The 136,592-nt window shown below is 30.4% G+C and overlaps 9 protein-coding genes and 1 pseudogene across 14 annotated transcripts; 4 read left to right on the top strand and 6 right to left on the bottom strand.

Annotated features, from left to right (window-relative positions):
* Positions 1-13,268: 13,268 nt before the first annotated feature.
* Positions 13,269-78,953, top strand: LOC108565566 (alkaline phosphatase-like; the record flags this gene model as incomplete). Its single annotated transcript, XM_017925100.1, has 8 exons — positions 13,269-13,505; positions 36,893-37,067; positions 54,286-54,464; positions 66,125-66,332; positions 74,636-74,776; positions 75,744-75,938; positions 76,000-76,173; positions 78,140-78,953. Coding segments are annotated over 8 exons (1,656 nt in total), but the record flags the coding sequence as incomplete, so codon positions are not given.
* Positions 78,954-81,356: 2,403 nt separating this feature from the next.
* Positions 81,357-84,738, bottom strand: LOC108565576. Of its 2 annotated transcripts, none has more exons than XM_017925114.1 (3): positions 84,665-84,738; positions 81,706-81,885; positions 81,357-81,650 (listed from the first exon to the last, which is right to left on the bottom strand). In XM_017925114.1, the coding sequence occupies exons 1-3, from the start codon at positions 84,711-84,713 to the stop codon at positions 81,430-81,432; spliced, it is 450 nt and encodes a 149-aa protein (XP_017780603.1). In that variant the 5' UTR covers positions 84,714-84,738; the 3' UTR covers positions 81,357-81,429. The 2 variants fall into 2 exon arrangements, with proteins under 2 accessions (XP_017780603.1, XP_017780602.1); XM_017925113.1 differs by lacking the exons at positions 81,357-81,650; positions 81,706-81,885 and adding exons at positions 81,916-82,145; positions 82,203-82,403 and having other exon boundaries at positions 84,665-84,737.
* Positions 84,739-86,485: 1,747 nt separating this feature from the next.
* Positions 86,486-87,315, bottom strand: LOC108565571. Its single transcript, XM_017925106.1, has 3 exons — positions 87,251-87,315; positions 86,995-87,195; positions 86,486-86,938 (listed from the first exon to the last, which is right to left on the bottom strand). Exons 1-3 carry the CDS (start codon positions 87,291-87,293, stop codon positions 86,715-86,717), a joined length of 468 nt encoding a protein of 155 aa, XP_017780595.1. The 5' UTR covers positions 87,294-87,315; the 3' UTR covers positions 86,486-86,714.
* Positions 87,316-94,476: 7,161 nt separating this feature from the next.
* On the top strand, positions 94,477-96,182 carry LOC108565568 (E3 ubiquitin-protein ligase siah-1-like). The gene has a single exon (XM_017925101.1). It carries the CDS (start codon positions 94,548-94,550, stop codon positions 95,784-95,786), a length of 1,239 nt encoding a protein of 412 aa, XP_017780590.1. The 5' UTR covers positions 94,477-94,547; the 3' UTR covers positions 95,787-96,182.
* A 9,998-nt stretch (positions 96,183-106,180) lies between these two features.
* Positions 106,181-117,300, top strand: LOC108565575 (collagen and calcium-binding EGF domain-containing protein 1-like). The gene is made up of 8 exons (XM_017925112.1): positions 106,181-106,359; positions 106,722-106,901; positions 109,785-109,910; positions 109,986-110,134; positions 114,024-114,380; positions 116,499-116,620; positions 116,680-116,849; positions 116,908-117,300. Exons 2-8 carry the CDS (start codon positions 106,774-106,776, stop codon positions 117,191-117,193), a joined length of 1,338 nt encoding a protein of 445 aa, XP_017780601.1. The 5' UTR covers positions 106,181-106,359; positions 106,722-106,773; the 3' UTR covers positions 117,194-117,300.
* Positions 117,301-117,808: 508 nt separating this feature from the next.
* On the bottom strand, positions 117,809-121,199 carry LOC108565574 (glycine receptor subunit alpha-4). 3 transcript variants are annotated; one of them, XM_017925110.1, is made up of 10 exons: positions 121,128-121,199; positions 120,992-121,074; positions 120,822-120,921; positions 119,084-119,238; positions 118,873-119,028; positions 118,678-118,818; positions 118,394-118,623; positions 118,226-118,342; positions 118,067-118,168; positions 117,811-118,007 (listed from the first exon to the last, which is right to left on the bottom strand). In XM_017925110.1, exons 1-10 carry the CDS (start codon positions 121,163-121,165, stop codon positions 117,867-117,869), a joined length of 1,263 nt encoding a protein of 420 aa, XP_017780599.1. In that variant the 5' UTR covers positions 121,166-121,199; the 3' UTR covers positions 117,811-117,866. The 3 variants fall into 3 exon arrangements, with proteins under 3 accessions (XP_017780598.1, XP_017780599.1, XP_017780597.1); XM_017925109.1 differs by having other exon boundaries at positions 117,809-118,007; positions 120,822-120,918; positions 120,992-121,154; XM_017925108.1 differs by having other exon boundaries at positions 120,992-121,154.
* LOC108565573 (protein NRDE2 homolog) lies at positions 121,180-124,548 on the bottom strand. Its single transcript, XM_017925107.1, has 3 exons — positions 122,002-124,548; positions 121,749-121,945; positions 121,180-121,692 (listed from the first exon to the last, which is right to left on the bottom strand). The coding sequence occupies exons 1-3, from the start codon at positions 124,478-124,480 to the stop codon at positions 121,570-121,572; spliced, it is 2,799 nt and encodes a 932-aa protein (XP_017780596.1). The 5' UTR covers positions 124,481-124,548; the 3' UTR covers positions 121,180-121,569.
* A 159-nt stretch (positions 124,549-124,707) lies between these two features.
* LOC108565569 lies at positions 124,708-126,227 on the bottom strand. 3 transcript variants are annotated; one of them, XM_017925103.1, is made up of 8 exons: positions 126,160-126,227; positions 125,927-126,095; positions 125,659-125,865; positions 125,506-125,606; positions 125,344-125,453; positions 125,102-125,283; positions 124,933-125,049; positions 124,708-124,885 (listed from the first exon to the last, which is right to left on the bottom strand). In XM_017925103.1, exons 2-8 carry the CDS (start codon positions 126,079-126,081, stop codon positions 124,777-124,779), a joined length of 981 nt encoding a protein of 326 aa, XP_017780592.1. In that variant the 5' UTR covers positions 126,082-126,095; positions 126,160-126,227; the 3' UTR covers positions 124,708-124,776. The 3 variants fall into 3 exon arrangements, with proteins under 3 accessions (XP_017780592.1, XP_017780593.1, XP_017780591.1); XM_017925104.1 differs by having other exon boundaries at positions 124,708-124,879; positions 125,927-126,206; XM_017925102.1 differs by having other exon boundaries at positions 125,927-126,206.
* A 945-nt stretch (positions 126,228-127,172) lies between these two features.
* Positions 127,173-127,849, top strand: LOC108565570 (transcription elongation factor SPT4-A-like). Its single transcript, XM_017925105.1, has 4 exons — positions 127,173-127,334; positions 127,389-127,495; positions 127,585-127,640; positions 127,701-127,849. Exons 1-4 carry the CDS (start codon positions 127,212-127,214, stop codon positions 127,820-127,822), a joined length of 408 nt encoding a protein of 135 aa, XP_017780594.1. The 5' UTR covers positions 127,173-127,211; the 3' UTR covers positions 127,823-127,849.
* An 8,125-nt stretch (positions 127,850-135,974) lies between these two features.
* LOC108565567 lies at positions 135,975-136,376 on the bottom strand (annotated as a pseudogene).
* Positions 136,377-136,592: the final 216 nt, after the last annotated feature.

Below are 136,592 nucleotides of genomic sequence, written 5' to 3' on the forward strand. Positions count from 1 at the left end.
TATATATATATATATATAGTTGATTTATTCTACCTGTTTACTTTTTCGATTCACCTTAATCTATAAAAATGTAAAAATCTACTAAAATTAATGGAAACACATATGTGTATACGTGATCTGAATTAATTAATTGATTAAATATATCTTTTATTTATATTTAAGTATTACAGTTACATAGGGTATTATATGGAGACTGCTATGGGCTTTCTCCTTTTTCAGCCTTCACGTGATCTGAAGTTACGGTTCTAAAAGTATGAGTCGTTAAATGGCAACGATGTATTAAATTTGACCTAATTAGCTTATTTAGAACCAGCTTACTATCATATTGTCCGATTATCACTAACCCTGCTATTAACATCAACAGGGCCATTCAATTTTCATATCCAATTTAGGGGATTTTGGAGTCATAATATTTGGGTAGAATTGAACACGTGCTAAATTATGCCAAGTAGTATTAAGATTGTACAATCATAATACCTTTATCAAAATAAAATCTAAAAAAAAAATCATGATTAAAATTTGAAAAATTAGTTCAACATTTATATAATAAATATCTTGGGAATCTCCATAATATCGACTATTTCTCTTATTATATAACATTTACTTAATACTTTTTTTTAACAAATTTACTATTACGTTAAATTTGTTTAATCAAAGTAAACAAAATTATTAAAATAAAAATAAATATATATTTATGTTAATTCCAGCGCAGAATGACCTATGGTCAATAGCCCTTTGAAGCAGTTGACTTTTTTGTATGATTTATTGTATTTCTATTGAGTTTTATTTTGTAATTGTTAATTAAATTTATTATGAACCACATTTTTTTATAATGATTTAGTTTACAATCTATGCTTTAATATAAATTAATATAACTAAATGTAAATAATATCTCCGTGCTGATAATCGGTACAGCTAATATCTCAGACTATATGAAACTGAACAAATCGAGGAAGAAAATAACAAGATTATTTATGTATAAAAAAAATAATTTCATTTTTTAGAATTTATTTATATTTTGCTCAATTAAAGTTTCTTTAGAAATTTTCAAAATGGACTATAGTAAATCCGAACTGATGGAATCCGCTGTATTTGTACAATATTTCTATGAGAGCTGCTGAAATATAAGTTGATTAAAAACAAATTACGGTACATTAATTTAGATATATATTGAAATTGCAGCACTTATGTAACGTAAAATGTTGGGATCTAATCTATTTTAATTGAATAAACCCCTTTAACAATTGATACATATCAGACGGTTTATATTCCAATGAAATGGAAGTAAATCTTATTTAATGGCTTATGTTTACTATAGTCACTGTTTGGGTAAATTGGTTAAAAATTGATTTGATTTCTGAGTGTAAGCGTATACATCAAATTGTAATCAAGACTTTAAAATATATAAAATAGAATTATTCTGTGGTTTTCAAGTGAATATAAATTATATGTTATGTTAATCATTATTTTATTTATTGTTATAAGGTGGTGTCGAGTTATAATTCTTAGTTTTGTTTTCTATTAATAAAAACAAATTAATATTTAATCATACTTTATGTGAAAAATACTACTAAACTTTAAAGTTAAACCATTGGTTTACATTGTTTTAACTATTATTCAAGAAAAATATATACAGTTTTTATTTATCAAATATTTGTTATATAATTTTAAAATTTTAAATAGGTTTAAAAGTTTTATAATTTATTTCTTGAAATTTAACTGTAGCAGACATATTTTTTGTTAAATATTCATGGAATATTTTTGTATATAATAATTAATATGCTAAACGTAATTTACATATTTGCATCAAATTCAATTACTAAAAGTATGAAAAAAATCTAATAAAACAAATTAAACTAAATTTACAAAAATTAAAAAATAGAGTAAATCGTTTATGAGAGAATATGAGAATTATATGGATGATTGAAATATTGCAGATATGAATACTACAAAAAAGAACTCACATCAATATATTTCTATATGTGCAAAATGTCACAAAGTCACCTTTCAAAGTCCATTCTATAAGTCTCAATAGTTCATATATCTTTTTTTTGTTTTTTGCTATATATCTATGATTTTGATAAAGAATTTTGGAAATAATTTTATTTGATTATATAAAGAAACTTTAATTAAATGATGAAAAATAAAAAAAACTCATGAAAATTTCTCATTGTTTATAATTATCATCAAACAAAGAAAATTTCAAATGACCTTTTATTCTTGTCAGTTTCTATTTACAATCCATTCTACTGAACATTTATCAAATCGGTGCACTGTTAAGATTAGGAAGTTGCTGCCCAGTGTCCCCATTCCATGACGTTTTTATATAATATTTATCTATGTATTCTTTACTTAAATCTAAATTTGAGATCCAAGGACTTGAAGCGCTTTAATCTTCTTGTTGTCTCGCCGTTATCGAGAAGGTTGACCGCCAACGGTTTCGTATGCGAATCAAGCCTGTTCGTGTATTTTTTAGGGATATCTTTGGCCACTTCTTCCACAGTTTTTTCGAAAATCCTGATGTAGTCCCTTATTGTTGATATACCATGGTTCACCCGCGATTCTTCTAATACATTTAGATTGGAATACTTGGATTTGTTTAAAATTAGTGGAGCTTGCTGTTCCCCATAATTGGATACCGTATGTCGAAACTGGTTTTAATATGACTTTATACACTAGCAACTTGTTCTCCAAAGTCAACTGCGAATTTGTGCGCAGCAATCAGTACATCTTTCTAAATTTTATTTCTAGTTGTCCACGCTTTGCCTGGATATGGTCTTTCCAAGTCAGTCTTGTATCTAGGTGTACTCCCAAGTATATCACCCTTTTTTGTTGAATTTGACTGGAAGACAGGTGTCTCGTTTTAAGGTGTTGAGATTCAATTATGGGACTTTCGTTTAATGCCATGATTGCTGTGTAATCTGCAAATGTTGAAATGTTTGTTTTCTCTGTTGTTGTTATATATTCAGTATAAAAGAGATATAAAATTGGTCCCAAAACACTACCTTGTGGAACGCCCGATTCGATGGGCTCAGCTCAGTTTCTACTTCCTCCAATTTGATTTAAAAAAATCGATCATTTAGGTAGGATATCAATACTTCATAGAAATATATTTATCTTAAATTAGAAAAAAAAAGATTATAAACCATTAGTGAAAGACACTAGACTTTTTGTATAAACACTTAAATTAAAATATATGCTCAAAAGAAAGAATAAATGATGCAATTTATTTAACAATTTGTTTAAAAGTATTTTTATTTATTATTTAAGACGGTAAAGAAACGTATCATCAATTTAGTCAGAAGTTTGTGAAATTTACGCTTTTGCTTGTCTTTCCATAAATATTCGATTATATCACCGGCAGCATAGAACAAATGTTTGCTTAAGCACTGAATTGCACTATACGTCAGGGCGATGAAAGCAATATATTTCCGGCTACACAAAGTGCAGACACCTCCATTGGGAATGCATTGAAAGATTCGCCATCTCCTTGAACAGGACTTATTTCTCTGTAAAAGTCTAGAAGCCAATCGATTCTCAAAATACATGCACATCCCTGCTGAATTCCACTCTGATAATGACAACGAAGATTCGTAATCAAACGGGATGATGATGATTCACCATTTTCGTGATTTCGGAGCATATGGTCCACCGCAAGTCGCATTAGATCATTGTGATTATCTAAATAGCAAGAACCAAACCTTTGTATGGATTTGCGCATATTGTTGGAATCGGAAGAAAGGTTCATGCGCACGTGTAATTACTATTATTGCATCCACAAAGGACCTTTTGATTTTGCGCTGCCGTATGTAATTCCTCCACTCCTACCATTTTAATAACGAATCGCAAACTACAAGGAGTTCTTTGTTGGGTATTAATTCAGTTGAACGCTTATTGTTTGCCATTCGTCGAATTTATTTTAAATATGATTTTTAAGGGAATGTTAATTTTATTTTAAAAGATATAAACGGATAATTTTAAATCGGAATTGCGAACGTCGAGGAGGTGCTAATGAAATGTCGAAATAATCCATTATTCATTAATGTCTGCGCTAATAAAAAAATGAATTCGTAAATAATACAGATCTCGTGCTCTCATCGTATATCTTTTAGGACGAAGAAATTTAATGAATTATTGAACGAATATCGCCTTGGAATGACTAATAAATAAATTAATTAAGAAGCAAGTTTTTTTACTGCTAATACTAGAATTAATTTAATTGATTAGAATGCATTATTTTATTATATCAAACCAAAAATTGGTTGTTTTATATTATTATCACATTGTGGATTAGTTCAGATCAAACAAATACTATAAAATAAACCAATCATTGAAGTTATTACATGTGCAAATTGATAGTTTTTTTTAACAATCTTATTATGATTCCAAGTGAATGATATTATAATGAATAATATTTGTTTATAAATTTATAATTTATTTTTCAGAAATTTTCAGATTATATATATCTTATATAACATTTTGAAATCTAGAATCTCTTCGTTACTAGTGAAATATCTTTACCAATTGACAAATATTAGCCATTATTTTGTTACACATTGATTAAATTGATATAATGTTAACAGTGTAATTAAAAAGTAATATTATATTTGATGTAATTATAACTGCTTTTCAACTCCTCCAAAATAGCTTAACCAGAATTCAAGGAAAAAAACATTAATACTAAGAGAAAGCAACTGGTACTGCATTCAACAAATTGCACTAGATATAAGGCAGAAATTCAAGCATATCAATTGATAATAAAGTTCTATTGTATAATGCCATCTTGATCGTTAGGTTTCAACTTAGGGAGTCTGCCTGTAATTCAAATATCAATATAGTTATTTGTTATAAGTAAGAATTTATGAAAATTTCAAATATTTTTTTTGTGCTATTTCCTTTATGCGGTCGTTATCTACCGCACAAAAACAGGTTTATTGTACTTATAACTAGCTTATATAACTTATACCGTTAATTAATGTAAAGTTTGGTCATTGGACTAATTTTAAGGTTATCAATTGAACATATTATTTATTGTAAATAGATTACTTCAAATAAATGTATTAAAAAAAATTGAGAACTATATAATACCAAAAAGTGAAAACAGAAAACTAAATTCTAATTTATCTTGCTTGATTGCTTGTAAGATTTCATGGGTCCTGAATAAATTTGAATTTCGGAGCCCAATATATTCAATATGGAAAATATCTTATAGCCCTAAAAACCAATTCAAAAATTGATGATGGGCGGGTGTAATTTTTTTATTTCATAAACCGTTTTTTCTTCAGTTAGAAAACATTTGCTTTCGAATTCAGTCAGATTTTTTGTTTGCCAACAGTTGAATTATTAAAAAGTTAGAAGCGAAGTGAGTTATAATTTGATTATGCAATGCAACCTTGTTTAAGAACTCCCTTGACAAATTAATAAAGCTGCCATAGCTTTTTTCATGCCCATAATATAACTACTTTATAAATATAATTTGAGATTTATACTATTTTTAATTTCATTTGTAACTATATTTTTAGTTGCACAAAACTGAAACAATAACTACTTTTTTTTATAATTTTCTTTTATTTATGTTGATTTTATAACTATTATATTTATTGAAAATGTAAAATAATCAATTACATAATTATTATTATTAGGCACACAGAAATTTGGAACAATTACTCGGATTTATTATAAAACATAGCTTTTTCGACAATTACTTCAATAAAAAAATTGTAGTGACTTTTCAATTTAAGAAATGCTAAAGAAAAATTGGTTTTTACTTATATAAATGAATTTTAAATAACATATATATGATTTTTCGATTACACCTCCATTTTTTCTTAGATTGATCGGAGTGTTTTATTTGTTTCATAACTTAAATATAATCTATTTTGAAAATTGAAACTGTTATTTTCTTGTTATCGTTCAAATTAGTTATTTTTATAACGAAGTGAGTACATTTTTTAATACAAATTACTTTTGTTGGTATTGGTACCAATATAATAAAACTATGTAAAATTCTTAACTTGTTAATAACTATTATATATTATTATTAAATTAATTAGTTATTTTTGGTGAACATGCTGGGATATACAAATATCTCAATATAAACTTGAAAAAAGTTTTTTTGATGATTTTTAGTTTGTTTATATATTTGAACATATAAAAATTACTATTGTTATTGTTTTGTCATTGTCCCAATTTTATGTATATTTTATAAACTACTAGGAAAAAAAATATTATATATATATATAGAAACAGTTGCATAACTATTTGGGAGTGTTATTAATCATTTTATTATGAAGAAGACAGACGTATTTGTCGTATAACAAAAATGTCAGATAATAGGATGACGGCCGTCTCTGCTTTTGTATTATTAATTGAAGAAAGTAAAAGTAAATTCTTTCGGATTCCGTTAGAGTCGGAAGACACAATGGACGGTGATTAATTTATATCGAGTCCCACCCACCCACAGAAAGTTTCCGCAACGGCCAACTTTCCACTCGGTTATATTCTATTAATCTCTGGCCGACCATCATATTACAATCAGTCATCTGCAGAGATCGGAACCAATTAAAGCAAAGAAACCCAACAATGTTTCACGTCTCTATCCACATTCGATGTTGCGAAAGCTTCAAACAATATTAGTCTTTTATTTAATTATTAAATGATTAACAGAAATACAAAGTTTATTTACGAACAATCACGATTTTCTATTTTATAGATGATTAAACCTGAATGCTATTGAGCCTTGGCAACTTAGTGATTGAAGGAAAATTCAAATTTTTTGCCAAGCTGTTTATATTTTTTTAATGTATTTAACCGATGCATTGAGCTTGTGTACAATCTCACGTGTTGTGCTATGAGGATCTGAATTGATAATGGCCTTGATATGGGTCTCATCAACGATCTGGCAGTTACGCATTTTTTAGTGAAAAATCACCAGAACAAAATTTGGCAAACCAATTTTGACACTGTCTTTCTTTCAAGCCTTCATTCTCATATACGGCACATTCTTATATGCTTGCGATGCATGCGTTCTTGCCTTTTCAGAAATAATACAATAAAATATGTCTGAAATATGTCTTGTTCTTCCATATTTAAATTGGGATAAAAAGAATACTAAATAATTAATTGATACATTTTTTTACTAATTTAAAGGTGGAATTAAAGAAAACAATATGTTAGGTGCTTTGAACACGTTGAGAAAACACAAGAAATTGATAAGACAATAGGTGGACAAAATCCGCAATCACTTAGTTGCTAATATAAGGTTTTGTTAGTAGTTTCGATCTAACTTACCAAATCTTAGAAATTGATATTAATTCCTTATTTGCTCAGTATATTAATTTACCTTGTAATAATTTGTAAGTACCTTTCCTTAAAAATTCCAAATATATTATAAATTATTATGAATATAAAATATTACCATAATTAAAATTCGTAATTTGCAAAACTTTTAATAATTTCATAATAATTTCACAAATAAAGTATAATGAAAATAAAAATAAAACTGTTATTCTTGTAATTTTATAAATTAAAATTATATTGATTATAATAATGTTTATTGGATTAGAATTTTTAGAATTTCTTTTCATTTTGCTCCATTAAAATTTAGTTTCAATAAAATTTTCAAACCGAATTGTAGTGAATCCGGACTTATAGAAGCTGCACTATGCTGTAAATAATACCAATTTATTCACTATCTTTATATACTTCAATTTAATATTATTTATTAACTTAATAAGTTATCAATGAACTTATTATTTCTTACCATTCATATATTATACATAAACAGTTGAATTTCTTTTAAACTACTGTTAATTATGCAAACTTACTCAAGAGCACTCGATTTTATACTTATTTTACTTATTGATATATACGTTTCCGTTTTGAAACAACGGATTTTCATATGGCTTTGTTCAATAAAGTAATCTTATGAATGAATTAATCTTTAAAGTTAACGGCATGAGATATTTTATAAAATTGCTTAATTTCACTGTAGGTTTTGTTTGCATTGACTTACTAAAAGTAACGTATTGAATACATTAGCTGGCATTATTTTAATCCAAAACCTAAGTTATATAAGATATATCTATGTATATCACATTAATACTACTTCCTCCGTTCCAAAATAAGTGTCCAATTTCATCATAAAATATACAAAGTGATATATAACGTGTATTTTCACATCTTATGAGTGAGTAACATTTAACAAATTAGTAACTATAAACGGTCAAGTTCCTAATGTGCTAACAATGTTCCCTGGGAACGCAGTTTGTCCTTGCTTATGTGAGGAAGCTTGTAATCGTTGCTTCCTTTATGGATCATGATCAATTCCTTACACTTCTGCAATATAATGAAAGTACTGTCTAGCTTTTCTGCGGTTATTTCGTCCCATGCTTTATTCACGTCTTCAATAAGTTCATCAATACTGGACGGGGACTCTTTGTGTTGTAATGATTGAATGTTGTTAAAGAAACCCAAATCGAGGGCATTGAAATCTCTGTTGTTTGGTGGTTGACAAATTATTCTTATGTTCCACCCATTTTCAATAGCAACAACTTCCTCATCATTAACACTGCAATGTGGTTTAGCATAATCTTGCTGAATTTCGATTGGCATGGTTCTACTAACAAAAGGCAATTACCTCTAAGTATATACCTCTAAATAAGTTTCCTTGTAAAGCATATGTGTACATTGTCAACACTCATACATAATTATAATTTGCAAATAATTTACACATTATCGTACAGTATGGTTCCATGACAAAACATAACAGTCGCTGTTAGTTATAAAATAGTAACAAAACAGAACAAATAAAAATCAAAATTCTCCTGTTATGTTATTCAACCAATGAATTGAATATGGTATATTGTTATTAATAATATTTATAACAAATATTAACAAATATAGGGTGAATTGATATTGGAAGCACGTGCAGTCGGCTTAAAATGTATAATTTATTGTATTTAAAAAAATGTAACTACTACAAATTCCTGCTGTTCATTGTACGTATAAGTAGATTTATTTTCAAATGTTTGTAAAACCAGAAATCTACAATAGCTCTGCGACCACCGGATCAATGCAACAAAACGTCATTCGCAGTAAATAATGCGGCTTTTGCCCAGTTTTTGCGAAGTTATGGTAGCATTAAAATCTGCTTTTTGCGGTGCGATAATTAAAGAATTGTTTATTCGTAGCCAGTAAATATTAGCTGCCTAATATCATTTCTGTCATGCGTCGAGGATGTAATTTATATTACACATACACACGATTTTTTTTTAAGGCAATTTATCATATCCCATGGCATATCAAATTATAGCACACTCTCACGCGCACTTGCTTTTTCGTTGATGTCTGCATCATCCCTCACTTTATACATACCGAAATAACTAACAAAAAAAAATAGAGAGAACAACAAACATTGGCAATAAAAAAATGTATTACGTCCATGAATAGCTAAAGCTCGCAGTCATCGTTAGACTAATTAATAATACGGATAATGGTTAGTTAATATTCAATTACCGGCATGTAATCTATCCGATTGACGTGTTCGATGTGCGTTAGCCAAATATTGAAACGCTAAACGCATTATCCGAAACGATTATCGATTTGCTACAAATTGTACACCAAAAATGTATCAATTACATAATTGACAGTGATTAATTGATGTTTACTTATCGTGTGCGAGTAATCCATTATTATAAATTCAGTGTTAATATCTTGTCTTATTCAGATTATGTGATAATTGAGGTTTTTTTGATTAAACAAAGCTTTCAATTAAGAAAAACAACAAAACTTGACTAAGATGGTTGGTAAAAATTAAATAAAAACAATTTTATCTCAATTTTCATAATTTTGTAATTTTTCTGCATAATTTCACTTTATTCCAATACAATTCTTAAGTCGGTAGACCCACCTTTCAAAACATTCCTCAAAATCGGCGTTTTGGAACTTTTCAAGTTCAACATTAACACGTGCCTTTTTTTCTCGTCATTTAAAATTCGTGAAATCCATCTAGCGGATTTCTTCATGTAAACCAAGTGATGACATAATATTTGCGACGCAGCAACATTTAACATGAAATATCATTAGACTTTAACAAATTAACAAACAACTTTTGTTGTTTTCCAATGAATTAACGCTTACTTAGATATTATTTATTAGATCCATCGTATATGTGGAAAATTTTATATTTATAATATAAAAAAAATAATCATTATATACTTTTATAACTCAAATTTAAAAATTCAATGATTATTTTATACCAATATTTCTCAACTTATAATTCACGTTAAATTTTTAATGAATCGCGCAATGACAGCTATCACCTTATGGCGAAATTGAAAACCAAATATAATGGCACGCCATATTTATAATGTTGAGAAACGCAAGTTTATACAAAGTAAAAACTTTGTCACAAATATTTGAAAAGTTATTCAATTACATATATTTTTACCATGTAAATAAAATAAGTATAAATATTACGAACAAAAACTCCTTACAAGCTCCCAGGTAATATGAGCAAAATCTTGAATAATACTAGAAATACTTTTCAGTTAATATTATTGATTCGATTCGATTTGTTTATTTTTTTTTATTTTCAACAAAATAGGAAAAATTATGGACTATGGCCTTTTACAGAAATTAAACTTTTTTTGTTCTATTATTATTTTTATTGAATGAAAATATTTGTTTTATGCGACTTTTAAATAAATATTATTATTTATAAAAAAAATATATAGAATTGTTATTGTTATTTTTTTTATTAATATTCTCGGGTAATCATTTATTGAGTTTAGATGCAATTCATGCTTTGTTTTATAAATTCAGGACAAAAAAATAATTATTTTGAAAAATAATCATTTTGTTTCGCGTAGCCAATGCAAAATTTATATGTAAAAAAATATAAATATTCCAATAAAATAAAAACAATAACTATAGATTTTAAAATGTGTCAACATTTATATAGAAAAAAGTTATGATAATATAATAATATTTAAATTTGATATGTGTAGTCGTAAATATTTGAAGAAAATTCGATTTCCATTTACAGATAATACGGAATGGATAAAAAAAAAATATTTTAAGTAATCAGATTAGTGCATTTATAGTTTTGGTCTTTCAGGCATGCCACAACAATTGTGAACATTCCAATTTATGTACTTTGCGGTATGCCGATTGATTGCGAAACACCACAGCTGAACCGCGCAAATGTGGACATAACATAAAGTTCAAATTGTTGTAAACAAAATGTTGGTGATATTCCCAAATTTGTCATAATATAAAATATATAAGGAATTACATTAAGCTGATATACTTTATATTTATATTACGTTTACAGCAATACCTCGCTTAATACGGCATCTATCTGTGTGGATTTACTATATTCCGATTTGGAAAAAAAAACTAATATGTAAATGATCGGTTTTTTACTTTATTTCTTTGAGGGGCGGTGGGACACATATTGTCGCACTTTTTGAACATGTCTAGTGGGGTATTATTATAAATTTCTAGGAAATGTCCAGGAAAGAGGAATTATCTTTTAATTTTGTTGGCATGTCAAAGGATAAATTTTGATATGCCCTACCATGCACATACGATGTTGATTCAGTTGACGTAGCTGTCTGATTCAGTTATCTATAAATTAGTTGGGTCTAGAAATTTAGGTATTTTTTTGCAAAGTGTTATATAGTCTAGTCTCCTATTGTGCTATATATTTGTATGCAGTTTTAAAATCCACGATTAGTCAAGTTTTCAACAATGAAAACGAAATCGTTTACCTGGACTATGCGAATGAGTAAATCTCTCATACATGAACAATAAACTGAAAGAATAAATATAAAATATTTAATATTAATTGATTGATATTTTTACTTGGGTTCATGTTTACATCCCACTTCAGGTAACTACCGCAAATGGCTTAAGGTTTCTACTTTTACTTTGTTTATATCTTCTTCTTTCGACGCAACCACGTAGCATTAATTTGTGTGTCACATTTATTATATTATACTTCAAATATATATTCAAGATTGTCAAATTATTGTTATAGTTTTTTAGAAAAAAATAATAATAAACAGTGCCATATGAAGCAACTTGAATGGGAGTTGAAGATTTAATTTTAACATAAAAACGAGTTTCTTATAAATCTAATTATGAATTTGTATTTAGAAATTATATATTAAATAGTGTTTTTTTTAATATTGAAAGACAAAACAAAATAATATTATAAAAGAATACATTAATAATATAAATAACTTCAGCATATTAAATAAAATACACATCGAGACTAGTACAGTTGTCTTGATTAAGCGGCTGGTCCAATTATCCAAAGTTCCGGTTTAACCGATGACCCAATTAAGCGGAATCGACTGTATTTGAATAATGTACACTATTACCTAAATGATTTAAGAATCCTGTCTTGATATTTTTAAATCTCAAATTCACATACAAATCCTGGAACATTAGAGCTTTCTTTTTTTCTGAGTAATATAGTAAATGGTTAATATTACCAAAAGAGCTATAATAAAATTATCGGTATAATAGAAAGGCTGGCTAATTGTGGCATGATCAACAAATCAGGAAATCAAGAATAACGCTGGGCGTAAGTCCATGACGTGGGAAGGTTTTAGATGCCACTTCCTTTTGTTGAGAGGAAGAACTCAATACTTTCTGCTCTCCTCAGAGCACCACGCTTCTTCTCCGACAGTTAACCTTTGCTCTTCCAGACTCTAGAGCACAAACACCGTCTATCTGGAGCACACAAACACTCTTCTCTACCGGAGCGCTCAAACGTTACAATATGTAAAGAATATGTAGATTTATTTTTATCTTAAATTAAGGCATTATTAAAATAATTATATGAATGAATTTTCTGTACATATTTCAATTTTCTTTTATTAATGAAGGAATTACACAAATTATTAAAATTGTGTATATAATTTATGTACACAATAAATTATGGTTAATATTTGTTAATTTCATTCTTTTTGAAATTTGTATATAATAAGATAATTTTTCACAAGAACAAGGGTTGAGTAATTAGTAATTTAAAGTGACTTATTACAAATGTAATGCTTATAATTGGATCTGAGGTAGTGTTATTATGGGAACGACGGACGCGATAATTCCGCAAAGTTTATGTCTGGCGTTGCTCAGCGAAATAATACATGTATATGATTAAAGACGAGGATGTGGATGTCGCATGCATAAGTAATGGGGCCATGATGCTGCTGATGGTGGTGTTGTTGATGATGCAATGCTGATGGACGGGTATAATATTGGTTTCAGATCATGAATATTGGTACGAGCAGGCGAGGATTGCCTTGCGGAAGAGATTGCAGTACGCCACGGACCGCAAACCCCACGCCAAGAACGTTATCCTGTTCGTTGGTGACGGGATGGGCGTATCCACGGCAACCGCTGCGAGGATCCTCCGGGGCCAAAGGCTGGGAAAACGCGGAGAAGAGCACGAACTCGCCTGGGACACCTTTCCTGCAGTCGCCCTTGCAAAGGTAAGAGCATTTTCAAATTAAAAAAGAACTACAAATTAATGAAACTAATAGAGATTTTAAAAACGGAAACAAATAGAGAGTAGCACTCACTAATTAAAATTGCATCGATTTCTTGCAACCAACCGAAACTTTTTAAGAAATTACTTGTCCAGTTTAGAACTTTCAAAGAATGAGTTACTTTCTTTGAAAGCCAATCATTTCCAATTGATTAAAGTAAAAAAAAACTTCTAAATCTAGAACCTTTCAATTAATTTCTAGTAGTTATGACTATAATATTAAATCCATAATATAAAAGAAATTAGTATTAGTTTCTATTAATAAAGTTTAATGTAATCCAGAAAAGTACATATTTTTTTACAAGTCTCGTGGAAAACGGAAACTTTATAAGAAATGTCTCTTACTCCATCGAACTTTCTTAAAATCTACTTCACAGAGTAATTCGTTCCAGTTGCTTTAAATAAAATAAACTTCTACATTTACTTTTACTTACTAAATATCAATTAGTAATATTTTTAGACATTGTTTAAAATGTTAGTTTTACAAACCTTTATAAAATATTTAGAAAACTTACTAATTTAAAACAATATAGTATTTAAGAAGTTTTTATTTTATTGAACTACTATTTGACGTTATATATAAAATAATTATAAACTTAAAATATTATAAGTTTATTAATAAATTTTTATAAATCTATCATTTTAAAGCTCTTGGCGGAATCCGGTTATTGGAAAGAATATGTTTTTGCTAGTTTGCAGCAAAAACTTAAACACTCCAATATAATCAGGAAATATTTATTCAATTTATTCAATTATGGATGGTAATTATAAAACTAACTGAAAATTGAATGAGCTTTTTGTCCCGATTTTGTCTCACGTTTTATTCCTATTTTGTGTCGCCTTAGAAAATTTTCTTTTTAAAAAAAAAATGGTATTTAGTAATTTGAGAACACGTCAATTATCAAACTTATATTTCTAAATATTGTTTAGACATTTGTTTGTTGTGCAGCAAAAAGCTGTTGTTGACAATTAATGGAAGCGAATGCGTTTTAAAGTTTTGTAATATTCCTTTTTTTAGATAACAGTAAAACTCGAGTTATTTGCGGATCAATAAATCCTTGCTGCAAACTTATAACTCTCAAGCAGCCCCGAGGGTGCTCAGTTCAAATCCAATCTTTTCTCCGATGGTACTAGAAGCCAATCAAACTATGAAAGAGCTACACTCAGAACTAGTTTTGATGAAAGCAAATCAAACATGTACAGCAATACCTCGCATAGTGCGAAACCGATTACGTTCCGCTGAAACCGGACTAATCGAGGAATTATCCGCACTATACTTGTATTGCTGTATATACTAGACTGTGTTTATTTTATTCTTGAAATGTTTGTAGTTAAAATTGTGTACATTTGGAACTCCATACGTGGTGTTTATTTTTGAGAAAGATGTGTGTACGCTTAGGCAGAACTGAAGATTTCTTAAAGAAATGTATGTTTGTTAATTACGTTATAACGATGAAGTTTTGTGCTGCATAATGCTAGTTATCCAGATCTGCAGTTTCAAACTAAATGTTATGAGAATAAGCAGCTCAAATAATCTGACTCTCAGGCGACTTGATAAAAGCCTTACCTCCCAGCGATTTAAACGAGTAATTTATTTTATCGGTTTAATCTATTCTATCTGCTTTATCGACCGTTTTAGCGTATCGTTTAAATAAACACGAAATAATCGGTTTAAATCCAAAGAGATCAACGGTAAGCTCACCGATTTCAATGTACCGAAATACGATAGAAGCAATCAAGATTTTCTATTTACCATTGATGCAACTCCTGAACTCGATCAAGCGTATATTCAATCCAATGAGGATATCATTAAATTTATTTATGGATACGCAAATCACATAAACATAAATCGCTTATTCAGAAGTCAGAAAGAAATAATACAAAACTATGTAGATCAAAGAGTTTTCGGACCCTAATAAATAGGTTTTGAACGTAATTCGAAATCTTATTAACGTGCAATAACCTACGGGTCCGCTTACCATTCAGATTTATGGAAATTTGCTATCCCTTCCGCATGCAAACTCCAAATTTATTGTAATATTCCAACTTCCCATTCTCCATTTCCCACCCAACATGCATCAGTTCCGAAGACGTAATTTATATTAAGTGAACAGGTACATCCATAAATAACAAAATCAACTGCTCGAGATGCTGAGAATACGTAAATAAGAAGCGGAATGATGACAGGTTTGTCGTATGTTTCTGACAGTTTAAGGTCCATATTCCTTATGCCCTTTCACGATCTCGCTTTCTTTTACCCACTTCGAACCGATTTATTTATTTGTTTGCTCCACAGGAGGGAATACAGAATAATCGAAAAGGATGTGTGTTTTTTTGTACTTTTTCTGTATATAAGCATACGTTATATACAATTTATTATACAATTCAGACACACGGATGGTTCACGTGGGTTCCTTTTTTTGTGCATACTGTTTTTGGTAGATAAAATTGATTTATAACTGTAGTTTCCATGACTGGTTTGTTAAGGGCGAATGGAGGAGAGAGGCAATGGAAATGTGCAGATAATTGTGCCGGGATATAAATGAAACACACCGTGCGCTGCGGTGTCTGTATTCCAATTCCAACTTGCAGGATCGTATATTCCTTGAGGCCAAAAAGTTCAATTTCTAGAGTAATCATTTCATACAAAAAAGGAGAGAATGCTACAACCAGTTTTTGCGCAATAAATTGAAATCCCGCAGTGGTATTTTGTATTCAAAATTCATGAGAAATAATAGAATTTACTTTATTATACAGTTAAATCATATTAAATATTTACTGTTAAGAAAAGAGAATACATGAAAATGATACAATTTCCTTAAATATGAAACAAAAATGAGTAAAGACACAATTTAAGCGCTTATAACATAAATATAATATATAATGAATATAAATATAAATATTAATTTCGGTTAGTATGTAAATTAACTGACAAAACTATATAATATTATTTTAATAATTTAAACTAATCAATTTATAAGTATTTACATTTAGTAGTTTAGTAATTTGTTTGGATATACTATTAATAATTTAAAAAAACCTATAAATAAAAATATAATCATTTCCTACAAAACTTTATATAGCGTGATTTGAGATTTAATTTGACCCAAGTTTGTAAATAGGGCGACTAATAGCCGAATGGTTAAGTCGCCCTACCCACAATTTAGTGGGCCCCGGTTAAAATCCTGGTCAAGCCAGGCCCTTTATGAGCCCAAATGGGTGCTTGCAGCAATGAATGCTTGCAGTGATGAACGATGGCCCTCGTTCATCACAGATATACAGTGAAATGTATGAGGTTCAGTCAAGTCGATAGACAATGACAGTGTCAAGGATAACAGTGAAAGGAAATAGTGGAATTACAGAGCAATGATATACTTCTGAAGTTAACTTAACTATCCATGGTACTAAACTTTACTAAATCACAAATAATCAAATAAGAAGTAGATTTTTTTCACAAAATAAATTATAGTAGTCCTTTCATGAGTCTTATTATGCAATAACTATAATATTACATCTTAAGGTTATTATTATATATTTGGGTAATAAAAGTGAAAATACGATGTTATTCATGTAATACGAACGTCAGCTTTATGGTTATTCTAATAAATAATACAATTTTGTAGTAAATAGAAATATACGATACGATATAAGTTCAGTACAATCAATTTCTTAAATTAAACTTTTTACGGTAAAAAAAATTTCGTGCTCATCAAATATAAAAATTCATCTCGAAGCTTTGTTACCTATACATTAAATGTATGTAGTGTAGAAATAAAAATATTAAAAATCAAATACAGTGGAACCTCGCTTAACGAGTTTCATCTGTTGCAAAATTTCCGGATTTTTACTCGTACAATGAAATACTCATATCGTGAAACACGTTTTACCATATAAAGTAATGTAAATTACGATAATGTGTTCCTTGTCGAAAAAGAAAAGTATAACTTGGTCTCCATTTTTAATGATATTGCTTTTCATATCTATGGTTATATTAAATTTTGCACAAAAAAACACAAATGTTCAGACATGAACACAACTTTGAAAATTTTGTGATCACAAACAACACTAAGATGCAACTAGAATGACCACTAACACTAGGCACTGTTTTCCAATTCACATACGGTGAAGTGAGTTTATATTACTTGTATCATTTCGTGACTTGGTAGAAGTCTTTTTATACTTTTAATATTTGTTTATATAAAAAAAAACGTACATAGTATGTTTATATATTATAATAATGGTTGTACACAATACATTTGTGTTTTGCATTTACAGCAAATCGCGCAATCCGGGACTTCTCTTCTCATCGCCACTCGTTATGCGAAACGTCGCTCGTTAAGCGCGTCGTTTTTCTTACAATTTATTTTGCTCCTTAAGCGAAATGCTCGTTAAGCGAGGTTCCATTGTACTAATAAAATAAATACTAATTAGTATAGCAATTATTACAAATACAGTGATATTTTTTTTCTATTTACTTTACATAATAAGAAAAGTGGAATCTTTTGAAATTCTGCAACTCTATAGGAATAATTTAATTGCTAATATAATTTTGTCATAATAATAATTTAATCAAATATATATACGACTAAGTTATACAATATTAATTGCATGATATTGATTGAAATTAGAGTAATTATTTCATACAAATATTATTGAACCCTCTAGTATTCGCGCATAAATGTATTACGTTAGAGACCGCGTGGGATACATTTGTATATTAATTACTTGCTTATAGTACACAACTTTTATTCTTTTACTTACTTTATAAATTTATTTGTAAATATAAAAGAAATAACATAATGTATGTAGAATGATATATTCTGATATTGCTTACACACCTAGTACATTTAGTACAAACTAGTACATGCTGTACAAACGTTTTTCTGTCATATTTTTTTTGTACAAATATGACAGAGTGCGTTTCCAGTTTTCTCTATTTTTGGTTTTGAAAAATTATGTTTCATTCTTTTTTTAGTCGATTCAATATGAAAAAACACACTATGAACTAAGATTACATGGAATCTAGTCTAATCATGTTTGCAGGCACTCGCAAAATCTTACTTTTAAGATCCCTGGGATACACTTGCATCCCGAGCGTTCTGTGTTAAGAACTGTTGGTTAATTACTTTATAAATTATGCGAAATCTAATAGAAAAAACAACAACTATATAGAGACATTTTAATAACTTGGTTGTCCTCGGGATCGGTATTGCGAGTAGACCTTGTTATATTTTTGTTATGTTATTATTTTCTTCATATTCTTGTCGTACTCATTGATATTTACCATCTTTGTGTTTTCCGATAATTCTTCTGTATAGTAAGTATATATTGATTTTTTAAATGAATTTTGTTGATATTCTAGTTTTTGGTAAAAAGCAAAATTTAATATTAATCACTTTATATAATTTAAATTGATCATCATATATATATTTTTTTTCACTACTTTACGTATTATAAAAGTTATAAAAACCATTGTGCTAGTAAAAAGTGAATAGAATCTAATAAACAACAACAAAACAACAACTTTATACAAACCTTTGAATTGGGGGGATATAATAACGAGCGTGTTAAATGTTTTATTATACAGTAATTTAAACCTCCCATAGCAAAAAAACAAAAAAAATAGCACAAGCTCACGGAAAGTTTACGAACTGTCGTGTTTGCCAACTTTTAGGGTCTGCGTATGACGTTTTCCGAAAGCGAGTTCGGAGCTTCGGAATTTTCTGTGTCACAGCATGTCCCGACAAGTTAAAGTCAAAGCATATTTGGGAGGCGTAAAATGCCCCGGTCCAGTTAAGTAACGAACGAAATAACTAGAGGGAGGTTCTGTTTATCTTCGTGCTTATTTGGGTCGTCGGCGAATTATTGTCTCCGTTTATTTATAGTTTTCCTTTCTCTCCATCTTCTCTGCATTTGGCTTTCATCCAGCGAGGAAAAATGTAATGAGAAAATTTAATCTTAATGAAGCCGTTGTCTTGCGGATTATTAAATGTAACGGAGTGTTTTTTTCCCGTCTTTGTCCTTTTCTACTCGTTCGTTTTACTTTTCCTTTTTTTTTGCTGGTTTCCCCACGTTCGTTTCGAGGACGCGTCCGAGGCGAAACCGTTTTCCTCTTTAATGGTTATTGGATGGGCAAGAGCAGCAGTAAAGGAACGTAATTAGACTTTTCTTTTGTACACAAATCACAATCATTAAGACATAGAAGTAACAATATTCAAAGGGAACAAGCTTTCGCCTCTGTTCGTATTACACTCTTTAAACTCCAACGACCATTAGATAAGTCTTAATTTTCCAACTGATTTATACGCACGTTGTTATTTAAATTAACAGCATTATGAGTTTCCACTTTTCAAAATGTTTTCTTTACAGAATACTGAAAAATTATAGTAACAACAAATGGCAATGCATTAGATAAATAATTTATTTCATAGTACACGAATACCTCACATAGTTCCGGTAATATCCCGGACTGTTTAAAACCGAACTAATCGAGAAACTAAATGAAAGATAAATAAACTACATCAACAGAGACTTGACTTTATAAATAGGATAACATAATAAAATAATTATGTGTATTATTTTTTTCAACTTATTTTTCTCAAATAAAAATTAATAATATATTGCAACAATAAATTACAAAATAAAAAAAATTAATACTTATTTCTATACAGAAAATAATTAAATTTGTTTGTTCATAAATATGACAATCAAATGTTAATTACACTTTGGACAAAATTAGTGCTAATATACATTTGCAAATAATTAATCTATTACTGTAATTATTATTTAATACATTCAACGCAATTATATTGTTTGTATTTTTACATGTATACTAATACGATTTTGGAAATGTAAATAACACAATTGAATGTTGAATTAAATTATATGTTATAATACACTTATTCACATTGCGTCAGTGATTTAAAATTAATTGAAATACCTAACACAGTTCGGTGCAATAGTTCATACCGAATTGTTTGAAATATGATCCCAATGGAATTAAATGATAAATTGTTCTATAAAGTGATTTTCGTGATTTTTTTCAATATATTTATACGAGGGAATGTATAAAATAAATTGAAGCCAATAAATATTTATAAATTAAATTTAAAAATATATAATTTATTGACCAGAAAATATAAAAAAATAATTCAATCAAAATAAATGTAAATTACAAATCCTAAAAAAATGTCTTTCTGTACGAAAAAAATATAATTCTGAAAGAATTAAATGTTTCTTTTCTTTATAAAAATGGTATCATTTTGTGTTATGAATATTATTAAAATTAATGGGAGCTGTTTCGAAAAGTTTTTTCAGTCTCGTGAATAGGGATTGAAAGTTTGTAAAATTCCAAGATTTCACGGGACATTGCACATTTGATGGGGAAAATTTATCGCCAAGTTCTGAGTGTCCAAAATCTTTTGCTTTTTAGCAATAAATTTCTTTGTTGATGTGAATATTTGACATGAATATTTATATTCTATTTCTGTTTTTATTTGTTAATTCACGTTTTAAAAGAAGAAAAAGACTCCTCGTTCAATATAGAATTTACGGTCTCAAATAATGAAAAAATCCGATTCACAGGAAATATTAAAAAAAATCAAACACGTCACAAAATTCAAACAGAACCGACGCAGAAAATATCAATCGTGATACTTTCCAAATAATGAAAGTACTAGAGAAGACAAGACAAGTCTTGCATGAATTAGAACAATAATCAAGAGAGGCTGAACGACAAGAAGCACAACGTCAACCCACATTGTTTAAACAAATATCAAAACAACAAACAAGAAAATCACCAGCCATTAAATAAAAATAATCTAATCAAGAACAAAATACATCTAAACAACAACAACACTAAAAGACAAGAACCATATGAAAATAAACAACCAAATGAACAACTTAAAAAGAGTCAATATAAAACAAATATAATGAAAATACAAAATATCTTCCTCTACTATTTAAAAACAAAGCAAAATATTTCAAAGCGAAGTATGTTAGAAGCTTGGGAAAAGCTGGGTGGTGACGGGAATGAAGAACAAATAATAAAAATTAATTCTAACATAAAAACAAAGAATTAGAAACACTTGTAACAAACAAAATGATAATAATTACAAAAATGGAATGCAACACATAGAAAGACATAACAGAGGTATCTTATTCTGTTAATATTAAAAATGTACCAGAGGGGATTTCGGATGCTGACGTCAGTGATGAGTATGGGACATATTATTAGGGGCATATCGGAAAACTATGACAAACTGATACAGAAGGTTTTTACATCTATTATATGAGATAAACAACAATGCGAAGTAAACCATTAGAACCGATACCACTGCCATCCACTGGAAATGGAACTACCCAACAGCTGAGTGTAAAAAAACAACAAATTATTGATGAGTTTGGATAACACAGAGCTTGAACATACACCACTGATTTGGCACCAAAGTGTCTGAATTGTGGGAGAAAGGATCACACTGCCTGGACATGCCCTGAAAGGACACATCAATAAACAAAAGAACTTCAAATGGTAATCATTAAAATTGAAAATGCATGGACGGAAGATCCTCCAATAAGCGTGAACAAACATATAACGCGAATACAAAGAATTAAGGGTAAACTAAATAACATATACGTTACGGAGACCACACCTACATATGAAAGATGAAATGAATGTTGAATGAGATGAATGTTAATGAAAATAATGCATCGACCGGAAGAATGATATGAAATATATATTATGAAGTACAATGTAATATTACTTCATAAATAAATACACAAAATATTATTGACACTACATTAAATATAATGAAGTAAAAAAAATATTAGCTCAAAATTACAATATCAACTCCTATCACTTTTCTTCTTTGATTTCGTGATCAATTAATACCTTATTTAGCGTTTAGGATGCGTCATACGAAGTCATATCAATGTATATTAACCAGTTAAATTTAGAGGTATTGAGAGATATATCGAACTAGCCTCATTCATCATTTGTAATGTTGATCTAAATTAATTATGTTTTATGAATTATATATGTTTATCAATAACTTCTATAACATGTTATTATAAAAGCTATTATGTGTACGCATTTTTATTCTTTTATTTTTTAAAGTTAATTTTACTTCAGTTTTAAATTCATTTCATGAATTGTTTCAATATGTTATATATGTTAGACTTTACATTGTTGTTTAAAGGCTATTGAAGCTGTTTTTAATTAAAAAAAACGCACAATTTGAGGAATTTCTGTATAAGAACTCTTTTTTTAATAAAAAGCGGTCCTGTTTCTGCTCTTTTTTTTTATTGAATTATTAAGTATGCTCGGTAAAATCAATGGGGCAATTCTGCATACAGGAAAAAGCGGTTTTTCTACCAATTTCATTTCCCCCCCATCGTAGTCCTTTTCATATTATATCGTTCGCATTCTTACTTAATGATATTTGAATTTATGATATATAAATGGCGCACCGACAACGACCCTTCCACCCCTATTGCAGATCCTCCGTCCGGAATATGCCTTTTTTTCTTGTTCACTGGCAATCACGTACATTTTCCGCCTGCTGTGTTTCGGTATAATAAAATTTTGTGGTTTCCGGTATTCCTTTCACTCCGTCTGTTTTAATATTTCTGAGCAATCGATATCATAAAAGAAATATGAAAGCAGAAAGGACACGCATCACCCGTCATGTTCTTTTTTAAGCTGGGGAGGGTGCAAATGGACAACAAGTGAAAATTGATTGATTTCCATTAACACATTTTGAATGACACGTGAAATCAGTCAGACAACTAAAGATTTAACAACGCGATTAACCTTTCACCATTTTTTTTTCAATATCCCATTCTAATTAAGCTACGAAACTATTAAAATAATAAATTATTAAAAAACACACTAATAAATCCCTTCAAGCTTAACCTATAAGAACTACTCATGGGTCAGATATTCGATATACGGTTTCATAAGCATTCTATTGTAGTTTAATTGTGGGTATTGACATTCTACCTATTCCAGTTGCGGCGAAATGTACTTATTTTATAGTATATAGTGTATTCAAAGTAACACGTCTATGAAATATCATAAATATTTGGATTTCAAAGTGGAATAGCTTTGGTTTCCCATGTACCAAATTGGGGAAAATTCGATAATTCTGACATCCGGTAATTTAAAATGAGACAAAATCTGCTGTCAGCAGTAGTTACATATCAATCCTCATCATTGTGAAATAAACATTTGTAGGTATTCTTTATTAAAACAAGTAGGAAGTTCGTTGTGTGAACCATATATGCACGATCGAATGTAGAACCAAAACAATTCCCGAAATCTTAGAATTCTGATTTCAATTATTATATTGGTTAATTGAAGCAAGAGCGACAAGAAAAAGAGCAGTGTTTTCTGATATATGCAAAACATCAATTTGCTCAAAAGAATTGCCCAGACTGTTTTGACAAAAGAATTGTTCTATTTTTTAATGTTAAATAAATGGGTCATTCTGACCCATAAATAGTACATATTTTATTAATCAACTAGTCAAACAATCAGACAATGAAGTTATCAAAATTCCACTTAATTTATTAATCAACGTATCTGTCAATTATATAAAGAACGCATCACTTACAAATAATACAAATCAATATTAGGTCGATCATCATAAAAATATTTAAAAAAACAAAACAGGACAGGACATAATTCTAAATCAGTGTTTTTCAATCTCTGGTCCACAGAGTTTTCCTATCGGCTCGCAACAACATGAATTTTCAAAACATTTAATTTTATAACTTTATGAAGTTAAATATTTTCATAATCATAAATCTCCCGAGAAAACAGGGGTAATTGGTAAACGGGGTTTCAGAAATAGAGCCGTAAATATAAAAAAATATAACCAACGTCTGTTTGATATTTAATGAAAACACAAATTAACGTTCCAGAATTAAACATGTTTCGTCTGTTACAGACGAATAAAATGAAACGGAATATTTAAATTTGTACTAATTGATCTTTCATAATTAATGAAGGAACCATTAAATTAAACCCAATTGCGCATGCAATAATGAGAGCAGCTGCGATTCGTTTAATTCTCTTGTTGTATGTGATTAGATGGAAAAGCAGTGGTAGTGCTCTTGTTATTAGACAGATCGAGATGGATGTTGGTTAATGCAATTTGCAGTTAGATTTATTACACGGGATTCATCCATATGCAAATTGATAACGTTACGAAATGATTAACCGGTGCAACGCAGTCGTTCCGAAACTCACTAGCGTCTAGTTGTCGGGGCATTGTCGTCGTTTCAATGCACTATCAAAAGCCAATTCCAAAATTAGCACGTAGGCATCGCCAACCAAAACTAATCTAAATTATGTTTATGAGTGACCTTGCACATCCACAGTTTAGTCATTTATAATGATACAAAACTATAACATTTATTAACCTAGATGGATTTAGACTATATATTTACTATAAAAATGGCATAAGAATTCATAGAAAGTTGTATTTAATGGGTTTGTTTTACTATTCACTTTATTATATAAACTTATTTATTCACTACTAATAAAACCGGTAGTATAAGAGACAATATTTCTCAAGCATCATATTATTTTTTATTAATCAATTTTTTTTCTGTAAAAATATGTTTTGAACAAAAGATAACTTTAATATCTAATGAATATATTGGAAAGTTATTACCTAAGTTGAGATGTATAATTTTGTCAGATTTTACTTTATTCAATAAACAAACTATAACCATAGCACATCATCTACGAAACTAAGAATTTTTTTCAAAGAATGTAGAGATGGTTTATTAAAATACAATACATGTCTCTTTTACCTTAATCTGGATTATTGTCTGTGTGGAAGAAATGTTGTCCGTTGTAATGATATTTACTATAGTTTATAACTATTCTGAAAGTATAATAAATAAGATTCTAACCAATGTTTGCTTTGATATTATAAAAATATATAATAATTAAAAATATCGAATACCGAAATGGACAGATGAAACCTTACTTGCCTATATAAAAACTTGTAATTGAAATTACAAATAGTGGCTCGATTCGCATAAAATTTAATAGGTAATATTTTTTTAGTGGAAAAATGTATTATATTCTACTTGATGAAAGAAAAATTTACGTTTGTAAATTTAAATTATTTATTAATTTCGTTTTAATTTGTTTAAATAGTTGTTCAGCCAGGTTAAGCAGTTGATATGTATACATAATTGATTATTATATTGTAGTTTGCGTATTATTGTATTATATTGTAGAAGCGCAGAGAATGAATGATGAATTTGTAGAATAATATTTATTGTGTAACGATGGTACTGATATTTTTCTAAGCAGTTACTTTACTGAATTTAACATTTAATTACTTCCGCTTTTTCTCTAAATATGTTTTTTCCGGTGCATGCAAAGACGATCTTCTTCTGGTAGAAGTATGTTATTTAAAGATATAGAGGGACAAGTTTCCATCCTCACCGTTAACCCTTTGGAACTTTGGTTTGTCTAGTTTGTCGATAAACAAAATATGTTTGTTTTTAGTTAGGTTTCAAATGTTTTTATTCATATATGAATTGGTTTACATGTTTGAATTTTACATAGTATTCATACTGCTTAAGCCTAAGCTCTTTCAACATGCAGTTTAAGGGTTAGATTTGATGAGTAAAAAAAATAACATTGTAGGATAAAAGCACATTGTAGAGTAAAAACAGAACATTCTTGAAATCAGGAAGAGATTTAGAACATGAATATAAATTTTAGAGAACACATTTAGACAAGTACACATTTAGAAAACATTAGATTACACATTTTATAGACACTAAGAAATATAAATAAGAAAGAAATTGGAAAATAGAATATCACAGAAAGAATGGGCTAATGTTTTCAGTAAGATCATTGAAAATGGGAACTTCAGATTCAAGATTCTGCACTAATTTAGCTGGAGGGAATTGCATTTTAATTTTTGGTTTTAGCCTGAGACAGTTACTGGGAGGAAGTTTTAATAGAGAAAGTGTGTGATGATTGTTTATTTGAATTCTGAGAGCTAGTTTTCCTTGGAGTGTATTTATGAAGTCTGTAATGCTGGGGAAGGGAACAAGATCGTAGAGTTGAGCAGAAGAATATTTGTAGTGTAACTTTAGAATTTTTCGTATTATTTTCCTTTCAAATTGTAAAAGTCTTTTCAAAAGTTGAGGTGTAATGAGGGTGTGAGTTACTATGGGGTATGTGATTACTGGACGGATGTGTTTTTATTTATATATGTGATGATGGCGTATGCAGTTTTATGGAAATTGAAAAAATAAACTTTCGAGATTTATAGGTTGCTATATCAGGACTAGCATTCAGATGTAGAAAACGAAAAACAAAATTTATGTGAAAATTATGAAATTAACATTGTGGAAAAGTCAGATGACGAGCAGCAAGAAATGAATATGATAAACGATATAAACCATACACAGTTCCAGTGAATGACATCAAATATGATAATCTTGGTCATTGGCCAATACAGGTAGGTGGTCTTAAACAACGTTGAAAACTTTAAATTTAATGCAAAAAATGCCAAGTCCCTTTTTGACTATCTAAATTTAAAAATTGTTTGCCTGATGGTGGAATTTGCAACGAGTTCCTAGTTTCAATACCTATGGAGCAAACTATCTCAAACTTGGTGAAATAAAAAAAATATTTTCAATAAAAAAAATCAAGTCCAATAGGATTGGATTTTATAGTCTTGTCCAGTCTTCAACTTGATTTAATCCTCTTTGTTAGTTTTGCAATCTCACTTTTATTTAACTATCAGCGGATATGTTATATTAGAATGTAACATTGTGAGATCCACTGTGAGCAAATGCGGAACCCATTTCAAATAGATCTTTCTTATTATCTAATGTTCGTGCAAAATGGTGAATGACTGCCTTCTATCTATCTTCATCTATCTCAAGCAACTTCAATTTACGATCGGCCAAAATCATTTTGTGGAATTTTTTTAATGTTTTCTGAAAAAATGCCGAATTTGGGCAAACCGATTCTCTAGCAATTGTCTCGACGGAGAAGAGTCCCCATAACACTTATCAAGCCATTGCTTTGCTTGAACGGTATTTTTTCCCATCTAAAAGCAAATTCAGATTTTTCCATTATTTTGAAAATTACAAAAGTAACGTCACTAAAACCAATGTAAATTGTGAACTAAACGTTAGATTGCCATAAAATTTTCACAGGTGTCGTCTGAAGGTAGGTAATCCTTATAAATCATATGGTTTTGTCAATAGATCCATTTATATACCATCCTACGAACTTATTGAGTGAGGTGTTAGCAACTGCTTTTTTTGGTACAAGATGTAAATAGCCCAATTCTATCTAAAAAGGCCAATACCTTTGATGATTAATTCATATATGCTAATTAAATTTTAATTAACATAAAACAAAGGTAATGTTTGAAAGTAGTAAACAAACCAAGTTTATTAGTTTGCAACTGAAAAGTATGTATTTTACGTAATATGTCTAGCATTACACGCCGTCTTTTATAATTAGATACTTAATAAATACATTACAGGTAAGAGGATCGTTCATCCCTTGTATCAGTATAATGAAGAGCATAAAAAGTGTTTGCTCTACATATAAGAAAGCGAAGCTTTTATAAAGAGAGATGGAATATGGAAAATAACGAAGTCATTGATTTTGTGAAATAAAACACTAATTAATTTAAACTCCGAGAAAGATGTCTGCTAGGGATTCTGGGCTCGTGTTTTCTACTAAAGAAAAAAAATCAAACAATTCGCGTAATATTACGTTGCTTCTCTTCATTAAAATAAGATGCTTTGGACGATGCTAGAATGTTGTATATAGAAAATTTATTTTAGTATTGATTAACGTAATTATTTTATGCAACGTTTCATTAAATGAACATATGAGCGAAAAGAGTCAAGTATAAATGAATACATTCAGCAGTAATTTGTGAATATGTATTTGTGATGAATACAGTAAACTTGAAACTGTCTTTAAAAAAACGGTGTGTGGAAGTGGCACGTGCAAAGGAGTATAATTTATAGCTTCGAATACGGATGGATCATTATTCAAAAGGACAGCAAAATTTCGGACACTAATGGTCTCTCCCTGTCTGCCACCCTCCTTGGTCGGTGTGGCGAAAATTTTTTCCCACCGAACTGTCCTATCCTCACTCCTCACCAGGCAGGAAATAAAACTTTTCCTCGTCGGAACGGTTTTTATTTGCGTGGCCAAATTTAATTACCGCGCCCATTTTTCAAACTGCAAAGTAAAGTGGGCGTCCGTCCGGACTTTATGCAGCAGCACACGCTGCAGAACTATTTTTCAATTCTCGTCCAGAGATTCGCCCATACATCTTCCTTTAACACCTGACAAGCCGATTTACAAGTAGTTTTCCGGGGCTGCAAGCGCTGCATATGCAATCACTTATCTTTTTCCGTTTAATATTTCAACTCAAGATGCATTACATCAGAAATCGCAACAGATTTTTCAATTGTCGATTTTTCTTTATTTGAATACTCGACCACGGGTTCTGCATTAACAAACCAGAAAACCATTACTCAAGTTTTATAAATGAATCTCTCTTTGAATGATTACTACAAATGTTAAGGAGCGTAAACACTACCAATGCCTTGGCAAGGAACGTATAAAATTGTATAAAAACTTTAATAAAATGTACGTACATTTAAACTAGTCCTGATTAGAAATGAATATGAAAAAAGAAACGTAGAAAATAAAAAATATATAATTTAGAATGGTATAAAAGTAAAAATCAAATCCATCATAACTGGTTTTCCAAGATGGACCACTTGACTTACTATAGTTATTGTAAGTATAATTGAAGTCTTTATACTCACTCCAACATTATGTATATCCAACACTTTAAATCTATTCTACGCATTCATGTATAGTACAAATATTAAATATTATAAATAATGAAACCAAAAATATATAAGACAATTGGACTCTAGTGATTTTGTAGAAGTAATTTGTATTGGCCCTAATTAGGACTTCGTACTTTTGTTACATAAATATTTTGTCTTGATATAATGATATATAAGAAATGATTATTTATAGTTTTATTAATAACCAAATTAAATTGTAATCTTGATATAATTTATATAAGTTATTGTTAAAACAATATTAAATTATTAGCTAATATTGTACGACTTTAATGTAAATAAGAAATTACTTCCTATTACGAACAGCTAAGTCAAATAAAACTAAACGTTTTAACTGAATGTGGATTTGTCTTAAACAAATTAAATTATAAGTTTGTTAAGTTAATTCACGTTTTTTTTCTTCTTTATTCTTTTGTAAGTTACATTTCTCGCTGTGTTTGCGTTTTCTCTGGGAAATGGAAATTTTCAAAGTAAATACGCAAAGTACACAGGAATTCGTGCGATATGAAGTAATTGAATTGCGATATTAAAACAATTTGTGCTTTTTTTTACCAAGTAATTAGTATGCTAATTTGTTCAGTCATAAAAGAATAACATTAATTTGAATGAAAATTGAAACAAGTTTAGGAAATAGTATAATTACTTTAAACTAATATTATTTGCTTATACTCATTATGAATAAGAACATTTATATGAAAGAAACTTTGAATATTTATATTTATTTACGTTATGAACTTCATTTTTATCTAAACTTATTACATCATTTTTAATAGAAGGCAAATAGACCAAGTTCGATAGTTTCTACCAAATGTATTTAGTTATTGAATAATAGATAAAATAACAATTTATTGCCTAAAAAATACAAAACTTAACCTAACTTCAATATACATAATTATAAACCCACATATTTTTTTAGAATAAATAACTTTCGCCCAGATATTTATTATTTAAATTAATTTCATTAAATAGCCAACTAATATATGATTGACTTTCCAAACTATAAGTATAAATTATGCTGTATAAAGACTTATTTAGCAGTAAATTAATAATGAATTATTTTTTATTATTTATAATAAAAATAAATTGCTATTTTAAGTTATTATACATTTGAATTATACATATGCAATTATTACTGTTGATAAATGGAATATTTAACGTTTCCATCAAATACATTTTAAATTGCAGCTATAAATAATTAATAAATAAAATATACATATAGCTTCAATAGTAGATCCTTATCCGGCAATAAAACAAAATTATGAATGGTATACATTTCATTGCAGTGCATTTAGTAGATACAGCTTACAATAAAACTGATTTATGAAATTGTTCTTCATAAAACGGATATTGATCCTTCCTTTTCCACTAACATATTTTCAAATAAAAAAATATTTTCCAGTTTAGAGAAACGTTTAACAGTCGAGTTAAATTTATATTTTGTCGCGAAATGACATCTGGTATGTCATTCTCTCATATGTCAAATTACGGAAATGATGAAAACTATTAGCAAATTTTTTTGGGTCGCGCGACAAAACAGGTCGAGAAACGCTGATATAGACTATAGTCAGTAGACCTTTGTAATATTTATTTTTTTTATCTCGTGTAATTTTACTCACAATATGTTCATTTATGTGAATATTGAGTAAATTTAAGATTGCGGTTGACATTAGGTAGGTAATCTTTCCCGGTGGATAGTTAACATTATGATGATTTGATTTTTTAATTTGTTGGTTGGCTGTTGTCTTGTAGGTTAACTTCAGTAGTATATTGATGCTCTGCGATTCCACTATTTCCTTTGACTGTGAATCTTCTGTCATTGTCTGAACCTCATTCATTTGACTGTCGATCTGTGATGAACAATGGCTCTGTTGCTGCAAGCACAGAGAGGGCTCATAAAGGGAAGCCACGGATGACCAGGATTCGAACCCAGGATTCGACCGTGGGTAGGGCGACTTAACCATTCAGCTATAATAGTTATGAAAAATTACAATTGTTCATAACTATTTTTTTGTTATTTTCTATACATTTTATATTTTTATAACTATTGCAATAAGTATTAATAATATTCCTACATATATGTCATTGGCCAATATCTCTTTATAACAGATATTTTATTCTATGATTATGATTACATATACGCTTTAATTTTAATAAGTTTCCGCGTATTATATATATTTTTTTCTACAGTTTTATGTTTTGTTAGGTAAAGTATTCGTGAAGCATTTCCAAGTATTTGTCTTGCTCTACAAACCAATCTGCTTCATTTTTTAATTTAATAAATTTTAATCAACTTTGTTGAAAAGAATTATCTGTGTCTGGTGAGACTGTGAACGTGTGATCTACTAAGAAATACTGGAAAAGAACAAGATTGTCTTTAATCTTGCCCAACTTCATCGCGTGAATGAAACAAATATACAGAAATGGGCCGATCGACGTGATCACGTCATCCTTCTTCACCCAAAAACCGCAAACATCACCAAAGAGGCTCTAACTCAGGGGTCCCCAATCTTTTTGCACCCAAGAGCACATTCTAGAATGCGAGCCGGATGGCGGGCACTATTGGCATAGCCAATAAATACACGTAAAACGGTCGGCGGGCGCCATGGGTTGGATACCCCTGCTCTAAATCATCTCCAATGGGTATTCTACTGCATCCTCCATATTCTCCAGACCTTACGCCAACGGATTATCATGTTTTCCGTTCCATGTTGAATCAAATGAAGGGCGTTACTTTCGCTAACGATGAAGACTAAAAATGCAGTCTGTGCCTTAACGATATTACTAAGACTAATTAGAAATACTTATTCAATGTATAAAATTAACTATACAACTAGGGAGGTGAAACTTTGAGGATTATTTTTGATAAAAAGATTCGCTTCAGGTCATTGCTCCTTAGCGGATTCTGCATCTTGGTTCTAAGTTAATGATTAAATGTTCATATCGGTCATTGCTCTCGATGGAAATTATTTAAATGATATTTTAGCGCAATTTCCGGATATTTTCTTTTCTTCTGCATTAAAAATTGCTATAAGAATATAATCTTATTATATTTTGAATTTCAGTAAAAAAAAAACAAATTTTTGATATTATTTTAATTTGACTCATTGTAAATATATTATTTAATTTATTTATTCAATTTTCAGTTTGATTTCTAAATTTAGTTGTGTAATATGTTACTTTTAATAAATGATAATTTAAATTACACGAGATTATTTTATAAATGAGCGTAATTGGCGTGAAATGAATCCATATATAATATGAGTTATTATATTAAATTTCACGGCTACATAATGTTTCATTAAATGCTTTGAAATTAATCTATATATAACACTCAAATTACCATAACTGAATTAACACGATGTCTGTATTTTAGAGTTCATCGTGGTTTATATAATAATGTTTTCTCAATTTATGTTCTAATGAAGCTTCATTAAAGAGCTGTTAGTGGTTAATTCAAACTTCTTGCTGTTCCCTAACATGACATTTGTTCAAAATAAGAAATAAAATGTATAAGTAATTAAATAGAGTAGGGGTCGGTGAACATGTGTAAATTACCCCAAACTGGGGTTAAACTGAATGTTTGGGAATAATGAGGACTTTCACAATTAACATTCTTTATATCCATGAAAAATTTTTGAATCTCGATATAATGGGGAGGACTAAAAACTTTCCCGACTCCTAAAATAGAGAATGATGCAAATTTAATTAAATTAAATACACTGTAATCTCGTTCGTCAAATGTAAGTTGTTCGCAAAGACTGTTCTAAAACGTCTAACAATCTTTACAATTGTCTAATAATTTGTGTGTGCCGCCGCTGTTCTAACACGAACCGAATGCTTGTAGACGTTAACTGACCGGCATTCATTTAGCCTGAAAAATTTGCATAAAATATAGATGGTGCCTCAGGGTACAAACCGATTGAAAACCCATGATATACAGACTTTATAGATATTATATAATCCTTTATAATTACAAATTGTTGATCCTATTATAAATCTTTATATCTACCAAAAACCTAGTTATATTAAAAATGTTAACAAGTATATTTTAAATAAAATTATATGGTATTGCCTATGTACAGTTAACATTCACGTTCACATTGTAAAAGTTCAGATCACGTACGACCTCGTATTTTTTTTGTCTCTCCTCATTCCCGATGTTTTCCTTAATAAATTAACGTGTTTGTAAAGGCGTCGTAGGTCGGACGAATGTCGGAAGTTTTGTCTGGGCCACAAAAGCCTTCGCCTTTTACACTTCGAAACACGTACGTTAAACGCGACCCCATCGTGTCTGCGCCACCCCAGCAGCGGTCGAAACAAACCTCCCCATCCCCATGACATTAAACCCAAACGTGACCGGCCCACCAAAAATATTCGCAGAATTGGACGACATTCCAATGGTTGCCATTCACGACTCCCCCGACAATAATCACCGACGCATGTATCGCACCAGGAACCTATAATTACAACCCTAAATTCCCATCCGCTGCTTGAATACCGCACCACCAAAGGCTGTGCCCGACATACAGACGCAAACGTAAACAGAAACAAAACTGGTGCTGTTAAATTGCACAATGAACTACACAACTATTTACCAGACGTATTCACGTACGCGTAACTTGTACTAACAGACGCTATCTAAATGGAACTAAGTTTCTTATGTGTCTCTGTAATGGAATGCAGGTACATATAGGATTATCCTGTTTATTTATCGTAATTTCATGAATTCACCTTGTTACAACAATTATGGAGATATAATGATACTAATGTCTTAAAACAAATAAGCAAATTTTAGCAATGGCCAAAAATGCATGTGCATCTATTGTAAATTTAATGTGCAAATTTCACATACATTCAGTTGCGCAGTGCCAGTTCTTAGATAATAAAATATTTATTGACGTTTGCGCTTTTCATTAAATATTCAAACCTAGAGAACTTTTGCATCATAAATTTTTCTCGCTTTATATAAAGTCAATAATATTAATGTATTTATTTGTCTACTCTTTCAATCCGCACTTCTAAATATTTGAAGAAAATCTCCGGAAATTTTGCTCTTTGATAATTTTGGAGAACTCAGTTAAAAGTGTGTCTCATCCAACATTAAATAGTAATTGAAAATACCGGCAGAATTATATGAATACTGTTTTCCAAAACTTATGAAACGAATTTGTTAGTCTGACGGCAATATGCAGTCAAACTAAAACTAACTTGTACTTGGAGAGGAGATAAAGTTAAAGGTTTAATAGAAATGCATATGTTACCGGTAAAATGTATAAAATGTAGAATAACTAGGTATTACATATAATAAGTAGTTAAAGTATCAAAAAATTAAAGTATTCTATACTTTAACTATCATAGAAAGATATTATTACGTAACTAGTTATTTTACATACTTTAATAGCGACATAAAGTAAATCATAATAGTATGTAGTAAATAGGTAAATTTAGAGCTTTTATAGACTTTATAACAAAAATGAGATATTATTCGTTTTACCTAACCAAATTTACCTTAACCTAATGTACCTCAACATTAACTCGAGTTTCGATATACTGTTCAATGAATACAGCTAAAATTATCTTTCCTAAGATCTATTAATATAATGCTGTCATACCTAAAGTAAAAAATAGGATGCGTTCAACGAAATTACTTAAAGAAAATTATTGTTGTAAGAGGTAAAATGCTATGGCCAAAATGAGGATACGTTTCTTCGTAAAGAAAATGAAAGCTGAACGATAATGAAATTATATACTCATAGTTAATAATTAACTACGTCTCGACTTACTAATTACCTTTTTCCTTACTTTATAATACTTCATAGAATATCAAATTCGAGCCCTTTTATATTTTTTTAAATTCTAAATTAATTCTTTGTCGACTCACGGCGAAGTCCTTTATAAAAAAATTCCTTTCAAAAGGCTCACATAATATAATCTATGCTATATTTCATAAAACTATGGTTTATTTATGAACATTTCATTTTGTCTCTTGTAATAAAATTTAACTTTTAGCCTTCCTAGTACTAAGCTAAACTAAAACCACTGTAACTGGTGAACTAAACGTCAGATTGCCATGAAATTTTGACCGCCGTCGGCTGAAGGTTGGTTCTTTCTGACAATCACATGGATTTGTCGATAGAAGCGCCATCAATATGTCATCCTGCGAATTTATTGAGTGAGGTGTTACATCAAAATTCTAATATTTATATCGAAATTGTGTTATATAAGTACCACGTTATGTGAATAATAACTGTATTATGGAATACTTAACATTACGTTACTGATACAAAAGCAAATCTAATAAAAATGTATAACGTAGGTTGAATGCATCTATTGTATTCTATTTAACATTTAATTTAATATCATTCAAATGTATGATTTAATTATATAATATTATATTCAGATATTGCAATAAAATACAGATATTATATAAATCATAAGTTTCTAGTTGCATTTGAGAGCTGCTTCTGAAAAGAATCTATTATATATAGTTCAATTATATATAAAAATAAATTTATTATAAAAATATTTAAATTGTCAAAAGCTAAACTACTAATTAAACCATCAAATCTAACTAGATTTTTTTTCTTATTGTGTTTAATAAATAGTCAAAATTTAAATCCGCGATACTTATATAATAAATATTAACGTGTATATTAGGTATAACATGTATATAATAGGCATAATCCATATTAAAACAAATATTACCTAAAAAATACTTTAAATCTATATATGTTAAATTTTAATGTTTTGTAATATAGACTAATGTATCTGAGCAAGCAGATAGAAACGACTAAAGGTTGAATTTATTTCCTACTTACCAAATAATAAACAAAAACGGCTACTGAAAATCATGAAAGCAGAAAAAGTAGGAATCTCGAATCAGACATCCGCATATAGCAAATGCGAAAAGCTGAGGTGAAATAATGATAGAAAAGAAAGCATCGGTCGGAAGTAAGAGAAGCAATAAAGCATTCAATTAAGTAATTGAATATGTCTTTCTCTCTTTCACACACATGTACAGTGAAGTAAAGCCACTTACGGTCCATTGCGATGTTGGCGAGGACTTTCAATTTATAGTTTTACTTTAGTTCGCGAATGAGATTGTGGCACAAAGACCAACGTCTTTGTCGATAAATAATTCGAGTCTCATGAATTATTTGAACTGCTCGAAAAATGCAGAGGAAGGGCAAAAAAAATGACGAATAAAGAAGTATGAACAGGCGATTCATCGATATCGAAGTATAGGGCAGCAATCAACGAAGGATTCGCAGCCGTAAATGCATGCAAACGTGATATTTCCCCATTGAAAATCTGCTCCGCTTGGAATTTAAAATGCAAGCTGCAAGAACAAGTTTTTAATTAAAGGACTCAGCTGAACATCGAATGAATGCGTTAAGTGTAATTATGTTTCTATCTTTTTCTCTTGTTTTCTGTTTGCAGACTTACAACATGGACGTGCAGATCGGTGAATCGTCTGCCTGTGCTACAGCCCTCATGTGCGGCGTGAAGAGCAACTTCGAGACGGTCGGTCTGGATGCCCGGGGTCGCTTTGAGAACTGCTTCTCGAGCTTCTCCTCAAGGGTCGCATCCCTAATTGATTGGGCCCAGGAGTCCGGTGAGTCTTGCCCCATGGTAATTTCCCCTCGGACTTTTGCATGCAAACATGCATTTTGACCTACATCAAAAGCCGCTTCCGCCTTATGACGTTATGTCACAGTCTTTGCAAATTTCAAATTCCACACACGATTTGCCATTAGGGATGTTTCAATATTTAACGCATTAGCTATGTCATTTACAAAATTTATCATTGATAAACACAATCACCAGTTATTTCAAATTGTAGTTTAGATTCTTTATGAAATATTCTCTTTTCTGTCCAACAGACACAAAAAAATCCTTATATAATAATTATATTAAAAATATATATTTAAATAAAATTATATATGTTTTTATATAGTAATACTTTTTATAGTCAAATTAATGTAACAAATTCATAAAATGTTCTGATGTTTTTTTTGTATTACTATTTTATTTATCTCGTTTTTCTTATCAAATATTAATTTCTAAGCAAAATCAGAATTTAAAACAAAGATTCACTTCTTGAAACACATATTTGAAACAAATTTAATCCCAATATTCGTGTCTTACTCAATAAAGGTATATTTTTAAAGAAAAATGTCTCAAGTATCAGTGCTTTAACCCCCTAAAACAGTATCTATTTATATGGGGCAGAAATACTATAGTAGATTGCCTTTTGTATGTTTGTAAGAGTATTTTTACGTATTTTAACAATAATTAATATGTTTAACAATATGTTGTTTAAATCATTCTATAAGTCTGATACTTTCTAAAATTATAAAAATAAAAATAAATTTCGTCTTCCAAATTAATTTATTCAAAATAATTTATATTTCATTATTGGTCTCTGATGAGTGATATTTGTCATTTGTATAAAAATGTGTTTTATGATCTAACTAAACCTAACTAAATGTTGTAAGAAATGTATAAATACTTGTCATACATCTTTGTTTTCAATAATATATGAGCATCCTTTAATCTCCATTATTACTTAAAAATTAAGTAATTTTGCTACTTTTGTATCGATTGTTTAATATTAAAATAATAAATATTAACAAGTTTTCAACCGATCAAATTGACCGTTCTCGGTAGATAAACATAAAAAGCAATGTGATAATGTTATCTTTATGAAATTGTACAGCAGAATTGATCTTCAGTATCTTTAACGAGTAATAATTGAAAAAAAAATATTCAGGGAGGAAAAATGAATATTTTATTCATAATCAATTAAAATAATCTTTTATTGAAAATATATCAAACAATTAAAACAAACAAAACTATTTTATAAATGTAATTTAGTATTAGTGTTATATAATTAAATTATACAATATTTGATACAATATTATATCACTAGGTTCATAAAAATAAACAAACTGTTAAAAATCGAAATAATTAAATAACTTTAAATATTATTAGAATGAAACATATTTTATATAACATGGTAAAAAAAAAATAAAGGAAAAGTAAAAAATAATTTTAGGCAATGAAATAAAGATATTATTAAAATATTATCAAAATATTTGGCTGAAACACCTAAGGTCAATGAAATGATTTAGTTGTATTTTATTTCACGTTTTATGTATACATTTTTGACCATGCTATAGAAATTGTTATATTTTCCTTTTCTACATCGTGTGATTATATGTTTAGATGTGATACGTGTGATACGTAATTTTTAATATTTTATCTGGCTGAATGTTATACGTTTTATATATGTAGGTTCAAGTCCAAGGTTAAATATAGCAGATCCTTACACTTATGTTAAGAGCTTCCATAAAAGCAGCAGAGCATGTGAGTGAATGCCATACCACAATATACCTATTTAGCTTTCTATCTTCATCCTTCTCGACGCGTCAGCACTCTATATATACATCGGCGCTCAGGAATATGTTTTGTTCCATTGAATATTGCCTGAATAAATAAATGGCGACCCCCGCCTTTGCGACCGCTACGTGTCCTGCCTACTTTATTTATAAGGTCAAAAGCTTGGATTAAAATGAAAATATTCTATTGAATTTTTTTCCTCTTTTGAAAAACATATCCTTTGCAGAAAAATTCATTACGTTTCAAGTAATTTACCCAAAAGAAAATATATATATTTATATATACCACATGAAAATTGTATAGTGTAATTTTCAAACAGAAATATGTACTCATTAAATTATATTTTTTATTTATTTTGTTTTTCTGTATTGCATTTACGGCATCGCGTCGTTATATTTTTCTGAATATCATCTATATAATATTAACAAAATATAATATAACGAATATAATTCGTTCTTAAGCGCTGTACGAAAATCGAAGCTCAAATAATTACAACAGTCAATCACACATAACACCATATAAATGAAATTATTTAAACTTTTAAACAGTTAATATCACTTTATATTCATGGAGGAGTGGAAGACGCTGACAGTTTAGACTTGTGTTTTTTTCTATTTGGGAACGAAATTTGTATTCGAAAACTAAGGCGTTTTTTTAATTAGTTCGGGAATTATCCAGGAATTGATGCATCGTCCAAGGATTTACTATAATTCTAAATAAGTTTTTGTATGTATATTTTAAACTAGGGTTTAGTTTGTACCAACTTGTTACAACATATTTAACTACGGCTGTTGTCAATAGACGGCGAAACGAAACTTTTATGAGGTACGGCTGTCGTCAATAAGCGATTTGATGAAGTATGCTACGATTAAGATACGATTGTCGCTTAATGACCATTCTATATATTATTGTAAAATTTGTTATCTCGGAACTTATTTATGATTACACTTTGCATATACACAAATATTTTATGATTAATTTATCATATTTTATAACGTATTACGTATTTATTATATCGAGCTATTTATTTTATCCACATTTTATTTCCGAATGTGGATGTAGTAGTAATATTGCATTTAGTACTATATACCTGCAATTTTCTTATAAAATAATTATTTTTTACCGCATTAAAAAGTATTATTACAAATATCGTGAGATAAATTTCACAAAAACATGCAGCTTACTCTGCAGCTTAACCTGAAAGATAATGTATGGAAACCATTCATCTTTTAGCTGCAGTAAATTTCATGGACAGGCATTCACCAGTTAATATTCCGTCTACTGAATGTAGACAAATACTGTCCGAGATGAAAATCAAAAAGAAAATGTTAAAACTTCGTCTCTCGAGTGTAAAATAGGGCTTTGTATAAAGGACTGTTACAAAATTTATCGCACAAGAATACATTTTTAAAAACCTGAAATAAAAATGTTCAAATTAGTCAAAATTCCAATTTTGTTTTTCATATTTCAATTTTACATAAAATATGTTTTTGATAATAATATTGTGTTATTTATATTTACAAAGTTTTTAAATGTAAAGTAGTTCACAATATACATAAGTATATAAAAAATTTAAATTATTTTTATTCCACGTTTACACAGCCAGTTTTGTTAATATATTTCAGTAGTTAAAGGGTTAAACAATGTGAAAATAAAACTATATATGAAATTACTAACAGTATTAGAATAAAGTAAAATTACGTTGGAAAATGTTGCTTCTATATGTATTGACCCAACATGGAGTAAACAAGTTCCTATCTGTACCGTTCTTTGATATATATATATAATGCAATGTATAGTTCTCAACTAGAATATGTTTTTATTAATTATTAGAATATAAATATCTAACAGAGTGTACCTAAAAAAGTGTGCTCAGGGATGTTATCAACCTCACAGTACCAGCACATTTTATCCACCTTCTTCGCAAAAAAGTGCGATCATTCTAGATTTGTTATAAAACTTTGTTTTAAAACTTTCAAACCAAACTAAATTTTAATCGACAACATACAATTAAATTAATAGGTACACAAAATTATTTTTTATACATAAATGATCTTTTTTTCCTCTCTCTCTCTACAGTCAAGACTCTTTTAAAGTCCTCAATTAGTCCCTTTTCAAATAGTCCGGGATATTGACGGAACCGATTATTACGGTATATTAAATGTAATACTATTAAAACACTGCAGCTGCAGCTTTTATTGATTTATTTTTTTTCATATTTTCATGAAAAGTATTACAGATTTTTTTTATAAATTTATTAATCTATTAGTTAATTTAAATATTAAAATGTAATCAAATGCAGTCACCACTGCATTCATGAATATTTTATTTATAAAAACCTGCATTGCATATGGATTTTATTAATCACGAATTTATTCATGGCTGTATCTATAAATACAAAGTAAAATTGTTCAATTACGCGCAACGGATATTTATATATACTACGAACAGGAAAATATAATAAACTAAGTAATAATTAATACCAACAATTTGAACTGCAGCGCAAAACGAAGCCAATTCATATAGACAAATGATCATCTCATAAATAAAATCTCAACAAACAAAATATATTTTTATCTCTGAAAATTTAAAAAAATAACTTACATACACTAATTAAATATAATGTGTACTAAACAATATTAAATGCAACACATAATGTAAGCAACGTTAATCATTGATACAGAAATTGTATTGTTTATTGTACACGTACAAGCAGTAACGTAAACTTACCTAACATAATACGCTGTGAATTGATTTAGTTTGAGAACGAATTAAATTATTTTATTTTAGTTAGATTGTGATCTAATAGTCAAGTCAAATCAAAGAAGTCGACTTATCCAATTGATATCATTGTGTATTTAGTAAGTGAATTGTAAATAATAATGTCCATATTATCAAACATTTGTTGAAAGGATGTACGTTCAGTGAACGTTTTTTGTTTTTATAAAAAATGTAAATATCAACTTGATATCGAATTATTGTTGAATTTACTTAACACTATTCTTACCACGACAGGTCAAATTAACTTTTTTTTTAATTTCGATTAGAATTTTCTATATACAACGTAATTGAATTCTCTGAAAGACTCAATCTGTCTAAACTGAAAAAGTACATATGTGGAAAATGTGGTGAAAACGAATAAAATGAACATTATATACTTTTTTTATACTTTCAAATTGCCTATTATATTTATTTTATATTAAAAAATATAAGCTAAAGAATGATCATTTGGTAGGTTAAGTGTGAATTTTGTATTAGGATAAATTAAAAAAAAATAAATATATATTAAAATATAGTACTGAAAATGGTCAATGTTATAGACATCATATTTAATTAACAAATCCAGTTCGTAAGTGCAAATTAATTACGTTCATAGTAACGTACAATTTATCTGTCATCATCTAATGAGAATTCATATTCATATAAAATATGAATACACCGCACGCACGTTTAGTCATAGAGCTGTAAATCATCATGTATTGTACATATTATTGAAAATACTTCAAATGGTTAGACAGTGGGACCTCGATTAACGAGCATAATCCGTTATAGAATTTCCTAATGAGTTTACTAATGTAAATTACAATAATGCGTTCCATGTCAAAAAGAAAGTATAACTTGGTCTCAAGTTTTAAAGATTTTGCTTTTCATATCTATGGTTATTTTTATTCTTTGGATATATCCAAGTGTTATTAAATTTTGTACATAAAAATCGAAGTACACATGGTTTGAAAATGATGTAGCACAATCCGGGACTTCTCTTCCCCTTGACAATTTATTTTGCTCGTTAAGCGAGGTTCCACTGTACTTGAAATCTATACTTATATAAAAATTGTAAATATTAATTGGGTCTGTTTATCTAATCATTATTGAATTGTCTTATTTTTGTCACAGAATAAACTAAATCTAAACAGCTAATTGACTATATGCAGTATTTATATAATTAAACCAGATTCGGAAATTGAAGATTTCATAAAAAGGAAACATTGTTACAAGTCATAATTTCAAAGCCTCTCCTGGTAAAAAGGATGAATCTTTTTCCCTGATCCTTCTTTTTTTTTGCTCGTACAATTTGTGCGTTTAAATTTGTAACGAAAATCTGCGCGCGGAAGTTTTCACGAGAATTTCCCGCTCCCCACAATTTTCCTTTTTCATAATTTATAGTATCTCGTGCACGAGTTTCATATATTACATAGCAATTTTAAACTGGCATGGTATCCTACCATTACTTCTTTCTTCCTCCTTTGGCCTTATTTACCGCGAAGACGGAAGGAGGCCAAGGATAAAGATTAAATATTTACGGTCGCATGCACAGACACAAAGTGGGAGCTGCACAAAAAGCCAAATTCATTGCGAAGCTTGCTTTTGCATTCTTTTAATATATTTCCTATCGGCCGCATGCAATTATATAGTTTTTTTTGCAATCTGCACAAAAGTCTTTTATTTATTGAATTGATAGACCTATTCAAATATTAGATTAAGTCAATATTACCAAAGGCGTTTTTGGAATTAAAAATGATAGTAATTTAGACATATCCTGAAAATTTTAAATGGACTACAGTTTCAAAGGACAAACGTTTAATATTGACATGCCCAATATTTACCGACCCTCTAACATACTATACTCAGAACCAACGTTTCCATCTTGAGTTAATATTTAACCGCATATTTCTATAGAAATTTAGAATGTCCTGCAGCTAAATGTTAACTGAACCACTATGCTTAGCCTGAGTCCGGTATAGAATATAAATAGTGGTACATAATTAATATGCCACAGTAAATTAACTGGAAAATTAGCTTTCATATATAGATAATTCAAAATGTTAATAATTATGTTAATTCTAAAGCCTTTTGAACTTAATGAGATTTTATACGTTTTAATGCATTTCTAAAATAAATAGTTTATTATATTGAACCTGTATAAATCAATCTATAACAAAAAAATAACTAAAACTAAGGTGAGTCACTTTCTAGCGATGATATCTCGATATTTCCATCACGTTCAAGGTCAATATTACAAACGAATCACAAAGCATTCACAAACTTTAACTCTATCAAACCTTGGGATTGGTCGAAATAAAACGTAGCTTAACTCGGATGTCGTGTCACTTTGATACATAAATGATTGACGTGTCATCCAAAATGTCTCAACGTGTTACAAGTGACACGTTTGTTATAGGTTCACCATTATTGCTTTAGAACTTTGTCACGAAATCTTGGATCTCTTAAAATCGCTGACACAGCCCCACATCTGAATACCGTAACTCCACATTGGAAATAGAACTTTCTTATATAAAATGAGCTTGTTGTAGATTGATAGTTCAGAATTGCGTCCAAACAACCAATACATTTTTCTGAACTTGACGTTGAGTTCATCACATTTCTTCTTAATATCCTCTTTCCGTCGAAGCTTTAGCATCATAAGTCATACCAAGAAATTTTGCTGTATTTGCATATGATAATGCCATGTCATTTTTGAAGATTAGTTGATGTGCCATCATTTTGTTTGTGAAATGAATATGTCTCGATTGAGATTCGTTCAGTTTATTTCGCCATTTTTTGTCCAAACTTTGTTTAAAGCTGATTGCAATTTTCCAGTTGAACTTTCGATAAAATCTGCTACTGCCATGACCGCTGTATCATTTGCAAAATTGATTTGACTATTGTACTTTACAGAGTAGTTTGTATATCATTATTATAAAGCAGATTCATAACTGGTCCCAGAACAATTATTTTTTGCACAATTTAGTTTTTTTTTTTAAATTTACAAATCATTGAAACCGCACTAATCGACGCAGCATTATGCGAGGTATTTGTGTATATTATGCTTGAAAGAGCATTATGGAATTATTTTTAAAACTAAATCGTTCATTATTTTAAATGCATTTATTCCGGCAAACAATGTTTGGACTCACGAACAATTTTTCATTCATTATACAGAACTTTTGACCTACATTTTTATATACATAAATGTTGTGCGCGCAAATTTTTCTCTTTGTTTTCTTTCCAGTATTTGAAAGGTAGAATTAATGTCCACTTATTTTTATTCATATTTAATTTAGCTTATTGAAATTCAGATTTATATCACAAAATTCTGAAAAATATATTAATTAAATATGAATATGCAATCTTTCTCAAAGATATTTTTTCACTACACTTCAATCAACAATTTATATATCAGAATAAGAATATTGTATACAAAAAAAAATGCAAATATATAAAATTATTGATCGCATTTTTTTCCGCTATGAGGTAAATATGTTTTTACTTATATAGTTATGAACTACAATTTGCAAACAGCAATGATTTTCTGTTACCAAAGACAGCAGGAATACCGAAAAACCACTTACGAAATACTGCTCGCCAGGTACAAAAGAAAGTTATTTGTCCATCGAATTGTGACTGCCTATGAACTAACGACTGTAAGGCCATATCGCTATGGATGGAAGACAATGCTCTGTGTTTGGTGGAATTAGAAGGGTGTGATCTATGAAAAGCTGCTGGGGAAACCGTTAATACTGAAATTTAACGACAACAAATGATCGATTTGAATCAAGCTTTGCGCGAAAAACGACCAGAATATCAAGAAAGACAACACAAAGTGATTTTTCTTTATAACATTACTATTTGCATCGATGGAACACGCACTTGATAAGCGCCCTACTTCTTACGAAAATATACAAAATGGCTCAATGGCAGATTTGTCTCAAAAGAACAACAGTTGTTTTTTGGCATGACAATCACCAATGGTCCGACAGGTGGGAAAAATTTATATCTGCTGATGGGCAATACTTGGTATAATGTTTACATACGTGGTATAAAAATCAATTTAATATTGCTCACAGCTGAAACTTCAGGACAATCGCTTTATAAACTTACCACTTTTTGATAGAAAAAAACCTATAGTTGATTCATGAATAGATATAAGAAAAAAATGTATACATACAAAAAGCGCGCAGTAAAGCAACCACGTTAAATGAAGAGACCACGCAACTACAGTAATACAATCTCGTTGTATCGTGTTGGCCACAAGATTTCAAGTTCTTGATGAGAGTATTCCATGTCTTCCAAACTGAAGAACTTTGTTATAGTTCATGTGACAGTGGAAATACCTGAGCCACTCAACAAACATCTCAGAATACATGAACTATGCGGAATTGTAATAATGTTATCACAATGTGAACCAGTAAACCAAATCTTACTCTTAAATAACTTAAACTTAACTTAATTACTTAATGAATAAGAGAATAAAGTCTTATTGTATAGTATATTATATTTTATAAGTGAAGTTTCTATATTATTAACAATTATATACTTAGTATAGAGACTATACTCACTATAATAATACTAGTCAGTCTCTTAATTCTTTTTAACATACAATTTAATTATAAGAGAAAATTTCAAACAAACATGAACACAAAGTTTTTATAAATTCTGAACGGTTGACTAGTTATACCAAATTATTTTGACAACTGATAAATATTATAATTTCAATAAAAATTATAATATCATAATGAAGTCCACGAAAGAGACTTTTCATTTTCTAAATGTACTAAAATTCGAGCAAGTCTGAGTGATTATACTTATAATTCGATTTGTTTACTGCGTGCATACTTTAATTGTCAACTTTTATTAAAACTTAATAATTACTTACTCCTTTGCAAAAACTATAAAAATATTGCTGCTAATAAGTAAGTAGTAGTGCTACCAAACAATATTTTCTATTAAAAATGTTACCTGGTTAAGGGTTTACTTAAAATATTTACCGTTTACCGGTAAAAGAAAATCTCGGTAATTTTGAATTAGTATGATGTTAAATTTGTTCCTGTTCTACTCTTAAATTAAATTTGTAAAAGTTTCCAAATTCCAATTACAGAAATGTACGTATTACGAAGAAAAGTCATGCAAGAGATTTCCTCTTGCAGATAGATTTATATAGTGATATTAAAATAATTTATGTAAGGAGCATGCATCTAATAAGAACTGGAACTCAACTCAGATGGAATATTCAAATTCCCGGAGATTGTAACGTACATACATACAGAATGCATAACAGCGTTCACTTCAACCTAGGAAATTAGTTTCCATGACTACTGGAATTGATTCAAATACACCGTTTGTTTTCATAAATAGGAGCGAGTGTTATTTTGATTCTGGTAAACAAGAACGTCGGATGTAAAGGTTAGCGGTTATGATTATTGTGAAATATGCGATCCGCTGAAAATTATGGACATTAAATTCGATGTTTTCAATTTTCACTCGTTGGCCCCGTTTCATAATCTGATCATTTCCCGGCTATGGAAATTGAAAATTATGGCATTAAATGCTAATGCTACATGTGTTAGCAGTTAATTTTCATGTAAATCCGGCTTGGGGGCCTCTTGCCGAACGAGCGGCGCCGCTCGCGAACACGAAACATTCGTTATGCAATGTTTCTACCAATTGTTGAATGTACGATGGGAAATGGAAGTATAAAAATAAGTAGAAACAAATGTTTTATATGAAAGTTGAGTAAAAGTAGAGGAAGGATTATGAACGGAAAATCATTCTGCAATGCGGGGCTTGTTTCAAAACTTCTGATAATATGATGTACTTTAAAATAAGAACATTTCTTGTAGAAGGTTTGGATTAAATACAATGTATAATTTAAGGTCAACACAAATCTTAGCCAAATATTGTACTAGAAGAAGAAAATAATACCTTTTGTTTTGTAGAGAGTAAACTTTACATAGGGACCACGGGTTGAGTCGTGGTACTGTGATATTCTTACCGCACTAAAACCTCTCCCCTTCTTCGCCAGCATGCAGGACCTGTATCACTATACTACTCTGCGATGCTGATTTTCTTTGCTTCTCTGGCACTTCCCCTACATCATGTTAATGCTGGCCTCCACTGCCACTATCCTCGTATGCCCTCTGCAGCCTCCGCTCGTCTTCTTCTTTGCTTAGTAGCACCTCTGATATGTACGCCGCTACAATATCCCAGCTCTCCGCACTCTTCAGCATTTCACTGATAACATTTTCTGGCTCTAGTAGAACTCCCAATTCTGCTTCCGCCTCGTGCTTTCTTCCAACCCACCTGCAGCACCTAAATAGCGTGTAGTCAGGGCTAACGTCCTCTTCACAGTACCAGCACCTTTCATCCTCCTTCTTCGCGATGAAGTGCAGGTACTTGCCAAAGCATCCATGGCCAGACAGCGCTTGGCTCAGGTGAAATGTTATTTCATCGTTCTTTCTGCTTAACCAAGGCTCTATTTGCGGGATTAGGCGCCGAGTCCAGGCTCCTTTCTCCGACCTGTGCCATTTATCTTGCCATTTTTGCAGAAGTTAGAAATTAAGTTATCTAAATGGATCAATTAATTGGTTTCGAAAATATTCATGTTTGAAAATGAAGTCAAAGAAAATGCAGATGAAATTAAAGAAGTTCGTTTCGAAAATATATTAGAAACCAAAGATATAAATACCTGTTTTAAATTTTGTAGTGAAAATAATCTTGATTTACGAAGAAGTGTTACTATTAAACACATAAGTGCTATACGGGGTTTATAGGCTATTTGTTGAATGGAAGAGAAAAAAAAGCACAATAAATCAACTTTAGATACTGGTTTTAATAAAACTTTTCTATGTTAAAAGTAAAAAAAATATTTTCTTTACGAAATTCTAGCCGTAATTTCGTGGAAAACATCCTATTCGCGAATCGAGTGTTATTTTTATAGTTTAGGATGATTGATTCAACAATATTATGGTATATTTTAAGTTAGAAATTTAATAACTAATTTAAAATATTTAATTTGCAAATATTTATACATATGAAAATGTGTATGTACTAAGCTTCAATTACTTACTAAAATCCATATCTACAATGTATACAATTTCTTTATAACTTTTGTAAACAAAAAAGTGCATTTAAATCTCTGTAATACATTTTAATAACTAAGTGCTTCTACAATGCGTTCATATAATTACATTAAATCTGCATTTAGTGCTGAAGATGCATTCCTATGTTGCTTGATATAGTAAATACGTAAATTTCAAGCTTCGAGTAGACGTTTAATGAGATCATATTGTATGGTGAATTTTAATAACTAAATATGTTTACAATACGTTTCAATGATTCAAGTTTAAATTTTATCTTAGTTATAATAAAATATTAGAAAAAACAATATCGTAAATTCTAAAAGCAGCTTAAATTTTCTATGTTGTTTTCATGAAAAACTTTCATTTTATCTTATTAAAAATGAATACTTATTTATTTTACTTGTTTTTTTTTTGTAAATTCTGTAGCCGAATATAAAAAGCGTATTTATTGCTCGGTAATTTGAAAATACCCATAGCATATTTTTGCTGTGGCTCCTTGAATAACTCCTGCTCGCAAGGGAAATACTTACGTTGGAAGTTTAGAAATTAAATATTTATTTTTGCGATGCAAGAAGAATACTTGGGGCCGCTTTTCGTGTTTACTGCAATTCGCCGACGTTCGCCTTTTATCTTCCGAGTGAATCGGAAATATACAGGATGAAATTGCATTTAATGTTTTATACAATAGCTCAGCTACTCCACTTAGCAATTGAACCAAAACTTTACGCTAAACAATTTTCTTTAAATATAGAGATTGGATAAATGAAAAAGCAACTTGGTTATATAAAACGTGAAGTGAGTTTATATTTTATTAAATATTTTCTATGAGCTTCATTAAATCTAAAAATAACAACAATATCTAGTTAAGAGAACGTTTGAAAATTGATCCATTCATATCCATAGCAATTTGACTAATTTAACTTCTCGAATAATAAAAATTATGACCAAGGCACGCATATCTTTCCGTCTATGCTCACAGACTATTTTATGTCGTATGATTTTTATTCACAATCTGTTCATCAATATGAACATTGAGCAAATTTAAGAATGCGGTTGACATTAAATAGATAATCTTTCCCAGTGGATAGTTACCATTATGATGATTTTGATTTTTTAATTTGTAGGTCGGCTGTCGTCTTTCTTATATGTTAACTTCAGTAGTATATTTATGCTCTGCTATTTCTACTATTTCCTTTGACTGTGAGTCTGCTGCTATCCTGAACACCGTCATTGTCCATCGACTGAAGGTCCATATGCTGAACCTCATTCATTTGACTATCCGTCTGTGATGAACGATGGCCCTATTGCTGCAAGCACCGAGAGGGCTCGCAAAGGGCCTGGGTTGACCAGGGTTCAAACTGGCGCCCACAAAATCGCCCATTTATGATATATTATCAAACATATTGTTTGTTTCAAAATCAAAGCTATTCCTATTATTCCTATAAGAATTAATGTAAAATGTTCCGCCAATATCTCTGAAAAACGATCACTTGTATAAAATAAAACTAAATTTTAATTAATTCATTCATAATGGATTAAAATTTAGTTTGTATTGAGATTTTCAAAATCAGGATTGATGCGAGGTGTTACTGTACTCAGTTCTGGAATCCAATATATTTATACTCACTTAAACCTTTATAAGTTTGTATAATAAAAATAACAAAACTTTATAAACTCTTAATAAATAATAATAACAATAATATTTCTTGTAAACACAATAAAATTTCATAACTTTCATAAATTTCTTTCGTCGTATAATCCACGTACCTGGGACAATTTGGGAACTGAAATTATGTTTAGATACTAGTCTTTTTAGATTTTTGTACGTAAATTAAGATTCCTCTGTATATGTAAACCTATGTTCATCTATCTTTGAAACATAAGAGTCACTTCTATTCTAACACCATGTTTCTATGCAAAATATGGTAATTTATTTGTTTAAATTTTATAAATAACTAAAAAAGTATATTTTTCAACTAACAATTTTTATTGAGTTCGCTAAAATATGAATAACAAGGCCATTACATGGTGTCTTTTCGTCTGTAGTTTACAAATAATTTCATGGATACTGTAGTCATTGATATCATATATTCAGAAAATACTAATACTATGGATAATCTTCAACCAACTTGAATCTCAAATAAAAACAATCGAGGAAAGTTTCAATTGTTGAACAAAGAATAAATCATCCTTTATATTTCTAAGCTAGAAACAAAACAATCAGAAAAGTGAATAAATACTTTACTATAAAAATGAACTTGAATCCAGAGATTTCTTTCTACCTTTATAAACAAAATGAAATTAATTAAATATACCTAAAACTGTTGATTAATAGATATACCAAAAAAAAATTCATTGATTGAAATACAGCATATTTGTGTTAAAAATCTATTATTATAATCTCGGGTAATTGATTAAATATACCGCACTGTTTGAAACCGTACTAATCGAGAACTTTAAAACCTCATAGAATTTACTGCTCAAAAATAGAATATAGACACTTCAAAAGTGGGTAAATTACTTATATTGTAACTCAATTACTCGAACAACTTGAAAGTCGAACTATTAAAACAGTAGACAGGTAAATATTAACTTTCAAATAATACTTTAACAAATGTCAATAGTGACTGAAATCTATGACACTATTTAAATTGATAAAAACGCAATTCACAAATCTTATACTCATCGAGACCAAGCAAATTCCCATTGCACCGGCTGCCGCAAGTTTGAGAGCATTATTAGAATAACATTTTTCACTTTTATCTCACGAACTCGAACAAATATTAGCATAAAAGCGAATGGACGAACTTTTACCGCTCGCATATTTGTTCCACTTTCTTCGCCGTTTCCGCCATCTCCCAATTCAATTCCGCTCCGATTTTTCGCTCGCCAAATAATAATATGCTTACTTTGTTCCGAACTGATACAATTGAATAAATATTCGATTTTCGCGCGCACTTCCGAAGTGCTCTGTCCACATGCATGTATATATATCCAAGCACAAGTGATGCGAGGATAAAGAAACGAAGAAAAAAAAAACAAACTAGGTAAAGTTTTCACCGACGAAAGCGGTTTTGGAAAAATAGTGGAAAACTAAAAGTGTGGATATAGATAGATGTATATATATATATCCGTAAGCGTATATTGCAAAAATTTTCCGCAAATCATAAAACTCACTTCGCCGATATTGCATTTATATATCATGCGTCGCGCAAAATCGAGCTATTTGATTTTTATTCAAACCTGTATTACTCACCCTTCTACACACACCCAGTCGCACATATTTTTCCCCTCAATTTTATTATACTAATACGAGAATCGATTCGTCTTCCTATAGTGAACCGATACGTGAAAGAGTTTTATTGGAAATACTGGAGCGTGCTAATTAAATGACCCGGCGCATCCGCACGTGTCAACAACTGTTTAAGTATTGATTACATAAACCGTATTTATAACCGAGACTTACAATGCAAGTTCAATTGACATCGAGAATTCAATAACGTATTATTAATATACATATAATACTCAACAACTTCAAACAATTAAGTAACGTTCTTTGATTACAACCACAGGAAGTTCACAAATTCAATAATTAAACACAAACCTCAAGAAACAATACTATGTTTTCATTAAGCCGAATAAATTTTAACAGATAAATAAGCATAATTCATTGTTATTATTAATAGATTATAAAAGATACACTTAATACAATAACAAAAATAAAATTCAAGTCTGCAAAGAGCTATGGATTATTGGTCTTTGTGCCATAAATAAAAATATTTATAAAATTTTCTTTGAGCTGCACCTAAGGAACCAAACGATTAATGAATTAGTTTTCTGTCAACAACTAATTAAATTGGAGGAAGCAATTAAAGAAAAATGACCAGAATTGAAAAAATGATCCACCACAATGCAAATTCTCACATATTTTGGTAGGTAATTCGTGGAAAATTATTGGAGTGTGGGAAGTGATGTCGCATCTCCCATATAGCTGTGACCTTGTACCATGAGATTACCATTTACCTTGAAATTTTCAAAACTTTTTGAAAGGAAAAGCATTCAACAATTATGATGAGCAAATATCGCATTTGGTTCAGTTTTTTGCTGATACCTACCAGAAAACAGTAGATATAATATTATTATGTTCAATATTCTCATAAAAATGTCCATGAAGAACATAACGAATATCATTTATAATCTAAATGCTGTCGATGATGTTGGAGATACCTAAATCAGAATGGACCGTTACGATGATAAACGGAATCTTAACAAACGGCCATGAACAGATTTAGGCCAATTTGAAGACTGGAAGAAATCGATTGGAATGAAGGCTGAGTAGTAACTGCTCGAATAATTTATCAAATTGCCTGTTATATATTTTACATGTTAATTTATATTCTATTTTATACGTATTTTTAAATTTATTTTTTTGATGAATGTTTGTATAATAAGCAAAAGTTTGGTAAATAATTTATTCTTTTCTATTTATTACTTATTTCAATTTAAATATATTATTTTATATAATATTGTTTATTAGTCAATTGTTAAAATATTGATAAAATAAACTATTGCAAATTTAAAAATATATTTAAATAAAGTAAAATAGATATTCACAAAGAAACTAAATTACATAAAACAATAACAAATAGATAAAAACCTATGTTAATCTATGAACAGCTTCAAACTTTAATTATTATTACTATTATGGCTATTTATATAAGCTATAACTGCATCAAAAGAAGGATATTTATGATTATTTATTTACATTATATTTTACAGTTCTAATAAGAAAGACAATAATTGAAATCTCTTAAATACAGAAAATTAAATTATTATATAGTTTATTAAACATTTAACAGGATTTTAGAAATTCATTTAATGCAGAAGGTGATTGTTTTCTAGTGGTAGATTTAGAAAAGAAAACGTTGTATTATTTTTTACTGAATGATCCAGATTTAGGAAGAAATGTTATTTTTAAACATATTTTTGAATATGATTTAAATAAATTGACCATAAGAACTTTTCTTTGTTCAAAAAAAGTTAGTTCTTAACAAAGGAACATATATTTTCTTTTGTGAAACGCATTCTATTCGTTAATCGAGGTATGCATGTATAAATTATTTTTGTACATTTTATATATAATTTATGCATGTTGTTTTGTGTTTGGTCTATTTTAATGTTTTATGTTTCTTAAGTCGCTCATTCAAACGTTCATGTTTTCTACTAATTGTTGGGAATAGAAATGTGAGTCGCAAATGAAAAATAACATTTGAAATGCAATCTCTCGTGCAAAGATAGGAATTTACGAATGTTATCACAATAGATGTGCCCTCCCTTAGATCTTTATAAAATGTTGTCTGTTTCATTATTATTATTATGTTTTCTGCTTCGTCTTTCTGCTTGTGAAGGGACTGAAGGCGTTTATCATTTGAACGGATGAAGGCATAAAGACGCGCGTTTCCGCTTTTTACGTTTTCCGCTTTCCCTTTGTCCGCTCACGGGCTCGCATTACTCTCGTCTCGCTGTTTACGAAATTCTTTTTACCGTATTTTGTCTTTGTCTGTCTTGCAAAAGGTAAATCCACTGGGATCGTGACAAATACAAGGATAACCCACGCTACGCCCGCCGCCCTCTACGGCCATTCCCCGTCCAGGTACTGGGAGGACGACTCGAAAGTGCCGCCGGCCGCCCGGAAATCCTGCAAGGACCTTGCCCGTCAGCTCATCGAGAACGATCCCGGCCGGAACATCAACGTAAGTATACCACTACCACTACTATTGAACCTCTCATTCTCATCTCTCCTTATTCTCTCGATCCTCAATCCTTGTCTTCCTCCTTCCGTTTCCAACCATCAATTCATCAATTTTCTCCGACCGCTCGTTAAAGACTTCCCAGGTTTATTAGCGCACAAATCAATCGGTTCCCGACACAAATCGCATGGAAACTGAACATTACCATATACTTGCTTCGGTTGCCGCAATATTAGTGTTCCCTCGACAGATTTATTGCCTCGCATTCATATGTAGCTTTTTTATCTTCGTCCTGTCAATATGGATGGATGTTCGGGTCCCACGCGGATACCGACTTCACTCCGGGAAAACTTATACGGGCAATAAAAGTGACCGCGGAAAACTCAGTTTTTCTTTACGCCCGTCCTCGCAATAAATATTATAGACATTCATCTTCAAGCTTTGTCAACCTCCTCATCCTATATATACAGGGTGTGATCTTAAACACTTCCAGATATTAACAAAATTCATAGATGTAGCTTGTTCAATTCATAAAATACTTATAAAAAAATATGTCTATCTCAAAACTGTTTTATTACACCCTACAAATAAATATTACTAACATTTATCTGACTGCTTTAGTGTTGGTTTAGCCAATATATACGAGTGTTCTAAATTGCGATAATGAACATTTTTATAAAGGTGCGAACACACTAAAATCAAAATGAAGATTTTATTTATGCGGACCCAAGCATTACAATATTACAGACTTACTCTATAAACTTTATTATCCATATACTTGGTGTTTTTAAAGACTTGCGAACATGGAAGAAGTTTATTGTTGTTGTATGTTCAATTAATAAAAGATCTATAAAAAATATTTGAATGAAAACTTCTCGTTTTATCATAATTTGTATACATACTTTATTTATTATTTTAAAAAATCGGTAAATGTGCATAAAATATGGTGATTTATGACTATATTTGTCGTATATCTTAGATAGTTCTATACAGTATATAGATATTTTATTATCAGTGGTTTCAAACTCAAATTGATCTGAAAGCAGCTGACGGAACGGGAAAATAATACTTATTACATAACATAACTTTTAACAATATCTCCATTATTCTGTTAGACCGTAGACCGTAAATATTTTCATGTCTTAATTATGAGAATGCTTAATTAAAACGTTTTAGATTAATCAAAAGAGATATGAATATTTAATTTCCACAGAAACAATCAAATTTTAATTGCTTTTCGTATTATATTTACCTAGATTTTAATAACAACAATATTTACTAATTGTTCTTCATGACAATTAGTAAATATTGTTGTATTAATTAGTTTGCATTCAATAAAACTGAACAACTTGAGTTAAAACAATTTATTTATTTTGTAGAGGAAAATAAAACTTATATAGGGACCACAGATGGAGTCGTGGTACATGACCTGTATCTCTGTATACCTCTGTTGATTGCACTTGCATGTCTGGTACTTCACTTGGTCCTCTTACTTACGTCAGTGCTGGCCTCCACTATTTACGTGGGTCCTTTGCAGCCTACACTCGTCTTCTTCTTTAGTTAGTAGCACATCTGTTACTAACTCATCCTCTTTGTTTATTCCTAAAACATACGAAATACCACTACTGAACACCAATCCAATACCAATCTGAGATTTATATTTATCTATTCATTAAGTTTAGTACAATCTTATGCCATTGATAAATTATAATCTTAGAAAGCCAGTATCAATATTGCTTTTTACAGCATTTCAGAAATGCTTGTAAAAACATTACACTCTTTGCTTGTTTTTATATTAAAAACTATAATGGTTTCCCAGCATTTTCCCAAATTGTTGATAATATTTTGTTAAATGATATGTGTGTAATTTGTAAATTGTCTTGATTTGTAGTTAATTATGGATAATTATATATATATATATATATTTCTTGTATTTTTCAAGTATTGAAATACCTCAATATCCTGTTTGAAATAGGACTAATCGATGAATTAAATACAAACAAAAATAAACTGCACAGAAAGAGACTTGACTGTATTGAGGCAAAGAAGATCATTTATTTATATAGAAAACATAATTTTCTGTATTATTTTATATTATGATCAATTAAAATTTAGTTTTTCTTGACATTTTCAAACCGGTCTATAGTGAATCCGGACTATTCGAAGCCGCGCTTTATGAGGTATTACTGTATATTCCTATGTCTATCTAAATTCAAAAACAATTATTACAATTAGCTTTGATCCAATTGTGAGACTAATCTTTAGAGATTAACATGTTATCGTTTCTGTCATATAATTGAAACAAAATGATATATCTAAATTAAATTAACTTCCAAAAGATGATTATCACACATAATTTACCCACGTCTCTATTTAAACATATTTGCATCTGCTTATCTCAATTGTAATTTGACTAATACGATTTTCAACCATCCACGAATTTATACACGTTCAGCAAAAATATTCATTTGCATTACACATTGATTTTAATTAGTTGCATAAATATATTTTGTATTAATTATAAATGGTAAAATATTAAATTAAATTCATTGCATAATTTTAATCAACAAATTCTCAAAATGATATAATTAATAATCATTAAAATTAATGTAGTGTTTTCTGTATAATATTCCTAACTTTTTATTTTAAAAATTTCTCGTTTTTTATGTAAACTAAAACTTTCATGTAACTCACGTTATTCATAAGCTACAAGTACTTTTCTATACATCTTATGGTCATCGTATAGCATCATACATTTAGGTAAGCTGTGTGCGTTCTAATGATTATAGCTAATTGCAAAGGAACCTTACCTATAAGCTCACGATTTAAACGATTCCTGAAAAAGCTTTAGTGGTTATATTTCCGTGCGCCCAATTAGAGTCCATTGCATAAAAATCGATTTATAAAACTTGTTTTTTTTATTATATAAATGTTGGGTGCATTTAATGGTATCGAAAACGGATCGATTCAAGAATAATATTAGTTTGTAAAAGGGGTGGATATTAAAAGAAAATGTTTGTATTTAAGAAAAATAGTATCTTATTTTTCACGAAAATGCTACGCAATGTAATTATTCATTAACGCTCAAATACATAAATGTAATTTGAAAAATGAAATGTGATCTTTTTTTATAATTCACAACAATTTATTAATTTAGTATTTTTCAAAATAATAATAAACAAAATGTATTGTATAATAACATACAAATATTGACCGCAGTCTTTCCGCCCTAAATAATTCTATACTCAGTTATATTTACATTATGTAAAATCTTCAAAGTGTTAACTATTATACGTGATTTGCAAACATCAAACCAACGTTTTCAGATGACATAATATTAATGTAATTCCATAATCTTTCAGTCGTGACATTCCAAAAGCCACAAACTGAATTACTGAAGGATGACTAATCATTTACATACAAATCCGATTATAGTGGCAATTCCAATTAAAAGCACTGCTAACAATCATCAATAACAGTTAGCAAATACAGTGCGATGTTTTGGAAATAAATGAACCTTGAGACTAAAATAGCAAATAAGATGCGTTTCACTAAGTTACCACTAAAAAGGAAGTTTCGCATGCCATAATTCTATGCCATAATATTGATACGTAAAGTATAGTTGTATTAATTAAACAGTCAACGTACATAAAACGTGAACTTTCTAAAATATGAGTTTAAAGTTGATTGTTTATGCTTTTTACACTTTCATTTATTTCTAACTTAGAATAGTTTTCATTAAAAAAATATAAAATTCAATGTTTTTTTAATTTGCATTAAAAACAAATCTAATTTAATTTAATTATTAATGTTTGACGTAGATAATATGTTGTCAATTATTCAAATTCTTTATATATAATATTATTTTTCATGTATAATAATTTGTTTATTAAAATATAAATATAAATTGAAAGAGAATTTATTTGTGTTTAAATAATATATTTTGCTCAATTATATTATATAATTAGGTCAAAATCATTATATTTTTATATCATTTATTTATACGATCTTATTTATATGAAATACTGTTAAGTTTTCATAAAAATTCAGTTTTCAGACAGTCTTTAGGACAGAATTATGTTTGAGATTGTACCAATAAACTGTATAAGTGCATCCACACTTTATTGTTTAAAAAAAATACTGATAATTTTGCGAAATAAACTAAAAATCAATAACACATAAAACCTATCCAAATTAATTGTTTGGAAAAACTATCATGGAACGATGTGAATCTAATGAAATATGCACTATCTATAAATCTCACAATAACTGATCCATTGATAAATATTCATGGTTTGTTTATTACCGCCAGATATACAAACAAACATATTTTCAATGTGTGCGAAATCAAACTGAAATTGGCTACTGATTGTTTTCCAGATTTGTTTTTTTTTGTGGTCAATGTATCTCCATTGTTCGATGCATTTTAATTGCATTGATTGCGGCAAACTCTACTTTCTATATACAATACAATAAAATAAATTAAAGCAAAAACAAATTTGAAATCGTATATTATTATTATTGATTTTACTAATTATTTTAATAATAATAATATTTATTGCAACAGTCAAAAACAAAATCACACATTTTCATTCAATTACAATAATTATGAAACAAAAAATATGAACTAATGCAAATTAAAAATTATTTTTATTGGGATATTTTTCACTATGAAAAAAAAAACTTTCACGTATAAAAACAATAATAACAAAATTTCCTTTCGATATAATACTGTGTTTGATCACTTAATGAACATAATTCGTTCAAAGTTGTTAGCAACATATCCATTTACCTTAGATTTTCATGTTACTTACATCATGTTACCAAACATACGTTTATTACCCGTTATGCACGTTATCTGTTCACACACTGTAAATAATTAAAAACCGGGAATTCCAGGAATTTTGGAAAAATATATAGTCTCGGGAATTATCGATCGAGAAATTTCCAATTTGCAAATGACACTTAATAAATATCTAAAACATGTACTTTATCTTTGCAAATAAAACATTTTCATGCAACAGTGATAGTAACAAAGTCCTGAGAACTTCAAATGTGGCATATAAATTTAATTCAGCCAAAACGTCATCAATATAAAGTACTATTTTTGAAGGAACTGGAAAGAGAACCAGCCATCTTCGATGGTTTTATGGAGAGGAGTAAATTAAATCTTCTCTCCATAAAACCAACAAGTCCTTAGCAGGATTTTTTCCTACAAGATTAAGAAAAATACTTTCAGATGTAAAAACATATATTTTAAATAAAAATTTCAATATATATATACACTTATCCCCGGATATTCATGGTATTTATAGGTTTGTGAGAAAAACGCGTAAAGCAATTATTTTTAAATCAAACAAAAATATTGAAAGCCTTTTGGCTTTATATATTATTTCTTTTATTAATTAAATACAAAGTAGGAAAGGAACAAAAATTAAGTCTAAAAGATTCATGAAAAATTATTGCTAAGAGTTAATGATCATAACCAGTTTATTTTCAACTCAATAAATTGGTTATAAAATAATATATTTTTTTTTTATTCATTTTTTACATTATTTTTGTAAAAGTCACGACCATTCCCGGGAATACATTAAACAGTTATCTCGTGTCACGGGATTAAAAAAAATGTCGAGACTTAGTAACCTTAATACGGGTCAGTAACTACAGAAGAATGGTAAAATAAAATATTGCAATAATCTTCCAGCCATAAGCTTCACCTAAACATAGAATTGTCGATGAGAATTGTGAGCAAACCGTCCTGGTCACGACGATGCAACGTAAGCGTATTAAAAGGATGAAAAAGAATGTAAAGGGTTTAGTTTTGAATTTCCCTCCGGATCAGTCACTTCCTGTTATTACAATGCGGGTTATTGTGCAACCTTTTTATATCGAAAACCATCGTAGTTCATTACTTTGTCCTCAGGAATCACGCAATTCTTAAGCATGTAAGCATGCAATAATTTTCATTGCAAAATACATGTCGATAAAAACGTAAAGTTTCATGAATTTCTGTTTTAAAATTATTGCGTATTAAAGTGCATTGCATTTACAATTCTAATGAATAATAATGGTGTAGCAAATGTAAGCACTCCAAGATCGGAATCAACGTATCACCTGTTGAAAGCCAAATTAGCATTGCAAATGCTGTACTCACTGAGGTAATGTTCATGGCTAGTTATTTCACGTATACTACACTTTGGCCTTATTTTTGCTGTGCATTTATAAACCGCAAAATGGTTGCATGCTAATATAATTTAATTTAGTCTCATCTAAATCTAGTAATCATATTTTATTCATATTATTACTGATACAAGTAACTTTATTTTGATACATTATATACAATTTATATTAGATATCGTATATAACTAACTTCATAACTTATATACTAATAATTTATTGTCCATCTGAAAATAATCATAAATAAAAAATTAAATGTTAAAAGTTATATATACATTATTCTTAATATTAATTATGTGTAAAACCGCAGACAAAAATTCATAAAGTAAACATAAAGATAAAATATAAAAGAAAATTAAACTTTATTTTAGCCATCGCGGTTGATGAGACGAGCAGAGACAACAATATGTAAAAATGGAAAGTACGTTATCACTTGTTAGTCTGGATTTATTATTGGGAACTAAATTATTCGAAAACCGAGTTATTCGACAAACGAGGTTCCAAATTATATCAAAATGAGTCACAAATGAGCATTATTTAAATAGTTAGTGACACAGTCCTAACTATTAATTATTTTATATATTTTATTGTAGTTTTAGCATATGTTAATAAAATACTTACTTTTAACAAAAATCATACAGAAATAGAGTTGTCAGTATTCATTCAAAAATGGGTGTGTCACTAGTTTAAAGTGTATTTTAAACTTACTATTACTAATTAAAACAAAGGAATATAAACTAAACGAGTTACAAATCATTTGCACAATTTGATTATACACTTAAAATTATTATTTTTTTTACTTCAGTATCAATTCTGACATGTTACACATGAGATATATACCACACGGGAAATTTCCGTAAACAAAAGAAGAAAAATTGGGAAAAAACTGACTTAATTAAGTTTTCGTAATTAGTATATTGTAATATATTATATTATTAATATAATTATAATTTCCATTGTGTTTCCTTTCCATAGTCTCATGAGGCGGACAAACTAATTAACTAGCATAGTCAAGAGTTACATATTTAGGATAAATTCAATTACCGCAGTAATTATTAGAATATTAATTATTTTAGTTGGCACGCATGAAATTATCAAAAAATATTTATTTATTGTTAACATTAAATATTTAATATAAAATTATCATCGCTTTCATGCGAACTATTAATTCGCATTACCTCGCATAATGCGGCTTCAATCAGTGCTGATTTACTATATAGTATGGTTTGAAAATTTGAAAACAAACTAAATTTTAATTGACAAAATAACATTACAAAAAATTATAGTACACACATTTATACATAAATTATCGCTTTTTTCCTTTATACAGGCTCGTTTTGTGCATTTTATTTTTATGCGATCCTAAAGTCCTTGATTAGTCCGGTTTTGAACAATCTGGGATATTGGCAGAACAATATACAGGGTGGGTTGGCCCTTTTATTTATTTAATAATTTATTTTTGAATATTAAATGTACACATTTTGAAGTTTTTTTTTTGGTATAAATACGAAAGATAACATCTTTTAAATGACCCCCGTTCTCCTCTTCACAACTGCTTGCAAAGTGACTCTGTTATTATTAAGTAGTTGGTACACCTGCCGGAAGTACTTGTAGCAGTTGCCAAGAGTAACATAACTTCGCATGTCAGACGTGATTTGAACGAACCTATAAATGATGATCAAATGTTTCGGTCCTTTGTATTGGCAATACATGGTCTATCATCAAAGATAGAAGAGCCGGATTTAACTCAATCAAAGTAAAGTGTTTGTATTGGGAATCGGACGGCTGAAAATCGACAAAGCAGTTTTGATGCTATTGGGTCGAGAAGTTTACAGGTTCGCAACAGCCTCGAAACATTTTCTCAAATTGGATATATCGATGTTAGTAATTAGTTTAGGCTGCGCGCGAGACGATGGTACATTTATCAGGTAAAATTCATTGGCTGCGTTCAGGGAAGCTGTCAACGGCAGAGGATCTGCGGTTCTTCCCCGCCCGTGTTCATCCACCGATTCTCTCCGCCCTCGTATTTATATTTGATCATTTCGCACCGTTTCACCCCTAGCGATAATTAACTCACAGACAGCTCTGATTTGTATTTTACACGGAAACATTTCAATGGAACGCTTTTACCTTGTTTGATGATATGGACAAAAAAAAGGACAAATAATAAAAAAAAAGAACTTGCAATGGGCCGGAATATTATCGACATTTCACGTACTTTTTGATAAAGAACGTGTCTATTTTACCGATTCAAAGAGTATAGCGTCATATTTTTTTATTTCTAGTATCCTAATTTGTTATTTATTTTCACAAATTAAAACAAATCTCATTTAAAATATTATTCCATAACAATAATTTTATAATTAGTTTAAATTTATCGTGAATTCAGATATGAAGTCAAATGCGCACATCATTATTATGTTTATTTTTCGAAATAATTAAAATTACAAATATTTTTAACAAGTAGTTTATTATTATTAATACTTTAAAGAGAAATATACACAAATAGAGAATACAAATTTGGATTCAATTAAATTGTTTAAAAATTTGTGTAAACCCGAGATCCATTGAAATATCAAAATATTTTGAGGAATATACTTGAATGTGGAATAAAATTTAATTCCAAGGCAATTCAAAATGTATGTTTATTGAAAAATATCAGTAGCTCAATACAATAATATAATAACAAAAAATAAAATAACAACAATATAATATTGAAATATTTTATGACAAAAAAATAATAATATCGATATTTATTTTTTGTACAGATTGAATATACATCATCTTTCATAAATAATTATACTACTTACTTGGTATGCACCTAACCTAATTATATAATAATGTGTGTAAATGTTGAAAGTCATCATCTAAATATTTAAATACGAAGGCAAAAAATATATTTGAATAAGGAATATTTTATAAAGGATTCCAATGAAATTGTAAATTTAAATATTTTTTTTTAATTCACAAGAAATACTCGAAAAGAAATGAAGAAAGTAATTAAAAAGAAATATTAAAGTCGTTTTTTCGTGCGGCTGGATCATTCATATATAGGACAGTTTTTTTTATATTATCTCTGCATTTCAATTCGTCCTCTCCACCGGTTTCATCGTCATTTTTCACAGTCGCCGGTTGGGTAAATTAGGGCCGCGGGTGGTTTTGTTCCGGTCCGGAAACCGGATGCGATGAAGTCCGCCATTCGTTCGACTCGTGCATTTTTAATCAGAGCCGATCGATCGCTCCATACCGAATGCTCGCATCCATTTCGATTATGATTGCCTCTTAGGATGCACTAAATGGATTTCGGTTTTCCTCTAATGTTACGAAGCCCTTGATGGTCGCAAACTAACTCGATCTGCCGAAAATGGCCAGTAATCAAGTTTCCTTCGTTTATGCGTGTTTCTTCTCTGCTTTGACTCTCGAAGAGTGGGTTTGATTAATTCCAGAATGGCAACCGCATATGAACAGGGATGGTTGAGATTCGTTAAGCATGCAGAAAAGTTTGGAAAAGCAAATAGGTTAGAGTTTGCGCGCGCGGTGCCGGCAATTTCCCTTTTCAATATCGCCTGAGCGGTGTGCGTTCAAGTTTCCAGCTTGTTCCTATGTAACAAGTTTAAATCGCTCCAAGTTAGAAACGTTTACCTTTAAAACTACTAGCTTGCCGTTCCTGCTAAGTACGTGCTTTGTCATCTGGCAAGAACCAATTTCAATTAAACGGCGCGAAAAGCAAGGCAAAGAAAGCTCTCTCATGAAAGCAACACAAACTAATAACAGTAATACTACATTTATTTATCATACAGTTATATTCTCACTATACACGAAATGATGTAAAAATTTAACATCTAATAGAAATTAAATTTAAATTATTTTAATTTTTTTATTTACATATTTGTAATACAATTATATAGGTTGTTGTATTAAATGTAGACTGCTATGGGCTTTAGCCTCTTTCAGCCTTCTGTTATTAAATTTTTACAAAAAAAAAAACATCAACAATAATAATAAACAAATAAACAGAGACAAAAGAGCACAAATAAATATTAGTAACAGAGTACAGTGAAATGAAATAAATGAACTGAGCGATGACACAAATATAGTGCACTTAAACAAATAACACTTCACTGCACGAAAAAGCGTAGGAAGAATGTTTTACATCACTGAGGGGTTGCGTAGGAATGTTTTTTAAAGACTTGGAGAAGTTGTGTTAATGTGGGGTCGTTGGTTAAATTTAAATCTTTGTTTAAATATTTTTTTCTACAGGAACTTCTTTAACATTGTTTTCATTTTCTTTGTCTTCTCGTCTCATTAACTCTCGAAATAAAAAATACCATATCAAAATGGTAAATATTGAGTTGTTCGGGAAGTAGTTTCGTTTCACATGGCTATGGACGGGGTCAACAAATTCAATATCCTAGCAACTTCTCGTGTTGTTACACGGCGGTTTGCTTCAAGAAATACCTTTATTCTGTCCTGATCAGCTTAAACTGGTCTTTCAGAATGTGGTGTATCATCAATATTGAAATTGTAATAACAACATTTTGCAAACCAGTTTTGGCTCTGGTGTTCTTTTATAAACTTTAGACAACTTTTTTCTTATTTCAACAGCATTCTAAACGAAAATATAAGACATTTTATTATTTATTTTTGATAGGACACCAAAAAAAACCTCAATACAAATATTTCTTTTGATAAATAGACATTGAAAGAATAAGTTGGTTTCATCACTATTTTGACTTGTACATAAATATTACTTTGACTGAGGAATAAAAAAATTAAATTATTGTATAAACTTATAAATAGATACGAAATAACATATTTTTTCTAATCTAGAACCCAATATTGTAAATCTTGCCAAACGTCTCTAAATATTTGTTAATTTAAAAATGTATTATTATAAAGTATTATCATAACTACTGCCAAATAAAAAATTAACAAACACTTTATCACTCATCTGATTTAGTAGTAATAGTAAACAATATTGATGAAACTGAACTGATATAATTGAAAAATCTATGTCAGGAGTCGGAAACCCGCGGCTTCTGAGCCGCATTTGCCTCTTGCACAGCTTTTTACATATTTATGTTATACTCACACATTTAGTTAAACTCTTTTTTTAAGATTATCACTTATCTGATTTAGTAATAATAGAAAATATAAAATGTATTGTATTACAATATTAATGAAACTGAACTGATGTAATTGAATTTTTTTGTCAGGAGTCGACAACTCGCAGCTGCATTTGTCTCATGTTACTTATCATTGTGTGCGGTTTTATAAATATCTGTTATAGTTACATTTAATTATTTTTATTTTCTTTAACATTTTCATTAGACTTCTTATAACTTCATGTTTTACGTATAGTGTGGATTCAGCATGTAATATATAAAAGAAATTTCCAACAAATATAATGCAAATTTTGGCAAACTTTTGATTCAATTCATTCTTTATCTTATATAGTAATAATTTATCGTTTTGGGTCTTTTCAGGTGATTTTGGGTGGAGGTCGACGACACTGGCTTCCTAAGGTCGCAAACGATCCCGAGCTGACGAAGGAGGAAGGCCGGCGCCTGGATGGGCGAAACCTCATCGACGACTGGGTCCGAGATAAAAAGAAGCGAGGCTTAAAGGGCGAGTACGTCTGGAACAAGGGGCAGCTCGATAAAGTCGACCCGAATCAAATTGACCACTTGCTTGGTGAGCAGAACTGAATGCAGAAAGTAGATAGAAAAAAAAAACACTAAACTACCGATACTGCTCCCTTTCACTTCCAATTCCCTTTCCTTTACTTAATCCCCCTTTCCCCATTCCCATTCAGATAATTCAATAACATTCACGTTGTTAATCGAATGATTTCCAAGTAGGAAACTGCTTCGACTATTTTCCTTTGCCTCCGGAAACGCCGTGCTCTGTGGGTGTTAGTTAATTGGTAGTTAATTTGATCTTGAGGTTACGAGCCGAGACAAACTCTAGTAACTCACATAATCTACAACCCCTCCAGTAAATTAATACGTTTCTCCCAGAGATTGCTCTTAATCTTTGAACTACTTAAAACATTATTGTTTTCTAACAAAACACATACTATCAATTATTACTTATACACAATTAATTGATTGATAATATTGCATAGAATTCAATTCTAACAACTTATGAAATATTACAACGTCTAAAACCAAAACATTAAAATTATTTAATAAAACATAATTAAACTTTACTAAGAAAAAAACAATTTCAAATATTATTTTATTGATTTCAAATTTTATTGATTGCAGTCAATGATGGTTTTTCAGTGGAAGATTTTAAAATAAAGTCGAAATGAAACAAGTTCCTGCCAAACAAATGAACAACCAAAGAAAGTGTTTAAATGACATTGAAAACGTTTTATTTTTTTAGTTAAAATGATCCTGATTTAGAAAAATATGTTATTATATGTGTTATTTGAAAGTTTTTATTTAATATAACTTTTCTTTTCTGACCATATGATTATATCTGAGAACGAAGTTTCATTTAACGAAGTAATTTTGTGAAACACAAATAAACAAAACGAATTCATTATTTGAATAATCAATCAATTGGTAATTAAACTCAAAAGCTCGTTGATCTTCATCACTACAAACATAAATAACGAATACAAATTTTCTAAGATTAAACCGAAGCAAATTCAACATCAAAGACAAACGCTTCACGATAGGAAAAATATTTCTTAAGATCGTGCATCTCGCAAATTTATATCAGGTCGATAAGCACTGAAAGAGATTTACCATTCACTGCAAAAAAAAAATATAAAAAAAAATAATAATTTAGATTAAAAACTAAAGTTATTGCCTTATATAAAATAACCTATTTTCCTAAGACCAAAATTAATAATAATGCAAATTAACGGAACATGTGTAACGTTTCGTCATATAATTAATTTATTTAGACATAGAGATTACAAACTTTGATAACGATATGAAATAACTTGCGTGATTTATTACCTTCTGCCAAATTAATTTATATCTCGCGGAGGATGCTGTTAATGTTTGGGTAACCTGAAGTGCTGTTGTTTTCTACTAAATACACAAGGATATTTCGTTATTATATCTATTAAGTAATAATACTTAATTAACCACAAAAATGTAATTCCTGAGATTAGTTGATTCTGTATCATGAAAATCTATTTTTATTTAAATAAAAAATAAGTTTTACTACTAATTAGAAACAAATATCATTTGAATTCTAATTTATAATTCTACTTTACTTGGCATCATATTTTCATGAAAATTTCCAGTCGTTTTTATCATAATATTTCATAATATTTTTAAGGATAATTTTAACGTTGATTTCTACAGTTTCTTCGGCATTTTTTTTCATTAGGAAGTACATGACGAAATACTAAGAGTACTTTCTTTGCTGTATTATTTTGTTTGTTTCTTTTTTACTATCATTCCAAAAAAATCTGTTGACACAAAGAGGAGTAGAATTTTTTCCACTCTTCTGAATATCAAAGCGTTTATACAACAGTTTACATTAAATTAAATTTTTCTATAAATTGATTCATCATTGCTAGATGAAGAGTTTGCATTTTTTCATCTAGCTTCAGGATATTTGCTTGAACGCAAAAAATACTCTTTAAACGTGGAAATGAGAAAATAAACGTTTTACATCTGGAAGACATCTTTGTATGTCAAAGGATTAATCATTAATTAAAATTTCATGATTGTTGTAAAATTATCATAACTTTCTAATAAATTCCACTTATTATCATTCCACTTTACATTATATCTTAATTAGTTATTAGGAAAAAAATAATTTATTATAAATTATATAAATTTATTTGTTCATAGAATAAATTGCTTTCCACATTTGAAAAGCGCCTAACAACTTGTATGCAAAATAATTGTGCATTCATATTACACAGATCATAATTAATTGCTCGTAAAATTTACAAACTGTGTCAACAATCTGAAGTAAGTTTCGTAATTTATCACCTTCCACTAAATTATTTTGTATCTCGCATGGGATTCAGTTAATATCAGATTTTAGTTAATTAACTTCATTAAATATAAAAGATGTATTCTTTTCGTTTGAAGTATCTATTAGTTTATAATGTATATATAAATATGTATAAAAATATATACATTTCAGAAGATTTTTTTAATAACAGTTTTAATTACTCGTATTTTATAATTATAGAAAATGCATGTGAATTATTATAATTAATAAGTTTGTATTTATAAATACAGTTGTTGTGCTTTCGGTTAATTGTATATTATAATAATAATTAATTGGCCAAATATCAATAAAAAAGAACCGAGGTCATAATTTAATAAAAAGAATATATCAAAGTAATGAGAGAAAAAAAAAGAAAGCAACAGAGTAGGAATTGGAAGGGTTTCAATCAAGTTATATATTATTAAGCAGCAATCAAGTATTTCTATAAAACAAAAGCAACTCACGTGAAGTCTGCAACTCGGTACTAAGTACTTGTCAAATATTATAAATTGTACTTAGAAACTTGCATAAGTACACCGAACACACAATTCGTCCATCCGGTGATCAACAAAAACTAAGAATTGCAGGAAGCTGCAGCTTTATAACTTTAGCTTAATAACTTTCTAATATTAAAACTTGAGATGAGTATTGATATAAATACTCGCATCCAAGTGTTTGTTCGCGTTGATTAAACTTATATCAAACATAATTCTCAGTAATTAACAAACACTTGAAGTAAGGATCAAAACTTTATCTTCATGAGTGGATGCTCGTGAAAACTTTAAATTAATTATGATAAAAAATATTTAATTATTCAAATTTTTTATGGAAATATAGTAATTGTATATCTCAACTTAAATGGTAGTTTCTAATTTATTTCATACGAATATTTAATATTTATATAATCATAATAAAAATAACAATAATTATTTAAAAGCAGTTATGCTAATTTACCGTACTGTTTGAAACCGTACTTATCGAGGATTTTAAAACCGAATAAAAATAATCTACAAAAAGAAGATTACCGTATTGAAAAAAAAAAATTGAGTTCAATTAAAATTTAGTTTGTTTTAAATATTCAAACCGTTCAGTTGTGAATCCGCACTATCCAAAGTATGCTTGTTTTTCTAATTTCTATAAAATTTTGTTTTTTTTAGTGAATACATCTAAAAAATTAATCATGCTCTCACCAGATCAATAATTATTTTTAGTTGAATAACTCTTTTTAGCATATTTACCAATCATAATAAAAATGTTAGAAAGAAATAAAAAATATATGATGCAACTTGGATGTGAATAAAATTATTTCATAGCAACATTTTCTTCTTTACATTCATTATTTATATACAGTGAAACTTCATTTGATAAAAAATCGAAACAATTCTACTTGCCTGATATACAAATTGCTAATGTGTACGTTGTAAACAAAATTCTGAAGCCAGAAACTGATGCGGGTTCTTTTGGTTTTATATTTGGGAACCAAATTGTTTAAGTACCGAAATGTACGAGCATCACGTGTAAATATAGTGTAAAAATTGGACACTTTTTCACAATTATATAAATAATATTTATCTACTTTTTATGTAGATAAATGATTTATTTTTTCTCAAAATTTCTTTATCATTTCTGGATGCGTATTAGTCATGTCATACATTTATATATGTAGGTTACCAGTTAGTAAACTACGTAATACAGAAAGGAGGAAACCTATGTTACATGTTTTTGTATGGATTTTTTTTTTGCGAGTTAAAACCTGACATGTTCCCTAATTGTACTGAAGCCTAATGGGTATGCTGCACATTTAGCTGTAGGTAATTGCGCAAATAGGGATTGATGGGATCAGGATAGGGCGATCCAAGGCGGCTAACGAAAAGTCTGTGGATTAGACCCGCAGGGTTCGAAGCCCTGCCCAGTCTATCCAAACACACAGCCATACATCAATTAGGGCGATTTATGTGGCGAGATTCGCGGATGAATAAAAATTAAGTGATTTAACGGTGAACCCCGAATGAGCTGACAGTTAATTACGGGAGCGCCGATGTCATCCTGCCGGAGGAAATCCTGCATGAGTATGAAATTGATATACCTAATTAAAGGGCCATTGTCGCTGGGAAAATGCGCTCGAGCGGGGTAACGCATTTCATTTTCCACTATAATCGAATGACGTTTTCACGCTCGCATCTCTGGGTCTTGAAAATTATACAAAACTGCGCACTCCAATCAATTTAGTTGTTATTATTGCAAAGTAGTATTATCTCATTGTGCGCAAAACCGCGCTGAAGACAGCCATTAAAGTGTCGCAGAAACAGTTTAATTTTTAATTATTGCGCACGGAATCGTAATGAAGTTACAAAGCGAGTTTTCAAGCAAACAGTAATTGCGCGAATTTAACAAGTAATTAGGTCCTTTCTCCAAATGAACGCAAGAGGGGAATCGTAGCGCCAATAATAATAATAATATTTAATCCTTTTGGCCCAAATAAAAAGAAAAACCCCGTCTTTCCCCCGTCTTCAGTACCATGCATCTCCGGGCGTATAATACATTTCTTGCTCAAACGTTAAATCCTAAACTCCTGCAAACGATATATCTTTCCAACTCCCAGGACCAACAAAAGTGCGGGGCGAGTGGGATTTCTTTTAATTTTATTGCTACCCGAGCACATACACATACACTCACTCTCACGTACACAGGAGTGCGCGTTTGCTGGAATTTATAAACCTCGTCGTAAAACTTTTAAATTAAATCAAATAAATTTTGAGAGCGCTCTCCGAAAATACACCTTCGCTTCCATCCGAAATCCCAGTAATGGATCGATTTCTTTAATGCATGATATTTGACCTTGCTCATCGTAAAACTATTGTATTGTCGTGGCCGACCATTTTATTATCATCTATTGTATAATTATATGTATATTTGTTAGATCTACCATTTTTTCTTAATTATTACAAATAACATTTCACGTATCCATCATATATAAAAACGGATAATTGTTCGTGATGAAATCATATAGTTGCGTCTGCTTTATCAACACTCAATAGCCTTTTTCCGCCCTTAAATATTTGGTCAAAACTGATTTTGTATCTCCGAAATAATACTCTCACGCAGCACCTTTTTGAAATTGATACATTTTTGTATTATATAATTTAGTCATAGTTGAAGGGCCGAAAGGTGAACATAGTCTTACTTGGAGAGTCCAGGAAATAACACTTACTTCCTAATTATTAACTTAAGAGGAAAATGTAACTCTTAGTTTACAATCCATGAGATCAACACTTGTATAGTTGACTTCTCAATAAAAACACTGATATTTGCAATAATACTAATTAAGAATATTGCATTTAATACTCATAAACCCCTTCTACAACGAAATATCTTTGAGATAATCCAGAGATTTCTTACACGACAGTATTTCAAGTTCATTCATTATATTTACTTGATAATAGTTTATTATAAAACAACATTTTGAGAACTTCAAGACTACTTAATACTCAATACTTGTTAAATAACTATTAGATATAATTAAATACATTAAGTACAGCAATATCACAAATAGTCCGAACTCTTTAAATATGCAAACCTAAAGAACTTATGCATCATTCATTTTTTATCCCTATATATAAATTCAATAATATTAATTTATTTATTTGTCTGCTGTTTTAATCTGAACTTCTAAATATTTAAAGAAAATCTTTGGAAATTTTGCTCTTCAATGATGTAGGAGATCTCAGTTAAAATTATATATCATCCAACATTAAATAGTAATGGAAAATAGTCGGTATTTGTATGAATACTATTTTCTAAAAGTTGTGAATCGAATTTCTTAGTCTAACGGCAGAATGCAGTCAAACTAAAACTAACTTGTACTTGGTGAGGTGATAAAGTTGAAGGTTTAACAGAAATGTATAGCTACTGGTGTAAAATATAATTCTGGTAGAGTAAATAGGTAATATATAGAATAACTAGTTAAAATATCAAATAATAAAAATAATCTATAATTTAACTATTGTATATCGTTTTTTATTAAACTAGTTATTTTATGGAATATCGGAATACTTGCTTTAATGGCGACATAAACTAAATCATATTAATATATAGCAAATAGGTAAATTTAGAGCTTTTATAGACTTCGAGTAAACTAAGTTATACAGAATTAGCGTTAATAGAGGAAGCGGTAAATAAGTTTTTACAATATATTCAAGAAATGAGAAGTTGCTAGATTAATTGTTATATAAGTTATTAACATTATTTAATAACATTATTTGAATTTTCAATAAGTACATTTGAAACACTAACTAAATTAATAAAAAAATATTGAATCAATTATTAAAAATATGGAGACTTAAGAATGAAATAAATTAGTGATTGACATTTTATTAATTAATTATACTTTACAAAATTTGACTTTAGAATTTATCATTTATTTTTAAAGTGCTACACCTATTTTATTACTTTTCAAGTATTTTGATTGAGTTGTTACATAAGTCCGTTCGTATTTTGGTGCGTACACGTTGAATAGTTAGGTAGGAGGGAATATTTTGATAACAAGAGTTGTAGTGTACATTTGTGGCTACATTTTAGTGTAAAATTTATTGAATTTTCTAATCTAATTTGTGACATTGTGTAGAGTGAAATTCAGAAAAGATATTTTTTCATATAATACAATATATATAGTGAGGAAATTTAGCCAGAGATTTTCTGACAGTTACTATTTATTATCTATATATTTATTTAACAATTTTTATTGACCCATTTAAGACCAAAGGGCGTATCTACAATATCTCAATCCTAAGAAATACAAGCAATATGATTTGATACAGATAGTACTTGAATGATTAAATGTAAATTTTTCATTAAGTTAAGTTTTCTTCACAAAATATTCTGATTTTAATTTGCTTTTTATACTGTGATAACTTTTCTGATATTCCGATGTAAATCCTTGTACTGAGATCAACAAATTCTTGAAAAGTTGTCAATATTATTTATTAAAGGTATCGCAATTCTAGGAAAGCATTGAGTTTTTTCTTTCGTTTTGTAATTAGGCAACGAATCAAGTTTTGCAAGCAGGCGACAGCACCGCTGTTTCCATGCATATACTACGCATTCGTCTGTCGACTTGTTTTGTACGTCTGTATGTATGGAAACAGAAATGTGTCGGTACATTTCCACATGCACAAATACTCTCTGGCATACAAAATGTAACATAGTATAATGAGAAGTCGAATAGTTGACAACTGCAGCGCGCACATATATCTGGCTGGCGTTGTGGAAACTACACACACACTGAAGTTTGTTACATAAAATCTCGGTCGACCATCAAAACCAAACACTGGCGAAAACTGAATTTCCTGGCCTGTCCATTGGGTGGGGGAGAGGAGGTCGGTAAAGTTTGTCCGTTTCTACCGGGAAACGGAAGGATCTCGAAGCGCACATAGGAGTAGAGGAGAGATATGAGGCGAAATGGAAAGTGGACACTACTGGCCAACTCCGTACGTCCGCACGGCCCCTTAAGTGGATTTCTAATTTTCCGCATCGAATCGCGTTCGGGTCTCCCCTTTTATTGGATTCGAATTGAATTCAATAAAAAAAACAAACAAAAAGAAACGAGAAAGAAAAAACTAAAAATAAAATCCTCTTTTGATGATTTTCTATAAAACATACATTTCCCGTGTCTCTCCAACTAATTGGAATTCTCTTATTGATCTTGCGACTCAAAGGACGTTAAAGTAGCGTAGGCGATAAATACAAATTTATCGAACATGCAATTGCATTCCTTTAGAATTCACATCCCACCTGTAATTCAATTCAATTTAACTGAAAGCGTGAACATCCCTCCATATTCCATACATAATTATCCCATTACATCCATTATTGATATTTATTTGCATCATTATTACCTTCCGGATTAATGTAATAATAATAATAATAGTTCTAGCAGTGGAATTAATATTGGTAACAATCATTAAAGTGAAATTCCGTCTGTTTCTCCTGTTCTTTGTTTATGTGGAATGTTTTGATTTTATTTGTAGGATTGTTTTCGTATTCTCACATGGACTTCGAGGCCGACAGGGATCCGGGCCCAACGGGCGATCCCTCTCTTGCAGACATGACCCGTTCGGCCCTCTCGATTCTACTCAAGAATCCCAAAGGATTCTTCCTGTTTGTCGAAGGTGAGAACATCTGTAAATTGATTCCTCCGAGTCGGCCGCACAAGAGAGAAAACTTTCGTGAAATTGAATTTTCCTCAATTGCGTAATATCCATTTGTTCCTTGATTTTTTTCTTGTATTCTGCTTTCTGGTCCGATTTTTTTTATTCAATTCCCATGGAGACAAATCATTTTAAATTTAAGAAAGCTAAATCAAAACTTTTACAATAGTTATCCATTAAATTTTTCGATTCGTTTAACAATGAACACATACATTTCAAGTATACAGCAGCATAGTGCGACGCCAATATCCCGGACTGTTTGAAACCGGACTTATCGAGGACCGCATAAAAATTTTATTACTGTTTATTTTCTATGATTTTAATTTTGAATATTTTAGTCGACTTTGGGTTTGCTAAATAGTGTTATTCTTCAAACTACCATTAATTAAAAAGTTTTTCTTATGCAGGTTATAATGAAAACTTTTTTAATTAATGTTAGTTTGAATGACACAATTATTTAGTTCACGAGTTTTTTAATGTCATATAAAGACTTCTTGCAAAAGATATCAGAAGTTATTCTAAAATAGTATTTAAAATCTTATATAATAATTAAATAATTTGCAAATTCACTAAATAACTGTATTAAAAACTTTCATTTATATATAGTGGAACCTAATTCATTTCTAAAGACTATTCGAAAACGGAATTATTCAAAAACCGAAACCATTATCCCCATGAGAATTAATATAAAATATTATGAAACCGATTATTTGTTTGGAAATCTGTCCTTTTTTGTTTGTTTGAGAACCGAGGTTCTTTGGTACTATTATATCTAGTAATATTTAGTTTGAGATTACTTCAAAGTCATTGATTTTATTTTAAAAAATCTACAAAATAAATATGAAGACTACAAAATAAATGTAACATTGTTGGTATAAGTTTTAATTTTTGTCTGCAGGATTAATGATGTGTTTATTTTTGTTTTCAGGAGGCCGGATAGATCACGCTCATCATTACAATAACGCTTACAGAGCATTAGACGAGACATTGGCGATGGAGACTGCCCTTTTGGCGGCTTTGGCTTTGGTTAATCCGACCGAGACCCTCCTCGTGCTCACATCTGACCATTCCCACGTGCTGACAATGGGCGGACAGGCGACGCCTCGCGGCCATCCCATTCTTGGTAAACACACCGGTCCACAAACAAAAGGTCAGCAAATCCTGATTCGCTTTACTTTCCGCAGGACCCGACAGCAAAGTCTCCGACGTCGATGGTCAACCCTACACTATGATCCTGTATGGCAACGGACCTGGATTCAGCACTCCGCGCATCATACCAATCAACACTACGACTGCCACTGAAGACCGAAACCAGATTCACGGATCCGCAGTTCCCAGACAATGGGCCACCCATGGAGGTATTATTATTACCCATTAAAATATTAATTAAGACAGGGTTTCAATGATATAAGTATTTTTTTGTAAAAAAATCCTATTTCTTTTATTGGTAGTAAGTTTATATTTGAGTATGTACAAATAGTAAAGCTATTTGAACTGTAACCTTAATAATAACTTATTATTTTTAGTATTCTCACAATATGTGATATAAGACATAAATTCACAAATTACAGTTTTATCGTTTTCCATGATATCATCATGTCAATTATGAAACATAATCCAATACAAATAAAAATTTGACTAAATATTTTTTTAAAACCGCATAAAACTAAATCAATGAGTTACAATATACCGAAAATCGCATAAAAGGGTTTATTAAATTTCAGAAAAATAATTAGTCTAAGTATATTCTTTCTGAATTTTTTTTTCATAATTTTATAAAAACGTTAACAATCATAGACAAGTTTATTAGATTTCAGAAAAATATAATCTTAACATATTCCTTCTAAATTTATACGGAAAAAAATTACAAAAAAAAATACAGAATTTTTTTATGAAAGTTAATCTTTCTTCACATTTTTTTCTTTAGAATTATCGTCGCTATATGAGATTGTTCGGCATAATTTGCGAACTGGTTCGAAATCAGTTCAGAATTATCATCTTTTTCGATGAAATGGTTTGCCAATTTGTGTCAAAACGTGTCAAAATGTCCTAAAATAGTTACTTTAAAAAAATTCTTTTTGAAATAAAAACCGCATAACTTCAAAACCGCATAAAAAGAGTACGCATAAAAAGAGGACCGAGTGTATTCACAATGCAACTCCATGAACTCTTGGCTGTGCTCGTCCACAAGATCATCCATATAATTCCACATCCAACCCCGTGATATAACGTGACAATCTTGTTGAATACAGGCTCCACAGGTACTGTCTCAAACCCCTCAAAGTAAAATTCGAAAACGCTCTCCGGCCAAAATTTCTTCCAAAGTAGAAATGAGGGTTCTCTTGGTAAACTTTTCCCACGCCTTTTCGATAATCTTGAGTCAGGCAATGATATGGAAGTGATATTTCCATAAATGTCTAATATTAATATTAAAATCCTCAAAACAATGCTCGAAGAGTGTAGAGTAGTAGAGTAGATCAGAGGTGGCCAACTTTTGTGTACATAAAATCTACTTTTTATCTTAAAAATGTGTGGAGATCTACATGTTGTCATAGGCGCAGTCTAAGTAGGAGGAGGTGTGAAATACATGCTATGTTCATATATATAAAATAACATAAACTTGCGCGATCGACCAAAATTGGCTTCGCGATCGACTTGTTGGCTAACCCTGATGTAGAGCTTGTTAAAGTTCCGTGACATTATTTCTTCTCGCCACTTGTTAAACGTGTCATTCTTATACAAATTATTTTGAGTTATGCGAATTACTCGTTACGAAAAGTGCTCGTTAACCGAGGTTCCACTGTATTTTGAATTGAAGTTGTAGAATTATGGCAATGCTACGATTTACTACGACGTTTTATGTTACAATTTTCTTGTAAATTATTCATCGGTTCTAATGCTGTTAGAAAGTTTATATATAAATTTGTATTAGCTCCAATTTTTAATTGGGGTTTTCTGCTCCGAAAATAGTATTTTATCATTTATTTTCCTATTCTAATTAAACTTTACAATATCTAGTTAATTTTTTATCTATTTATTTACTAAATCAAGCTATATGAAACTTGATAGTGTGATCATACTTGATTTCGTAAAACTTTTAGCCTTAACGATACATAAGTAAGAAGCGTTTAGTAAGACGATTAAGATTCATTCAAATGTTTTGTAGATAATAACATAAAACAAGAGGCTAATTAAGTTTTGCATTATGGACTTTGAGATTTTACGTGTTATGCTATTACACTATTACATTAGTTAATTGAAATTTGATTGAAATCATAAATTTATAAAGGTTCTGTAACTGTAATAAATGTTGTTTTTTGTTAGGTGAGGATGTACCGGTGTACGCATTAGGTCCACTTGCTACAACCCTGTTCACCGGCACCTTCGACCAGAGCTACATACCGCACGCCATCGCGTACAGCGCCTGCCTGGGGGAGCATCGCCTGCGGTGCCAGGGCTTCGATAACTACACCGCATCGCCGCCGGCTCCATCATGCGTGGCGCCCGAGGTGTCCAGCGTATCTGCAGGATCCCCGGTAGTCATCGCCAGCAGCGTGATGGCTGATGACGGATCGCACACCAAGTCATCCACGTCATCGCCGCCGGCCGCTTTTTGCCTGGTGCTCCTTCCTTTGATCTCCAGCGGCCTCGTCTTCTTCGCGGCTACGTAAACGGCAGACAGCTGCCTTCAGTTAACCACAGTGTTTCGAATGAGAGTTTCGCCGTTCTTTTATACGGGTGTCAGGGTACCGTGACAATACACGCCCATCTTCCATGCAACGTCCATTCTATCCGAAGAACGGACGCAGTGGAACTGTAAATTGCATTATCTCTGTACATAATATATTTAAAAAGAAAAAGCATCGATGAGTGTGTACATAATCTAATTCATTATGATTCTATTTAATGACCAAATTGTGATTTTTTGTATATACAAGTATATGGTAAGTAGCGAAACGGAACGGTCGAGCAGCAGCAGCACATTTGAACCCGCGCACGGATCCATCGATATCCACATTCAATTGCGTTTGTTATACGTCGAACGAAACGTAATCGACTACAAACATACAGCAACAACCCAAAAAAAGTAAAGTAAAATATAAAATAAAGAAAATTAAAGTACATATATTATAAACAAAATTTAAAAGACGAATACAAAACTCGTATATTGTATATTTAATTGATGTTTCATTTAATTGTAAATTTTATGATGAATATATATGATTCTACATTAACATCATTTATTTACGCTATTTTAATAATAACAGTAATATATTTTCCCTTTAACTACAAATAATGAAACGCAAGAATTTCATTTTCTATTTCAGGTAAGTAAACTCTATACAATAATAATGCAATTTAAATATAAATATTAAATAACTCTTTACAATAAATGAAATAACATTCATAAAATATAATTTTAATGAATTTATTACATGTAATGTAGTAATCAATAATAGCAACGTTTATATATAATACCCCTATCTCTCGTTTTACACGGTAGATAGTATTTTGATAAAAACACGTAAATCGATTATTTTTTAATATTTATTGATTAATTTATTTTTAAACGACGAAAATATGTAAAACGAGTACCGTGTAAAAAGAGGGATACTTAAAAGAGGTGTACTTAATATGTAAAATCGAATATTTTTTATAATATATCATGACACTATGATTCATTATTTCATTCCTGAAAGTAGAAAAAAAAGTTTTTAATCAAAATTTAGAAATAATTCTATTAATTAAATCTCAATTGATCGAATTCTGCTATTAAAATTGAAATTATTTATTAGGGAAAAAAGTAGTTGAGTATGGTGCATATGTGTACCAACAAGGTTTTAACTGTATATGTATATCTATATATTTTTTTTAATGTTTATTGCATCAGTCGTACAAAAACAAAACATATACAGAAATAAAAACTGATACAAAGAGCTATTTATTTATGACTATTAACTCAATAAATGTTGAATTTCCATAAGACTGGTTACAGCAGTGAAAACATCGACTGGTATACTTATGTAACGTACAATGAAATATAAATTATTGAAACCAATAAACGAATAATACTTATCTGAGTGTTCACAGATGCTTTACAAAGAATTTTCTGTAAAGTTTATAATATATTTAGGGCTACATTACAAAATTAATATTAATTGCACAATATTTTTTTTTAATATTTAAAATTTTATTAAATAATTTATGTAATCATCGAACTATTAGAACAATATGTTGTTTAATGTATTCGGTTGGCAACAAAGATATTGCCAATTTTCTGATACAAATGAAATTATATAATTATTCAACTTTATTCAATAATGGTTGAATACAACATCTTTACGATTTACCGATTTTTTTTAAATTGTAGAGTTTAATCTGTCCAGTTAGCGACCATACACACAATACCTTTGTAATCCCACCAAACTGCATAATTTTCTTTTGGTGCATTTCAGCTTTTGATGTTGTTTGCGTTGGTTCATTTTCTTAGGACCATAACCGCTTTCGTTCGATGTTAACTAAACAATATGACAAACTATCCATTTTTCATCACTAGTGATTATCCGTTTAAAAAAGGTTCAATTTAATTTCGTTTGAGATCCGAATCGTAGATTTTAAATTTTTAATGAATCCCAATTGTTGTGTGCGATACATTTAACCTTTCTGCAATCGGAGAGGATTATGGCTTTGATTTGATCATCATCAACTTCCAGATCGCAGTTTATCAATTTCGGCACTGTCTTTCTTTTAGAGCTTTTAGCAGCTTATGTTGCGTTCTTTCCTTTTCGGAAATAATAAAGCAAAATATGACGAAAATGAACGCTTTTATTCTCCATGTTAAAATTGTACCTACACAAACAACTCTCACAAAAAATATACTTAATTTGGGTATTAACAAAGCTAATATTAACAACTGATAAATGCCAGAACTAAATAATTGTAACATTGATAGACGTCATTCAAAAGACACTACTTCCATCCAATTTTTTGTTTTACCTACTTCATATAAAAAGTATTTAATTTAATAAAAATGGATACCAAATTTATGCAAAAAAATACTTCAAATTTTATTTAGTATAATGATTCTATACTTATAATTGTGATAAATATCTAGAATATTTTTTAAATGCATAAAACTAAAAAATCACTTATAATCTATGGCAAATTAAATTAAATCCAGTTTTCTTAAACACAGTCTCTTTTATAAAAAAATAGTTAATAATGAACGACCAGAATAATAAGAAAAAACTTATTACACCTGCAGGCCGCCAAAAAAATATTGAAATTAAATCTAATATAGATATTAAAAAATAAATAATATAATTTCATTTTAAACTATATATTTTGATTGTTATTACCTAATTCTTGTTTCCGCAGACTATAAGTTCTTGTTCTTATTTGTAATATGGATTTAGTTACGTCTTACTACAGTTGCGGTAGATATCTGGATTCCACATTTATTTTACTTATAAGAAATTTTGCTTAAATAAGGTAGGCAACTTTTGAAACATTAATCACTTTTTTTCTTTATTTGGACATAGTATTACAGATATTATAAAAAAAAAATAGTCTTTTATTCATTAATATAACAACAACGTTGTTTATTATGAAAATTAGTGTAATAGAACACCCTTAATGAATAGTAAACTGGCCATCAGCAGTGCGAATGGGTGTCCTGTGATTCTAGAATTACCATTGCAATTATCTAATTCGCAATAGTCACAGGTGTAAGGTTCATTTACATTTTGAAAATCCGATTTCAATTTATTACACTGCGTTGCTAATTCTGTTTTCTCAGTCATCATGCATCCTCTATACGTTTGAATATCGTAAGCTAAAACATCAGTTTATAAAAAAAGAATGGAACTACCAAATCTTTAGATACATACCAAAATGAACGCATAAGGGTGTCTTGCCATTTAACATAGGAGATTGAAATGGTGGTTTGAAGTTGTCGGGATAACCGGATGTACCAAACATCAAGCTCTCACAGTTCACTTCTGTAACATCTTTCAATTTCTCGCAATCGCTGTTGGCACCGCGACACTGATAACATTTGAGGGCATTGGCTATAAAAAATAAATCTCAATATTCGCATCGAAACGTTCTTTTATTAACTAATATTTGTAATATTGAAAGAACATAAACATAGACACAAGAAGCATTATAGTGTGGTGCACATTAAGTTTGCTTGATGAGTTGCAGTAGTTTTCGTCGCAAACATCACATTCAACGGGTATGTTGAGATAGTCGTGGATGGTTTCGCACAAGACCTTCACCTGTTCCGTTGCCCTTTTCATGCAGGTTTTGGTTGTATACGTTTCGAAACCTTCAAAGGTAATATTATAGCACCATTTCTTTCAATGTTGGACTGATCCGGACTTACGGAATGTGACGCAATTCATTTTAGGCATGCCCCTCGCCTCTTCGAGCAGAGGAAATGGAATTTTCGGTGCAAAAAAAGATGGAAGACCCAAAACGGCATCATAACTCTGTTTTTCACAGTCCTGCTCCCATTGCTGTTTCTCTGTGTTCGCCTCACAAGATTCTTCTAGGCTATTGCATTGCCAACAGTCCAATCCAACAGCTTGAACCACCCAAACAAACATTAAGACCATAGATATTGCTAAACACATCTTACAATTTAGACTACATTAAACATCAACATCCATAGAAATGCAACCAAATACAAATACACTTGGTTCTCTTTTTATGCGGTAGATATGTTCCACAGGAAAATGCATAAAAATAAATCGCACAAAAAAGGACTAGACATAATTTTTTAAAACCGCATAAAACTAAATCAATGAGTTACAATATACCGAAAATTGCATAAAAAATGGTTTATTAAATTTCAGAAAAATAATTAGTCTTACTATCATAGACAAGTATATTAAATTTCAAAAAAGTATAATCTTAACATATTCCTTCTAAATTTATACGGAAAAATTTTAGAAAAAATAATACAGAAAATTTTTACGAAAGTTTTTCTTTCGTAAAAATTTAGAATTATCGTCGCTATATGAGAGTGTTCGGCATAATTTGCGAACTGGTTCGAAATCAGTCAGCATATCAGATCTATGTCCTGAAGATAATGATTCTTCACAAGTAAAATTAGTCTCAACTTCGCATGTTGATTTTTTTTCCCTTTGACAATATAATCAGTGATTGAACTTTGCGATGGCTTTACTATTTTTTTGTACAATTCCTGATATCCAGAAATGCAATTCTGAAGCTCGCGTTGAAACTTGAATGCTCGTTCAGAATTATCATCTTTTTCGATGAAATGCTTTGCCAATTTATGTCAAAACGTGTCAAAATGGCCTAAAATAGTTATTTAAAAAAATGCTTCTTGAAATAAAAACCGCATAACTTCAAAACCGCATAAAAAGAGTACGCATAAAAAGAGGACCGAGTATACCTTATAAGAGTTGAAATCATTTTACAAACAGTGTAAAGCAAACACAAATAGCGTAGCATGCAGAGTTGAAGTCTTTTATAAATATTAACATATGAAAATTAAAACTAAATCTTTTCCTACGACCCCAACTTCAAATTTTACGGGATCCTTAAATCCAAATTTGCCTGAGTCATGAAATTTAACATTGCATTGGACCAATATTGTGGCGGATTAAATATAGTTAATAATATTTAAATAATAATTTATAAACCACCAAAGAATGAAGATCAAAAATTAATAATAAGCATAAATATTCAATTCAAGTCTAAATTTATTTTATTTTTTAGATTTTCAAATATACAGAAATGATTCATCTTCACATTTGATAATAAATTTTATTTTATTATAGAAATCTAGTTTTTGTCTAAGATGAAATTAATACTTTTTAGTCTTATCTATGATCATTTTATCATCAATTTCACCTTGCAAAACAATGAGTTTGTTCTCTATATCAATTGAGGTAGAGAGAAAAAAGCAAGTTTATACAATAACAATTTTTCAATAGTTTATCTACCAACCAAATTATCATTCAAATAAACTAATCTATTGATGTATTTGTTATCAAAGAAAACCATACAGTGGAACCTAGCTTAACAAGCACTCAATAGAATTTTCCCGATATAAACTAATGTAATATACGAAAATGCGTTCCATTTTGGAGTCATTTTTCTTACAATTTATTTTGCTCGTTAAGCGAAATGCTCGTTAAGCAAGGTTCCACTGTAGTCATAGGATGAAGCAATAAAAATAGACAATAACACAATATCAAATTACCAGTTTCATACATTTATTTAAAAAATCGCTACAATTAATAAAAAAAATGTATATTATTATTATTGTATTAAGTACAATTTGAAAAACGTAAAATAAAAATCAATAACTATCATCTGTAAAGGGACAATCATTTTTTCAATAAAACTTGTCAATTTGTTAATTTATTTAGACATAATCGATAATTTCTAATCAATAAATTTAATTATGTCATTTAACAAATCCAATTATTATCCTCGCATCTACGTTTTAATTTTATATAATTAATGTAAACCCAGACTAATAAAATGTTCCGAATATTATTTAAATCATATTTACTCCATCAATATCTGTTTTAACAAATAGTTAAAAATTAGTTATAAATAGGTTTGAAAGACGTCAGTTGTCATCCATATGGTCATAAATATGTTAAATAATAATTACAAATAATGCAACAAAACTTACACGTAACATAAGCAATATTTACTAAATTAATTAATTCAGTTAATGACGTTAACATGATAATGAAGAGCGACCCAATTATATAAATTAAGCAGATTATTTTGTGCGACCAAACATAACAATGTCCTATGAATTCATATAATAGATTGATAATAAATTAATAATGATACACCTACCTGTTCCGAAGAGCAAACCAATAGAAAAGAGAACTAAGTAAGCTTTCATATTTCACGAGTGAACGGCTCAAACTCTAACTAAAAAATGAAGCTCGCTCATAAAGTATCAGGGACGTTGATAAATTGCAATATCTATAGATTAGATAAGCATATATGATGTGCTGATAATTACTTTTCACCTATTAAAAATGATATTCCGCGAAATACATTGATAAATGTTTCTTTGCATTTCATCATGTCTAATTTGAATTTGCCTAATGCGTGATGTTGCGTGATTGAAAATTATTAATTTATATAAACTACAGTCCAACCTCGCTTAACGAGAATCTTACTCGTAACGGGTAACTAGTTAAGAAAAAGATGTAGCAGGCACACAATCTAGGACTTCCCTTCTCCTCTTCACTTATTATACGAAAAGTCGCTCATTAAGTGAGTAATTTTTGTTACAATTTCTGTTGCTTGTTATGCGAGATGCTTGTTTCCTCTGTATTTTAGAATAAAATGCAAATATGAATCAAATTGGAATTTTAAATAAATCATAACATAATTGGTAATATCTATTAAGTTTTATTTTTAGTGTCTATGAAATGTATTTAGGAAATACATAAACTGAATAAATTAACGAGAAACAAAGAAATATCTTTAACAAAATATAATTTTTTTAAAAATTCTATGAAAAATTCAGAAACTGAATATTATCACACATATATTATTAATAAACATAAAGAGGCAATATAGTAACATAAATAAGTAAACTTCTCATACTGTGCGTCGCCAAACATACCTTTACAAACTGAATAGGAGGGCAACTTTGACCTACAGAAGTATCAAATGGTGATTTTTGTTTGAAAAAAAAAATACTTTGATTAAAAGTATCTAGCTTATAAAGCTTAAGTTTGAAGACGTTACGTTGTTTAGTATGTGTTTGATCATCAATAGTGAACGCTGTCAGTGAATTTGTAAACATGGAAAAAATTGATACAATACTTTTAATTAAAAGGTCTCAGTCCAACTAATATCAAAGCCAAGCTAGATTCTACTCTGGGGATTCTACTCATTTGTCTACAAAATATTGGGTGGCAGGCTTTAAACGAGGTCGTACGAGCTACCAAAACGATCGTAGCAATGGTCGAACAAATGAGGTGACCACGCCAGGAATGTTGAAAAAAATCTACAAAATAGTATTGAATGACCGTCGACTGAAAGTGCGTGAGCTAGCAGCAATTGTATGCATTTCAAAAAGTTCTGTGCATCACATATTGACTGAAAATTTGGAGATGGGGAACAAGATAGGTGCCGCGTTTGGTCATAATCAAGACGATGCACCAATTCACATATCCGTTTTCGCGATGGCCAAAATCAATGTGTAAGTTCGAATTGTGTAAATGTGTAAATGAATTGTAAGAAAAATGACTTGCGTAACGAGCGACGTTTCGCATAACAAGTGGAGAAGTCCAGGATTGCGTGCCTGTTACATCATTTTTAAAACATTTTGAACAGTTTAAACTCGTTAAGCGAGGTTCCTTCCATTGTATAATGAAATTAATAATCATTTACAGATGTATCGAAAAAAGTTTTGAACTGGATGTTTAACAAACGATAGTAGTGATTTTTTTTAAATTTTTTATAAAATAAATATGCGTATCTTTTATTTTTTCCACAATCTGATTATATGTTTATGTAAAATAATTACTAACGTTATATTTAAGCATATTTAAAAGAAAAGTAAATAATATATTTTTTTAGAAAAAAAAATCATATCTAATAATAAATTCAATAAATTAATAATTTTAATATTTATTGTTAAAAAATATAGGCCATATAGGTCATTACATATAAATATTATTTACAAGTTTACAAGACTATGGTTATGGTTAATTATAAACAGATATTGGAATGATTATGCAATTATTTAGCATTTTCCAAACTGCATTCTGCTTGATAAAAAATATTTTAGTCTTCTTTAAATTTATAATTTTGTCATTTCTCTAAAAAAAACATTTAAATAATATGATATTTTTAGAAACAATTCATTTGAAGATTATCTTATCTAATAAAAACTAATGCTATGATTTAACAGCTTTATAAATGCAGATAGTAAAAGCGTTACGGACCACAGCGATTTCAGATTATGTAAGGACGAAGTGATATTACATCTATCCCCATCGCATACTTTACAACTGAACTTCTCGTTCTCCTCGAGCAAGTCGCAATATCCTTTAATTGTCTCCAAAGTACCGCGGACGCAGTTTCTGTACATGTATACACCATCGCCTAAAAAAGAAAATAATCAGTACATATAGATTTTTAAATCTCTAAATATAGAATACTTAGATATAAACAATTATGGTTTTCCTCTTGATCTTCGATATTGATGTTGTAATAAATACCGATGGGAAATTCTTGGTTAGGAAATATTCCCGTGTACTTTAATCCATCGCAGTCAACCACCTTCGGCTCATTTCCATCGGACATGTGACAGACACTGTCTTTGATACTCGTCTCGCACGAAAAACAATTCAAACACAGAGCTAAACTCCACATTCTTATTTTGGCTCATTGAGAAGATTTATGAAGAATACTCACCTTCTTCGCACAAAATCACTATTACTAGAATGAGGATTTTCATTGTATCAACTGAGGTAACTGCAACTAATTTGTTTATAATACTTGTCGATTATAATATATTATCGTTATCTAAAAGTATTTGTAAATCTAATCTAAAACGTCATACAATTTATCGATACGTTTACATTTTCTAGGAATGAAATTGTGAAACATAGAAAAGTATATGTTTATCCTTTAAAAATAATCTAGAATACGTATTTCTAAAGAAAATTAAAAGATTTTTTCAACTTACATACCAAGTGAAATTACATTATAAAACATGAATCTAAATATTATTGTTTGTGCTTCATTCTATTTCATTTAACAATAGCTTACACAAAGTTATTGCATCTAACACTGATCATTTTCACTATAAAAATAAAAGTGTTAACATTTTTCATCTGGAACTGTAAGCATTTATTAACGACTTATTTTCAAGAACCATCAATATTTTCAATTCTTCACAAGATTTTGTACAAAATATCTTCATATAATTGAATTATTTTCAGTCGTAATCTTTAGCTTGTTTACATCATTCATATAACACACATCATTTTGTCGTCTTGCAATTCAATGAATTCAAACACAGAACTAAACATCTTCTTACTATTCCACAAATTGAGTATAATTACCTACAAGTAATTTCTTAACTGTGATTAAATTTAATTATTGTTTATACAGAATAGATTTAAATAAAATTATTACTACTTAAAACAAAACAAAAATCACTACAAGATCAGTTAAAAATAGATAAAGAGGACAGAAGGTCGATAGCTCTTCAGTCAGATATTCTTAGATTGTTCAGTAAGTAATTTCGTAATTCACTTGTAACAAAAAGTATTCAAAATAATCTTCACTGAATATGTTATATATCAAGGTTTGTCTTTTGTTGGTTCAGAATTTAATAATATTTCTACCTTTATTTTTATCATTTTTAAACAATATTTAGATTCAAGTTGCAATTGTGATTTGTGTTAAAATACACATTTTACAACTAATAAAAATTGCTCAAATTTGTCTTTTTAAATATTAAATATTTTGATGACATAAGAAAAACAATACATTTTGAAATAAAATATTAAATACTTTTATCAATTTTAGAAATTATGTAAAATATATTTAACAAGTAAGTCTTTCGCTAATAATGGGGAGTTTACAAATTATATATTAAAAAATATATGAAGATTTAAAAAAATACATTTTGAATGTTTGGTTTTAACATTAATATTATCTTTAGAAAAAATATAATAATAGAGTTATAACTATAAGTGTTATTACTATGTACCTAGAGATTGAGTATTCCAAAATACAGAGCTTAACTCGGAGACTGATTAATTAATTATATATAGACTGACTGACTTTATTAAATCTCTAAAATTATATAATTGAAAGGATTCAATAAATGGAATAATTGAAGTTTGTTAAATTGATCTCTTCAAAATGGGAATGTATGCAGTCAGTCAGATAGATAGATGACTTTACTCGATCCGCGGGGCGTTTGCTCTACGGAAAAGTAAACGATGCAAGAAGTTCCGATTTCGCAGGAATTTAATTTCGGTTCGGTTGCAGCCAACGATTTAAGATTAAAGCCGGTCAAACATAGGGAAAGGGATGCAAGGGTGGCCACTCTGATTACCAAATTACTTCGTAAACAGTCTGATACGTGCGGTTATTCCTATCCCATGTTTACTCGGTCCACCCCTCCGTGCAGTGTACTTAGCGATTCTGCAAACACGGAATAGGAACTGACCCTAAGACCTCATCCGTAATACACGGAACACATTAATTATCCGACGACGATTCCTAACATAGGAAACTTTGTTTTAGGTCTTTTAATAATATTTTCAAAAGGAAATTTAAATTTAATTATGCACAGCTTAATTTATTCGAAATAAATAGATGTTTTTAAAAGCGTTTTTAATTACGTTTAAAGTATGTTTACTTATTCTTGCATCATTCTTAATGTAAATATACTCCTTATTAGAGTAAGGAGTTCCAAAGTGATCAATATTATATTGTTGGGGGTCATTTTGAACTTAAGGGTAGACAAAAAGTAAAAAAAAAAACTCTTGAAAGTGTCGACGGTCAGAGAAGTTTGACGACACCTGCTCTAATCTAATTAGTAATAATTAAACACCAGTAAAATCATAGCTGGTACATCCTTATACTGAAAAGCTGCTTAAAGTTATTTCACCATGTGACAAGTATTTTCAGAGTAGTTTTTATGTCCCTTAATATTTTTTTAAAGGAAAATTGAATTATACAAAGTTTAATATTTGCAAAATTAATAGATATTCGATTAAAGTATAATATATTTACTCATTCTTCCATCATTATTAATCAGTAAACATTGAATATCTGATGTAAAATGCAGATTGTCAGCAGAAAATGCATTAATTTGTTATACTATAATATTGATAGTCCTTAGAAAACTGGTTTGCCATAATGGGGATCTTTGTTTAACTATAGATCTAAGTGTGCCGTAAAATAAAATAATTGAAAAACACTGTCACTGTGTTTGAAACCAGACTAATCAAGATTGTAAATATTAAGGGGACCGGAAAGTAATGTGGAAATTCAGACAAATAAATGTTTAACTTATTTTTATTTTTAATAAATAATGTTCTACCCTCATTCTCAACAACTTTTGCCAAGCAGTACCAACCCACCCCAATTCATTAATTTTATCCAGAGTTCGTCTTACGCAGTGCTGTTTTGCATTATCGTGTTGCCGAATAACGCCTATTCTGTTACAATCGCTGAACACTTTTCAATTAACGATTGATTTATTCCATCAAATTGTTCACAGTAAAGGTCTGCATTCACAGTTTGTCCAGGTTTGAATGATTCCGCGAATACTCCACCAAACACACAAAAGTGCCGTTTAGAGATGTAGACTCACTTCCAATGAACAAACTATCAAAAAATGGTTCAGTAGCGTGTCGCTGTAGCAAAAAGTTGTATGTGATGAATCGGTTAGCTTTGTTTTCTTCAGTCATATTATGCGGTACCCAAACAACTTCTCTGCATACTTTACTAATCTGTTGCAAATATTATTGGATGTTCGACCAAATTTGGTTAAAAATGTTTGAGAGTTCTTCGATTGTTAGACACGAATTTGGTTCCACTTCTACCCTTAACACGTTATTGTTTAAAGTTGTTGAATTTCCTGATACGATATACGTCTAATGCACTTGGATAAAAATATCAAATGTTTTTGGTAGCAACTGTTGAGTTATAACAATAATTATTTAGCCTACGTTTTTTTTTTATTTTAAGTAATTTCAAACTATATCTTAGTATATAATTTTAACATGAAGAATCATATCAGTAAACAAGAACACTTTAAAAATGTTATCTCGGAGACAAATCGTATGGTTTAAAAATGTAGTAAAAATGTAAAGATATATTCTACAAATATTTTAATCTCATCGTTTTATTTTAGAACTAAGCTTGTATTTAACTTCTACTTACCAATGCATAACTTCAGGAAACTTCAATATTTCAATCAATCAGAATTCATTATAGTAAATTAAAGTAAGTTTACGTTTGTACATTTCTGTGGGACCCAAGTTGCTCTTTTTTTTTGTTAAACTGTTTCGGTCCATAATTTGTATTGATGTAGTTTATTTTTTCTTACATTTTTTTTTGTTCTTAATTTATCAACAAAGATAAAATTCTTAAAAATTAGTACACATTAGTAAAATACATGTTTATACGTAAATGATCTATTATGTTTCATTTACACAGTCACGTTTATGTTTATGCGACTTTCTCGATTATTTTTATTTCAAACTGTCCGATTATCCAGACTATCCAAGGTATGCTGTATTTATGTTATACTTCTGTTGCAGAAATTGAATAATCTTCTAGCAATTTTGATTAATTTTCAGTTTTATAAACTTAATAATTAAAAGGACTTATAATACTTTGATACGGTATTTACAAATGAAATAACTTTTCACTTAATCTCTGGAAACTCTCCAGCCCTTTTATATCCCCTAAAACCGGTGCCTTAATCCGTCCCTGTTCCCTGTAGTAATAGAACGTCAAGTGTAATCTGATAATATTAAAGTGTGCGTCAGGATTTCGCGCCGTGTTTGGTTTCGCGACGCGGACGTCCGTGGAATTTCTAAAAAGGATCGCAGGTTGCGAACACACACTTATTTCCTTCTCTTCCTCATCATCTTCGAAGTGGAGGGATTGTTCAACTTTCCTAGAGCACAGCAACTTGTAATCTCTCGATTCCGTTCTCATCGTTCTACAAAGAAACCGCAAGAATGATAATGACAATACTTCGCTTCCTGTTTTCCGTGATATGCCATTTTTTTTGTTACGCGATTTTTGTTTATTTCGAAAAATAATAGCTTATTTATCTGTTTTTACTGTCAGGTGATAATTAATCCATTATATAATAAAAAAAACCTTGTTAAAACTGTTTTGATCATTACATCATCATTAAGTTATAGAGTATTGTGTATCCAGCAACTGTTTACTAAATAGTGTTTAGATAGGATTAGTAAACTTTTTAAACTAATGATTTTATACCAGTTCAGAATATCTTTTTTCATTCTTATTGGAATATTCCTTGAATGATAAATTAAATTGTAGTTTATTTCAAATTACATTTTTATTGTGCTACTAAAAGTCAGCTGAAAATTATTGTGACAAATACTAGTAAAACACTATATGATTAATTGGAATTTAAGAATACTATTTTGATCATTACATAATAATTAAGTTTTATGGCCTTTATGCAAATTTACTTATAACCTATAGAAATAATTATCAAAATCATGGAAATATTGTAAGAAAAACGCAAATAATTATGTTTTTATCACTGAAATTTAAATGTAAAATGCTTTTCAAAATAAATCAAAATTGAACCAATTTCATTCTAAATTCATTTATCTACATAAATTTATTTATTTAAAATGCCTAAATAACTGAATTTTATTAAAAAATCATCATAAATCATCATTCACATATAAATAAAAACATGAACAAACTTGACTTCATTGTAAGTATGAGATATACATATTTCCATAACTTAATAGCTGAATTTACGTAAGCACGTTACGTTACGTTATCTCAGTTAGTCAGCAAATATTTCCAACACATAACTGGCGAAAACGTTTTGGATATATTTTGAAATCTTGAATAATTCAATTTTTACTTCCATTATTTTTTATGTAATAAACAATATCAAATATTGTCAAATATACTTCTAAATATAACCTATATTTATTGCATAATAACTTCTTTACTACACTAAAAAAGATATAATATTACCTTATATTTTTTTTAGAAAAATATGTTTTCATTTTATAAAAATTCTAGTAAGTAGTGATGACTAAGGACAAGGTAATAAAGCTTAGTTATGAAACAAATTGATAAGATGTATAAACAGATATACGTCTAGAAATATTATTTCTATATAATTAAACGACGGTCGTTTCCTTGAAACATTTCAGTATAAACTCAAATTATATAATTATTTAATAATTTAAATTTTAACAGATTTCAATGAAAACCGAACTAAAGTATCTCTATTTTGTTTAAAATAATTTAAAAAAATGGGAAAATTTTCAAGGTATAACTTTGGACGTTTTAAAGACAAGAAAACAAAATATAATTTTTCAGTCCATCAATATTCACCTTGTAACAAATGCGCATTATTGTTAAAGAAGATAAATAAATATTAATAATGAATGTATACAAAGTATATATAATATAAAGTATAATATAACTTTTGTTGTTTTCACTACTTTCATTGCTCACAAACAAGGATATAGCGAGGACATTAATTTCGCCCATTACCTGCTTATTTTAACTCGGCATTTGTTTTAATTTTCTTTAGTCCTTATGCTTTCTTCTGCATATACATGAAACGTAAATTAGGGTAAATATAATATTTAGGGCAGAAAAACCTATGGTCAATAGCCATTTGTATCAATTAACTTTTTTGAAATTATATATATTTATTTTGTTCTTTTTATTAATGTATATGTTTTTTGTACGATTGATGCAATAAACATTATTATTATTTATAATATTTAATAATTACATCCTAAGATTTTGTCCCAATTAAGCGGCTGGCCCAATTATCCGAAATTACTCAAAAATTACAGGATTAGTGCTTTTTAATATTTTCTTAATAAATTGCACAAAATAAAATAAGTAACAAAACTATACCTATTATGTATGCAATACACATTTGTATACATACTACATAATAGAAAATGATATAATTTCTGGAACAATAAATATCAGGCAGATCTGTCCATGGATCCGGCTCAAGCACAGCATCCCAATTAAACAGAATATTGTCCCGAAAAAGCGGAGTAAATATGTATTATTGCCTTAGCTTTCTTTTCGTTTTTTTAAGATTTGTCCCTAATAAGTGGCTGTCCCAATTAATCAATATTCCAATTAAGATGAATCGACTGAATTACTAAATTAGTTCATCTGTAGATCTACTTTATATAATGTTTATATTATTATAAAACATCATTCTGTGTTAAACTGATTTTTAATTCTTCTAATAACTATTTTTTACTTAGTAACATTATTTTTTTGTTAAATAATTGAACAAATATGATTGCTTATGACAGTTTTATTTTCTTCGGTTATTTTTTTAAATTATAAATTATATAATATATTATTAAGGAAGTGTGATTGACAGAATATTTTGTTTATCTTTGATGAAGGTATTTCTTGGAAATGATAATGAGTTCTTTTTTATAAATACCTTGCATAGTGCGAGTAATCAGTTCCGCCAATATCCCGTACTGTTTAAAAACGAACTAATCTAGGTCACTAAAAGCGGTTAAAAATAAACAACGCAAAAGATACATGACTATGTATAGTAAAAAAATAATAATGTAAGTATAAAAAATAATTTTGTGTACTATATTATTTTTTATATATTTTATATAAAGTGAATGAGGCAAAGAGGAAATGGAGAATTTGATTTGTGCTTGAACGAAATCTTATTTTCGGTAAATAAGTAATACAGTAAACACAACATAGATAAGCTAATTTGCAAGAGATAAGAGCGACGATGTTGATTTATTGTGATCGTTTGGCTGCTTTCCTTATTTTGGAAAATTGAAAAGAATCGCTCATTAGTGCGACGTGTTTCAGATAAGCGAAATTATTATTATCTAAATTTAGTCATTCCCAACGCAATTATCTATCTGGCATAAACGACGATAAGCCAGCACCGAACAACAAGTAGAGCGTACAGTTGTTCTGTGTTAGTTTTGTTCTCGAGATGCAGAAGTTCGTATATTTGTGTCCAGTGCTGCCGTTAGGATCGTGCCCATGGGAAGGAACCAGAGAAGAGGTGCTGCCGCATTTCAAACATACCCATCCGGATCTGCTGATTGAGAGCAATGTCTTCAGGCTGGACGATTTGGCAGGCGAGAAGAACCAGCTGATGTCGTACTCGGAAGAAGTGTTCCTAATACAATCAAGCAGTGTCAGCAGCAAAATTGAATTGACCTTGCGATATCTGGGCAGTCAGGTGAACGCGCATACGTTCAATTACTACGTTGTTGTTCAGGCTGGAAAGTATGCGTTTAATAACTTATACTCGGACAGCTACAATCCGGTGAGGAATAATGGACCTATCATCGAAATCGATATGGATATATTGAAGATGACGAGCAGGGGAGCTCAGGAGGTAACGTGCACGTTGAACCTAGAGATTTCGCTCAAAAATTTGTCGCGCGAGTTGAGCTTGAAAAGGAGCAAAAGACTTGCTGTTAGCAGGAACAGCAGCTTCACGCTGCAGCAGATCTGTCCAGAAGAATCGTACTTCGTCGGTGAGAACATAGATTTTGTAGATAAAAGGTATACAGACTCTGATAAATTGAGTTTAATCAAATGCAGTACGTGTAGTGATAACATGACTTCGCCGATCTACATGTGCGATTCCGGACACAGCGTGTGCTACCAATGTAAGCTCAAGACCTGCGGAGTCTGCGGAAACAGCATCCACGACTTCCGCAACACCGACCTAGAAGAGGAGAGTCGCAGAATGAGACATCCCTGCCGCTACAACCTTTGCTCAACCGTTCTCGAAGGCCGCATCATCAGGGAACATGAAGTCCAGTGCAAGTACACCGGGTACAAATGCTTCGTGTGCTGCAAGAAGTTTGTCTATAGCGATGCCGAGGTACACTTCAAAATGGTCCATCCATCCTTAAGGCTGTGTAAAGATATGATCGTCCAGTTTCCTCTAGATTCGCACTTTGTCATCATAAGCAAATCCGGCATCTTCGAGTGTTTATCCGAGAAGCAGATTACCATTACCCAGTGGACGGTGCGATTCTGCGGAAGCTCCCAGTTCTTCTACGAATGCCAATTAACCATCAAAGGAAAAAAAGGTCACGAGAGGAAGTACGTTCTGCGACGTAAAGGCAATGACCACAAACTCACACTGAACTTCAGTGAATACAAATCGCTCAAACCTGTGATGGCCACTTTACAGATACACGCGCTTTTCTAAGAGCATCTAACAGAATATGTAACTCCACTTAGTTTATTTCATTGCTACAGTTGCATGATCTACAGGTTTTCATTAGAATTCACTCTGTGTATCTTTGTTTGTTTCCAAAGGGAGACCAGACAACGAGACTCACTACACCTGGCGCTCTTGGAATTCACTTTTAATCGTTTTTGTTTCTGTTTATTTGCGGAAGGATTAAAATTCGAACCTCCACACGTTTGCACGACTGTTTTCATCTGCACCGGGTAATTTCCAAGCAGCACTCAATTACAGAGACTTTCCCTCTTTTCAACTAAATTGAAATAAAATCACTTATTAGGGGCTTCGTGCTTTGCAACTCTAAGTCGAACAGTGTTTATTGTTGCATATGAAATTCCGCCATTCTCAATCTTATAAATAGTGTTATTGTAGTTGTTTTTACTTAAAATTGTATTAAATCTATTATTTATTTTAAGGTTTTACTATAAGATATATTTTTTTAAATAAATGTAAACATAAAACAAATGCTTTTATTAATTAACGATAAATCTAGTGAATATTTAACAAAAACCTCATAAATTTATAATAATCAACTCTCCCAAATAATTAATCCCATTTTTAATTAACTAATCAACGTATTTTATTTGCTAAACTAAAAAAATATCATAAATATACAAAATACATAATAAAATTTATTATTTATGCGCAATTTGATGCTTAATGTATCGATTTTCTTTAAAGTAATTATCAAAAAAGATTAAGGAAGTTCCTTAGTTAAGAAATTAATTAATTTTGCATCAACCAGAGATTACAAAATGTTCGTTATATTGAGTTGTGTAATAAGTTCCCACGTTTTTGTTATTTAATTTTTTTCCTGAAAATGTGTCTTGCTGTACAAACCTATAAAAAAAAAGTACTTAAATTAGGAAGTAGTGCTAAGCGATCAGTGTTAGATGCAATTACTCCGTATAGACAATTATTAAATTAAATAGATAACTGCGCCAAGAATCAGCTTTAGACGCATATTTCAAAATGTAATTTACTGTATACGAGATGATTATTTATTTTATAAAACTTTTATTTTTTCAAGAGAAAAACTTTTTATTTATTTTACTTATTAATGATTCTAGTATGTTTACGTGTAAAAATGATGCAATTTTGTCGCCTCCTATTTGTTAATCGAGTTTTAACTAAAAAACATGTATGAACTCTATTTATTAATACTTTTTGCTCCAAACAATGTACCGGACAATCTTTAGTTTTACATACACATTGAAAATATAGGATCAATAAAAACATTTTGATTAATCTCACGTTTGTAGAGCAGATAGCATTACGTAATTGAATGAATGTTTCAAAGAGAATGGTACACATTTTGCTAATTGAAATCCCGAGTGTTTGCCAATAACTTCATAACGCGTATTGATTTTAGTATAGATTACATATTGCACTATACTCTCGGTATTCTGACTAATTCTGTAAATATTGATTAACGTTTATACCATAAATGTACCATTGGTAGATGAACCTGAACTAATAGTGTTTTGATCTAATAAAAAAATTGTAAATAAATTATAATTTTATTTTTAAAAATTTATTTAATTAAGTAGTATTATCAGTAATCAATGTGAAAAATATTTACTAAATATTTTTTAAATTATTATCCTAAAATAATATTATTTGCAACAGAAATAGTTTTACTATTTTCTGCTAGTAATATATGTTTGACGCATCATTTAAGTCAATCGATAACATAAAAAGATTGTTGAATTTAAAATTAGTCAAACCATATATTTAACAACAATTAACTTTGTAATTTATAGTAATTAATTGATTAATATAACAGATAGAAGATCATCTCTTCACTACAAATAATCTAATAATAATCAGGGCTCCAGTGTGCCCAAAGGAAAACTCTCTAAGATTGTAATTAAACAACATAATATTGGACATATATTTCTACAGTTACATAATGTCAGTGGTTTGAACGCAATATTTGTAATTTCCGGAAACATAATTTTATTATGCAATAATACACGCATTATTCAGATGTATGAATAATTTCCATAACATGCCAATACAATTTGCTTCAAATATATTTTACAAATTATTGTATATAGTTTATGTCTTTCATTCAGCAAACATGGATACTTAGCCAGATAAAATTAGTTTGAGGAAAGTTAACAAGTTTATTTATAATCTACAGTAAATTTCTACATTCATACAAACGTACAAATTATATCTATTGAAAAGGAAAATTATTGATTATAAATTTTGATAAATAGGATGTTTCTTAAAGGCAATCTAATATTAATAAAGATATAATATCAAAAAGATAAATCTTATTATGATTCTTTATTTCTAAGTAAATTTGTTCTTTAATAGGATAAACTTAGATAATAGACAATATTAACCGAATTGATATATGTATGTTGATATAGAAAGAAGATTAATGTAAAATTTATCGATTTTATGAGATAATTATAATGTTTTTTTTTTAATATTACAGAAACTATTTTTATTTACCGGAAGAAGAATTATCTTATTGTATCTGAATTTTTCCGCGCCGCCGCAAGTCAAAACATTGGTATATCTCATGGCAAACTTTATGTTAATATATTAGAATTTTCGCGACGCACGTGATTTATACAGTTCAATCATTCAGTTAACTTTCTGGATAATAATTAAAATAACTAGTTATTCAAAACATATCTGTGTGAAAGGTACAACAACATCTCTCAACACCTATCTCGCAACTTTTACTAACAATTCTTAATAAGAATTAAACTATGAAAACGACAATTAGTTGTCCATTTAATTTATAATTTGTTTATTTATTATCTTCATGAACTATATTTTTTAAGTACAGTGTTTCAATTTTCGAAAAAAAATCTAAAACAATTCGGTTTCCAAACAACTTATAGAATATTTCTGGCCATTATTATTCAATCTAATACCAAGTCGTTGTAATAATTTTCACACAGATTACTTTGATCTGAAATTCAACAGATATTTTGTACCCAATCAAAAATAATCTCATTTTAAGATAAGTAAAATTTATAAATCATTTTTATCGGGACTGAATCATAGCAACACTTATAAGTCAAAAATTCTTAAAAGTTTATAAGTAACTAGTAATCTAATCTAACGTAAAATACTAAATACCAAACAACATTCCTTTGACTATGATGCACTTTCAACTTGCTTACCAGGATGGACCTTTAAATTAATTTCAGTTTTCTTAAGTTTAAGTTAATATATAGATCTTTCTAATCTTTGAACATACCCCACCCCACGTATTATAATACGTGGATTTTGTTTTCACTATTCCTCTAAAATACATTTTGTGATAATTTTTAATCATCTTTAATGGAGACAGAGCATAAATATACATTTGTTTTTTTTTTTAAACATGGCTACAATTTTGTTCTTATAAATCCATATTACATATATAAGAATTAAATTTAATTACAACTGTCTTCTACGTTAACTTATTTCACAGATCTGAAATTTGGCAACATTTAAAAATATTGGACAATCTTTTAACTAATTTTGAATTAATTTTGAATTATTTTATAACTGTATAAAGACAAATTCTCTAACTAAATATAAGGGCATTTTGTATATATACATCCTTGGCACAAAAATTGTCAATATTATCATACTGTAATTTAGAACATACTAATTACAATATAAAACTATAATGACGATAACATAATCACAATAGTAAATATTTGTATTTATCACAATACAATTTTAAATACAATAAAACTGTTTTTTATTGTAGTCATAAATTCTTGAAAATTGTTTAAAGTCCTCGTCTTCAATAAGTAATCATTTGGAATGTTAAATTATTAATTAACAATAACAACAAAATGCATTAAATCTTAACGAAAACAATTATAATCAGACTATTCTTATTTTAAATTAAGATTAGGACATTATTAATTTGAAGCACTGAAATTTTATCTTCTTTGCATAATTAACAAACAAATTAGTACCAAAAGCTTTCATGCTATGGTTACATTAATGAACAGAAAGCATCATTTAGTTCAAAATAGACTGGTTAGATGACACTACTTGTATAATATTATCTATTTAATAGACATATTGTAACCATATGTTACAATACAGGATCCCCCGCTTAGCGTAATTAATTCTAGAAAAGTTTTTAAAAGTTAAAAAAATTAACGCTAACTGAATAAATAAAAAAATATAAAAACTAATAGAATTATCATTGGTATTTCATAAAGTTTTTTTTCTTGTAATTGATTATCAACAACAAAGTAAATATATTTTGTATTGTAAAACTATGATTGGTATTAAAACTTGCTACTATAGATCCTGGAAAAGCAATTGTTATTTATCATCTACCCACGCAACATGTTGTTTAAACGTTACAATGTAACATTAAATCATTATGGCTAGAATGGTATATTGAATTTAATAGAACAATGTTGAAATGTGAGGAACAAAGAAAACATTAGCGGTTTGTTGCAAATAAATATTTGGTGAATAAATAAATAATATGGAATTAACGAGTGCGTTATCGCAATTTTTAAGCGATAGCGATTATCTCAGTTTTGGCGTCGTATTCTCCTATTGCTCATTGTTGTGCGTTGTGTTGGACCCGTAATGTGGCAAATTCCTGACGACCTCCTGGACAGGCTAAGGTGCACCAATTGCGGATGTCTTCCTCAAGGACCCATCTACGCAGACGGGGGAGGCGGCGGAAACACTGGTGACGTCTATTGGTGCTTGTCTTGCTCCAACGTCATCGGTGGAGAGCACGGATGTCATCGTCAGACCGGTTTAGAATTGCTTCTTCCTCAACTGCTCGTGCCCTGCGGTAACAAGAACCTAGGATGCAAAGCTGTGTCTAAATACACCGAAGCAGAGGCCCACATGTGGACGTGCAGATACGGATTATCCTCGAGTCGGGACTCTCTTACTGCAAGTCAATCAGCCGGAAGCTCTTTATGGTCATTGAGCAGTGCAAAAAACAAATCACGGCCTAATCAGTGCGAAGGCCTCAAAGTCAAGATGGAATGCAGAGCCAAGGAGAACAAAACGACTAAGAAAGTAACTATTATGAAGTATTGCTTGGAAGTGATGCCCGGAAATCAATTCCTCTACGTGCTCGACAAATATGAAAGTTTGCTGAACGCCAAGCCAGTCTCTTTTCTGATTAACGGCACCATCGCCGTCAAGAAAACTCCGGAAGTTATCACGTGCAATTTGAATATCGTGCACACCAGTGAGAACATCTACGAGGAACCAAGAATATTGGAAATCTGCCCTAACTGCAAAAACTTCACCGACAACATGATCAAATGCTCAGGTGGACATTTGGTTTGCGCATCCTGCATCTCGTTCTGTACTGAATGTAAACGCATCAGCAGGAGTTTAGCCACCATCAACTGCAAGCATTCATGTCTCTGGCAAGGCATTTACTACGACTTCATCGAGCACGAAAAGGAGTGTCCGAACGTGAATCTACCCTGCATTATCGATGACTGCACCTGGAAAAGCTCGGAGTTGCTTCTGGCACAGCACTTCCAGCAGAATCACACCGATTACGTGCATACCTCTAATACTATAACCAAAATACTCACTTTAGGTGACGAGATGCATCTTCTGCTTCCTAACAACAAATGTATATTCGTATGTAAAATCTATGCGTACGACAACTCGATAGATTTCTTGGTAGAGATGTACGCAAATACCTGCAAACGTCGGATTAAATACAACATTGAACTACTTTCTGAGAACCATAGTCCTCTCAAAAAGAAGTCACAATTATGCTCCATCATTGGTAAATCTGTTTTGGATCCGGCAGTTTCATTTACCAAACACGAGATCGAAAATCTCAATCGCACGTGCAAAATTATCTTCTACAAAATTACCATTCGTATTTAACTCATTATTAATATTAAAGTGTACTTATAATATTATTAACACAATTTATTATATTTTACTTACTGAGATTAAAATAGATTAAACATTATAACAATGGAAAGAAAATTGTTTTACAAAACCTACCTATTTAATAGAAATATTTGATAAAGCTATTAATATTTTGTTGGATGAAGTCACACACTCTGTTCAGCCGTACATTTAATAAAGACAAGTGAAAGTAATGAATAATTGGCAAAAAAAAACTGGTGGTGTGGTGTGCCAGATACATAACATACACGATACGTTTAATTAATGTTGTAATTGCAATAAAATTTCAGATTTCTAACAAAAAATTAAAATTTGATTACATACAAATATATGTAATCCATGATTGCTTAAATTAATATTTACAAACAATAGACATGATGAATAATCGATGATTAATCATGATGACGAAACAGTCTACTACAAACAAACTCTGTAAATTATGTATGTTATAAATCTTGCTAAAAATTGAAATACAGAAATGATGTTTTCTGATTAAACCGTGTTGAAAACTACTGACTATAAAATCCAGTTTTTTGCTGGTTTGTGGTTTCCTTGCAAATGTTATAATAATATTGCGTATTGAATAATTTCGTGCAAAAATAAGCAAGAAATTTTGATGTTAATGAATGAATGAATTAATGAATGGTGTCTTAACAATTAAAAAAATATATACTATTTATTGTTTTTCAAAATTAAATATATTTATTTGTACCAAAATTATTTTCTTAAAATCATTACATTCAAGAATCAATCTGCCTATTCCTAAAGAATAATTCAAAATTTTCAAAGCTTTCCGGACTATAGCAAACTTCATGCATATTTGGGATGTCGTTGACGTCCACTGTATCTTCGTCGAAAATGGGATCATGATCTCAAGAGTTTAGAATCCTTATCATCGTCGATCTCCATATCCAATACTTCAGAACTGTAATAAACATCTTCTCTGTATGCGATAAATTCCACAGTATCCTCATCGAATATAGCATCATCTTCGTCTGGCCTATCGCATTCCTCATCCATATGGTCCTCTTGCACCTCACTGTCGCAGTCGTCTTCGAACTCCTCATCGTAGACCTCACTGAAAACCTCTTCATCAACCTCGTCGATTATCATACCGAATGGCATGAAACAATTTTCCTGCGTCTTAACTTCTTCGACATTCTTCAAGTAACACATTTTGTTAATATTAAATTTATATGCTTCACCAAACTATGACTGCAACTAACTGAATATGCCAAATAGATGTTCAGCTTTTATACATATTTTTGAGGGTATTGTAATTTCATTTTATTATGAGCAATAAAATATTTCCGTAAACTACTTGGCCCTTTTTCTTTTGAATTTATACCTGTGCATGTTTACCAATAGATCATAGCATTTTCTGCTAATTGTATGGCTTTTGAAATATCTGCAAATCAATTCTATACTTTTCCAAGAATATTCCAATAATAGTAAAACAAAAAGTCAACTGTTGCATAGGACTATTGGCCATAGGTCTTTCTGCCCTACTTTTTTTTTTATTTTATGGCTTTTTAAATATCTGCAAATTAATTCTAATATATAATGATGTAGTTTGAGTTTTCCAAGAATATTTTATTAATAATGAAACAAAAAATCAAATGCAGCAAAGGGTTATTGACCATTGGTCTTTCTGCCTTACATTTCTATTTTGCTAAATAACTGCAATTTAATTGATGTGTTATGAGGCAGCTTACACTTTCCAGAAAGATAATCCCTTTTTTAAATGTATACCTGCCGCATATGTTTATTATTGGCATCATTTGAGAGATCGTAAAATGTGAATTTTCTACTACGTTTATGTCTCTTTAAAAATCTGCACATTAATTTCAATATATAGCTTGAGTATTCCAAGAATATATTATTTCATAGAATTATATTGGCATCGAGAGTAACTGCAATGAAAAAAAAAACGTTTTAAGCATCCCCAAAACAGTTAGCAAAAGTTTAATTCAGTAAAAATATTTTTTTAAACTTTCAAATGTCAATATGTCAACATGCAAAATTTCATAGAAATAGGTTATTAGAAGATACAAATGAATTGTGTAGAAGTTCAGTACTTACATGTTATAATAATATTGCGTATTGAATAATTTCGTGCAAAATAAGCAAGAAATGTTGTTATTTTTAATGAATGGTGTCTTAACAATTAAAAAAATATATACTATTTATTGTTTTTCAAAATTAAATATATTTATTTGTACCAAAATTATTTTCTTAAAATCATTACATTCAAGAATCAATCTGCCTATTCCTAAAGAATAATTCAAAATTTTCAAAGCTTTCCGGACTATAGCAAACTTCATGCATATTTGGGATGTCGTTGACGTCCACTGTATCTTCGTCGAAAATGGGATCATGATCCTCAGAACGTTTAGAATCCTTATCATCGTCGATCTCCATATCCAATACTTCAGAACTGTAATAAACATCTTCTCTGTATGCGATAAATTCCACAGTATCCTCATCGAATATAGCATCATCTTCGTCTGGCCTATCGCATTCCTCATCCATATGGTCCTCTTGCACCTCACTGTCGCAGTCGTCTTCGAACTCCTCATCGTAGACCTCACTGAAAACCTCTTCATCAACCTCGTCGATTATCATACCGAATGGCATGAAACAATTTTCCTGCGTCTTAACTTCTTCGACATTCTTCAAGTAACACATTTTGTTAATATTAAATTTAAATGCTTCACCAAACTATGACTGCAACTAACTGAATATGCCAAATAGATGTTCAGCTTTTATACATATTTTTGAGGGTATTCGTAATTTCATTTTATTATGAGCAATAAAATATTTCCGTAAACTACTTGGCCCTTTTTCTTTTGAATTTATACCTGTTGCATGTTTACCAATAGATCATAGCATTTTCTGCTAATTGTATGGCTTTTGAAATATCTGCAAATCAATTCTTTTTTCTTTACTTTTCCAAGAATATTCCAATAATAGTAAAACAAAAAGTCAACTGTTGCATAGGGCTATTGGCCATAGGTCTTTCTGCCCTACTTTTTTTTTTTATTTTATGGCTTTTTAAATATCTGCAAATTAATTCTAATATATAATGATGTAGTTTGAGTTTTCCAAGAATATTTTATCAAAAAATCAACTGCTGCAAAGGGTTATTGACCATTGGTCTTTCTGCCTTACATTTCTATTTTACACTTTCCAGAAAGATAATCCCTATTTTTAATTTATACCTGCCGCATATGTTTATTATTGGCATCATTTGAAAGATCGTAAAATGTAAATTTTCTACTACGTTTATGTCTCTTTAAAAACACACATTAATTTCAATGTATAATGCTATAGCATGAGTATTCCAAGAATATATTATTTCATAGAATTATATTGGCATCGAGAGTAACTGCGATGAAAAAAACATTTTAAGCATCCCCAAAACAGTTAGCAAAAGTTTAATTCAGTAAAAATATTTTTTTAAACTTTCAAATGTCAATATGTTCACATGCAAAATTTCATAAAAATAGGTTATTAGAAGATACGAATAATTTTGTTTAAAAGTTCAGTACTTATATTTCGTCGGAAAACTTTTATATTTATATCAAAAATATATTCGCTTATTTTTTCGCTTAAAGTTTAGTTTCTTAACTTTTGAAAAGTTTTTTATATTAAATTAAAAAAAATCATATTAAATTGCAAATTATTGTATTGTTATGATGAAATATTTAATAATAATTCATTAAAAAAAAATAAGACAAACAAATTTAAATAGTATAGAATAAGAAAAATAAAGATAAAGAAAAGTTCCAAGAAAATTTCAAAGAGATCTTCGAAGCCAACTACAAAAGTTAATTGTAAGTAGATAAGGAATCAGAGAAACCAGACGAAGATGGTTTATTCGATAAAATGGAAATAATCTTATGAAGAAATGTGCATATTTTTTACTACAGTTCTAAGGTATTGGGTATAGAGATCAACGACAATAAAAAATAGCTAAAAAGTTTGTTTGAGTCGGGAAGGCCCTGAAGTAAACTAATTATTAACACCAAACAATTCTGATACAAATAATATATGTGAGTTTGAAAAATTTATTATTTTTATAAATTATTAATGACTATTATTTATCAATAATATGATAATTTACTAAATGTATGTCAACTATTTATTAACATAAATATCTTCAATAAATCTGAGTACATTAATGATTTAAGTGTAAATTGTAATCATAATGGAATAACTAGAGTAAAATTTCTATAATGGTGTTACATTTTCTTTAATGCTCGGTGCGGATAAAAAGAAAGAAAAAAGAAGTAAACATGAACTAAGAAAAATAAAACCTTAAACCGATGGCGCGTAATTAAGTGCATGTGTCGCGCTGTGGAAGGAGTACGAAGATGGTGGAAAAGCTGGGAGAAAGAGAGAGACAGAAAGAAAACAACAGCGAACTAAATACAGAGGAACGCTAATGGGAAGAGAATCTACACTAAACGCCGTCGACCAGACCTCGACATTTTAATTTTTAGAGTCAAGTAGTTTGTGCTGCACATTTCCAATTTAAATATGCCGAGCTTCTTCTATTAGGCAAAGTTATTATTAACGTTACAGAAAGAAACGTTTGAAAGGATATTTATAAAGGCACGGTAAACACTTGCATTTGTTAACATAGGTAAGTTTATAAACAAAAAAAATACAAAAATTCCGCACTATTTGAATAGAAACCGATTTAAAAACATACACATTTTCAATTTAGATGGTCAGGCTTCTTCTATTAAACAAATTTATTAACTTTAGAAAAACAAATATCCGAATTGACCGAACCGCTTGCAATTATTTCCATTGGTAAGTTAAAAAGAACGTAAAGAATGCAATGGAAAAGGATATAAGATGTTTCGAGATTCAATCTCAAAGAAGAACTTTATTATTCGATCCATCCGAGTTTATTAAAGGTTCTATCATTGTTTAATTTCCCCTCGAGATTAATTAATTAAAACGTCTTTGTGCTGTAATTCCCGTTTATTAATTTTCCAGTCGACGTTCCAATGAGAAAAATGATGAGCGTTTAATCTCCGCAAAATAAAGGATGAACGGATTCGCGCTCATTGTGTTTATCTCCCTGGTGCCATCGTCGGTCATCTGCGAGGATTCCTCATCCTTCGAGGATGGTTACTACTTGGACTCTCTTATCGAAGAAACCGCATTTGCCGTAGGGTATGTGAAATGCTTCTTGCATTTTCTATTTTAATAAATATATAAATATTACATCATTCAATAGATGTTAGCAGATGTTCAATGTTATGGAAAATTACTTGCGTAATACGCTTTCAGGGACATAATAATTCGCTCGGAATATACAAAGCGTATTCTCTTTCATATCACTTTATTTCCTTTGCTTCCGTTTGCGCAAGGGCCCATACTTTGTAACTATTAATAGTAGACCACTGAGTTAACAAATTGTAAGCTACAAAAACTTTAACATACTTGTTTCTGTTTTTTCGGACAATAAAAACATGCGACTATTTTTGCAAAAAAAAAATTACATTCATTTCTGCACATAAGAGGATTTTTCCATGTTGATTTGTTTATATTGACTACAGTCTTTATTTTATGCTTTTCTGCCTAAAAATAATGTATTTTTTTATTTTACTTTATTTGTAAATCAAATATTGGACACAGCTATAGACCATGGTTTTTCCGCCCTTTAATAATTGATTTATATAAAGTATACTTTATTTATTTACTCGAATAGATTGAGTTGGAAAACAGTCAATATTTTCCATCTCTGAACAAATATGAAGGCATTCCAGGACAAAAGCCAATTGCTAGTATAAATGCCATACAAATTGATACTACAAATATGGGTGAAACATATCATGATCGAGAGGCTCTTGAACCTCTTAGGAAATACAGATATTATTATATTTATAAATTGTAAAATATATTTTTCAGCCGCAATTCTTATATAATTTACATATGAGTTTATTCAGTAGATAATTATATAAATCATTATGTAATAAATGTATATAAAATTTAATCTATTACTAGACAATAATTATATTTGTAAAATTTACAATATTTAAATAGATTTCAAATTGTACATGAAATTTGTATAGAAATTTTATAAAATACTATTAATAAATAATAATAATTTATTTGCCAGACATCAATACAAAAGAAAAAAAGTACATTCTATAAATAAATAAATTCTAACATAAAATTTAAAAAAAATATTAATAAGCTGGTCAAAGGGCTAACGACCGAGGTCTTTCCGCCTTTAAATACCATTATTTATTTGTTTACTCGCCAAATGACCAAAGTCTTTCTGCTTGAGGAATATATAATTACAATTTATGTTTAAAAAGCAACTGCTAATCATATACAAAATGATAGAAAAAATAATAAACTAAAACACTGTTAATACACAATTACGAGGGTGGTGCCAGAAGTACCTGACCTAACAAAGAAAACACACAAAAAATGGAAAAAAATATCTTTATATCTCAATATGGTGTTCTTAGCGATGTTCAATAGCTTCGATACTTTGTTTATAGTGAAAACCGTCGATCTCTGCAAAAAAAAGCCAGGAACCGCAAAGTCCACCTCTTCATTATTGACAAATCTTTTACCACCGAGCCATTCTTTTAAGTTTGGAAAGAGATAATAATCCGAGGGAGCTAAATCTGACGCGTCACCCATCCCATTTGTGACCAAACACGGCACCCATCTTCTACAACTTCCTCATCTCCAAATTTTCAGTCAATATGAGATGTACATCACTTTTTTTTAAATTACTACCATGTCTACTAGCTCGCGCACTTTTAGTCGATCATCGTCCAATACTATTATGTAAATTTTCTTCACCATTTATGGCGTGGTCACCTCATTTGTTTGTCCACTGCGATGTACGTCTTGGCACCTCGTACGACTTCGTTTAAACTCTGTCACCATTTGGTTGTAAACGAAGAAGCAGACTTCTCAAGAGTAGAATCCAACTCTGCTTTGATATTGGTTACACTGAGATCTTTTAAATAAAAGTATTGTATCGCATAATGATGACCATCTTTTTCCATGTTTACAAATTCACCGACATCGTTCACTATTGATCGCTGTCAAACATATACTAAACAACGTAACGTCTACAAACTTCAAACTTAAGCTTGAGTCATAGTAGTTCTTTTTTACTTGTATTTCTGGGACGGCCCTCGTAACGATTTTTTTTCTAATTTTTAGTTAACTAAGTGTATAAATTAATCATTATTAAAGTTACTAATTTTTAAAGTGTTTTCAACATTAATTAAATGTAATTGCGGTAGACATTTTTGGTAAACTTTCCAATTGAAGTTTTTACCATTATATTCATCTGTGATTTTCTGGTTGGCTGTCTTCCTGTAGATTAACGTCAGTACTATATTAATGCTATGCGATTCCACTATTCCCTTTGACTGCTATCCTTAGGACTGTCATTGTCCATCGCCTTAGCTGAACGTCCGTATGCTGCTAACCTTATTCACTGAGCAACGAGGGAGCTCACAAATGCCTGGTATGGCCAGGATTAGAACCGGTGTTCACGGGACCATTGCGACTTTACCATTCGGCCATTAGCCGCCCTAAGTAAATTTATGAAATAATACAATTTATTTTTTAAATAGATTTTGTTTGTTTTATTTAGGATTTACTCAATTATTCGAAAACAGATAAATTAAAAAAACCACTGACAATTGAAGTAATTTCTTGTCCCAACGTTGTCCCTTCTCACCAAATTTAAAATCTAGTCACCTTAAGTTTGACATTAATTGGTTTCTTTTTTTCATCTATTACGTTTGACGTATATGGTAATATGATACTCAGCTGCGTCAATTCAAAGTCATCCAAAGATACGTGAATTGTGTGAAAATAATTGATCATAATGTAACATTCATTAAAAATATAATAAGCTAAGAATGCAGTGAAGAGAAAGGACTTTTCAAAATAGGATAAGGAGTGTAAGCTTCTGTAATTAGCAGCAGCTCTAATGCGGTGGCTGCCAAACTAGCGCATAATTGGCGCCGTTTTAGAACAACAATGTTTTCTAAATGTCGTTAAACTGTGTTCCAGGTCGGATACTCTGGAATGTCCTTCGAATAATGTGATTACGACCCGGTACAAATGCAAAATGCACGGGGAATGGGTGGACTGCACGAGGAAACACTGCTGCCCGAATTACATCTTCATCGCCGGAAAGTAATAAACCTCGTTACACCGAAACTATCCAGTCCTGTCTCGTAAGTTGCAAGTTGTTTTGTGTTCGTCTTGCAGGTGCGTCTCGAAGGACGAGGATCCTTGCACGATGGGACAGTGCGAGCAGCAGTGCACCATCTACATGCAAAGGGTCATTTGCTCATGCTACGACGGCTACAAATTCAGCCCAGAGAACCAGAGGAAAGGCGAACGGCCTTTCTGCATCGGTAATTAACATCCGCCTCCTTCTTAATTAAGACGCGCCCAGCTTTAGTTTTTTTTAATAACAGCAAAGAAATTGCGAGCGCATGTGTTTTATGCACCGTCGAAACGTCCATAATTCACGCCCAAAACCCACGTCCGGGCGGCCTTAACTACGCAGCAAAACAATGTTGCAACTAATTAAGCATAATTCTCAGTCGACCTACAATTATTTGCAGATTAACTCTAATAAGCTTATAGTGCTAATGAAATATGTAAAAAACAAAATTTCCATTGCTAAAAACATGTCTTCAAATTAATTTTCAGTTTTTCACCTCACATAATTCTCAACCAATATTATATGCAAAAACATATTTCTCATCAAAGTTAATTACAGTAAAAGAATAATTATCAAATGATATAAACCCAACTACACACAGACCGACCGATAAAACCAATAATTGTAAAATAACAAAAAGAGCATTATTAATTCACCATACGTCTGCGAATTCGCGAGATGCCGCCTTCTGTCATAATACATACTAATTAATATATATATAATTAAAAAATATAATTTGTTTTTCTCATTTTTATTTTTTTAGTCCTAAAAATGAACTTTGCTAAAGAAATATTTAATTATTAGTTTAGAAAAAGAAGAATATTTTCTCATTTCTCCTGATTTATTTTTTTCGAATTTAAATCACAGTTATTTTTGTTTTATCAACAATTTATATAGTTCCATTAGTTGCAGTTTTTATAGCAATTAAAAATAAACGTATTTTTATTACTAAGATTGGATTGGATTTTTTTTGATAATGCATTCAAAGTTCAAAACAAATTTCAATAAGTCTTTGCAAAAAAAAGATTATTCAATATTGAAGAATGATATTTTATTGTTGATATATTACAATAAACTTAAACAGTAAATTGTATTTATACGTAATAAATCTGAAGATTTTGCAAGGCGTAATCTAAAAAAACAACAGAGAAATCTTAAACTATATATAAAAATGTTTAAATTATTACTCGGCAAATAAGTATATATTTTTTATGAGCCTTTGACGCAAAATGTAGCAGTTGGAAATTATTACAATGTATATAGTCATAGTTCGTTTCGAAAACTTGTTATTAGCCGACAAAACAATAAAAAAAAAATGAAATTATCTCTTATAAGGAAAAACAAATGTGTGCACCACATGTGCGCAAATAAGTACAAATAAAGTGAAAGTGAGTGTATGAAAAGCTGTAATCATTAAATTCATTATTTATTCTGACATGATTAGTTGATGGGCAATTTTTTATTAAATATATAATACAGTCGTACCTCGTTTAACGTTACCTATGATAGCGAAGCTTCAGTATACACTTCATTATAAAATTTATACAATTCTTAGAAAGAAGTCCCAAATAAATGAAAGTATGGCCAGCAGTTTTATTGAAAAAAGAATATAACATACTAGAAATAAGAAATGAAGTTATACAAATAGGTCAATCAATAGGTTTCGAAAATGACAAGAGGAAGTAAAAAAAAATGAATACAAAATATGTTTTTTTTTTAAGACATTAACCTTTAACTTGCGCCGGTATAAAAAGTACACCAATTTTCTAAGAAATGATACAACATCTATATTTATTTCCCCCATCTATGACACTTAACGTAACCTATGTCCAAAGTGTTTACTAAATGCCGATGTAATATTGTTATGACTGCGGCACAAATAAGTTGTTTTTGTGCATGTTTGTTCTTGCTCTGCAGTGTTGGTGTAATAGCGGACGATGCTGATACCTCTACTCACGCTTATATAGAGGGCAATGACAACAATTCTGATTCAGAAATTATTATATTAATATATTACAAATAGTTATGAATCTAATAAAAAAGCATTAGTTAATTTGAAAAGTTTTTTCTTGTCGTAATACAATCATTTATAGACTATTACTGGAGTAATACATGTAGTGTATAAAATACACCGCGCGAGTAGTTCATACAAATTTCAGTGCGCGAGTATTTATTAAGCTTTAACGAAATTTAAGAAATTCCTGCCAAAAAAACTGCAAAAGATTAAAAATGGTGTCTTATTATCAAGCGATTGAAAGAATAAAAATAATTAAATGTCTTCGTATTTATAAATCAAAGCGCTAGTGACCACATGCTCAATATAAAATGTACAATTATAATAAAAATTAGATGTCGTCAATCACGAATATTGATATCATAAATTAAAAAATGAACCTAAAGTTTAATATATTTACAATTTATCATGTATTTATCAATATATAAATATATAAAACATTAAATAAATCGCACAATTCTACAGTTGAATAATAATGAGTTAGCAAAAAAGAAATTTCGGTTTTCACATATAGATAGTGTTATGATTGTTTTGAAGGATTTCTGTCACGAAGAGATATATGAAATCTCGATAGTGATTCTCGTAAAAATGTTAAAAACTAAATAAAAACAGGAAGTCTGTATATATTATTGTTTCTGCAAAATGGTGATAAAAATTATATTGTTCATAATAAAAACTGCATAATTACATATATTACTGTGGAAATATAATACTTTAGTAGCAACATATTAAATTTATTTTTTAACCTTTGACATACGAATAAAATATAAGTTTTAGGGAAAAAAAGTACTTTGATTTTGTTCCTTTAGATTTGAATTATTTTGTTAGTAAATAATTCAAGAAATACTAAAGACTACTTACTTTGTTACATATCTATTTATTAGTAAACATTCCTAAAAAGTTCTTTATGTCCTCCTGTAAGTACTGAATACTTATAGGAGGACATAAAGAAGCGTTGATCCCATGAATTGTTTTATATTATTATTATCCAATTCATTTTTTCTATAATTTCTGACGAGTATCTTACGTTTACGAACAATATTTTATTATAACTTTCATTTGATCTACTGGCTACACTTTTATTAAAATATATTTACGAACTTACCGTAAAAATTATTATGTTTTTCATTACAAATTTACAGATGTAAGACATTACTAGTTATTATTTTTAACGCGCAATTAATTGAAAATTCTAAAAATTGTTTCTTGTAATTGTTTCTTTAAACAATTATTTATATATTCATTTAATAGCTTTATATTGTTTTAGTTTATTTCCATTGTCTCACATATAAATATTGATAATTTATGTAATGTTGATTGTAAACGTATATTTACAATATGTATTTGTCTTATTACTAACATCAGTTAGATAAATGTGTTCTATATTAATTATCTTATAGATTCTATAAGATTCTATAATATAGAAAGTATTTTAAATCAACCTATGGGTCAAATACATTTTTAATGTGCCTCAAAATAAGAATTGACATTTAAGACAAAATGTCAAAAAATGTTTAAACAATTGAGTCGCAGTACAACAGCAAAGATGATTGCGCGGTAAAAAGATTGAGAAATAAATAGAAATTTATTAAAATTGAATAATTTAAATTATTTAACATAGTTAATATAGTCAAAACTATATGATGTTAACTCAATGTAAGACATTTTTGTAGAATTGAGTTAATATTGAACAATATTACTAAAAATATGAATAATTTCAGTCATTGAAATAATGAGTAAATCTTTAGATAAGAAGGTACGCTTTTGTATTTCAGAATTTATTTATTAATTAAACTTGAACACTAACATATATTTCACTGGCAATGACTTGAAAATGCCTGTCTAAATTTCCAAATTTCACATTAACTTGTGTAAAGTTCTTATAATGGAGGAGGTCAAATAAACAAGAGTAATTTCTTAATTACGAGCATTTCGAAATCATAAATTACACAGTGCGAAGGAGGAAATGAGGAAATCCCTTTCGAGTTGTTAATTAATTTTGGGAAAAAGGGGTGGCGTGGGCGCACTGTTGTTATGTCTTAATTAATGTTCTGACGTGCAGATGTTGATGAGTGCTCTGAGGGAATCAGCGACTGCGAGCACGAATGCCTAAACGAGGTCGGAGGCTACAGATGCGGATGTCGGGAAGGACACGTGCTCAGGTCGGACAACAGGACATGCAAACCGGATGCGACCATCACTTACCAAACGGATGGACTACAGGAGCTAGCCGCCTTCAGAGACAGATGCTTTGCCAACTGCGATACCGTGCAGAAGCTTCACGATAAGATGAAGGTGCTGCAGGAGAAGGTGTCAGCGCTCAGCACGGCCATACGTCTTTCCAGCTTCGCATCCGGTCCTCCGGGACCTAGTGGACCGTCCGGACCACCGGGACCTCCAGGTCCGCGTGGATTTCCAGGTACTATAAATTAAATTCTTAATATTGTCGTGTCCCAGGGTTAAGAAATCCTTGGACACCGTGGATTATCTCGTAGTTATGTCGTTGCGGAGTCTTAGAGGGGTTTATGAATATTAAATGCAATATTCTTAATTAACTTTATTGTATACATCGGAGTTTTATTGAGAAGTCAACTAAACAATAGTTGATCTCAGGTATTATTAACTAAGAGTTACATTCTCCTCTTAAGTTAGTGTTTATGAAGTAAGTGCTCTTCCTTGGACTCTCCCAAGTAGGACTTCTTCTCAGTTCGACCCCTTAGCTAAGACTTCTTCTCTCTTCGCTCCCCTGACTAAGACTTCTTCTTTCTTCGCTCCCCTAACAAAGACTTCTTCTTTCTTCGTTCCCCTAACTAAGACTAAATTATATAATACAAAAATGTGTTCATTTTAAAAAGGGCTGCGTGGGAGAAAAAGGTTTGACCTTGTGGAAAACACAAGTGTTTCTTTATCTAAGTTTTATGATCCTGCACAAATATTTAGGCTGCAAAAGGCTGTTAAGTGGTGATGCAATAGACGCAACTATACGATTTAATGTGTAACCGTCGTTTGGAATATTCTACAACTTATTCTAAATAATCCGTTTGTATATTTGATGGATACATTAAATATGATTTGTAATAATTAAGAGGAAAGTCATGGCCCTAATAAATATACATATTAGTTATACAATAGATGACAATAAATTGGTCGGCCACGACAATATTACTTCAACTAAATCAAAAACATTAATAACCGTATTTTTATTTCAAGAAGATTTTGCTGTTATTTGTGTTACTCATTTACATTTTCCAACTTTTGATATTCACATTTTAGATGTAATTATAGAAAACCAGAAATATTCGTTTCTTTTAGTTCTTGAGAAACGAAATGATTCGTAAACAAAAAATAATTATGGTAGATTTGGACAAAATTTATATAATTATTGCAATTAATAATAATTGAGTTTGTTAATTAATAGTATCAGCTTTGTGGTACAACTGTGATTAATTATGCAATATCAAAATAATAAAAGAGTGAAAGTAATCAAAGAAATAAATTAAGCTAAAAACATGGGCAAAGGTCCAAATGTGGGAAATGTAATTTAAGAAATAAGCAAAGATACAATATTTTATAATAATCAATCAATAATAGCACGAGGGTTATTACTATTCATTACAAACTTCTTTTTTCTTAAGTTCAATTTATACTGCCATCATTTTGTATCTCTCTTTTTTAACTTTTGGAATTTCTAAATCTGCTTTTCAATTTTTTTGTTTCAAGAACCTCAAACCAATTGAAATTCGATTATCCTGATTCACCCTGATGATAATAAAAAACAGCGGGTATTGCATAAAAAATAAAATATAAATAAAACTTAAGTAAAGCTCTTTACATTGTTTTCTCATTAAAAAAAAAAAACTTTCTAGTTAAATCTTCTTTTTTAAATTACGAAGAAATTCTTTTGGAGAATTTCATATTTAATTATTTTCTTACATACTTCTAACAAATCTTCGTTTTTGATAATTTCAGGAATTCCTCTTATTTTTAATTTAGTCACATTTCTAATTAACTAAATTAATGATACAACAAAAATAAAATATACTTTTTTTAACTAAAATATGTTTATTGACATTATAGTAAAACATACATACAATTTTATAAAATTCCAAAATTAGATGAATGTTTTCTACTTCATTGAATTTTATTTTGTGCGTGATATCAACAAGTATCTACTAAATAATATAATTTCCATGTAATGATAATTTGCTACATTAAATCTTCTAATTATTTGTAATGAAATAATATGAGTGAATTGTAGAAGATGTGTGATTTTTATCGTCGAAATAACTTTATTCTTTAAAAAAATGTTATTTTTTAAATATATAATGATGTTGACTTTTGCAACTGGCTATTCAATTTATTTTTGTTAATTTTCTTTAAACATCGCCTGTAAAAAAAGTTGAAAAATGTTCATCTACAAAATATCGTAAAAAGAACGAAATTGTTCTTAATTGTGTAGTCATGAGAAAGTAAAAAATAAATAAAATATGTCTTTGAGTCTCAGTTGAAATTTGTATTTTAATATAATTTGTTTCAGGACCTGAAGGAAGTGGAGTTGCACAAGGCAACACTCAGGACTACACGTACTCAATATTGGACGCTTTTGTGCCTTTGCCAGGGGATGAGAACGCCCAGTGCAGATGCAAACGAGGCGCCCAAGTGAGTAAAGAGGAGCAAGGGTGAATATTTAAGTATAAAACATACGCAACATTGTTTAGGGCAACACCGGCGCACCGGGTCTGAGAGGTCCTCAGGGGCTGCAGGGTGAACGTGGGCCGCGTGGTCTGAAGGGTGACAAGGGATCCTTTGACTTCCTGCTATTGCTGATGGCCGACGTCCGACACGATATCGTCAATTTGCAGAACAAGGTTTTCGAAAGCGGCAACAAGTAGGTTCACTAATCCTTATTACATTACTAATTAATTCGACTATTTTCTTAATGCCAGACCAGCAGGGTTCGACTTCGAAGCAGCTTTGGAGAAGAAACGTCTAAAGGGCAAGAACAAACTTTTGCAGCAGTACCGCACGCTTCAGGCCTACACTAACCCTGCTGTCGTGGCTAACCTGAATGCTACCACAACGACCACAGAGCCGACCACTGCAGCTGTTCCAGAGACTACCACCGAGAAATATCTCATTGAGGAATTTAAAGATGCCACAAATACGCTGGGACCTGCCGATGACTATGACTACGAGTTTAGCGGAGAACTGACGGACGAAGACTACATCTAAGAATAAATATTTAACAACCTTAGCAGTTGATACTACTAAAAAATAATTGTAAGTATTTTTTTAGACAGAATACTATAAAAGCTAAACCAAACTTTAAAAACTACATTAGTTGTAGTTATTTTAGGTTCACAAGTTCACATTATTTGTATAACAGTTGATTTTATAATTAAAAAATATGATTAGCTAATCGTTCATTAATTATGCTACTAACTTATCAATATTTCTTTAATTGTTGCGTATTAAGTCCATAATCCATCCTAATAGTTTGCATTTCGAGCTCCTGTATGGGTTCATTTGTTTTTTTTTACCAAAATCGATTCCACAACAGTATTTCTACAAATAGTACTAAATATTACAGAAGAACCTGCTTTTGAAGGACCGCATTTTTATACCATTATTTATGTTGTATATGAATTCCAAAAAAAAACAGGTTTACAGTATACTTACATTAACAAAATACAAACTGGAAAACAGTCGTTAATAAAAAATATTCAATATTCTAGAGATTACGTTTTTAAGGAAATTAGAAATGAAACACTTTTTAAATAAAATATATATTTATCTTTTTTATAAAAAAAAGTAAAGTTTTAAATCAACTCACATATTACAAATAAAACACTAAAGTTGTTAATAGAAAGTAGTTTGCCTTATATAAAGACTTCGCTGAAAATCACTAAACTATCAGAATCGGACTGGATTTGCCGGTGATCAACAGAGGCCAATAGACCACCAGAAATATGAGAAAGAGAACGGGAAAAATCGATCTGGACATTCGGTCTATTTCACACCACAACACCTTTTCCACTCCATTTTTCTGCATATAAAAATGTTCAAATCTATAGTTTAATAATAGTAATGGATTGAAATAATCACCGTTTTCCAGCAAAGCGGTAACCAAGTGTTGGGTTCGTGTGTATATGTGGATTTTCCAGATTTTGCCAAAGTCGTACACCATTGCGTTGCGATGTTCGCCTCCTGCGATCAAACATTTATTTTCTTTAGTTACATTTGATACTAAACGCAAAACCTTACTGATAGTTCCTTCTGCTTGTAGACTTTATACCTCTCCTCCAATACTTTCACTATAACAAATTCACTCAACGCAGAGAAGACGAAAATCATGCATCCGGCCATCCAGAGATCTATGGCCTTGAAACAAATGTTCATTAATACCAGTTTGAGATTATTGCTTTCTCAAACCTTGACGTAAGCCACTGGTGGAATATCGCTTCTTAAACCGGTGAACATGGTTACTAGAGTTAGAAGACAGGTGACTAGGAGGGTGACGCGACCAGGAACTGCATCCAAGCTTAACCAGAAGCTGAACCAGGAAACCACCACTACCAAAGTTGATGGTGCGAAGGTCTGGATGAGATGGTGACCTATCTGTCGTTCGAATCTAAAGTTAACTACGAGCCTAGAAAAATTGCCTGAAAAAATATCTTTTATGATAACGCGAAAGAATTATGATTGCACCGCGAGACCGTTCTTCTCGTTGGTGTAGATATCGCTCTCTTCCAGGACTAGAGGCTTGGCTATATGATATTGAAGCAGCTTCAGTTCTGGACTGACCACGACTCCTGTATCCGACCACTTCAAACCCATTTTGCTGTTATCATAAGAAACTGCATACAAAAAAAATGTAAGAAAGTAACGGATGGAAGGTAGCAATCACTCACAGCTTTCGATACTCAAGGGACAAATCTGTATATCCATTGGGTAATATTGGAATTCCATTTGACAGGCGACGATGGCGTGCATTCGAGCCGAGTATCGAACCGTCTTGTTCCTGTAAAGTGTCACCGAAGAAAACTTGTGGGTCAGCGTAGCAATTTCTACAATTCGCAAAAGTTATTTCCTATTAATAATTCATTTGCTTCAATGCATTACCGACAACTTTGGAGTTTAGGAAGTACAAGTCCGGCTGCCACAGGTTGTTAAAGATATGCGTTGGCAATGTCACGTATTCGTCTCCGTATTCAAAGATCTCCTCTGGGATCTGCAATCTGGTGTCTGTCCATTGCTGCCGCAGAAACATGTCCATCCTGCACAATTTTATTCAAATAAACATAAACATTTTAATGATATACAACTTTCATTACTTCAAAATAAATATTATATTTAACGACTCCTTAAATACATAACATTTATAAAACGTACTTAATTTGCTCTATTTTAAAATTATAATTTGAACAAAATGACGTAGTACACAATGTTAAAAAATATGTTTTACACAAATACATTTTGCTTTATGAAATTAACCTTCAAGTATCAATTACACCACTTTCCAGATACAGGTATCCACTGACTTACGAACTCCCGGACTTACGAACAAAATACTAAAAGCTCTAACTTGTTACAAGTGATAAAAAAATAACTGTCCAAACAAAAATTAATATTTTTTTTTAATAATATATAATATTTTTGGAAGATGTACTATCTATTTTGTTGCATTTATATATTGAAAAGTATTTGTAAGTATTTTGTTTATTTTAATCTATTTTTTCAAATTTATGCAGTCAGTAATACGGAATTTAAAATATAACTATAAACCATGATAAAGTGTGGTAAGATATTTTTAAAATGTTTGCTTTTCTTGATAAATTTACGCTGTTTCTCGTGACAGAAAAATAAATCAATCATAAGCATAAAAGTATGCACCTATTGTCGAGACAATGGTAAGTATGTTCCGAAATATTAAAATGTAATGAAGTTCCAACGCTGTCAAGGCTCATAAATTTTAAATCCCTCAGTAAATAAGTAAGACATGTGAAATAATTGTTTAACTTCCAAAAAAACGATATATTTTTCTATTGTAATAAATTTAAACAGCTGCTGATAATAGTATAACAATATAAACATTTGAGGCCAAAAACAACATACTTTAAATATAATTATTGACCTAATTATAGGTAAGGTTCCAAACATAGATAAGGTCCCTATCATAAATTTGCTAATTAATATTTTCCTTTATGTTTAGTGAAAATACAGTAACTCCAATTATTATAACAAGTCATGTTTATTTACTAAAACAGCGATTTTCAAGTAGATATCATGAGATAAAAAAGTTTAAAAATTAGTAATTTACTAATACTAACAAATTTCATTTTTAACAATACTTAATTTTTACACCGAAAATATATGCATAGCTATTTACAGCAGTTTTTCCTAAACTATGATTTTAAACTTAAAACTATTTAAATGTCAATGCCTAATTGTAATGACTAATATGACAATTATCTTATTAAAACATTTATTTTAGTAAACTACCTTATTTACAGTATAAAGCAAATTGAATTATTAAATAATATTTATTGAAACAGTAAAATTACTAAATAAAAAACATTACAATAATAAAAATATCATAAATCAAAAAGTCAAAGGGCTATTGACCATAGGTCTTTCTGTCCTGAATTATTAAATTAACATTAAACTGCATTCCAATTTCTATTGTGTAAATTTTTGTAAAATTATAGTATTAAAAGCTTGAATAGTTCATTTTAATATATCGTCTTTTCAATAAATTTAGTGACCTATCTGTATATAATAAAATGAAAAGTAAATATATAGTTTTGGTTAAATTAACTGTCATAACAAGTTTAAGTGTTAAATTTAACATTTTGCTCACCTGAAATCCATGTCTTCTACGTTTATAGAATTTATATCGACAACGGTCATGCTAAATTCAATCTTCAGAGGTTTACCTTTGTACGTGGGCGGTCGAACTTCTGATTATAAAGTTATATTTAATTATGTATTTTTTTGTTGCTCAGTTCGCGCTTCTCGTGATAAAATTACCTTTAAGATAGTGTTCCGGCAAAATGCTCTTCGGCTTGTGAAATTGCTTAGCCTGCTTGGGGATGATGGCATTGCCGAGGCCGCTAAAAAGCCATGAAACGTTAATATCCAAACAGTTTGCAAGCTCTTCCATTACCATAGCAATATGAACAACACCAGCACAGCACCTAACATTCCGCGATACCAAGAAAAACTCGCACGTATCCGATTTTATGTACGATATATATTATATATGAATCGTTAGCACCTAATGGCAGCTCGCAAGTATAATCGTGTCTTCAATTACCTTGGCCGGGCCAAGATGGAATGAAAAAAGTACATGGGAATCGGGCGAGAGGAGAAACAGCGATACACACACAAAAAAAACAAGCAGAAATTGAATTACATAGAAGAAAAGAAGTGTGTACGTAGTAATTGCAAGTCGGGCCGCAAAAGGCAAATTGCACGCTTCCGCTTCCTGCAGGCAATAATTCCATTATTATCCCGAAACGCGAAAATTCGCCGACAACGACAATTACATTTTATTACTTAACAATTATTATCACAACTTATAGTTATTAGACAGTGTTATTTTATTGCTATTTCCGCAGCACTTCCAATTCCTCTGGCGTCACGTGGATCCTGAGCTGCTTTTCTATTATGAGATCCTGGATCTGCGACAGTTCTTCGGGAATGTAAATTGCGGCGTCGATGTACAGCGCCTGCAAAAAAAAACACGATGATGCACTTGTCAATTCAAACTAATAAATCTATTTACCTTAAGCCAAGGACATTCCTCCACGGCTAAATAGTAGGCGTCTCTGCAGATCTTGGATTCATAATTAGAGTAAAGAAATTGCAAGTAAAGTCGCCAGACTAAACCGCACCGCCTCGTGCACATGTCGCTCTTGGTCAGCTCTTTGAACAAAGCTAAAAGTCGATTCTTTTGACCGTTATCCTGTGTCACTATTTGACCTGGAATTAAAGAAATATTAGACTATAATAATCAATTTATATTTATTTGAAATTACCAGTGATGGTATCTACCCATCCTTCTGTAACGCTATCAATCCGCTGCTGCGTGATCAAAATCAAAAACAAACTTGGTAAAGAGTGACCAGTCTTCATAAGAGCGGTCCTAATCTTCCACCAGGGTTGTCCGCTGCACATGTGAAGCTGCTGCACTTCAGCCAAGACGTTCAAAAAGAAAAGGTTATTAGGAAACTCCTCTATGCCTTTGATAACGGCCTTATCCAATGCAGGAAAGAAATTACTTCCCGGTTTTTCGGTACAATCCTTGTAGAGCACAGCAACGAAGAACTCCTGCAGTATCTCCCTACGCCAATCGCTCTCTCCAATCATCGCCTCCTCCACAACCTTCAGACATGCGGCTGTGGATTCTGTAAAATACACAAACCACGCGTGGCAAATCGTCCAATCTACATAGTAATCCGGTAGAAATTGATGCGATGAATTCGTGTAATTATCCGGAGCCTCGACCTTCCGCTCCTGGAACTCAGCCTTGATCACCTCGGACGATCCACTAATCAAGCTCGAGAAATACTCCATTATCGATGCCGTTTCGCAGTTATTACTCAAGCTTATTTCGATTAAACTTCGAACTATGGAACAAATCGTATTCTCGTCTCTGCACATGCTCAAAGCAGTTTTCAGTACTTTCTCCGCAGCTTGAAAATTGCCTTGTGCAAACTCAACCAATGCATATTCTTGAAAAAGGATCGTATTTGTAGAATTCGCCTTCAAAAGATTTTTCATGTCGGCTTTAAGCTGTTTCTTGAAAGCATCAGATAGCACAAGGATTTTTCGCTTCTCAATTACCATTAATACTCTAATGAACCGCATCCACCAAATACATACTGCATTTTTCTCGCCAGATTCCAAGTTATCAATGCAAAGATTCACTACTTTCTGCACAAATTGTAAGTATTCCTCTTGCCCAGGGAATGTCCTCAAAAATTGAGGGCCTACCGATAAACGGTCCAAACTGGACAACAGTTCGTTTTTCAAATTGATCGGATACATGGGAAGGTAAACCCCCAAAAGAGATTCGATCGAGTCCAAAGACCAAGGGACGTAATCAATTCCGAATTTCTTCATAGCAGTATGTCGACCAGGAAGCAAAGGGATCTTAAGCAGCGTTAAAATCGTTACTGTTAACTTCAGAGTGTTACCTGGCATGGTAATCGGGTGTATAAGTTCGGAAACATCTTCGGGGAAGACTATTCTTTGAGGATCTTCGCATTCCTCTCGTAGCGGAACCCAATGCGAAGCCTCGCGCAGTTTCTCAATACGCAACCATAACTCATGGATGGGTAACTGTGATGTCAGCACGAGTTCCTCCAACTCAAGTAGTTGGTTCTCTTTAAACGTTGAATGTATATCGAAGTTTGCGGATAAATTCAGTTCCAAATAAAGACGTAGCAAAGTCCATAGCTGTTCAAAAAGTCCAGACTGCTTGAGAAACAAACCACATTGAAACAGAATCCTTAGTATATTTTCCTCAAGGATTGCTTTATCTAGCTTTGCATTCCTTCTAAGAATATGAAGAGTTTGCAAACACTTGATATACTTATTCAATACAGCTGGAGTGGTGCAATGGGACATAGAGCATTGTGTGGCCTCAATATAGCCCTGCCACAATATTATGTTTGACTGCTCTTTCTCCACCAAGTTCTCCATATATGACTGCAGCTCATCTGAAGGGTAAACACCAACCGCAATATCCAGTCTCCTTCTCAACAATTCCTCATTGTTTGGATTCAATTGCAGAGCTTTATCTAGTATACTCAACTGTCTCTCTGCTGTCACTCTAAGTCCCTTAGCAATACTTCCCTTTTTAAAATTCTTTTCAAATTGAAAGACTGTATTCTGAAAATCACAGTACTTTAACCAAATACTCACATTGTTTGGTTCCTCATCCAAGGATCTATTATAAAATTCTGTTAACTTCTTCATTTCTTCTTCCTCTTGTACAGATTGCATATTTGGAGATGCAACTTCATCCTTTTTATTCATAAACCTGTCATCTTTCTTTTCAATATCTTCTTCGCTATCACTTCCATACACATTTCGTTCCAATATATAGTGATAGTACCTCTTAAATGTCTTCATTTTCTTGTTGTAAGGTACAGATCCAATTGTGCCCTTTAATTTGTATTTTGGAGCTGAAGGTCTCGCAATTCTTTTAACATTGAAAAACTCTAAAACTCTACTTCTATCCTCGTAAAAACCATCATCTGCATCTGGATTGTTCTTCGCAAGACTCTCTGTGCAGTCCTTTTGCTTATTACTTTTAGATTTTTCCTTATGTTTATATTTTTTAAGCTTATGCTTTTTTTTACTTTTTGTGCTCCTCTCTTCAACATTTGTGGTTTCTGGTACATTTGAACTTGTACTAAAACTTAATTTCATATTTTCCAAAACATTCTCTGCTTCAGTCTTTGTCACTTCCGTTAAATTTGCAGCAGCGTAAGCAGGAAACAAAGCCATTTCGTTATTAAAATCTAGAGACTAATAAAAACGTAATTTGTTTTGATGTTTAGGTTATGAAAAATAATAATCACAATATATATATATATATACATGCAGGAATACCAACAGTTATTATGCAGAGCTCTGGCTAGGTTTATAAATTTGCATTGAAAATATTAAATAAATGAATCATCTAATGTTGTTGTTTTTCATTTATTTAATGTAAATAAATTTTAATACTTGCTAACAAATACAAATATACTTGCACAACTATAAATTATTTATAGTAATAGATTTGTTAAATTTAAGTTTAATTACTTGGTACGTTTCTTTTTGGCATAAGGTGATAGCGAATCCGATTCCAATATTATACCTGGCGAAGTTGTAGTAACATTCACGTCGTCCATACTTCTCAAACTAAAACTGAAATTATTAATAAGGTTGCAAATTAGTTATAAAATATTTCGTACTTAGTCTGAGCTTCTAAACTATTCAATAATTGGAAACCAGTTTCCAAGGAAGAAAATCCAGCTTCTCCCTCCAACGTTGGAAAATGCATTTCCACCACATTCTCATCCTCTTCAATCCTTAAAAAACATATTAGAAATGATCCTATTTACAAGGTGTAAAATAACTTACTTTTCTGTTTTCAAAACTGGTGGTAGATTCCTTTGCAAGAGCAAGTTTTCATAATGATTATTAAGATTAGAGCATCTCTTTTGCAAAACTCCAATGTAATTTACTACTCTGTTTTGGAAAAACTCTTCGAGACTTTTCATTCCACCAATTCCTAATTCAGTAAGAACTTTCTCAACTGGATTCTACAAAAAGTCATAGATAAAAAAGGAGTATGTACAACTTGTTTACTTTTAATTAATTACTGGAAAGCCACCTAAATCTTCTTCACTAGCAATTTTCAATTGTGCACCAAATTTCTTGAGGAATAATTCGAGGGCATCTGCCAAGAGCAAAATAACACTCTCATGACTTTCTAGAAATAATTAATATAATTTATAATAGTTATAAATATTTTCAGATCTTACTTTCATATCCAATATGTGCACAACTTATGGCAACACATTTCCTTAAGATGAGTCTTGCAGCCTCATTGCTCAACTCTGGATAATCAGTAGAATATTCTTCCCTAAAATGTTAATTTAATTGACTACTTATTATAAAAACTAAATATATCATACGGTTCTTCAACAGGAATAAAATTAAGACAGTTTTCTTTGGGTTTTGATTCTATGCATGGACCTTCAGGTATTGGAGGCACCACATCATCTGGTGGTATTAAATTAGACTCAATTGCTAACTCTGCTATCCTTATTGTTTCAGTTATGTCAATAGCGTGTTTGTGCAATTGAATAGCACTTCCAAAATAAGGACCTAAAGTATCCAAGCTGCAATCAGATATACACTGTTTAAATAAGTACTTTATTATTTGTTAAATAATTAACTTACGTTAATCTGTCAGACTCATCTACGCCACATTCATATTCAGCTTCATATTCTGAAAGGCAATAGTGGTCCATGGATCTTTCGACATCTTCGACAACAACTGGAACGTACTTGGCCTCTTCTTCGTTCACAATTTCCCCCCAATGTTTTACGTCCATCCTTTAGAATTAAACTGGAAACAGAAAACGCTGTGACTATACAACATCGCCCAGCATTTACCAATTTCCTTTATTTACTATTAGTTGTTGATAACAGACAACAACAGCTGATACATGGTTATGCAACTGTATTAACACTATGGATGCCAACCTAGGATAAAATCAATATATCAATGAAAAATAGAATTTAAAGTATAATATAATGTTAATAATTTATTAGTTATAAATAATCACTTTAATTGTATTTTATATTCACTGAATATGTGTAAGCTATACAATTATAAATATATATGGTATAACATTGTTAAAATTTAAAAAAACGACAGAAACCAAAATTGATAGTTTTATATTTCATATACTTTATATGAAAGACATAATATTATTATTGTTGTTACATCACATCAGTTAAGGATATACTTTTATTAACATAATTATTGATCTATTTATTAATTTGTACGTTTTTCAAGATTTATTTTTCTTCACTTTTCACATCCACACTTTATTTGGTCTACGCATCTTGCGCAATTTCATCAGCCACAGCCTTTGTTACTTGAAGATTTACCTAATCCAGCCTGAGTTACAGCGATTAGAGTAGAACAACATGTGGAATGACTACACTAACTAACGACTTTAAAATCGGAGTCTCAGCGATTCAATTCAGTATGTTAGGAGAAACCTCGGATGGATAATGTATGTCTTGTCTGGCTTGCAATTTATACATGTTCACATATCTTTTTCCTGGATGGATAATGTAGATTGATATTTGCGTTTAGGGATCTGCGAGTGTATAGGGTGGTCTATAGGGATACTTTTGTATTTTTCAAGATTTATTCAACTAATTTTAAATTTACTCCTTAGGCAACTTCAGGTGCAAGCTAAAGAAAATATTTAGGGAATATATTAGAAAACAAGTATTATCCCCATGATTTTTTCAGTTCCATGAAATAATTTGATCATCCTCATTAAATATAAATCGATATATATATATTACCTAATAAATAAATTTCAATAGAAAAGCACAGCTCATTTAAAAGACTAACACCCCCCACCATCACTGAGGTTGCTCCACCAACCGTAAACAGTATGACCTAGCTTACTTGCTTGATCATTTGCAAATAGTTGTTCAGTTGATGTTGCGCGCTGATCGTGTTTGTTTACTGATTTACATAAGTTTAATAAACATTTTAAGAATGGAGACTGTCGCAAAAGGTTTAAGAGGACTCAGAGCCTGCTTGGTTTGTTCTCTTATTAAGGTAAGTTAAATTATCAATAATAGTTTTCAAATAATTAATCATTTCCGGTTACAGACTCTTGAGCAATTCGAACGTGATGGATGCGAAAACTGTGATCTTTTCCTGAGAATGAAAGACAACAGGGATAATGTGTATGATTGTACCAGTTCCAATTTTGATGGGTAAGTTTTAAATAAGAATTATTTAGTCTTTAATATCTCTGATAAATATTGAAATATTTAGAATATGCATTATTATTATTATTTTTTAGAATGATAGCTGCAATGAGTCCAGAAGAAAGTTGGGTCTGTAAATGGCAGAGAACGAGTGAGTAAAACAAAACAAAAGTGTTTGTTCCATTAATACTAAACTGTATAATGTTTGCAGATCGATTTTGTAAAGGAGTTTATGCAATTTCTGTGTCCGGCAGATTACCAGCTGGTATTGTGAGGGAAATGAGGAGGAAAGGAATTAACTACAAGCACAGGGATACTAGTCAGCGTTTATAATCTTGAAATTTTAATTTTATTACTAAACAAAAACATAATATAATAATGAATAAGCACAAGAAACGGAAGTTTGGTAAAAGCAAATAAACGAAAGAAGTCACTCGTCGTTTATTTATATATTGTGATATGTTTATATTATTACTCATAAAATGTTTTGCTTGAAACAAATAAAAATAATAACGGTTTGAATGAAATCTTGACTAATTTTATCTTTCCTAGTACATATGCAATATTGGTTGTCTAAGGTTTAAAAAATATAAATATGTTGGATGTTGTTTTTGTCGGTTTCTCCGTGATTAAATTAAATGCCCATTCAAATAGCCTTCTCGATGTTGCAACTATATATTACTTTAAGTACATTACTCAGGGTCGTATCTAGAAGAGAGAGTGCTCGCGTCACTCTATGCGCCGCTCTTTGTGAAAATATCATTTTATTATTACGGTCCCTTTTCTGCTACCTGCATCATTGTATTTTCATAGAAGACAAGCATTTAATATTTTTCTAGAAATCAAAGACATACTGTAACTATTGATTTTAATTGTTTCATCTTGTTATGAAATCTAGGTCACTGGTAACATCTATTATTTCATTTAATCTGGTTTATTTTTGTTCAATGAAGATAACGCCACGAGAAGATTAATTACAATAATATGGATAAAAGATTTGATGTCTTTATAAGCTTAATTAATGAATTTGAATCGTTTATAAAATCAATGTTCGGCAATCGTCGATTATTTTTGCCCTTTATTTATTATTTTCCTAGAAATTTCTATGAATTTTCAATAAAATGTATAGACACATTTTCAGCTTAAAATTATTTTAATGTTTAAGAAACTGTGGTGGTCACTCCAGCCCGCTAATATTACATGCCCGGTACGGTGCGCCCTACTCCAGCCCGCAGCTGGTATTCCAGGAAGGTCCGATAAGGGCTCTACCTGGTTAGGGTATATAAGTGGCTTCGCTTCCGCATCTCTTGTGTGTAGTAATAAGCTGTAAGGTTCCCGGTGTTATCTCGTGAGTATTATTTGTGTTGGCTCTCGGGCCTCGGACTCATTATACTGTAAGAAACCTTTGTAACCTTTATATCATATGTATCACTGCTGTGTAACTAGCCATGATTATCACTAATAAACATTATATACGAGCATCTCCAAAAAACAATCAAATATCACTCTTAAAACACAATATACAGATCATAACACTAAAATTAATGATTAAAAAGTATATTACTCTAAATATGACTGAAGAAAATTTACAAAGTGCATGTGTTACTAGTTACTAATTTCAATATTATAATTGAAAACAGCAGTAAAAAAATAAACCAAAATAGTATATTTGATTCGATTTTAAAATTTAAGTTTAACGAATTTAAATTGCTTTTTTTCGAACTGAACCGGAACCTAACCGAAACCGAATCTTGAACGATAAACATTTACTTGGAACGTAACCGTAAACCGGTACCAAATTAATTAAATTAATCAAGTCGTCTACGTTTCCTATTGACAATCAATTACTCGGCCAGTTAGTATTTATGCCATAAGTAGTTTAACTTTTAGAAGATTTTTCAATTTTAATTTATAAAAGGAAATAGGCCAATTTCCTGTCAATAAGTGTTCTTTTTAACTTAAGAATGTTATAATGTTAACATGACAAAATGCAGGGTTTGTAAATATTCGGAAATCGTGAAAGCTAAAAACTTCACCAATCAGTCCTGAAATTAGAGAGAATATCTGTCACAGAATGTCTTGGCCAATAGATTGCTATTATTATTAAATATAAGTTATTCAAGTTTAAAAACTTACGATTATCATAAAATTGATTTGATAATTTACTGCACATAATTTTTCATATTTTTATTAATTTCAAATACAGGTAAAAAAAAAACGTTCGTTTTATGTGTCGTTTTATGCTCAGTGGTAAGAGATTTGCAAACAATGAAGAAGTGGAATGTGACGGTTCTCACTAAAAACACAGTATCCAATCTATAAGGTCGGGTACTTCTGCGACTACCCTCGTATGATATAGTAAGAGAAGTGATATTGGATTGATTGGATTTAAATTGAAGGAATAGGAATCTGTTAAGCAAAGTTTTTATTCTAGTTTTGGATTACAGATCTTTGGTTGAAGAGTATTAACAGAAAAAAAAGTACATTGATTACGTAATCAAAGATTAAATGGATGTATAGATCAGGGATCGGAAATGGTGGAATCTCAATTATATTTTGGATTTGGGTTGTTTGGAATAGGAACAAAGGTATAGTTTTGATGAAGGTATTCCAGGTGATTGTTTTCAAAGCGTACATGGGTATCATGTGATGATAAGGAACAATGAGTTTTGTTTTAGAACGGTTTATTTTCAGACGCCAAATGTTATACCAGGATTGGGATGCAGCGAGGTGGTAAGTTGTGGATCAAGGATTGAAGAGAGGAGACTTGGGAAGCAAGTATGATATCGTCAGCATATTAGATGACATAGATCGACGGTGTTGGCATCAGATTTATTCAAGTCGGTGCAAAAAAAGATTATATAACAAGAGAGGCAGTGTCGATCACTGCAGGGGTGAGAATAAATTTGTAGATTTTTACTTTACGGGTAGGAAGGATTTATGTTTGTGAATTTGTGCTGTGAAACTATTTATGGAAGTATTGATGTACAGAACATATTATTAAACAAAAAAATGTATTTGTTACAATTTTTATGGATATGATTGTATAAAATAGCGGTTAATAAATATATAAATTAAATTACTACAAAATAAACGAATCGGTAAATTAATTAGTATCATTCTATTCGAATTTATTGTCGAAGCACAACAAATAACATGTTTGTGGAAATTAAACTATTCATGAAATTGACTGTTAAATAAATTTTTCATATCAACACAGATTATACGCCAAAGTAAATGTGTAGCTATTAAACGTTTGTTTGCGGGCTGAAGTATAAATAAAATAACGTTAAATGAATCTACCCCAACTCAAAAGGTGGCTCCAGTTCCAATAAGATGTCGTGTCCCAGGGATAGTTTTCTGGACCACTGTGGGATATTATCTTCCGTTGTCTTTTGTGGAGTCTCAGTTGTTGGCAATTCTCAGTAATGAAATTCGTTTGGTTTTACATAACTTTATTTGTTACTTGGTCGATTTAAGATTGATCTGAGACTATGCTCATCATAATAAGATTCTTATAAGACTTTGTTCATCATATTAACGTTTTACTGAGACTACTTCTAAATACTTATTGTATTTACAAAGTTAATTCTTTTTAATACGGACGGGGTGGGAGTTTGAGGAGTAAGGCACGGTTTTGAGTAGACGCTCCGCTTGAAAATACGAAGAAACGTTACAAATGGTCACTGCCTTCCATGGGATCTGTCTATTCTGCATATTGGTCTTATAGCTCATTGTCCTCAATGGTACCCTTAATGGTTGGACACAACAAAGATAAATAACTTGTTTGGTGTGGGGGATTGTAACTTTAGGACTTAGTGAGCTTGTGCATGTTTCCAAACTGAATCTCTCCTTCGCAAACTGGATGACTTATTACAACGACAAAGACATAACGTACGTTCCATCATATTCGGTGTTTATTTATTTAAGTTTTCAATTATATATGTCTAGAAAATCACATGCAAAAAAAATACAGAATTGTGTTGTAGTGGCCAACTATTATATTATCATCTATTGTATAATTAATGCCTATAACTTACCTCTTAATTATTATTGTTTGTATTCATTTTTTTAAATACATTTAATTTACAAACTATATTTAGATTAAATTAGTTAGTAGTCATTTAGTTGTATCTTAGTGTCGTTTGTGGTCACACAGTTTTTTGTAACAAAAATGTCTCCGAATAAAAAGCTAAAACAAGATAAAAGAAAAAAATATCAATAGATATGAAAAGTAAAATAATTAACAAGGAATATGCGTAGCACATATATACAATCGGTCTACATGAATGATTTGTACCATCCGCAAGAACAAGGACAATATTATTGAGATAGATGCTGCAAAGAATGTTTACGAATCGATCACGTTTTCTCGACGATGTTAAAAAGTTAATTCTCATATGGATATACAAAATACAATTAAAAAGCGACACTATTAACGAGAATATCATTTGTGAGAAAGTGAAAGTGATTTTTGCCTACCTTGTTAAGAAAATGTCAGGATCATCAAATGCCGAAGAAGCGTTTAAAGCAAGCTGGGGTTGGTTCGAGAAGTTTAAGAGAAGAACCGGCATCGACAGTATTGTGAGAGGCGGTGAAGCAGCAAGCTCCGACATAAAGACTGCAGAGAATTTCATCACCGAGTTCATGAAGCTCGAAGATTCTGAAAAATGGTGAAGCTAAGTTAGATAGCAGAAGAGGATAATGCTGCTATTTTGTGCAAATTCAAGAGTCGATTTGAAAATTAAACCTACCTGTCTATCATTCAGAAAATTCACTGTTTCAAACAGTGCGGAATATTAGTGGAACAAGGACACTTGTATAAATTAACAAAAACAAATATTATTGGACAACTTAACTAAAAATTAAATAATACTAGTTTAAATCAGTCATGAGCAAATGTTGTTAGAACCGTTTAATAATTTTTATTAAAACATTGAAAATGTTTATATCATTGAATTGCCCCGATCTTTGCAAGCAGTTGCAGTTGAGCTCTACACCTTCACCATCATCCATCAGAACCAGCTACAAAGGTCCAGCAAACGTACGTAACCTCGTAAAAGAGAAACGAAGGCTGAGGAAAATTTGGCAAACCACCCACCATCCGGATGACAAATCTCGCCTAAATAGAGCCAATAAACAACCAAGGAACTTATTAGAGAGCCAGAGCAACGAGGCGCTGCAGAAGTATCTTCGTGGTCTGTCTCCTACTGGAACTAACGAACACTCACTGTGGAAGGCGACCAAGCATACGAAACAACCGAAACAGAGAGTCGCGTCTTCGACAACCAGCTGGTAGCTGGGCGAGGAGTGACAAAGAGAAGGCGGAGGTGTTTGCTGACCATCTAACAAACGTGTACCAACCTTTCACGGCAGGACTTGCAGGGAAAGAGGAAAACGAGATAATGAAATTTCTGGGGTCTCCATATCAAATGTCATTTAATGTGAGGCAGGTTAAGCTAACTATACTAGAGTTAAAGCTAAGAAAAAGCGCCAGATGACCTGATTACAGCAGAGGTCTTGAGACAGCACCCCCGTATGGGCATTAGGGTAATAACGCTTATCTTCAACGCAATGCTGAGACTCGGTATATTTCCATCACAGTGGAAAGAAGCCCAAATCATACTTATCGCCAAACCTGGAAAACCAACGGACGCGGTGTCTTCATATAGAGTCTATATGGTTTGGTCTATATTATATTGGTATATACTATATTGGTCTATATTATAGACCAATCAGCTGTCTAAACCGTTCGAGAGGCTGTTGCTGCGAAGACTGAAGCCCTGGCTGTTGGATAGTCATCTCATTCCAGAACACCAGTTAGGATTTCGTGAGCGACATGGTACTGTGGAACAGGTGTATCGTGTGGTGGATGTGATTGGCAAAAGTCTTGAGGAGAAGATGTACTGCCCTGCAGCTTTCCTCGTCATCTCACAGGCGTTCCGTCTCAGCAAGTATGGCATGGAGGATTGCTATATAAAATTAAAAAGTGTCTACTACATGAATATTACGTCATATTCAAATCGTACTTGACTGGGAGTGTTTCTGGACCCTTAGTCTATTTGATCTTCACGGCTGATCTACCAACTCCTCAGGACGCCACTATAGCGATATTTGCTGATGACACCGTTGATCTAGTTCGCGATTTTTTCTTTTAAAAGCACTCTGTGGAGTTTGGTCGCTGGATCAATCTTTAATATTTATTTTTAATTTTTCTCATTATTAAGCCCAGAACTAGAGCATGTTATCTGTTTTTCTCTTTATTGTAGATAGATTGCTTTGTAAATAATAAAAAAAAAATTGATTTACAATCGTGGCGGACCGGATAGAACATTAATTTATTAATCTTTTTTATAAGATTCCGATTTTGATATGTAAAATTATATTAAATTCTCATATGTATAATATTAATGCTACATAATAATTTCGATTTATTCTATAATATTCCAAGAACTCTTTATCTGCCATCATTTTTCTTATTCTTCAGTCCTTTTCTTTAATACCGAAGCGCCGAGCCGAGCAAAGAGTTCTGTATTCTTGAATTGGAATGATCTGCGTCGGACGTTTATGTTTCCAACTTGTCAACGCTGAAAACTACGCTCATCCGTACTATGATGACACTAGAATTTGTGTGAGTCTAGATCGAACCGTGAAAGCAGACGGTTGATGACTCCGATAGAGAAGATATTTGTGTGAGTCCAAATCGAACGGAAATTATTGAATTTCAATTAGTGAAGCAAAATCATAGCCTACATGTATGATTTTTGGCAAGTTTATCTAGTATTTTATATTTTTGTATAGTTTTATCGGATCTATACAAATGTATCTTATTTTTTTAAATCAGTTTACATTTTTGATTTCGCTTGACATTGAGATTAAACTACACACCACGGTTTAATCTCGCTTTATTCAAAATAACTTTGGAGATTTTTTTTAAAGAAGATATTATTTTCATTTTATAAACTGATAGTAATTTGAATATAAATATAGAGGTGCGTAGACTTTTGAAGGATGAATGCTTGTATGAATTGAGCGTCCGCGGTGTAAGAGTTTTTAAGAATTTAACTGGTTATTAGTTAAGGAGTTTTTCTAAGGAATTGAAACCGAAGGCAAATGAATATTAAATAAGACTGGTTGATTTACATAAGGAGATGATTTAGAAAAATCTTATGCTCATCCAATAAAGCAGAGTAAATTATTAAAAAGGAACCAAAGTATGAATAAAATAACGAGGAATCTGTTGACGATGATGACAAAAAAAAAGTTATAAATGAAGAAAATGATTATAAAGAGAAAGAAGAAAATGATGAAGATACTTATGAAAAGAATTAAAATATTTCAACTACCAACAGCATTAAAGGTAGTGGATGATACTGAATCTGTACATTGTTTTGAGGATTCCGATGAGTTGATTGAAAGCAGGAGTGTTAGATCTTGCGCTACTACTAATCATCCAGATTTTTACCCGAGAAGGGAGGTAGTTGTGAACACTGTAAACTACGCTCCATACAATGATGACTCTATAATTTGGTGAATCCAGATCGAACCGTGAATAAAGACGGTTGAGGGCTCCGGTAGAGAATAAATTTGTGTCCTCCATAATTCTATAAATTTAAATTAAATACCAATTAAAAATATCTTGATATTTGAAAAAAAGTTTGAACATAATCATTTTATTTTCTTTATATTTTAGATAAATGATGATTTAAGGATATTATTTTTATTAATATGCTTAGGTATAGGGATGAATATTATTACACAACTTAATTAGAAATTAAATTGTGATGGACCTGACATGCCTTTTAAACCGTCGAAACATAGGCAAGTGTCCTCCATTATGACGGGTGAATTAACTGTTTGTATGTTTCCATGCATATTTAACTTAAATCTCTTCAATTTCACCCTGTAGTTGGGAAAAGATACATGCCTCTGGATGTTCTTGTAGACTGTGCAACATTTGTAGTTGGCTGGGTATTTCCCGCTGCGCAGTGCACATGATGCTTCCGTTTTTCGGTCCTTCTTGCATGCCGCGGAGATGCATTTCACGCAGCACGGCTTCAGCGTTGGTGTGACCATACCTCGGCATCTCGTACACAGTGGGATGTCATATCTGCGGTGCGGCGTCTCTACAACAACCTTCATGATTTGTAGATAAATAATTTTGTGGATCTCTTTGTTATTCGTACGTGCAGTTATGTCCACGAAGAATAATTGCAACGGTTCTTTTATTAAACAGCTTTTAATGTTTATTATGATTTTAAATTCGTGTCCATATTCTATCTCTTTTTTCAGAGATTCCATGTTCACCGACAAGTGGATATTTTTCAGCACGACTCTATAACATCTTTCATCCTTCAAATAATACGTGTGAAAGTCTGTTCCTGGCTCTCCAGCGTCTTTTTGATGATCGTGTACTTTTCAGAGGTCTTCGGGAGAATTTTAATTCATTATTATTAACAATTTTGACGGTGGATGTGTCATTGTTTTATTGGGTATATAGAAATAAATTATTTTTGTTATTGAAAATTATTAAGCATATTGTGAAATAAGTTTTTAGTTTTTCTAAAGCCCTATATCGGTGGGAAATCTTGTTCTTTTTATTTTTGGTCAATTCTGCATATGTCTCGTTATACCCTTCAGGCTGGAAGAATGGATCCCATCCAAAATCCCTGGGTCCTCTTGGATCCACAATCACTCCTTTGGTGCGTTCTTGGAAGAGCACTTCTTCATCATCATTTTCACCTGAACAATAGGCAAAAGTACAAACTGCTTCAGCGGACTTGTCCTCAAAACCATCCAACATCTTGTAGAGTCCTTCAGATCCTAATTTCTCCAAGAACCATTTTATGTACGGACTAGGCAAACCTTTTCAACCATTGAAACATAGGCAAGTTACATGTTACATGTTTTCTACAAAAGATATCGCTGCGTCGTCTGCTTCTTCGTCGGTGGTGATTTTAGGATAGTCATTCCTTAGAAAGAGTTTTGGTCATCAGTATTCTAGTATGTCCGGTGATTTTATACTCCTGGGTTTCTACCTTTTTGGCGAAGGACTTGTTCTAGTTTAGTTGTGATCTGGTGTTTCGTTTGCTTGGATAGATAT

Source organism: Nicrophorus vespilloides, unplaced genomic scaffold (genome assembly GCF_001412225.1).
Source record: "Nicrophorus vespilloides isolate i.1.1-1 unplaced genomic scaffold, Nicve_v1.0, whole genome shotgun sequence".
In the NCBI taxonomy this organism is placed as follows: Eukaryota; Metazoa; Arthropoda; class Insecta; order Coleoptera; family Silphidae; genus Nicrophorus; species Nicrophorus vespilloides.

Excerpts from the sequence above, each read along its gene's own strand:
- LOC108565576 (XM_017925113.1), bottom strand. The coding sequence starts at position 84,713 with ATGAAAGCTTACTTAGTTCTCTTTTCTATTGGTTTGCTCTTCGGAACA. Across the intron at positions 82,404-84,664 it reads TGGTTTGCTCTTCGGAACAG|CTGTTGGATTGGACTGTTGG; the intron begins GTAGGTGTATCA and ends GGGTGGTTCAAG. Across the intron at positions 82,146-82,202 it reads AATGAATTGCGTCACATTCC|GTTTCGAAACGTATACAACC; the intron begins GTAAGTCCGGAT and ends TTACCTTTGAAG.
- LOC108565571 (XM_017925106.1), bottom strand. The coding sequence starts at position 87,293 with ATGAAAATCCTCATTCTAGTAATAGTGATTTTGTGCGAAGAAG. Across the intron at positions 87,196-87,250 it reads AGTGATTTTGTGCGAAGAAG|CTCTGTGTTTGAATTGTTTT; the intron begins GTGAGTATTCTT and ends TGTGGAGTTTAG. Across the intron at positions 86,939-86,994 it reads CCATAATTGTTTATATCTAA|GCGATGGTGTATACATGTAC; the intron begins GTATTCTATATT and ends TTTCTTTTTTAG.
- LOC108565568 (XM_017925101.1), top strand. The coding sequence starts at position 94,548 with ATGCAGAAGTTCGTATATTTGTGTCCAGTGCTGCCGTTAGGATCGTGC.
- LOC108565575 (XM_017925112.1), top strand. The coding sequence starts at position 106,774 with ATGAACGGATTCGCGCTCATTGTGTTTATCTCCCTGGTGCCATCGTCG. Across the intron at positions 116,621-116,679 it reads GATGCAAACGAGGCGCCCAA|GGCAACACCGGCGCACCGGG; the intron begins GTGAGTAAAGAG and ends AACATTGTTTAG. Across the intron at positions 116,850-116,907 it reads GTTTTCGAAAGCGGCAACAA|ACCAGCAGGGTTCGACTTCG; the intron begins GTAGGTTCACTA and ends TCTTAATGCCAG.
- LOC108565574 (XM_017925108.1), bottom strand. The coding sequence starts at position 121,130 with ATGGTAATGGAAGAGCTTGCAAACTGTTTGGATATTAACGTTTCATGG. Across the intron at positions 118,819-118,872 it reads TCCCTTGAGTATCGAAAGCT|TTTCTTATGATAACAGCAAA; the intron begins GTGAGTGATTGC and ends TTTTGTATGCAG. Across the intron at positions 118,169-118,225 it reads ACAAGCAGAAGGAACTATCA|GAGGCGAACATCGCAACGCA; the intron begins GTAAGGTTTTGC and ends GTTTGATCGCAG.
- LOC108565573 (XM_017925107.1), bottom strand. The coding sequence starts at position 124,480 with ATGGCTTTGTTTCCTGCTTACGCTGCTGCAAATTTAACGGAAGTGACA. Across the intron at positions 121,946-122,001 it reads ATGGGTAGATACCATCACTG|GTCAAATAGTGACACAGGAT; the intron begins GTAATTTCAAAT and ends CTTTAATTCCAG. Across the intron at positions 121,693-121,748 it reads AGGAATGTCCTTGGCTTAAG|GCGCTGTACATCGACGCCGC; the intron begins GTAAATAGATTT and ends TTTTTTTTGCAG.
- LOC108565569 (XM_017925103.1), bottom strand. The coding sequence starts at position 126,081 with ATGGACGTAAAACATTGGGGGGAAATTGTGAACGAAGAAGAGGCCAAG. Across the intron at positions 125,454-125,505 it reads TGCACATATTGGATATGAAA|AAAGTCATGAGAGTGTTATT; the intron begins GTAAGATCTGAA and ends AATTATTTCTAG. Across the intron at positions 124,886-124,932 it reads AGTTTAGAAGCTCAGACTAA|TTTTAGTTTGAGAAGTATGG; the intron begins GTACGAAATATT and ends TAATAATTTCAG.
- LOC108565570 (XM_017925105.1), top strand. The coding sequence starts at position 127,212 with ATGTTGCGCGCTGATCGTGTTTGTTTACTGATTTACATAAGTTTAATA. Across the intron at positions 127,335-127,388 it reads TGGTTTGTTCTCTTATTAAG|ACTCTTGAGCAATTCGAACG; the intron begins GTAAGTTAAATT and ends TTCCGGTTACAG. Across the intron at positions 127,496-127,584 it reads ACCAGTTCCAATTTTGATGG|AATGATAGCTGCAATGAGTC; the intron begins GTAAGTTTTAAA and ends ATTATTTTTTAG.